We start from the raw sequence: 143,589 nt of genomic DNA on the forward strand, positions 1-143,589 counted from the left end.
CTTGCTGATTCCAGAAAAATTATTTTCCTGCAAGCCAAGAAATTGGACTGTAGACAACTTGTATCTATTTCATCATTGTTTGCTGCAATTGTCATTTCACTTTGTTATTTGACAATAATCTTACTGTATGGATGTTGTAGCAAACCCAGTGCATTGACAGAAGCAGCAGTCTGAACAGTTATCCACTAAGGTTCTCTTATATATGCATAATACTGTAATATTTGCTCCTCTCCTTCTCCTTTGGTGATTACAGAGCTTAATCACTGACACTAAAAAATACAAGACACCCTCCTAAAGAGAGGGCACAAAGCAATTCAACTAAGTGCAAATCCAAGAAGCTCAGTAGCCAACAAGAGCCAAAAAAAGCAGAATGGGTGGGATTATGCTCTGAATATTCTCACCTTGTAGAAATCAGACAGCTCAGAAAGGCACACAAACCAGTTAACTGACAACTTTACCACTACAGGGAGGAAGTAGCAAACACTCTTTAGCAGAGTTGTGCCTTCAGACCTGGTAAAGTGCCAAGAATTCTTACTGAAAGACATCATGTAAGCATAATATGCTAATTTACAATTGCTTAAAGCCCTTTCCTTGATTTGAACAAACAATAACTCTCTACTGGGGTACTGGGGGAGAAAGTAACCTTCAACAACTATCAGGAATCAGAATGTGTTCCTAACTCCGATGAGGAAGCAGAGATTTATTTTAAGAGGAAGTTGAAGATTCTGACTTAAACAATAACCCTATAAACTGCCTCTCTGGAGGCATTCATGCTTCTTGAATTTCTATAATTCCTGTATCCATGTTTTGGTTGTTGGGGAGAAGCAAAACAGGGCAAAACAAAATATGCCATTATGAAGCAAGTGCTTAGACTGACAAAGTAATTTGTCTGCCAGAATGAGTTTGTATAGTTCTAATCACAAAACAGCCCACAAAGTCAACAACAGGATACCCATATAATCACCAACCACTTAGGGAACACACTACCGAAGCCACATAACATAGCACAATTTAGGTGAATAGATAGGGGTAGAGATATCTAAGAGAAAGCTCACTGGATCACATTCCAAGAGTAACTGAACAGTTTACATGTAACCATCAATAAAATTTCAGCATATTGTTCAACTCAAAACTTTCAGCTGCTAACACTCAGTCCAGCACAGCATAAAACAACGTTAACAAGGACACTCTCCTACTCTTTTGAATGACATGTTTCTTCACAAGAAATTACCAAATAATACAGTTGAAAGACTAAACCTGTAGAAGGGAGGATTGCAGGATATAAACATTAAGGTGGAAGAATGTTAACATTGAAAAAGATCACATGCAAAAATTTACACATTTTGGTGTCCTTGCACAAGTACTAAAGGATAAGTGCTCACATCAACACAGTAGCGTTGAATCCTTCATGGACAACCATGTTATGCATATTGCATTGTATAACTTTATGTTGGTTAGAGTATGCTTGGCATGATGATCATTTTATCATAAGTTTAAAAATTAGACAGTTTTTGACCACATGTTCAGTTTACAAACACATTTTCTTTGCTTACCTATGGAACCATATGCTGACACACTTATCATTCTTTAATTGGAAAGCAATTTGGCTAGATAGGACTAGAGAAATTGAATGTTGTGCTTTAAGGAAGATGGTTTGCCCTAAGCAAGACTGGATTTTAAGTCCAATTTGTAGCACAACAAGGGTGTAATCAAGATCAGGGGAAGAGTCGATGAAGCCTTTGTCTCCTATGAAACAAAACATATCACTCTCCTCCCAAGTGATCATTGGATATTCTTACTAATAACAAGTCATGCCCATCAGCACAGTCATAGTGATGTTGCAGCTACGACAGTAAAGACAAAGTTCTGGATACTCAAAGGAAGCAAACAGAGCAAGTCCATAAAGTACAAGTGTGGGTTTTGTTGTTCCCATTGCATAGCCCCTTATAATGTCAAGATAGCAAGAAATAACACTGCTAAGCACTATGGAGTCTCACTTACATGCCTGAACACAGCAGCTGTCCATTTGGAGATGGCAGTAAACATTTCAGGAATTCTCCAAATCATACAAAGGTTTTTTGCTTTATGAGGTCAGCCTACAGTAATGTTGTGTGACAATAGTTCAGAGTTTGTGGGTGCTGAGAAGAAGCTGCATCAGATGATAAACATCCTAAACCAGGAAGAAGTTAAAGTTCTGTGGAGAGAGAGGAATGCATTGGAAGTTTATTGCACCAGCTGCTCCACATCAGATTGCTTGTGCTGAAGCCCTTGTTAACACCTACAAAAGCACCCTGAAGAAAGCCGTTGTTAGCCATTACTCACAACATTTGAGCTATATGTGGTCTTCCTCGAGGTACTCAATCTGATGAACCAAAGACCCATCAAAGGAGTCCAAATGACCCACACAATGGCAGCTACTTATGCCCAAATGAGATACTTCTTGGACATGCCTCATCAGAAGTTCCCCATGGACCATTCAAGGAAAAGAATCCATGCCACAAGGTACCTAGAGATCATTTAAAAAATCATTGACTCGCTCTAGAAGTGATGGAATAGGGATGTGTTCCCATCACTCATACCTAGAAAGCAATGGAAAACTGAATGCCTCAGTGTAAGAATCAGTGACATCCTTGGTGGTAGCAGATACCAATGTGGTCTGTGGTGAATGGTGCAGAGTCACAGAAGTTTATCTAGGACCAGATGGTTGTGTCGTAATGTGAAAGTCAAGAGGTCAACAGGAGAATATAGTAGACCAATCATGAACACCTCTGTCATTTACCCACCAGCAGGAGATGATTGAGACTGAAATCATTAAGATAAGGACTACCCCCTTTTGGGACAGAGAATGGTTGTTGACTAAATAACAATAGTCGTTCCCGTTCAAGTTAACACATTGATTGACATTTGATTAATAATTAATTTGTGATTAATGGTTTAAGGTGGAGTAGTTTAAGCCAGAAAATTAACCTTTGATCCAGAACTTAAACAGTTTTTGATCACACATTCAGATTACAAGCACATTTTCTCCACAAACCAATTGAAGTGTTTGCTAACCCACTTGTTATTCTTTTATCTAGAAAAATTTGGCTGGATTTTCTGTTTATTGTAGAAGAAACAACAGTTTCTGTAGTTACAATACATGAAGGCATGAAGAAATTTATCCTTCAGGACCCAAACTAAGCCTTGGGAAGTGAACTTTTAGATACCCTGAAGCGATTTTATTTAACTTGTTACCCAAAACATACAAATGGGCAGCATCTTTGAAGGCTTTTAAGCAACAAGTGATGAAACACGATTTTGCACAGAATTTTACGAAGTACTAATGTTTAAACAGTTCCTATCTTGTAATATAGATCCAGTTCTGCATAAGAATTTAGCAGCAGCCTCTATAAAAAGCTCTACTATGGGGAGTGCTATAACAGCAGCCTCGTAGCTGAAAGGACCACCCATTTTAAATGAAGTTCACTTCACTTGGATAACACCACAGAAATTGAATGTTGTCCTTTAGGGAAAATGGTTTGCTTCATGTGATTTGCAGTTCAGCCAATCCTTGAGGGCAAACCATTTTCCCCAAAGCAGTCACACCAAACTGAAAACTATTTTCGCAAGGTCGTCGGTCAGAGAACACAAATGCAAAATATATCAATAGGTAGATGAAAGTTTTGATTCATAGTTCTGGGCTGATTCAGTTATTGTCCCCAATGCTTTTTGGTGATTGATCTAACCAGTTGCCACAAAATGTATAGGTGAATTTAAAAGGAACACAGCTTATAAAAACTCTTCCATTCAATGATCAATTAACTTCTCATCTGAATTTACATTAATTATTGTTGTTTAAGTGAAGGAAAATTACCACATGTTGAGCTGATATTTAGTGACAATAGTTTGGTACCATATATTTACCACATTTCCCATCTTCTACTTGTACAGTAAAATTAAGCTTGCATTTTACTTCAAGCAAAAAGCCCTATTGCCATCCCCTAAAAACAACTTAAATTGTTTGATGTTATGTGGTTATGATATCTCAAGGAAACTATTAACTTCAAAATAAATGTATTCTGTTCTTGTCTTTTGTTCCAATAATTCCATGATTTTACTTTTGACTAAAAAATGTTGTCTATTTTTTCTCTAATTTGAAGGTTACACACAGGAAAAGTTTGCAGACCTGGCTTCCGACAGTGTGCTGAAGATTGCTGTCAGAAACAAAGTAACTTATCTGAAAGAATGGTTAAAAAATTAAAGGTCCATCACCAACTCCTTGCTGCATAAAGATCTCCTGCAAACAGTTGAAGCTTGATAAAGATGAAGAAATTCAGCTTCTTGAGGAGAAGGTGCAGCAGCCGCAAGATATATGTTTTTTTTGACTAATGAAGATGGTGGCTCAGCTGCACCTCAGTACCACAGAAGAAGAGATGAATATCAACAGCAGAATGAACAACTCCTGAACTACACAGGATTTTGCTTGATTTCTTGCAGGACAAAAAAATATACCACAGTAGCCTTGCAAATCCTGAGGACTTTTGTTACAATCCTCATTAATTCTTGTATCATGATGCTAAATAAAAACAATTCCACTGATGTCCATATAAAGGACAGAATGAACTCCGCTATAAAGAGTGTAAATAAGGAGTTGCAAACAAACCTTGCAAAAAAACAAGGTATGATACAATTCGTTGTAAGTCACAACACAAATCTGAAGTCTGTGTGAGTTAATATCACCAAGAGAAATAACATATACCTTAAGAGGAAAGAACAATTACAATGCCAGAGTAGGTTCAAACTTAAGTCCTGGCATAAGGCACCCAAGCGTTGGAATAGTTTAGCTGATATCATTTGAGTCCTAAATATCCATGAATTTCTCTTTTCTTGTTGAGGTTTTTATTCACATATGACTTTATTTCAAATTGTAAATGGTTTTATTTCTATCGTAGACAGTTTTACTTATACTGTAAATAGTTTTATATCTATTCTACAGTAAATAGTTTTATATCTATTCTCTGATTAATAATCATATCTATCTATTATTTCAACTATTTCTTTATCAACTCGCCCATTTATTTTATATGTCCTTGTGGCATGCTTGTGAAGTAGCTTGTGCAGTCTTTGAAAGCCAAAGCTAAGCCAAATACCTGAGTGCATGTTCTACGTTAAATAAAGTATGGTATTGAATTGCACTGAGCTGCATTTGTATTGCTGACTTAGTGTAATTATCCACCTTTTTTTGTGTATCATGCATTAGTAAAAGATTAATCAATAAAACCTTAAGTTTGAAAGGTCAACGTTCTCTTTATATTACAACAATTTGTCAACCAAGCAATGGATAAAGTACTATGTCCAGAATTTCTTGAAACTGACCCAAATAATGGCAAAGCATAGAAAGAATGGAGTCATTTGAAGAGAACATTTGATAACTCAAAATATTTGCCAATTTCATGCCTCTTAAGATCCTCCTTTCCATTTGTAGTGGGATTTTATTGTCTAATTTTGATTCCCTTTCATGATTAATGGTGACATATGGTGACTTAATGCTCTGAAATCTTGCAGAAGCCATAAGTAAAATTAGTCAAGTACACGACTTGTGTCAGTGGAACACTGATTTCAGTGACCATAAAGAGTAAGGAAGGCTATGGTTCACTTCAAAAAATGTGACCAATGAACTGGAAAGACATATTGCAACACTCAGGCTCTCAAATGAGCAACTAAACCCATCATCATCATCATCAACATCCTTCCATCCTCTTCAAAACCAAGGTCAGATGCCAACATACAGAAAAAAAAAAAGTGCTCCACAACAAAGCATTTATTCTTGACCCAAAACATAAAAAGTACCAAATAATAATATGTGAATAAGTCTTCACCATCCTTTACATTGAGTAATGGGTATGCTTTTGGACTTGACCCCGTTCCCTTAGGATGAATAGTGTGTTCAGTGCAGTTGTAAATATTATCATTTGAACTTTTGAAGTCATGTTACTTTGTTTATGTTTAATAATATCCCTTAACCCATTGTTAGCCACGTATCTTATCAAAATACTTACGAGGCAACATGTTAACATAAAGACAAGTTGTTGGTTTGACTACGCAAGTCGGTTTGATTCAGTATTTTAGAATGACGCGTCAGCTCAAGCTAGTGAAACTTAGCTTTCATATTTCGACTTCTAAATACTCGGTTAAGTAAACTACTCTTTAGTTCTCGGTGGCAGGGTCATGCACCTTAGTGGCGAGTCTTCCTAGCCTAGTGGTGAGGTCGCTACATACCATTTCCCTAATCACTCATCATCGTCCAACAAATTATTCTTTACTAGGTTTGGTCAAACTTACCTAATGAAGTTCCACAGTACGTACAGACATTTCTAACTTCCTCTTATTCCGTCTAGCCAAGTGAGTTGAAGGAAATCACGAGACCTCTGTGCAAAAGAAGCTGTAGATGTCACTCTAGACAAAACGATGAAAAGTCGTAAGTGTTATGGTTTCAAGCCAGCCAATACATGCTTCCTTACGATCATCAAAACCCTTCATATATATAGTACTCCTTCGGCAAAAAGGATAAGCCTTCCATGATTAATCAGATGGCGTAAATGTAGATGTTTATCCCTGTTTTTTTCTGTCAACTGTTCCGCCATTCTGTAACACAAGCTAAAGCGAGTAAGATTTGCGCATGCGCGAAGGTGGCGCGGGAAGTTCGTTTGCATTCAAGTGCTTCGACGCGTTGTTCCTGTTGCTGCTTTTCCTTTAAAGAGCAACTTCCAAAAACCTTTGTACTCCCTGAATATTTTCCAAAATTAATTTCCTCCCTAAAAACACAGAAATAGGCTTTTTGAGAAAATTTCGCTGAATTTTAAGCCTTGCGCGCTTGATCCCGCGTTGTTGACCGCATTCCTGCGACGTGATATTTCGTTAGTCAGCTCTACCTCATAACACTTGAACGATAAACTATCTCAGAATGCGTGACGCCAACCACTAAGATCGTGGATTTTCTAAGAATTCGTACACTAAGACTCCTCATAGTTTCATTGATAAACCACCAGAAATTCAATGCAATGGATTTCCATCAGTGGTCATCAGTTCTCTCTTAGGAGTTTCAAGCATTAGCAGAAAGGAATGTGCCAATACTTGCAGAGGTTTCTTATTGTTCTTCTTATTGCTAAGTACACCTTGTAGCTCAAGTGTAACACGGTCTGTTCCAGCCGCGCACGGTGGGAGACCTGAATTCCATGGTTCTGCTCCAGGATTTAGTTCTGATCTTGCATAATTTCTCTCAACATGGCTTAAATTTGTGTTAACGTTCATTAAGCTCCTTTCTGTTAATCATATTTTTGTTTTGCTTAAGACTGGACAGAGAGTTAAAAAAATTCTTCCTGTGATTTTAAGCAGCTTCAACGTCCTTTCTTTTCGAGCGAACCTTTCGAGACCTTTTTCAGGATTTTGCAGCAATAATTCAACTTCTTTGAGAAAACGGTTCGTACATCACAAAAACCCGCATTTCTTCTCTTGAGGGAAAACATTTGTTCGTAATTAACACCTTGATGTCGAGGTGTGAACTTAACTGTCCATTCTTTTCAGCATGATCAGATTCATCGGTCTCTTACCAGTTTATTTGTCAATCCGTTGAAATGATACGACCAGGAAACGGGCAAATAGACGACCAACAGCGTAATCCTCGGTCAGAAATTGTAACGAACGCATCGGTAGATTATCAGCATACTTTACCAGTGGTTTCTGAAAGATATCTAGAAGCAGTAATTTACAATGTTAAAAAACAAAGTAAATGAGCAGTGAACGGAGAGAGGACAACAAGAACGTACCTTACTGTTGTTAATGGATACATGCTCAAAACGAAAACTCGGGAATAAATCAGCATAGAGACATTTTGGAAAAATTAACTAATTAAGCGCGAAAACTACTTAAATAGGCTAAAACCGCGTGGAGATTGGAACTATAGTTGTAATTGAAACCGCTGGAAGACGTTGTAAGAGTTTCTTAACGTCTTTTGACGATCGACGGTTAATTTTCAGGACCTTTGACGGTTGACGTTACTTTCTCACGCAGTTTTAATATTGTCTTAGATTCGATGGTTACTTTAGTATCTTGCAAAAGTTTAGAATTCTCTTTCATTGGATTGTTGCGTTAGAATCTCGCGCACTTTAAGAATCAACTGTAATTGGATTGTTACGTTAGTATCTTGCGCAAGTTCAGAATTCTCTTTCATTGGATTGTTACGTTAGTATCTCGCGCACTTTCAGAATTCTCCTTCATTGGATTATGTTAGCATTTTGCGCAAGTTTAGAATTCTCTCTCATTGGATTGTTACGTTAGCATCCCGCGCACTTTTAGAATTCTCTTTCATTGGATTGTTACCTTACCACCCTGCGCACGTTTAGAATTCTCTTTCATTGGATTGTTACGTTAGCATCCTGCGCAAGTTTAGAATTCTCTTACATCGGATTGTTACATTAGTATCAAGAGCACTTTTAGAATTCTCTTTCATCGGATTATTGCGTTACTAATCTTGCGCAAGTTAACAGTTATCTTTCATCGGATTGTTACGCTAGTATCTTACGTAAGTTTAGAATTCTCTTTCATTGGATTGTTACGTTGGTATCTTGCGCACTTCGTTCTACCGAGCGGGACTGGATTTTGCCATGGAGGACCTTTCGACATTAGAATGAAGGGCAATCGGGAAATCGGCAACGTGTCACACATTCAAGAGTCTAATGGCAACTAACAGAGCATGTAATAAATCAAGCTAAAGATCGTTATATCGGCCGTGGTGGCACCAACAATAAAAGAAAATAAATTCATAGGTGCTAGTTTCCTGGCAACAAGGTAAAAATAATTTTAACTTTCTTTAGGAAGGACTGAACTCAACGAAAAGGACTCTGAGGGAAGAAAATAAATGGAAAAATTCAAGGTTTATCGGATACCACAATGTGGAACACTGCAAGAGCCATGTCAAATTTTTCCCCAATTGGGTTTCGGAAGAAAACACAAATGAACAGAGACATTTTTAATTCGCAAAGCCTTTATATACATATTATACACATTCTAACCTGTTAATTAAACAATGTAATTTAAAATTTTCTTTATCCATTATAATTTCCTGGACGTTCCATTTACATCAACTTTAACATACCCATGACCCATATTTAAGCAGAGTGTGAAGGGTGAAGTGCGTGATAATTTACCTCCCTACGATGTGACTTTCTAAACATAAACAAAACAAAAAACAAAAGGTCAGACATTAAAAGAAGTTCTAACGTTAATGGTGGGTGCCAATATGAAAGCTGCCCTATTTGTTACAGACGCTCCTACACCTCTAGAGACAAAATAACTTCGCTATCTTCCGACAAGAAAGATAAAAATATTATGAACTTCTTTTCCTTTCATAATCTTTTTGGATACTGATTTTATGTTAGTCTTACATTAAAATAAACAAAAAATTAATTTTACTGAATCTAACATAACAAAGAGTAAGTCACTTTTTGGCCGAGATTATCCTCTTGCTTGCACTGCTTTTTCTTCTAATACGTCTCGACCACACACCACACCGTTAAGTTTTCTTTTTCTATTCGAATTCCATAAATATAATTTCAATTCCAACTTTATAATTCTTATTTTTTTGGTATTTAAAGCTTTCTGGTGACATGTGACGCATTTTACGCAGTCCTAGCGTGGATTCTACTGGAGCGTAACGAAAGTGTTTCATAAAAGTTTCCTTCCCGTAATCAGCCAGATATAAATTCAGATAAATCCAATAATTATGAATAACGCTTAAAAGCAGATCTGATGATACAAGATCTCCTGTTGGGTTCCAGTCCATCATTCTTCATTTAGCGTTTCGCCACATCAAGTTCTTTTACTTCTCCTTATCTTTTGCAGTTCTTCATTAAGTCTTGTTATCTCGTCTCCCAGGGTGTCAAGATTTTCCTGGAGAAAGAGAGTTTGGAAACGAATGCATCAGTTGGATCGACGTTGGTATCTGAGCAACCGTGCACGTAACCCTCCCCTAAGCTAACGCTAGCCTACCTTGTTATCAAATGAATAAAGAGGGCAAGTTTCTATAGAAACTGTAGTGCTGCGTCGGTGGTAGAGTGTAACAAGATAATTTGGTACTGAATTCTCTTTTATTGGATCGTTACGTTACTATCTTGCGCACTTTTAGAATTTTCTTTCATAGGATTGTTACGTCAGTCTTTCGCGCACTTCAAGAATTCTCTTTCATTGGATTGTTGTGTAAGTATCTTGCGCAAGTTTAGAATTCTCTGTCATCGGATTGTTAGGTCAGTATCTTGCGTACTTTTAGAATTCTCTTTCATTGGATTGTTATGTTAGTATCTTGCTCACGTTTAGAATTCTCTTTAATCGGGTTGTTACGTCAGCATCTCGAAACTCTCGAAACGTCTGTTTTGAAACTCTTTACGGTGGCTAATTTACGTTGTCAACTCAGTTGATAAACCAGATTATCAACCTTTTTATCAGTTGACCATTGTTGGGTCGGGGAGGGGGTGTAGGTTCATAGTTGCTTTGACTAACATTGATCCCATCAGTTATTGTTAGATGTATGCATGATGCGCGGTAATCATATTCTAGGTTCTCAAGAAGCGTTGTTCTTGTCAACCTCGACAAAGCTTGCGAGCAGACGTCAAGGCAAGGCCTCGTGTAAACACTTTTGTACTGAAGTAGAACTGAAGACGCAAAATTTCGCATATTTTTTGCGTCAAAGGGCACCACTCTTTGAAGAAATTTTGGTCACACCAGACCGAATGTTGGTTATGCCTCACGGCAGTATGCAAATTGGTCTACAAAACTCGCACCGTCCTGTCAACCAAACAGAGGAAACGCTAAAACAGCTCGGGACAAATATAAGGACTGCAAGCAGTACATTAGCGCGAGACGATCGAATAATTCTTATAGATTGTTTCATTTGACTATACTTTACTTACTTTTAGAGTAATGTTTTTGAGAATTGTGTCCTCTAGTACTGCTTGAAGTTTCTTGTTGATTTCGAGAGACAGTTCTAGAGTCATGTCTGGGTCGACGGCTTTGGACGAGTAAACAGAGGCCATGATTCCGCCGTGACGAGACACTTGGGCCTAAAGACAAAAGAGCAAGAAAATAAATAATCTACCACCACGAAAAGGAGGTTCAGCTGAACTTGTAAATCTCAGGAATGTCAAAACAAGAAATAAACATCGTTAAACTGGAAAGAGTGAAACCCTAACCAAGCATAATTGTTGTTGCACTATAGGAGAACTTCGCTTAAAAAAATGATCAACTTCGAAAAAAATAATTACAGTTTAAGAGCTTATTTAATTATTTTCACATTTTTATGTGAGGATTAGTGATGATTGAGAGGAGGGAAAAGAACGATGTTTAATGATTTCGTATCTTTATCTGATGAACTACGTTTAGTTAAGTTTAGTCTGGTTAAGTTTACCTCAGTTCAAGTGGAGAGTTTTTAAGTTAGTCGTCAACCGAGTTGGTAACTGTGACAGGGTTCTATAAAGCTTAATATCTTGGACGGGACAAACCTCGAAGTTATTCAATAGCGCAGCACAATCTACGGCCAAGAATTACTGAAATAAACTTCAATTTCACACAGTTTCAAACAAGATAGTCCTAGCTTTGTTATGAGAGAAGGGACAGAGGCACCTGTGAGTTATTCCGCGCGAGGAATGGGGAGGAGGGGCGCTTACAGGATCCGTCCTTGTCATCCTTTCGTAAGAGAGACAGTGGGAGAGAGAAAACATGTGTTTAGTGTGATGTATCAGTCGTGCGTCATAAACACTTCATTAAACACAGTAGCAAAACCCTCCGCTAGGCAGAAAGCTCCTTTTTCAGCTGTCTTGACAGTACCCTGTTTGTTTTTTGATACCAGCAAGTGTAAAATTCACTACACCTTAACTGCGAATGGTAGCAGTGAAGGAATCGCCAAGCGTTACGGAAAGAGAACATCCTTAGCTATTCAAGTTTCCAAATATTTTCTCATTCATTGCAAGACTAAGAAGATATCAATTGGGCGCGCATATCTCCCAATCAATAAATATAACACTTTTATTTTTGTTTTACAGTTACCTTACATATGTCCTTATTGACAGATTGGTAAAAAAAATTCAAATATGAACACGTTATTCTGTGGTTGCTTTTTCGAGATAACTGTTCATATTGTAATATAGCTGGATTAAGTAGGATTGTTTAGTCAATGATACTTTGCTTTTTAATACTCGATCTTTCTGAATATCTCTTTATGTTTAGCCTTGTTCACTCGATCATTTCAGGCTGTCCAATAAACCATCACTGAAATTTCACAGTTATTGATAAGTCTGAACATGTTTATGAAGTTTTTCAAATCGCCATCGAAAGGAATTCCGAATTTTAATGTTTCTTTTTTCTTATGTAATTGGTCTTAAAATTCTGTTCCTTGCACTGAAGACTGAAATTGGACCAATCACCACTTGTTCAATCAGGTTTTCCTTCGCTTGGGATAATTTATATTTATTCACTTCGAATTTCTTTTTTTGCTACTTGGTTTATTCATAATCGGTTGGTCGTTGGGCTCATTTTTGTTCCACTTTTAAGCCACTCAATAGGCAAGAACTTAATTTCAGTAGTTATTTGAAAAGACGAAAACTCCGTATGAATTGTGGAGAGCACTTGCTGCACCACATCAAACACTTAACCAAAGACAAGTACCATTAAAAGAAATGTTCAACAAATCGATAGACAGAATGTAACCTGAAGCAAAGTGACTCACCTTATGCAGATCTGACGTAGGTGGCGCAAGTGTTCCGGCTTGTTCTCGGAGCACATAGTAGTGAATAATTCTGCAGATAAACAGACCAATTGACAGAAATAAACCAGTCGATGAAAAACTAGAAACATCCACTCAGTCGCAACATCTACTCAGACTAAATAAACGGTGTAACTTTAGTTCGCTAGTTTACACTTCAGACGAGACAGAGTTTTGAGTATGGACATGTATGGACGTTTCTGGGATGATGTAGTCACTCACTTGCTTTTCTTTTGAATCTCTTCAACCAGGGCTGCCACATGTCCTTCCATGAACTCTAGCTTCTCGTTCTTTTTAGCGTGGATCTTCTGCAGTCTACAGATACGTTCCACAAGTACTGCTTTGTTGGGCTCAAGCTCTGAGTTTGTGCGGAGCTCCTTCTGCCCTAAAATCTGTACATTGTCACCATTGGACACATCCAGTGAAGCCTAAGAATAAATCCACACTAGCTTGTTAGCATAAAACAAATAGGCAGAAACTGGAAGAAAACAATGAAAACAAACGCAAAAACAAAACACGAGCCTTACCCGGTCTACCGATGACTGGGATCCATTGACTACAACCCACTAACACGGTAAAACAAATCAAGTGTCAGTTCATATATCACTTCTAGAATTCCATTTCTATTGTTTGTGTCATTTATTTAGCGCAAAAAGGTCTCAAAAAACACTCTATCACTAACTTCGTTGCAGAGTCAGTACTTATGAGGCGGTTTTGAAGTCAAATTTAACTTCTAATGTGATGGACTGGTATCTCATCCACTGAGGGGGAGGGGAAAGGGGCAAGGAGGCAAGGCTAGTTTTTGATTTATGGTGACAAATGCAGGTAAACTTCGGCAGTTCAGAGCCAGCAAACTATGAGACGTTATCACAACAAAACTCACCCCTCCATCGGTGGTACAGGTGCCCGAGGTAGGAGATGAAAGTGATGTGGGAGTTGTACAGGTGCTGCCTATTTTATCCAGAGAATTGGTGGATGAAGATTTTGATTCCTCACTCAGATTTTCCTTGGATTCCAGATTATTCGATTCTAGCTTCTCTACTTGTCTAAAAAAAAAAGGATTAGTAAAGCACAAAATAAAATTTTCGAAAAAAAGATTGTTTTGATCACGTTGCGGTCCTTAAGTTCTTAGCAGCAACAACATTTTTTTCCTTGAAAAAATCTAAGAAATGTGGATGTGGGCACGTGGAAAAACGTGTTCTCGCTTGACCCTGCCTCGGATGATGATTATTCCACCTACTAGGTGGAATAATCATCATCCGAAGCAGGGTGAAACATTAATGACTGCCAATTACAACAGTCCTTTTCATGACTACTCTCACCCAGACACTAAGACTACCCTCTCAACAAACGCTTTTCATTAGATGTCGCTCAGTTCCCTAAGGTTTTGATCTCAGAAGCCAATCACGGGCGGAAAAGTAAGTAAATTAAATGGATTCTCTTTCATCTCCAGCAACAAAAAAAACCTTGTCTGAATTAAGCTGATCATTGTTGAAATGTGCTTCATACTCACTTTCTTGATTGTTGCAACTGTCTAGTTAGATCCTGCAAGATTATGAAACAAGCTTATACACTATACATAACAGAACCCCTGTTTCTTCATTTACTCCATTAACAGCAGGTTAACATTTGCTTAAATTTTACTTATGATTGGCGGATTACTTTAAGCATTCAAATGAAAGTTACTTTATCTCGCATGAAACTTACTACTGCTAGCCCTCTTTAACAGTATTTCATACAATTAAAACAATCGTTATTGCTTTTGTTTTTTACGCTGTCAAACATCCTATCAAGCAGATATAATTTCAAACTTTTTTTCATCAAGAATTGAACAAACCTCTTTGCCTTGTTCCTCCCTTTGAACTATGAATAAAGAACAATGCTGAAGGCTTTGAACTGACACTAACCTTTATAAGGGCTGTGTTTTTTCTCTTCACCACCTGAAGTTCATCTTTTGATTCCTCTAAAGAGGCAGCAAGGTCTGACACTGAAGTGAGACAAAACAAGTGTCTAGAAAATTTGCATGGTCACTCTTTTTCCCTGGCCACAGAAGGAAAGCAAAGCTGGGTGCGGACAAGGAGAGAGATGAAGAAACCACTTCTCGTTCCTCTTGTTTTGAAAGTGTCAGTGTACTCGTCAATAATGAATTAGATTTAAAGTTTTGCAATAAATTTCCGTTCAAAGAAACAAAAAGTTAAAAGTTAAAGTTAAACTAATATAATCTGCAACAAAATCAATCTGTTTTTTTCTCAAGTGCACATAAACAGCTAAAAACTAGTGATTTGAAGTAAGCCAAGAGTGTATACAGATTTGTGAGTTATTTGAATTAAAATATATGAGGAAGCACAAGAAGGAAATAGTGGTACTTTGAAGTAACCCAAGAAAAACCAAATCAATACTAATATATAAGAGGCCATGTGTATTAAATGGGAGAATTGGAATCTAAACCAACCATTAAAACACTTGGATTAATCTCTATATTTAGATCATACTTATTCAAGCAAGTATTAACGATCGTTATTTTATTTATTTTACTCATCTTTTTTTAATAGTCAAACTGTTGTTTGTTTTACACAAATTAAATGTCTCCTTATCACTTGCTCTTACCAGCTTTTGATTTCTCTTCCAAACGACCTTTCAGAGATCCAATTTCACTTTCATATTCTAAGGTCTTCTCCTTCAATTCTTCTCTCTAAATAGACAAAAGAAAGATGGGTATACAATTCCTGACAAAAAAAGATAGTTTAATATTTAATAATTTAATACTTATATAGTGCAATATTCAATAGCACAATTTACAATTCTATCTGCCAGTAATTGATGAGAAAATTTTTCACAAAATGAAAATATCTGAGCACATAAACTTCAAGACCTACCAGTGCCTTTCTTGTGTTATCCACTTCCTCAAACTGTTCTTCCAATTTCGATTTGTCGAGAAGAATGGCATCAAGCTAAATGCACGGTTAAAAAAACGTTATTACTCTCACTCAGCAAAAAAACAAAGGCAAAGATCAGACTTAAAAAATATTGAAGATTCTAGCTTTAGACTGCTTTGGATTAACAAACTAAAATATCAATTTAAAGTTAAGTATAAACCAAAACCTACAACATCTCCCATGAAAAAACAACATCTAATAACTCATGAAACCCATATTAACTTCTTGAAATAAATCAGAAGGGAGAACCACTCAAAGAATTTAGATAAGACTGATTCTAAGAATTCCTGAGGGTGACCCCTATCATTGAATAATTGAAATCACACTCTTCTGGCCAGTGGTCCACATTCAATATGTTTGAACTACAGCTAAAACAAATAGGGACCAGAACATCAAGTCAAGGCTTACTAATTAAACTATTTGCATAAACTGAATAAAAAACATCTCTTTGATGGCTTGACCTGTCTTGTTTGGTCAGAGTTAGTAACTCTGTTTACTCATCTTCAGCTTTTTTACAATTTTATAACTCAATGACAAATAAATACTTCACTTTGGTTAACAATGTACATGACATTGAGCACTGTACCAGTATCACAGAGGCCATGGGTTCAAATCTTGTACAGGCCTTTTTTTTTTTTTTGGGTGTTATTTTCACTACTGCTTAAGTTGTGTTCCTTACTGATCACCCTTCTATTCATTTCTTACTCTGCAGTTCACATAATATTCAAAGTCAATGTACATGACATTTAAATTATAAATTAATGTAAAAAATTCAGAGTTCTGAGCCAAAACTCTGACCCTCATCAGAAGTACTGATCACTTACATCTGATGAAGGCACATTTGGTAAGTTGTCACTTTGTAAGAATCATTATGGTGGTTTTAAAAAAAAGGGTTTTACAATATTTTTCTAAGGAAGACTAATATTGCAAGACTTGATTCCATGTTGGAAACCAAGTTTCTTCATTTTGCATCCAAACATAATGATTGTGGGCCATTTGAAGTTCAAACTTTAGAAAACTAATTTGTATCAGTTTATAACTAAGACACATGCACTTTAACATGGGTGATAATTAAGGAAGCTGGCTGCTTTTTGGACCAAAGACTACATGGCAGAAAATACAAAACAAAGACTAAGAAGCAAACAACAATTGTTCATTTGGTTTTCAGTGAACCCTTTCTGCACAAAGAGACAGCCTCAGAGAGAGTGAAACACCTGACTGGCCACAGCAATCATCATAATTTAACAAGATTGCCACCAGCTACAGAACCACAAAAATCATAGTGGCAATAGAAGCACCAGCAATGAGAACAACAGAATTGACAAGAAGATCAAAAGTGTCTGATGAATACCTTAGATAAGGTGCCACTGATTGTAGATTGAAGCTCAGCATTTTTAGCAGTCATTTTCTCTGAGAATGCTAATAGTTCTGATTCTTTGGTATGACAAGCTAAAATGTCGGCTTCTAAGTCAGCAATTGTCTTCTTCTGTTCACTCTCCACAGATGTTAATTGCTTCACCATCTCTACTTCACTGTTTAGAAAATAATACATATAAATGTAAAAATTAGTGCACAACTTTATGTATCAATGGTTATTACTTGCACTCATCTTTGGATACAAACAAATTGTGAGGAAGCTGTAACAGTCTCAGCATTCAACCATCACATTTCAGCTAAGAATCAATTCAATTCACTGAATTGTGGTTAAATTCATTACTTGGTTTACTCTACATTTTTGGATGCTTTGCTGTAATGTTGTTGCAAGGAATGCAACATTTTTGTAAAATAAAAATTTCATTCAGAACTAGAGATAAGAGAGAGCCAGAACAATTAACCTTAATTTAACCCTTTCGCTCTAAAGATCTCATTAGTAAGTATTATTATCCTCACTGATTGCCATACAATTCTTGTGATGTTGTTTCAGGGAATTTGGTGGTGGATCAACTGGTAATCCCCTAATTCATATTTCTCTTTATTCTCAATACTCAACTGCATGATATTGTAGGGAGAAATTCTCTCTTGGTCATTCATGAGAGTTAAAGGGTTAAAAGGCCAGGAGCAAAGTAGAGTATAGAGGTTTGGGTTCAAATTTATTACTTCAAATTTAACTTACTAACAATATTCACGTTAGCACTAACCTCTCATACTTTGCCTTGTACAGTTGACACTCTTCAAGCTCTTTCTTAAGATTCTGCTGCTCCTTTATATTCATTAGGGCACTCTTTTCATGTTCTGCCACCTTAAGTGCATACTGTGTGATTTTTTCCTCTAACTCACTTATCTGCAGGAAAACATCATTTCCAATAGAGTGTTTATTTCTCATTTATTTCTCTGAAGAAATGTTTTTTTGATAAGATTGTTTAGAGAAACTAAACTTAATTTTACATTTAGTAAATTTGTAATTTTGGGAAGGATATTCATGGCTCTTAGGAAGAAGCATGTGTGAATTGTTTAATGAAATATCTATGCTTCATCTGGAGGTAACAATCTTGTTCCCAAATGGTACTTTTGCAAAGTTAATGCTGTTTGCCATCAAGTCTCTTAGAGCTTAAAAAATGAACCAAAGGAGTGTACTCCACTCCTAACTCAAGATACCTTTGAAACTCTGTGCAACTACCCACTTGCTTTACTTTTCCTGTGTGAAATGCCTCTCTTTTTCATTCATTTTCATTCATTTTATAAATTTCTTATCCTTGCTACATTTCCACTCTTTTACATGGAACATTTCACCACTACAGCCAAAGTCTTGGCTAATTTTGCTATTTTGTCTTCTAGCTATATTCAAGACTGCTTTATGCCATGTCTTTACTTTTGTATTAACCACATTTTCATCCACATTTTAAACATAATTTTGCCACTATTATCCTTACTAGTCAAAGGTTTACTAGTTGGCAATACAAGGCAGCCTCATATGGCTATCTCAAACTTCTCTTCAGACAAATGGGAAAAACTTGAACATGAACACACTATTCAATTCCACAAATTTTGTGTTCTCTGTTGGATTATTTTATAAAATCAAACTTTGACAATAGCTGATTGGAACTGTACCTTTTCTTTGATGACCTTTGCTTCTTCTTTACTTTTCTTGCACTGCTCTTTCCATGTCTCTAATTCCTGGACTTTCATTTTGTGAACCTTCAGTATCAGAATATGGTAGAGTAAAAAGTGCTGTTTAGATACTTAGACCTAAACAAATAATGTTGTTGGACATTGAGGTATTGCATATTATTGGTACAAAATAATGGAGCATATCCAATTATAAAATAATTATTTTTTTCATACCTCATCCTGGTCTGCAATTTCTTGCTCATGCCTTTTGAGTTCAACTTCTTTTGCTTTGAGTTTGCTGTCCAAAGAATTTGATCTCATTTCTTCTGATTCCTTGAGATAAACAATAACACATGTTGCTGTCACCTATGACAAATCTATTGGTGTTTGGGATCTGGTTCTCACTTCTAGTTGCTGTACATTTCCTGACAAACAAGTTGAGGGAATTTGGTGTTGTATCAAAAAAAAAAAACCCATTTGCTGAAAAGCTTATCAATTCTCACAACTGTCTACTAGATAATGTACTATACTGTAGGGAGAAGTTAAATAATGCTAAATAATATGAACAAGTTTAACGGGTCAATATTTTTACATATGACCAATAAGAACATGAACAACAGGCCATGCATTTACTGATTTAAGAGGCCAATGTTAAATGTCCACTAATTTTTTTGGGAATCGGTTGCTCTCAGAACATTTGGTGGTTCTTTGTTTCATCTCCTATATTACTGCAGCTAACAGAACTTTTTTTTTACATTTGTAACACACAAGTTATTAGGGAAATCTCACCTGATACTGTTTTATCATAGCCTGACAGTCAGCCCTGATCTGAAGACCTTCTTCTCTGGATTCTTTGAGTTTCTGTGTTACTTGTGCAAGTTTGGCTTTTGTTTCCTAATAAACAGCAAAAACACACTAAATATAAGGATATATGTTTCTCTATTAACACTACAGTAGTGTCCAAAAAACACTTTCAACCAGCCTTTTGCAAAATGTTCTTAGCACTCCTTCAAACCATGTGGACAGAGTACACAACACTCAATAAAGGGGGAGGCAGAAAAATGAAAACTCCATCAGTTATGAAATGCTATGTGAGAGAATAAGCATTTGATGTCGCAAACATGGATGATTTCTACATGTACATAACAATGGATACTGGGAGATGCAATGACCCAATAGTTATTGGGTTGGACTCCAGATCGAAAGGTCACCATCAAAGCCTGGATTGGCATAATTGTGTTGCTACTCCTACATATAACTACGGCTGTGGGAGTGTTAATGGGTACTTGTGAATCAATTTTCAGCAGAACCTCAGAGATATCAAAAAAGAGTTGATAAACGAGCAAAACAGCCAGCTAGTCTGACATATTTAGCCAGCTTCCATCACCTCAGTGTACCATAAGTGCTTATTAAAATTTACTTACTTATCTAAATACTTATCAAACTTGTCAAAATGCTGGAGAGTAATTTGAACTGGAATAACAATACTCCCCCAAGATATCTCTTGATATTGCAGAAACTGGATGAACTCTAGCATCCATGCACAATAAAAAGGAATAAGACTGGTTTATTTACCTTATGTGTCTCTAATTCTGTTTTAAGTTTGTTCTGTGCCCACTTGACTTTCACTGCTTGTGAATTCACTTCCTCTGTAAGCTTGTCTGATTCCCTCAAAATAGCATTTAGTTCCTTTCCCTGTAAAGGAAAAGGAGTTGTATATGGAAGACTTAGATGCATCAGTATTGTAACTGACATCTTTTAGGTTGGAAAGGGGTGCGAGGAAACTGATCTTGAGAAAAAACCATCTGTCTAACACATTCCAACTTTTAAGGTCCGCTTGTCCTAGAGCATGGTACAAGATCAGCCAGAAAACTATACTAGAGAGTCAAAAATAAATCTTACCTAAATTTGGAACCATAGAAGACCATCAAAGACTGTAAGTTAACTTAGAGTTCTGATGGAAAACTCTTCCTTCTGGCCGAGCTACACACTTAGAAGAACTACACTCTTAGAAGAGCTACACACTTAGAAGAACCCAAGCAATAATCTTTGGAAAGTAACATCATGCCAACCTTTGTATTTTCAGAAATTTTACTTGCCAGCAGTTCATAGCAGGAACTCAAAAAAGGTCCAGTATATTATCATTGACATCATGTGATGCATAATGCAAACTAAACAGCAGGCATAGCATTACAACTACAACAATCGACAGACTTAGAGCACTAACTGCTTACCCTGTCATCATATGCCGTCTGTAACTTAGCATGATCTGTCTGCATTGTCTTCAGTTTCTGGCGGAACTTCTCTATTTCCTTTGTAAAGAATTGGGATAGAACTGTTAGATGAGCAATCCAGGAAAAGGTATGCAAATTTTGCAAGGTCAGGGGGTACATGGCAACAAAGGAACCTAAACAAACATGTACATAATCTTTGGGAAGTAACATCATGCCAACCTTTGTATTTTCAGAAACTTTTCTTGCCAGTAGTTCATTCTCTCTAGCCAGTTTCTTCTTTTCTTCCTCTCCTTGAATTAATTTAGTTCCCATGTTATCTTTATCCTTGAGTACATCCTCATACATCTTTGTCACCTAAACATGGTATAAGATAGTAGTAAGGCATCCTGCTATGAATTAAAGTTTGAAATTGAAAGTTCAGTGACTTGCAAAATTTTCTGAAATCAGGGGTGGTTTCCCAGTCCCAAGATTTCTTTAGTCATTTTCTTTTATCTCATTTATCTTTGTTTCTCTTTAAATGAAAGTTTGGATACACTGTATTCAGTTGAATAAGCCCCGCCTTCAAACGAGTAAGTGACCATGTTAGTTCTCTGCATTCAAGTGATAGTTTGTTTAAGAAAAATCCAAAAGTTTTTGAGCAGTCACTTTTCTTCTCAAACTTCTTGGAAGATCTTTTTAGGAAAAGTAAGATCATGGGAACTCCAGCAGAAACTGTGGACATATATTCAGTTGTGCATCCCTCCTTAAGCCATTTGTATCTACCCATCATCACAGAAGACAGGGTTCATTTTTGAGCTGATTATCAACACTGGTTCATTCTCATTGATCATAACAAAGTAGTGATGTAGACTTAATGCACGTAAATAAAACTGAAAAAATATATATATAAATGTGGGGGTAGAGTCTACCTTGGCATAAAGTGCTCAATGCTGTGGTAGCAGAGCTGAGTATATATAAGTGAAAGAATCAAAGAGGACACATCGATTCTCTGTTACTCAGAGTTTCGCACCTAAGCGCTCGTCAGACAGAACAGAACAAAAGTTCTGTCTGACGAGCGCTTAGGCACGAAACTCTGAGTAACAGAGAATCAATGCATCCTCTTTTATTCTTTCACTTATATATATATATCTATCTATCTATCTATCTATCTATCTGTATATATATATATATATATATATATCTCTATCTATGTCATAACATAGCCATTTCTTTTTGCAACTAACCTGATCAACTCTAAGAGCCATTTCTTTTTGCAAAGCTGCAATAGCTCTCTTTGCAGCCTGATCATGAGCATGGAGTTTCTCTTTTGAAGCATCAAACTCTTCAGTCTTCTCTTGAAGTTTTTGTTCCAATTCCTGATTAGCCTTTCTAAGTGTTTCACTTTCCTCATTTCCACTAACTTGTAACCTGGATACTTCTGCATTTAGATTACTCTGTTCTTTCTCCAGTTGATCATTCTTATCCTTAACTCTAAATGGTTGAACAAAGAAACACCAAAATCATTACTTGACAACTACTCTTACCTACAATCTGCAATTCTGATTAAACCGAAATGTTTCTGATACAGAAGACAATTCTTTATCTTCTACACTTTCCAAACAGATCAATTCCTTGCCAATTATTTTTTATGATTACAACTATTTCAATTAAAATTGTTAGAGCAAAGCATCACAGTTCATGAGAAAAAAAACTGCCACTTACAATTAGATTAAACTGAATATCATTCAAAGTGCAGCAATAACAATTTCAGCTGTTCACCACTGCATGAAGATCTATCACTTCATGAGGAATCAAGAATTGTTTGATTTTTCAGAAACTACTCGGGATGAAAATAATAGAATGGGATCAAATTTAGCCTTTGGGGTAAAAGAACATACTAATAACATTATGTACTACAAAATTCAGCAACAATCAACCTCTAGCTATTACAATTTATGAGATCTTGTCATTTTCTTGGAAATAATGACAAAGACAAAACACATCTAAAAAATTATATTTCCATATATTACAACTGGCATCATGGCCTTATTCTTTATTAAAAATCACAATTAGATCAAGCAAAGTGTTTGTTCTTTATAAAAAACTTAAGATATTATGTAGTATTAAAAAGAAAATTACCAAAATGAACTCAAAATTGTTGAATAGGCTACAAAACAAATTCTTCCAGCTTCATAATTTGCTTTCAATTAGTATTACTGGTTGAAAGAAGTGAGCATGTATTGATGTGATGTTTTGATCTTGAGACTGGTGAAGCAAGATATAGCAGGTCTTTGTCATTACATAATCAAGTAACACAATGTACAGCAGGTGCATGGCAAACACAAACAAAATACTGTTTTATGCTTTGTAATTTGATTCGTGATCATTTGTAAGCAAAATCATGTTCTGGATCAAACAATGTGATCAACTCTCAATTTTGGACCAAGATTCTTTGAAGCAAGCAGGCCAATGTGTTTGCCGATATTACGACTTCTGTCTGAGCTAAAAAAGTTGGAGACATCTTCACTTCCTTACAAACCCAATCAGCAAGAAATCAGACCAAGAAATGAATTAAGAGGAATTTTAAAAGCAAAGAACATAGATTTAATTATGTTTTGCGTAGCTTGTTGTTTTCAATTAAATAAAGGGGATGAAACAATATCGCCCTAAGGCAAGGAGACATTAACATTAGAAGCATGTCTACAAACAGAGAAAAAACACAACTCTACTATGGAAGTGTGGCCCCACGTATTGCTAACATGACATTTTCAGTCTACAAATTTTATGACATGAACCTACCTTTTAAGCTCGTCCTTTGAGGATATTAACTCCTCAAGAACTGCGTCTAAATTTTTCCTCAAGTCTTCGTTTATCCTGCTCAAGTCTTCACCACTTGAGTCTTCTTTTGCATGATAATCTTTCAGTTTTTCACACAAACTCTTCTCACGTTCCAAAGACAATCTGTGATCCGTCTGCAATTTAGAAAGTTCGCCTTTGGGTGCTCATATTCTGCTAAAATAAAGTTTACCTCTTGATCTCCTCCGCGTGTAATTCCATTTAAAGGAGACAACGAGTTGTGAGCCTTGACATTATGGCTTTCATCCCGATTATCGCTTGTATCGCCATTCAAATTTGTATCGTCTTCACATCCATTACCATTAACAAGCACTTCCTCCTCGCTGCATTTTGAATCCAATTCCTTTTCGTCAAGATCGATCGTGATGTTAGAATTTCCATCAATCTCCTCTAGTGTGGAAGACATCAGAGTAACACCCTCAATTCTTCAGACAAGAGTTGACCCAAACAACAACCGCAGAATATCATTTCGTGAGGACGAAAGTTCCATCACTATCCACAAGCGCCATTTTATTTTCTTCACAGCGCCATACCATTCTTTCTTCAGCTGTAGAGTCTTTGTTAAGGTACTCAGATTAACCTTAAAAGCAAGGTTTCCGGTTCAAAGTGTACCCTTGTTCAAATGTCACTTGCTATTCGAACCGTTTAAAACTCAGTGAACAGAATATACTCACTTGTACATGGATTAGTACACAGGACTTGAGCCGGTAGAACTATCTGAAGTAGTAAGAGGATAATAAACCCTTCATATGGACTAAATCTAACAAAGAAAAATTTTCAAATAGTTATTTACTTGAGGTGCGATCAAACTGGTCGGTTCTACTGAAGGTAACGTTCAAAAGAAAGAAAATCCCCTGATATTTTGATTCCTCCAGCCTACAAAATGGCGACGGTATGCTTACGTCAACATTCACCACGTGACAATGGTCAGAGCGCGCGGACAAACACACGTTTCGCGCGCGACCTCGAATGTTTCCTTAACATGCGAGCGCACAATCAGCCACCAAGGAGAGGTTAAAAAAAATAAATAATTTTGCAAAAAACTAAGTTTTTTAAACAATGTGAGTTAAGAAAATAATAAAAAAAAATTCCTAAAACGCACCTTCCCAGCCACGGCTAACCTCCCCGTTTAAGAAAGAAATAAAGTAATAAAGTCAAAGTCCACTAGAATCCTCACTAGTTTGAACTTACCTTACCATTATACCAATGTATACCGCTGGCAAAGTGAAGACGAAGGAAACAATTCATAATTTAATTTGTCATTGCAGAATTTCGTGTATTGATCAGACTCAACGCATATTTCAACTCGTGGGTGTCTAAGTTGTTCGTGCGGCAACATCCGGCTTCTGATTTGCGACACAACTTAAAAATACTAAATGACCAAAATGAAACATATTTTATCAGAATCAACGAATTAAGGAAGAAAAAAATCCTCTTCGGTAGAAAAAGCACACAATTCCCGGCACGCTTCAAAATACAAAATTATCAAGGTGGTGTACAATAGTGCCAAAAAGGTGCCTGGTATTGGAGACCCGTTACTAAGAAAGAAATGGCTGGTTTCCCCATCCAAACGAGCAAGTACGTCATATTTTTCAGCCTAACATTGTCCAAGTTACGTCAGAAAATAGTGGCCGCCCAAAATCCTTTATAAGCTTCGCCACTGGACAATAGGCATTATGTCCTTGAGATTCTGCACTCGCGAAATGCTTAGACCAAAAATTAAAGGTTCGTTTTGGTTAACAAGTTAGACTGATTTTTTTTATTGCAATTATTAGTCCAGACTTTCACCTTTTCCTGCGAAACGCAAAGGAAATGAAACCAACTTTTTATTTTCTTGACATGTGCATGTAGTCCTAACCCTTTAAACCTCAAGAGTGACCAGCATATAATTTCTCCTCACAATAACGCTTATGAATCAAATGTTAAGGTCACAAGAATGAAGGAAATGATAACCAACTAGAGATGCATTTGGTTTTTAAATTGTACTCCTCAGCACCTTAGAAATCAATGTAGAGAGAACAGTATTGAGAATATCCATACTGATATTGGGGTAGTTCGTAGTTCGTGTCTCTTAAAAAAGTACGATGACTGATTTTATATGTAAATCTCGAACCACCATCTCAAGTAATAAAGAACGAGGGAAATCGTTCTTAAAAACTCCTTTCATTCTAGACTCCGAACAGCAGCCATCTCGCGCAAAGCGTGGAACAGAAGCGGCGGTAACGCGATAAGTACGACATGGGAAGTAGAAGTGTCTCATTCCTCTTTTACTGTTAAAATACTGCTGACTATGACCAGTGTATGCACGGTGTAGCACAAAAATACATGTTAAATCTGCTCTTTAAAGCTTTTTAGTAGAATTTTGTCTAAATTGAAATATTCCTCCTCACCTTGAACGAAAACACGATTATGACGCTTAAGAATGGTGAGTAATTTGAGAAATATTCGATCATATTAGCAAGGATACACTTTTTCGTGTCTACATGGCCTGTTCTAAACATCTGGTAGGCTGGAAGAATTCGCACAACTAATACTAACCCTCGACAATTTCTCGGGTTTGCTGAACTTCAGGACTTCTCCCAACCCTATCTCCTCTTTAGATGAGGCAATACCAAGACAGAAAAATTTCCTATCTACTTGAATAGAGGTTTACACAACTCTGATAAACCCGTTTAAACATATTCCGAGACACACAAAATTTTTCGCCCAGCGACAAGACCTTATTCAGATATATCCCGGATAAAAATTATAGTGTTACACTGATACAAGTCTACACTCCAGGTTCCGGCCCGAGTCCAAATATTGAGTGCAAGATCAGCTCTAGGGTTACATTACAGTGGTACTGCTACACAAGGTCACTCCCAGAGATGCACCCTCAGTTCAAGATATTGAGACTGCACTAAATAAAAAAGACTAGGAAAATAACAAATGTGTTTGAATTATCAGTATTTATTACAAATATGATAGATCTGTCAAAAACCAGAGTCACACTGACAAGAACAAGTAATAGAGGAGCAAGGCTTCCACAAATAACTTTCTTTTCTAGCTGCTGCGGAAATTCTCGATGAAAACAATTATGACGATTGCTTGAGGGTCTTCCAAACTACGACTACGACGAACAGTATTTAAGATGATATGTTTACATCTGCATGCTAGACAGTTTGCAAAATAATCAATTGTCTAAACTGTTTCTTTAGAGAAATTCAGAGTTCTTTCGAAATACAGCAAGTACAAGGAAAGATCCCTAGTAGACAGCTTTGTGCCGGAAAGGCGTTATCAATAAAAACAACAGGTGTACACAGGTGTACAACACGTGAAAACGCGTTTTTTCTCAGCGAAATATTCTCTCCTGACAACGAAATTTTAGCGTGGATTTGTATAGCGAGCTATGGTAACCACGAATTTCCTCAACTAGGAATCAGAGTTTGAACTTAGAAGAATTCTCAATCTTCTCTCTCTCTCTTCTCTTGAGAAATGTTACAGTCATGAAGCAGATTAAGAGAGAGGCCATATTCTGTTCATTAGACTCCATTACTTTATTATTGTGTCAACCACCTCAGTCTTTGTTTACTTGGCTTGGCAAGCTGTTCAACTTGTCATCTCCAAAACGCTCGATACCCAGAAGGAGACGAAACCAAATGAACATGTCTATAACCCAGCCATGATGGATTGCGCTTGAAGACTACGCTCTTGAGTGCTGAGCGTTGACGCAGCAGCCAGCAATTCACCACACCTTGCAGAAAAATGTTGAAAAAAAATTAAAATAATATAATTGATAAACAAAGTGAATAATAAAATTATATTTCCTATACGCCTAATTACTTTCGTTTCTGCAAAATGTTCCCCATTTGTCGAAGCACGAGGAGAAAATTGCAATCTTCCACTCTTTTGAACAAATTTCACTGCCCAGTTCTAGAAAAAACTAGTTACAATGTTGGAAGCAAAAGAAAATGGGCTTCAAAAGATTATGAACTGTTTCTCAGCCTTGGCCTTTACCAGGAAATGTACATAGGCTGAGTTGTACATAACAAACTTACTGATTGTCATATTACTGACGGGCAAAATCAGTATTACCCTGCGTGATATCTTAGAGACCAATCCGAGGAAAAAGGCAAACGCTTTAATTTAATTTCCTTATGACCCGTGCACGTACCGAATTGATTAGATAAAAGATATCCTATCTGTTAATGAACCTAAGTAGTAAGTCCATCCTCTATAAGAAAAATAAATATATTACCTGTTTTGTTCTTGAATTTCGGAGTCTACAGTTTTGGACAACCCCTCCATCTCTTTGGCAAACGATTCAATCTGTTTTCAAGCCGAAAGAAAAGGGGGATATTTTTTAAGCTAATAAATAACCATTAAATGTTTTCTAACGGAATAAAATAAATGTTTTTAGAAACTACATACAAAAATAACACTGTAGGACGTCAAGTTTGTGTAACATTAACAGATTTAAAATAAAAAAGAACTGTAGCTACGAGAAAGAATTAGAATTAGATGCTGAGAGTTAAGAGTTCGAGATGGATCTAACAGAACTTAGATATTTCACGGGTTTCCCCTTTGCCACGATGGCAGTGATGGAAAAAGATCAAAAGCTTTTTCAGAAAGTAAGTCATGCTGGAGTGTTTAAAGTTATCCTAGAATTATCTATCTATGCTAGAGTGATTGGTCTAGAAAACTCTTGCCACCCCCTCAACCAATCAGACGCAAAACTAAAAACCAAGCGCGACTTTGTCTCTCGCGTTTTCCCGCGCTTCATGTAGATTGCTAAATTTACTTTGAGTTCTCATCAGTTGGCTCCTGGTAACTTCTCACTTGTTCTATTTGCCTGTCATGATTACTTTGGTTTCGGTTTTACGACACTTGGTCACAGGTAGTTTCACAGGAAGTCTACTAAACATTATCCAGGGCTTACCTTTTGTTGTTTGTCTTTGGAAAGTGAGTCAATTTCGCCGAGTAATCTTTCGCTTTCGTCAAGAACAGTTAATAGCTGATCTGAAGAGAAGGAAATAAAGAAGGAAGTTAGATAATAAAAGCGCAGAAAAAAATTCAGTGGACTTAGGTTAAAACAGGCGCCAGTTCAAAAATAAAAGCGAGGACACCATCGCGTCTTGGTCAGAAGCGTTCTTCTTGGGTAAGGGTCAGTTTTTTTCGTTCGCGTTGTCAGTGTTCCATGGTAATACAGTCTCAACGCTTACTATTAAATTACGAAAACCCTCCAATGCTGTATTAAAATAGTAAGTCAAGTGACATTGTATGAGATCCTTCCTGTTCAATTTTCAAGAGGTGTAGTTGAATCCATAATGACAGAAATTGTATACAGCGCGATCTGCTGGCCCGGGGGTGACACCTTCTCCCTCTCCCCGCCCTCATCGAGAAGACACTTCTTGGGGAGGAAAAGGGGTTCATTTCTTGAACCACTACTGAATATCAAGCCAAAGAGGCCTGTTGCAGCGCCTTGTTTTGGAGGAATAGACTTGACGCGGTTTGCCGGACGCAGGAAACTCAAGCAGTTACTTGTCGCCTGGCAGGAGCCCATGGGCTCCTGTCGCCTGGTGTATGTTATCAAATCCAAAATCTTATTTCTATTTACGGATGTGAGTCTTACCGTGATTATCGGGAAGAAGCACTCCGCTGACTGACATGTGATGCCGGGTAGTATCCAGAGCAGCGGCTAACTTACTGAAGTCTAGTATTAGCCTCACCATGTTGGACCCAATGGGCTCAAGTCCTGACATCTGTGAATCATCAACCAAATCATTTCGCGAATCATTAACTGTGCTCCCACTTAACAGTGTCAGTTATCCCCGCTTTGAAGACGACTCGGGATGGGTCAGATATCTCGGTATTTGTTTGCCTTCCCGCAAAATACATCTCCAGGGTTTCATCAGTGAAAGCTCTTGGCATATAAAACAGGGAAGCAACTTTGCACCTAGCAAGCAAGGATTCCTGCGGAATTTTTTACCTCTCGCGTTTCAACTGGCAAGAAGTACTGTGACCAACTTAGAGACTTACCTGAAGCTTAATTTGTTCATCAAGTTCGGCAATTTTCGTTTTCGTTTTCAGCTGTAACTCTAGATTAGCTATCTCGCGCTGAAGTTTCTCTTTTTCCTGCCACACATGGTAAATTTGACTCTAAATAAACAGAATGTTGAAATTCATTAATACCTACTACGAGAATAGACTCGTCTCTTTCTTCCTGGAAAACTAAAGCGACTGTTGTCGAATCAAATATCATTTTTGCATAACTCTTTCACCAATCAAGAATAGACACCAAGCTGATAATACCTGTGCATCTTTTTCTTTTTGTCCAAAGGAATGTTTCAGCTGCAAGAAAACCAACAATTTCAACCAAGAATCAACGACGAAAAGATAACACCGACACAACTAAAACATGGCAAACTTATTGTATTTAGTGCACACTTATAAATCGAACAGAGAGTTAAAAAACAAAACAGAGAGAACAAGCACTGCCGTTCAAAAAGGCTGAGATTTGAACCATTCCACGCTTACCTAAACGGAAATAACGATTACTAAACGTTTGCAAGAGAAGTTATATAAAGGAGAAAGAAACCTTCCCTTTTTACAGCACCTGGTGAGATGTAACGAGAAAACGCTACCAAGAAAGTAAAGGAAGAACCGATTTCTAGACAAATCAACCCATAACCCAACATAGTACTCGGCCACGACGAGTAACATTCTGGAGAAAGAATCAACCATAAAACAGGTGGTGTGAGTCACTGATTTCACAATCAAACACAAAACAGAGTGTGCGAGACACTAATAATACAAACAAACACAAACCGGAGTGTGCGTGTCACTAACGTGACAATCAAACACAGAAAGAATACGCAATTCACTTACCTAACAATCGAAAACCACACAGAGTGTGCGAGTCAGTAACGTAACGATAAAAACCAAAACTGAGTGCGCGAGTCTCTAACGTAACAATCAAACACAAAACAGAGCGCACGAGTCACTAACGTAACAATCAAACACAAACAGAGTGCACAAAACACTAACGTAACAATTAAACACAAAACAGAGTGCGCGAGTCACTAACGTAACAATCAAACTCAAAACAGAGTACGCGAGTCACTTACGTAACAATTAAACACAAAACAGAGTGTGCGAGTCACTAAACCAACAATCAAACACAAAACAGAGTGCACGAGTCACTTACGTAACAATTAAACACAAAACAGAGTGTGCGAGTCACTAAACCAACAATCAAACACAAAACAGAGGGCACGAGTCACTAACGTAACAATCAAACACAAAACAGAGTGCACAAGTCACTAACGTAACAATCAAACACAAAACAGAGTGCGCGAGTCACTAACGTAACAATCAAACACAGAACAGTATGGGCGAGTCACAACGACACAAAACTGAGTGCGCGAGTCACTAACCCAACAATCAAACACAAAACAAAGTGCGAACCACGAACCACGAACCACGAACGTAACAATCAAATACAAAACAGAGTGCGCGAGCCACTAGCCCAACAATCAAACACAAAACAGAGTGTGCGAGCCACTGACCCAAAAATCAAACGCAAAACAGAGTGGCGAGCCACTGACCCAACAACCGAACACAAAACAGAGTGCGCGAGTCATTAACCCAACAACGGCACACAAAACAGAGTGCGCAAGTCACTAACCCAACAATCAAACACAAAACAGAGTGTGCGAGTCCTAGCATAACAGTCAAACACAAAACAGTGTGCGCAAGTCACTAACGCAACAATCAAACACAATACAGAGTGTGCGAGTCAGTAATGTAACAGTCAACACAAAACGAGTGTGCGATTCACTAACCCAACAATCAAACACAAAACAGAGTGTGTGAGTCACTAACCCAACAATCAAACACAAAACAGAGTGTGCGAGTCATTAACGTAACAATTCAACACAAAACAGAGTGGACGAGTTACTAACGTAACAATCAAACACAAAACAAAGTGCGCGAGTCGCTAACGTAACAATCAAACACAAGACAGAGTGTGCGAGTCACTAACGTAACAATCAGACACAAAACAGAGGGCACGAGTCAATAACGTAACAATCAAACACAAAACAGAGTGTGCGAGTCACTAACGTAACAATCAAACACAAAACAGAGTGCGCGAGACACTAACGTAACAATTAAACACAAAACAGAGTACGCGAGTCACCAACGTAACAATTAAACACAAAACAGAGTGGGCGAGTCACTAACGTAACAATCAAACACAAAACAGAGTGGGCGAGTGACTAACGTAACAATTAAACACAAAACAGAGTGCGCGAGTCACCAACGTAACAATCAAACACAAAACAGAGTGCGCGAGTCACTAACGTAACCACCAAACACAAAACAGAGTGCAGGAGTCACTAACCTAACAGTCAAACACAAAACAGAGTGCGCAAGTCACTAACGTAACCATCAATTACAAAACAGAGTGCACAAGTCGCTAACTTAACAATTAAACAAAAAAAGAGTGCATAAATTACTAACCTAACAATAAATAAAAAAAAAAAACAGAGTGCACGAGTCACTGACCCAACACTCAACCACTCAACAAAATGCGCTAATCACTAACGAAACAATCAAATATGTAACACGGTGAGCGAGTTCTACGGAACAATCCAAGAAAAAACAGAATGCGCGAGTTTTTAACGTAACAATCAAACAGAAAACAAAATGTGCGAGTCATCAACGTAATAAACAAACACAAACAGAATGCGCGAGTCCCAAAAAACATTAAGTAATGAAGAAAGAAGAAAACGAAAAACAGATTGCACGATTCACTAACTTCGTAACAATAAAACACGAAAAAGAGTGCACGAGTCACTTACGTGACAATCAAAGTGTGCGAGTTATTAACGTAACAATCAAACAAAGAAAAAGAATGCACGAGTCACTAAAGAGAGAAGCAACCATAGGACAGATCGGGTGGGTCACCAACCAAACGATTTAACACGAAACAGAGTGTGCAAGTCCCTAACGTAACAATCAAGCACAAAACGGGGTACACAAATCACCTCCGGGAATACAGTATAAATTACAAAACAGAGTGTGCGAGTCGGAAAAGTAACAATCAAACAAAAACAATGTGTGTGATTCACTAATGGGACAATAGGCGTTAGTATGTGCGATTCTCTGACGCAAAAACTTTCGGATTACATAAGTGCGCGGGTCACTGAAAACTGCATGTAACTGAGAAAAAAAAATCTTGGAAACGAAACACAAGCACGGACATTAATAACAGCTACTTCAAAATCTTACCCTCGAGTACAGAAAAGAGGCTTGTACAACTCTTGAATACTGAAGTTCAAGCTGACGTTGTGAGATGTCACCTTCACCTGCTGAAGTTCCTACAGGTCCGGTCTGCAAACAAAGTTTGAAAATTTGTTCGGAATTTTTAAATTATAACACAATTCCATTCATGTTCCTGCACGATCCAACAGAATAAAAACCCCAGGCGGGCATTGTGATTTAACTGGCTGCCACTTAGTATTTGAGAGAAATGATGGCAGCCGCAAAATAACAGGGCGCACAATGGCGGAGGAAGTGAAGGGTAAGGAACAAGAATGGAATAGTAAGAGGGAATCTAGGAAAGTTGGTGCCAATCAGGAAAAGTGAGTGAGAGAGTCTGAATGAAGCCCTTTCCGCTGAGGCGATAGTGATGACGACAGAGGACCTAATATTAAACATTGAGGAAAATTATTAAAATTCCGATCAATACTGACGCACCTCGGTTGGAACAGAAGGCTTGCTGGTTTGCAAAGAGGGTTGATATGAACCTGCCAACAGATTAGAGGGGAAATTTCATTTTAGATGAGAACTATTAATAGTAACTGTACTATTATTATTTTATAAATACTTTCTCAGAATAGTGGGCACCCTGATAAACTAGTCCTCCTTCACCCACTACCATAGGTGAATATTTCTTTTAGCAGGTTTTAATTGGCCAACCCAGGATTGGCAATGTAATATTCTTCCAAGCAGCTGAATTGAAACAAAACGACAACCTGGTTCTCTTTGGATACCAAAACAGAAAATATTTGGATAGACAAAGCAACTGCTTTGGACAATAATTAAATAAGGCAACTCAACAAGGCTAATTTGTTATTTGAAGGTAAGTTCCTCTTAAGTTAACAATGTGCCTTGACCTTTAAGAGAACATTTTGTACCTACAGATAACTTTTATTTTTTCTTTACCTGCCATCTTAACCCCAGCTTTCTTGACTACAATAGGTTGCTGCTTTTGCTTGTCACGAGAAACTGAAGTCTTCTTGACAGCATAAGTACCTCCACTCCCCCCATGTTGTTTTGCAAATGTTGCTACACCCTGGGGCAAAATGGGGGTGGGTGCTCCCACATGAACAGCAGGGTCAACCCCTGCCATGGCATCAGCTGGAGTTGATGTGACTATGCCTTTTTGATTGGACATGTGTCTGATGAAGGGTGTGATGACATCAAGGCCAAGTGTGCTGTTGTTGGAGTGAGTAAGAACTGACTGGTCTCTTGATTTTGATGATGTTGCAGAGGGCACTCTGACTTTTTTCTTTGTGGGTGGAGGTGCCTCCTGTCAGCATATAACATAAAGTAAGAAACATAATATTTATCATGAGTAACTTCCCAAAAGATCAAAAAAAGATAAAAAATAAAATTTTACAGATAACAGGGTTTTCATTTAGAAATTTAGTAACAGGAGAGTGATCCACAGTTGACAACATTAATCACTGAGCCACCAGACTGAAATCTGCCATATAACATTGCTGAAAAGAGGTAAAAATTACTTTTAGTGCCATTTTTTCAAATTGAAAGTCAAAAGAAATCCAATATTACCAAGGTTTTGCTTTACTTTACCCTATGATTGGTCAAAAAAACTTGTGGCCCTCTCTAAAACAATCAGATACAAAACTAAAACCAATCACTACTTAGTCACATGTGTTTCCTGCACTTTGGGCTGTTTGTTTGGTTTGAGTTTACTTTTCATTGGTTGTAATAAATTTAGTTTTTGTTTTACAACAATCAATAAAAAAACACCCTTAGGTGTATTTTCAAGTTAAAATTGGCCAGCAAGAAGCAATTGTCCAGGTTCAAGATGCACACAGCTTAGAGTAAACTTTTTACCTTCACTGCTACCTTTTTAGTGACTTTTGTTCCAGCAGCCATGTATCTGGAAGGGACAATGCGAGCTAAAAGAAAGCAAATGTGAAACCATTTGTTGTATACAAATGCATTAAGGAAAATGCTACTATAATATGCCCCAGGGAGCTCATTAATTCCCAGCTCTTTCAGACAGGGGGCTAATTAGAATAGTGGATAGCTCACTGTAATACTTCAATCATCTTCTGAATTGTTACCAATATCTAATGGAAACCATATTGAAACACTAAAATATTTCAATTATCTTCTGAATTGTTATCAGTATCTAGTGAAAAAAATACACAGTAAAGTACTTCCTTGGTTGAAAACCTACAATTATCCTAATGAAAGTCTTTCAAATACAAGACTGGTAAACAATAATGTTTGTACTGCAATATTAATGCTAGCTATCCAATTTAGCAAAATAAAAGTATTTCTGTAAGGAGACGGTGTTAATATTGGGGCATTTTTAGAAAATATCAGTTAAAAACCAGCTACTCATGCTAAAACTTGAAGTAATAACAAGGAGAATTTGTTTATCAGTCAACAGTTTTCTTTAGTTGGTGGTCATTTCCTTTATTATTATAACCTTAGTGGGTGATTTAGAGGGTGATACTTTAAAGATTTATTAGATGTAGGTCAAAGTTAGGGGTCAAAGGGTTAAATTAGACAACAGAGTGTAGTTTTATACATGTGCCAACATAAATTACCAGTTTTTTGTTTCTTTTTCTTTGTTTTCAAATTTTGTTTTTCTCCTGCAGGTAAACTACAATAAAAGTAGAAAAGATGTCAATAATTTTATTATTCAAAATTGCACTATTCAAATGTCATTTTGGATCAACAAACATTATCCTGTTAAAGCACACCATTAAATCACCATAAATATAAATGACATCTTATGTTTTAAAGCATCATTTGTATTTCAGGCATTTATTGGTCAAAATTCTATCAATTTACTGCACCAATTAACACACTCCCTAACAACTCACTGGCATAATATACCACCTGACATGTTGGCAGAACACATAAAAAAAGCTTTTAAATCCTAAGCTGAAACTGAGGAATTTACATGTGTTTACATGTAACATTTCTCATCTTTGCCCAACATTTATAACCTAAGATTAGTCATGAATCCAGCCATTAAACTGTAACAATTTTTACTTACACAGACGGATCACCATCTGGTGCTTGGAAATAGGAATCTGAAACTGAGGAGTGTGGTACACAATCATGACCACATGTTTTCTCATTTTTTTCAATGCACCATTATGCAATGTTACAACTAAGTCAGCTTGAGTACAGAATATTGTTTAGACCTTCATCAAGCAGATGCTTGTGGGATAGAACTGCTCCTTTTGAAGTGTCCTTATCTTCTCAAAAGGGGTGTGGGGTGAATGTGGGTGCAGCTTTCTCTTAGTTTGGGGAACAAAAAGGGGGACTAGCTGGTGTTCATTTACAAAAGGATGTACGTTCTATATTCAATCTACTTGTTCTTATAGAAAGTTTCACTGTGATTCAACTTTCAAATTTTCAAGTGCTTTAGGGAGATGTGGAGAAAGGGTAAATCAGAGAAATCATCACTATCTTTTAAAGTAAGTCAGAACAAGTTTCTTTACCTGATGAGAAATCAAAAAGTTGTTGCTTTATCTGAGGTGTAGATAAGTGAGATGATGGAGGTGCAGCATACAAACCATCCTCCCCTAAAAAACTTTTAAACTCCTCTTCAGGTCTACCAATCTGTTGTTGTTCCAATCTAGGTTCAACAGCTTCTCTCTCATGGTCCAACAAGGTTTCTTCATGGGATCTTCTATGTACTTGGGTATTGAACAAAAAAAAATTCATTTTTGTTACTAGTGATATCATCATACATCACATAGTAGTTGAAATAGATAGTTTACAATTGAATATTTTACGAATCAATACTCCTTCCAATAGTTTTAACGATCATGATGACTGAGTTTCATGTGACACTTTCGACTTAAATTCACCAAAAAGACAACCACTGATATTAACTGGAAGAATATTCATTGAAAATATTCTCTTAAATTAATGATTAAGATTTATTCCAAAAGTAGGAAAAATACAAAATTTTAAGCTGGGTAGGGAGACTCATTGCAAGCTTGTTCATTGGCCACTTGTCTTTCCTTAAAGATAAAACTGACAAAAGTGTCAGGAGCACTATGGACATCATAAAACCTCAGACCTCTTCCTTCTTGAGACATTAATTTACTAAGACATTTTAAATAAACCGCATCAAAATGTGATCTAATTTTTAAACAATCCAAATCACCAGGATCATCCTTCTGCTCGTTTGTTATAATTATCAGCATTATAAGCCTCACAATGGACTTTATTTTAAAAAATACCAAAAAAAAAAGCATAGGATAGCATACATATAGTTGCTACAGCTTAGATGTGATTTAGACAGTCTTGTCCCTCTGCATAAATAATACAAGTGTGGTACAGGGTGATGATGTTAAAAGTGGTACAGTGATTACTATTCCATTAGACTGGTATTCACTTAGAGCAGAGTTGGAATAATACGAAGTGCAGAGAGTACCATAAAAAATACTGATGCCCCTTACGATTCAGTTCCTTAAGATCCAGTGAAACCTGATCTGTCAGAGTTGTCAGAGTCATAAGCCATCAGATGGTCTTAGAATTCTCAATGTGATTAGTAAGTTTTTCCAATTCTGCTTGTACCTATAAAATCTGGTTTTCAATGGATCATAAGAGTTAGAGTCATTACTGGGCACAATTGGAATAAAATAAACGATTCCGCTGTTCTTTCAAGGCCAATTCCATTGAGCTTGTGAAGGATTTTTTTTCCATTTTCACTGGGTCATAGGTACTTTTACCACTCCAACTAAAACTCTGAGTCCAAATCCATTGCCAGTGAAAACAAGCCTTTAGAGAACCTTTCATGCAGTTTATTGTTCCAAGAGTTGAAAAGCTTTGAAGAATTTTACTCTGTGGCTAATAAGAAGACAACATAACTGAGGTTTGAGTAACATTAACCAAAACTTTACCTGGACTACTGTGAGGTAAATCTTTCTTTCTTGCACTGGATTCAAGAAGATTAACTTTTGGTATACCAGCTACTTTAACTTTCCTTCCTTCTTCTAAACTGCCAGTAACATCAGTTAAGTTGTCTGATCTTTGAATAATAACTGAGTTTTCTAACATGCTTCTGTCTCTTCCAAAATGTCGAGGAGAATGGCACACAACTCTCACTGGAGACTTAACAATTCCTGTAACAACTGGTACTTCAGCAAGATCAGGGCTCTTATGCTGTCCACTTGCATCCACCAAAAGAACAGGTGAGGTTTGTTTTGATTCTCTCTCTTCAACATATGTTGGGTCAGGGACATGCCTGGGATTTAACCACAACAAAAAGTTGAGAATGCAAAAACATTATTTTAAATTGTCAAACAGCCATTTTCATAAAGCCTCCCTACAATCTGACCTTAAATCTTAGGGAGTCTTTCTTCAAAACAAAGAGAACTCAAGACAAAGAGTGATGCACCCCACTAAAATGTCTCCTTTGAAGAGCCTCCCTCCTTTTGCCCCTCAGTGGAATGTTATTGTAAGATCATTGTTATTTGAAATCTAATGTATATACTCAAGCTTGTGTTTAGATCAGGGATGGAAAAGTAAACATGAAATTGAAGTGATTTGCTCAGTAGTTTGATATAAGTGAATTAAGTTTTTACTATATTCCCGAATAGGCTTTCCTAAACTTCTAAAATACCTTAAGCTTAGGCTTTCATCCTATTTAAGTGAGAGCCTTGGATTTTTGTACAGTATTTAACCCTTAAACTCCCAGAGGAGATCAGCATGCATGTCAATTCTCACAATTTCACTTTATTAGCCAAAACTACAAAAACAGACGAACTCGCCCACTGAAAAATAGTGTTATCCTGATAAAACAACACATATAACTCTTTCAAATTACATACAATAAATACGCAGAAGCTAGAGGGGGAAATGAACACAAATATGTAGGGAGTTTAAGGGTTTTGATCACTCAAAGACAGCGATTTTAGATATGATCTGCAGCGACAACGATATAGTTAAGAAGAGCTTAATAGTTTCCTTTACATCAAGAAAAGTTCTTGAAGAGAGAGATTGAAACTTCTTGAATATTTAAACCAATCTATTAAATAACATAAGCTTACGTCGAAAAAGGTATAGTAGATCTCGATGCACTTGATGGAAAACCAGTGACAGGCTCTGTATTAAGAAAACCTTGGGCGAGCGATTTCCTGTGGAAAAAATCACAACAAACACGCAATTTCCACGCGTTAAAATAAAGAAATCACAAACTTAAGACAAAATATAGGAATTAGTTAAGACATTCAGTACCTTATCTGCGGTGGAGGCGTTTGCGAAGGCGCTGGATTGTACAAAGATCGCTTCGAATTCGCCGCCATCTTTAATATTAGCCCAAAACAAATCTCGCGCTCATTCGTACCCAGTCCCCTTTCACTAAACGACTCTATGTCGTCGTAGGAGAATAATTTCTCAGTCTATCCTGGTCAAATTAGTCAAATTACTGAGTTGGCTCGGAAATATTGAAGTGCTTACCAGTGAATTAGCAGAGGTTAAAATGACCTAACCACAAGAAAGAAAATGTTTCCAGAAACATGTACCTTGTTTTTAAAGAAAATTGAATGCATAGCAAGTCCCTAAATGGTAGACCTCTTCTTCCCATCCTGGTACAATAGTCTTACTTGCTTGGAAAAGATGGCCCTATCCAATTTACAGTGGGATTTTTCTCGAATGTGTTAAATTTTTTGCTGTAATCTTTTTTTTAGCAATTTAGTAATGGGGGGGGGGGGGGGTAGCTTTAGAGAGGACTCACATCCCATCAAGAGGAGGGAAATAGTAATACTCTTCATTGCTTCATCTTATGAAAGCTGGGATAAGCTTCAGCTGAGTGGATCACTTGACTCAAGTACATAAACTTTCATTGACAACAGTTAAACGGCAAGATATTTGTTCTGTATTTCTTTGGGTTTCTATAAACCTCAACTTTGTCTCACCAACCAGTAGAGTAACATCACTTACCCTGTTCCCACCATTTTGACCCATGATCCACTTATATTCTCTGTGGTAGATACATACCAAGATCCTCCATACTAAGAGGAAGTTGCCTATGTGCACGCTACATTTGGATCCAATAGGAACAAGATTTCCTACCATAACTGAAAGAAGTTTCCTGATCTTCTTGCACACTTTACTGTATTGTGGTTTTCACTGAGCCTGGGTGCAAATTATGGACTCTAGGATGAAACCTCTATAATAAATACACAAGCCCAAATGGCAGATTTGGTTAATATGTTTATTTACTATCATGATAGTTTTATGGCCATATTTATTTCAAATGTACCTAACTGCATAGGTCTCCACCCACATGCAAAAGTAGGAAATAGAAAATGAAAAACTTGGGTGGTGATTATCAGAGAGAAAACAAGATTTTCTTGCCTTCCCTGAAGTGAGATTTTAGTTAATTGACATAGGTTAGTCAGGACTGCATTGGCTTTTCTGTTTCCACACTGAGCTTGATGAAAAAAATCTGCATCACCCTCTCAGCCAATAGAATGTAAAAAAAAAAAATTTATTTGGTCACCTGCATTTCAATTGCTTACAACCATCTACTTGTATCTATTTTGAATTCTCAATAACATTTACAATAACTTTGCTATTTTTCATAAGAAGTTTCTCTTTTGTTCTGATTGCTTGCTGAGAGTAATTTAGTTTTGATTGTTTTCAGTAGAAGAGTGTTCTATGAGTGCTCTATATGAACTTCCCTACTTGGTGAGAGATCAAGGCAAAAGGAATGACTACTCTTGATACCATCAGTTAACTCAGGTAGACAAATATCCACAAAAAATATAGCGTACATTCATTTAAAAGGTTTTAAATCATCCATCCTCTTCATCTGCTTTTTTATTTGTTACAGAGCAATGTGAGAAGTCCACTGAATTTAAGTGAGGATTCTGCTTCCTTGCTAAAACCAGGACAACAAAGGAAAATGAGAAAATCTCTTCATCCTTTTGGACATATGTAATTTGAACAAACACAGAAAAACCAAACACCTCTCCTTCTGAGTGTGACTGAAAAATTAGTGAGGTAATTGAATTGCCAGTGTGAAATTACATTCACTTTTTCATAATCTGAATGACATCGTCATCATTCATAGTATGATTGATTCCTACACGCTGTGGGCTATATTTGGTGCTGGTACCCCATACTAAAGCATATTTAAACATATCTACTAGTGTTCTGTGAACAGCATGGCACACATGTTCCACAGTAGCTCCACGCCGAAGGATCAGTCCTCCATTAAAGTCAGGTGGATCACCTCTCTTCTTGGTGTAGATTCTGAGCAGTGCAAGATGTTCCCAAACCTGGGTCAACAGGTAATCCAAGTTTAGCTCCATCTCACAGCTAACAACAACAGAATGTGGAAGGCGTGCCAACCGATCAACTTCTTCTATAGAAATACAGTCAATCTTGTTGTAAACATAAACACATGGCAGGTAGATTCGGTTAGCGCAAATGACATCAATCAGCTGATCTGCTGTGCAATCTTCTCGTATAAGCACCTCTGCATTGAAGATCTTGTATTCGTGGAGAATCATCATTACAAGCTTCTCATCCAGATGGGTGAGAGAACATGTGGAGTTAAAAGAAATACCACCTCCTTTCTTTTGTTTGAAGTAAAGATTTGGCTTGGAACAGTTAAGCCGAATGCCACAGTCCTCCAATTCCTTTTCCAGTAAAACCTTCTGGATCTCCCCCTTAGCAGCATCTAACATCATCACGACCATGTCTGCAGTGCGAGCAACAGCAATAACTTGTTTACCCCTTCCCTTACCCTGAGAGGCACCCTCTATAATTCCAGGTAAGTCGAGCAGTTGAATATTAGCCCCATTGTATTCTATCACACCAGGAATACATGTCAGAGTTGTGAACTCGTAAGAAGCACTAACGCTGGTTGTGGATGTTAACTTGTTTAACAATGTCGATTTTCCTACCGAAGGAAAACCGATCAAGGCGACTCTGGCATCGCCGGATTTCATGACATCGAAGCCCTCACCCTTACCTCCTCCCGCGGATTTCGAAGGTTCTAATAGTTGCGATCGGTATTTTGCCAATTTCGCCTTCAGCAATCCCAGATGATACTCTGTTGCCTTATTCTTTTGAGTTCTTGCGATCTCCTTCTCTATCTCGCTTATTTTCTCTAGGATTCCCATTCTGGATGCTGGTTAAATGTTTGTCCACGTTGCGTATACTGGATCTCTGTTCTTCAAACAAAATGGCGATAAACGAGTCCGCGAAAAATTGCCAGCAGGCTTTTGAAAGATATATGCGCGTAGCTTGCATAAGAACTGCGCAGGAAAGCGCGCGAAATCAGCTAAAAACAGCTCACCTATCATGTGGTGGTAGATTTTTTCCTCAGTTCGGTAGTTTTCGCCAGATTTGGCGTAAGATATTTATATATTTTTTTCTAAAATCCTTGAAAGTGCTTTCGTCCAGCTGATATGGGTGAAGACGGCCCCTCGGATGACTACGATCCAAATGGAGATCCCAAGGACGATCCCCGGGAAAGAAGGCGAATCCGTCACGAATATCGTGAACTGATCGCCGAGACTCAAAGTAAGCACAGTGCCGTCCTCCTGTTTTTATGCGTATAACTTTACACGTGTCAACGAAAACTGGGATATTATAGACTGTTTTCCTTTTTTGCAAAGAATGATTTGGGACGATCGTCAACATGCACGAATCGTCTGAACGTTTTCTTAAACATCCCCCAAGAACGACTAGCATCAAATTTCTCCCAACCGTATCAGCCCTGAATCAAACTTTAAAAAAAAAGAGAATAAAGGAAAAGGTCACGGCTGAGAGAGGCTTTTGATTGTCAGATGATGTTACTATAGGAAATGTTTAGATAATAGTAAGGAGAATATGCATGTTTATGTTAGGATGTTAAGGGTTGAGTTTATTTTGAATGAGGCCTTTTACCTTCTTTAATCAACAGAAAATAGACATAATTTTATCAAACCAGAATCAACTGGCTTACATGAAGCACTTGATAAAGCTGAAGGGTTATTTAAGAACGGTAAGATCTTTATAATATGTTAGACAAACCTTTGTGGGATTTTATGTCAGGATATAGTGGGGGGGGGGGGGGGGGGGTTAGTTCAGGGAGAATGTGAGTAGGGGTTAGGCAGAGTTACCTTCTCTCTGCTTCCAGGCACATCTCCTTCTATAATATGGCTTAGCATGAAACAAAACTGGGTAAAGTGGAACAAGATACTGTAAATATCAACAGGAGGCTTTATCTATGGCTCTTACAAAGTGAAAGTGATAGATAAGTATTTCAATAAGGAACTGAGATCTGGAAACTTGGGTGATAATATGTGAAAAGAAAATTTAGCTTTTATCAATTAAATCAAAAATAGCAGAGCAATACAACTAATTTTTCATTTTTTGCATCATCCCATTTTGGAACACAGAGCAGGAAATGAATATGTCTCCTTTGTTGATCTGGGGTCTCCTTTAAGTGAGCTTTTATTCTTAAAGAATTTGGTCTTCAAATGAGTATTAATCAGTTGTTGGGAATTTTCCTCAGCCACCCATACCAGAGAGGCTGTTCTGGATGCACATTTTCTAGTCTTAGCATCAAACCTTGGAAGTCAACAGGCTCAGCAGTTGCAAACACACTTGGTAACATTTGATGCAGATGTTTTTGTTGAGAAATTGGTAAGTTATAAATAAATTAAAGTTCATTTCCACATTGGGTTGGAAGAATCATTGTTGTTCATGTCTTTTATGTAACTTTTTCCCATTTGAAAATAAACATCCCCTCTTTAAAATATATTAAAGTTCACAAGGTAACCAGGTGGACAATCAGACTTGGTTTGATGTTACTCTGGTTTACAGATTTAATGAATGTAACCAAAGAAGTTACAATTCACAGACCCAACATTTCGACAATATAAATTCAGCTTTATCAGAGCACGCATGCCTAACGAACCATAAAATTGGGTGGGACAAGTCTAAGAATTCTCACCACTAATCGGCATTACCACCAGTGCCTTTGTTTGGAAGCTTGGCATATTAACTCCGCCCACGCTCCTTTAGATTGTGATGATGGCGTCTTACTTCCTGATGCCTATTTACACCTTGTTAGAAAAAAAGGCAGCCAATTAGTGATCATATAAAAGGATCTCTTGTTTCAGTGTTTAGATCACCCCTGATGAAGGCACTAGACAGGAGTGTTGAAACGTTGGGTCTATGAATTATAACTTCTTCAGTTACATTCATTAAATCTGTAAACCAGAGTAGCATCAAACCATGTCTGGTACCCTTCTTTGTTGAATGTTGTTAGTAATACACTTGGAAGTAATCAAACTCTGTGTTTGACTTTGTCTTGTTCGTCTTCACACCCAAATCCTCCTTAGTTCCATTCTAACTTACTGCTGCAGCCACAGCTAGGAAATAATTATCTTAAATTTGCCTGAAAATGTTATTTGATTGCTGTTTTAGAATTATTTTCTTGATCTTTTCTTTTTAACCGAGAAAGTTGTTAATCACTTTCAAAACATCCATACATTGTACCGCTGTCAGTAACTTTTTTAGGGGATTTGTCAGTCAATGCATTGGTGTCATGTTGGTTCAAAGGTTGTTATTTTGTCAGGCAGTGGGTAATGGTTGCTTACAGACAGTTATGCTTTATTTTTATCAGCCTGTAAACTTGAAAGAGATCTCATTTACTTATTTCTCACAGTTTTTTATGTCAACTCTCAGTCCTCAATTCCTTGTTTTCATAGAACCTTTACAGCGACTAGTTCATCCTCTGCCATGAAATAAAAAAATTTTAAAAAAAAAGCCAAAAAGTTATAAATTTTATCCTTTTTATCAGATAACTTTTATGGGAGGGAGAAGTGTTTCCGATATGACTGGAGGAGATAATGAGGATGAAGAGATGGCTGGTGGGAGGCACCAACCCCCACCTCACCTTGACTGGAAGAAACTTGGTAGAAAAGCCAGTGTAGCGTTTAGGAGAACTCCAAATGTTGACTTTATGTATGTTCAGCCTTGCAATGATACCATTTGATTCTGAATTATTCTGACTTCTCTTTCAGTTGAGATAGGTATACACTGTTATAAATTCAAGAGACTGACTCAGTGTTTGATCTCATTTTCATACACTTAATTATATGAATTAAAAGTTTAGCACACATAGGATTACTTTAAGAGAGTTTCAGAGAAATAATGTGATTCAAGACTGAATTCAGTTTTTTTTGTGTGTCTTCCTGGTATGTAACAATCTAGGTGTTTTGATAACAGCAAGAGAGAAATTTATTTCCAAGTGGGTTTTTAACTCAAAGGTTGCTTGGCAATTAAGATAATTTTGAAATCAGTTTTCATGCAATCCTATCAAAGATGTCAAAGATGCATTCACAGCTTTCTTGTCCATGTTGATGTAATGGTGGTCTTCAATGATCATGTTTCATTTCAGGTTTGGTCCATTATCCATGGAACCTCCTGTAAAAGTGCGGAGAGATAGAAATGCTGTGAAAAAAACTGAAAAACCTGATGCTAATCAGTTAGTCAAACCAAAACAGGTAAAACTATTTTTTAGAAAACTTTTCAGTTTTTTTGATGTATTTGTTTTACTTAAAGTTACACACAGTTGAAAATGATGACTCTGCTTGCTTCCTTCTGTACAAAAATGTATCTGAACTTTGTGTCATGTCATGTCACAGGTATGACATGAGCAACTTGTGCAGACAGTAAAGAGTCAGCAAACAAGTTTTCTAAATTGTGAAATGAGAGTATATAATAAACATTTTAAGAAAAATAAACAAGATGATTTGAATGGTAGTGTAATACTTTTTTGCCCACATTCTTGCATTTAATTTTACTGTTCAAATTTCAGGAATGAAAAGTAATAATTCTACAGGAGTACAAAATTTTGATTTTTAACAGTTTAGACTTAAATGTTCTCATTTTGTTCTTTCTATCAGTTGGAGAAGGTAGAAACCAAAGAGGAAGCAACGACTAAAGAAGTAGACAGACTACATAGCATCCTTTATGATAACACAGGTATATAATTATATAAAAATTATGTCTAGCCTTTCTGCAATTATCCTCTTTTGCTGTTAAACAGTTTCTTTAGTAATAATTTAGAGAACTTGGAGTAATTTGAAGAATCCACTCTTAAGCAGATGATTTTTTTTATTTTCATTACCTGTATGTCACAAACAAAAGTCCAAATTTTTGTCTCTCTTTATCATCTACAATGAACCTGCATTCACCAGCTGCTGGCAAAAGAGAGCACTTGCATGAGTTGCTTAACCCTTTAACTCCCAGATCAAATTTGTAATTCTCCTTACTGTCAACCATACAATTTTTGTAATGTTAGTTCAGAGAATTTAGTATTGGATCAACAAATTATCCCCAAATTAATATTTTTCTTTATTCTCATTACTTATCTGGTTGATATTGTATTGATATTGTAAGGAGAAATTCTGTGTTGGTCACCCATGGGAGTTAAAGGATTAAGAGCAAATTATCAAACAAATTCAACCACCCTTCTTTATTGTGGAAGAGTTGTGATATTTTTAAGTTAAAATATTTTCACTTGAAAATGGAACTCAAACCTTTTATTAGGCTTTCTGCTTGAAACAGATTCCTCACAAGTGCTTGATTTTGGTGTCCTCTTCTACTCAATGAGAGGTGTCTGCTGAATTCTGGCTCATTTTATAGTGAGGCAAAAGAGTGCACTTTCTATTGGTTAATAGTTGTAATAATACATGCAAGGTGTTGGTAGAACACAGGAAAAGTTTTTGTGGACAAACTTTTCAAATGTTCTCCCAACATCCCTAAAGGGTTTTTACCTTAGCCTGGTAAATGGATAGAAAGTGCAGTTGATTACTTATATATATTAAAATTCAATTTTCAATGGGTTTACCAGTACAATAAATGATGGGTTTTGACCAAACAGGGAGCTTGTATAGTATCTATTTTTAAATGGGAAAATATAAGACCTGGCTTGTATCAGTATAATATTCATAATAATATTCAGTCTTCTTAATACTAGTTTCCTTGTCATTTCATCACTAACCAGTTGCTTAATTTCTTGTTTCATAGTTTCTGAGGAAGGTGAAGAGTGTGAATTAACTCCAGTGTCTCTGTTCAACTTTATCATCAACCCTAATTCATTCGGGCAAACAATTGAGAATCTTTTCCACTTGTCTTTTCTAGTTAGGGTAAGTTGTACTTTGAATCTAAAATGTTATTAGCAATTACTCTTACCTAGTGACTGCCAACAGATCTTTTTAGCAGTAAAAATTAGATAGTTGAATATGAATACTAATTGGCTAAGAGCTTAAAAAGCATAGTACTCCAAAGTGAGTGCAGATGAGCAATGGCTTAGTCTACAGATAATTTTCTTGAGCATGAATAGATCTGTAACTGTTTCATGATCCTTGCTAATCATGTCTTGTATCTCACATACTTGATTTCAAGTCTATTTTCATGCCTTTAGGATGGTCGAGCAGACATAAGTCTTGATGATCATGGACTACCAGTTGTATGTAAGTGTTCATGTACATGTTTTTATAAAATATTTCAGATAGTATGTGCACCCTTATGGGTTAGGTCTGCTAACAAGGTTGTGACATCTTGCTTTCTGGGTTGCCAGAATTATTTTTGAGAATTATTTACAAAAGGAACTGAGGACTTTTTCCACATTTACACAACCTCATCTAATCACTGGGGGGTTGTCGCAACATGGTAGTCATATTTAATTACACTGTAATCTGGTAGAAATGGTTTTGTTTTCTTTGTTTGTTTTATTTTATTTATATTTATATTTTCTCATTGAATTGGTAGCATACTCAGAAATGCCTGGTGAAGATGAACAGATGGGAAAGCAGCAAGTTGTTGTTCATCTCACTTTGAAAGAGTATAAGGTGAATCAAATAAAAACATTGGCATGCTATGCATGCAAAAGTTATTATTTTGGATGGGACATTAAGTCATATAACTGATGTTTACCTTTTTGTAAACGAAAAAGATTCCATTTTCTTTCAAAAGATTCCAGAGAAAGTATCACTCAGTGGTGAGCAAAAAAAACCCTTCCAATATATCTGAAATAAAATCAGGCACTTGAATTACATGGTCTATTACCACTGGTGTCTGAATAATTGTTAGTAAACTGAAACTGCATTGGTGCCATGCTTCCTGTAGTCATGAATCAATATCAGGGTTTTTAACTTGTAGCATTACTCTGTTATATGGTTTGTTCTGTAGGAAATTATTAAAACATTCAACATCACACAGCCAATGATTCCACCACGCCCAAGGATGGACCTGGCCAATGAGGTTGGTCCCAGTAATAATGGAAATGAGAGTGATGATGAAGGAGAAGAGGAATACAGTTAGCTTTTTAAAGTGACTAGTGAATGACAAAGTGGACCAAGGTTCACCTCCAAGAAAGAAGAGTTATCTGCAATTACTGATTACTACTGAACATGAAGACAACATCCTTTTTGTGTTCACATACTTTTTAACATGAGAAGCTGCAGAACCTATCAATTTGTCAATTTAAAGAGGATTCAGTCTGTATCCTGTTGTAAAGAACTTTGGGTGTACTAGTTTTTCAGTCTCCCTGTTTGTTGAATAGTTAACAGTGATTATTGTTTAAGAAGCAATCTACAATTACATTGTACATACATAGGAACATTATTTTAGACTAAAGTATACAGATCTCTTTTTTTTTTAATTTGATAATAATGCATGAAAGTAACAATGTTCTTGGTATAATCCTCTTTAATAGAAAAAAAAGTTATTGTAGGCTAAAATTTTTGAAGAGATAAGGCCATCAGCTGTATCTGTCACATATTTCCAAGCTCCTTGTTCTTTTTTTTCAAGGGACACCATACAATGCAATGCAGTATTTGTAAATTATTACTTTGTTCACACTGAAAGACTTTGTGGTAAATAAATAGAATGGGATGTGATAACGACTGGGGAACAAATGATAATGACAGCCGCAGAAGATTGAAACTTAAACATAAGAATTCTTATCATATTATATTAATTTTTTCTTTCTTAAAAGGATAGAACACTGAAATCATTGTTTTCTAGTGCTTTCAAGAAATCATTATCTATGAAAGGTAAAGACAAGAGGAACACAGTTTGTTGAAAATGATCTAGATGGACACAAACCATGGCACATAGCTTGTTCTCAACCTATCACTCCCAAGATCTAAATTTCAACTCTCCACACTGTTTGCTATAATCTTATCTCAGCCTTAAGAAGTTTTTGTGAGATCAAACTATATCTCCTAGTTGAAATTTTTCTTCCCCCTCACTAGCTTCCTGTTCTTAAAGCATGTTGATATTGTTAAGGAAAATTACTTGTTATTTGTGGAAGGTTAACTAAGTGCTACAAAAGCGAATAGGGTTGTGGACCTAAGCAGAACTATCTCTCATCAATATCACAAAAAAAAACATTAGACTAAGAGAAGTTATGAACTCATAGTGAAATACATCTTAAAATTTCATGCTTATAACAAGTACCTAAATAGCTTTAAAAAATTTTGAAATTAGTATTTGAACTGAATCCCCAAGTTACTCTCTTCAAACATGAAGGGGTGAAAAATGGAGACATTTGCAAGTACACTTGTGATGCTTGTATTTTGTTCAGAGGTTAGAGTACTTTATAGGAGAATACAATTTGGAGATTCTTGGTAATCTTATATGTAAATTCAGAGTTGGCTTTGAATTTGGATAGGAAATAGTGTAATTTTAAGGTTACATGTAAGTGTATATTTTTATTTAAGGAAGAGTTACAGTTGAAGTCTGCTCCAAAAATTAAATTTAGTTACTAATCTCGTTTATGGTCTTATTTGGGAAAAAAAAAACTTTAAAGTTTGTGTCAAGTTCATGTGAGAAATTTTCTTGCTAATATTACTGGCCCTAAGCCAATTCTCCCTCTCCAAGCTCCTGTAAAGCAACACAGAATCCAGCACCTCATGTCACTTCCAAATCTAAATGGAATGGAGTTAACATTATCCTATGAGAGCTTGAGTCATATGATGTGCAACAACAAGCTTTGTTAACAATAACTTTGTGTTGACTAAATGGGTCATGGTGCTAGAGGAAGAAAACAGATGCAGACAGTATAACAGATTTGTAGTAAAATGAATAACGAGGAATAACCCTTTTTTTAATTTTCTGGGGAAAAAGCTGAGCCATTTTATTTTCTATCATTCTTTATCCTCCTTGCACCATATGTAACACTAGGGGACTACCACATCACATCAGGATTTGAAGATACACACTAGTACTACATCACTTGTGTTCTCCTTTTTATTAAATGAATATAAACTACATAGTTTCAAAAAGAACAACTTTCACAAAACACCAGACTTACTGAAAAATAAATGAGAGTTAAGTAGAAAATTCCTTATTTGACAAGTTTCACTCTGTCTTTGTGAACCTTAAATTTAGGATTTTTTGTTATCTTTTTCTCAAATAGAGCTCTTAGTTCATTATCAGAAAGATTTCTTGTATTAGCTCCTCTTGCTTCAAATTCTGCCAAAACCTGTGGTAAAAAAGAAAATTATAAAAGGATTAACAGTCTATACATCATAATTTCCCTGTGATGTTACAGCATAGGTCAAGTAAAATAAACAATCACAATTATCAAGGATAAATACTACAATTTCATTTATCTCATCCAGACTGTATTATTGATTATTTGAAATGGATAAGGTTCCTTGTACAGATAACATTACTTTGAAACACTGAACAACTCTGCGAAAATTTTGTTTTAAGACTTATGGTCCCATTTCCTCACAAATTGTTACCTATGTTAGAAATAATTACAAAAGAGAATCATCCATCCCATAAGAGCTTAAGACACTTGTTATTATTATCATTTTTACTATTATTATTTTTATTATCATCATCATTATCATCATTATCATTATTATCATCATCATCATCATCATCATTATTACTGATAACTGTGCAATGTTTACATAATTTTTACCTTTTTCCTTAATCTTTTGATTTGTAATTCTTGATCAGGAGCTTGCCTCAAGACTGCCTTAATTGTAGATTTCCAATTAAATTGATCTGCATGATACATAAAAATTGTTGCTTTTAATTGAGTTTAGCTACAGTAAAAACCCCACTAATGAAAAATTGTTAACTCAAACCCCCTGGTAACTTGAACAAGATCTGATTTCCCATGACTCCATTTTTTCAGTCATTTGCTATCAGCCATCTCAACCCCCCTATAACTGAAACCATTTCTTGGTTACATTGGGAGTTTGAGTTAACAGGGTTCTACTTTTATCACAAACATTCATAACTGAAAAAATATAAAATCATAGAGTGTCCCTAAAGATGACACGTGCAGTTTGAATAGTGCTTAGAGTTAGTTTTGTATAAATGGAGGCACAAGGTGATTGCGGGTACTAATTGGGGTATCTACTGAATATTAACAACCTTTCTCTGATTTCGTCTCACTCAAACCTGCTCAGAATTTTAACTTGTTTGTAATCATCCTCTATGAGGTGATCATAGGTGTCCTAAGTTAAGTCATCATTGCAGAAGTGAGAACTACAAAGTTTACAAGAAGTGGGTTGGTAGTGAAATAATAGAGGGAAATTTAATGAGGAGACAAAGATGTACCAACAGAATCCCCAGTAGTCACTCACTTTTATCACTGTTTATTCCTTCACTTTCCATTTTTAATATCTTGGATTGTTGAGGTTCACCTATGTAAACATTTTATGTAAAAATATCAAATAAGGAAAGCATTCAGTTTTAACATCATTCCATTGTTGGTACTAAATACCATAGTGCTGGCATCGTGGGTGTGCAAGATGAGGCAAATTCTGTATTCTGATAGGCTTCAAAAGTGGCATGGATGGGTTCATGTTGTGTGTTAATACTAACTGAGAGTGCGCTCTTTGATTCAACAGACGAAACTCATTTCTATGTAGCAAGAGATGAATTTGAAAACCAAATCTACTCACTTGATGAACAGTTTTCTGTTGTTATCATTAGTCATTACAAGTTACTGATACACATTTTAAGTGGATGTACTGTACACAATATTAACATACATTGCAATTGTACTGGAAGATCACACCCTCTGGTAAATGTTGCATTTTTTCATCAATGAAGAAGTTAAAAACTCTCATTTTCCAGTCATCTTGCTAAACCACTTTGCTCGTTCATTCACTTCAATTGTTTAATGCCACAACAAATTTGGGGCACTGATAACCAATAACTCTTACTGATTTCTGCTCAGAGGTGTAACTTTTTCTTAATCACCTTGAGGTTTCATAAGGTGTCCTAAGTTAAGTCATCATCGCAGAAGTAGGAGTGAAATGGATACCATGGCATGCAGACACATAATTTTTATTTAAAAAAATCATGCAAAAGCTATATGTATCAAGCAGTGACCTTACTCCACATTTCTACCCACCAACCCCTCCCCTAAATTCTGTGCTTCTATCATTTGGTATTGGTGAAAGACATTTCAAGGCTTAACCCTTTAACTCCCAGATCAAATTTTTATTCTCCTTAATGTCAACCATACAATTCTCATAATGTTAGTTCAGAGAGATTAGTATCGGATCAACTAATTATCCCCAAATCAATATTCTTCTTTATTCTCATCACTTATCTGGTTGTAGGGTGAAATTCTCTTATAGTCACTTAAGGGAGTTAAAGAGTTAAAAGCAAAGCAATTAAATTAATCAAAATCAGACAATTGGAAATCAGAGAAACATGACCTTTTACACCTTGAAATAGACTACACTTGTTAAGTCATCCACTTTTTGATAGATTTCTGCAGAAAAAAATATCATTCCCATATTGATTCTTTGGCTCCACCTTACACGTATGTTACTTCAGTGTGCTGTAAGGTCACTGCTCTGATGGCTTGGTTCTACAGAAATGGACATAAGAAAATGAAGTCTGAGGAGCTTCATTTCAGAGACTCACCTTTACCATCTTCCTCTTCATTTCTTTTTCTTTTTCTTTTCTGTTCATTTTCAGTATCAACAAGTTTATCTGACTCTTCTGCATTCCCATGTGAGTTGCTTTTGTATTTCTTTTCCTTTATTCTCTGCTCACTTTCAAAAGAGTCAATGTCTTTAAATTTTTTCCTTTCCTTGTGTTTTTTAGTCTTTTTATCTCTCCTATCTTTTGAGTTCTGTTCAACATTGCTGTCATCAACTTCGCGATTCTTTTCTTTTACTGTGTGTTTTGTAGAATCTCCATTGCACTGGTCTTCAGCATTACTTTGAAAAGATGATCCATTGCTTTTTTCATGGTCAACAACACCATTGCTGCTAGTCACACCCTGTTCTTGCGAATTCTGGTAAATGAAATACAAAAAGCCAAGATGGCTCTTGTTTCACTAACTGCTGCAGTAATAATGACTCTGAATGCTTTGACCCACAAAACTTTACAAGTAAATCACAGATGTTGTAAGTTTAATTTTTTTGAAAAAACATTTCAAACAAATAGTCTTGAGCAATATTGCACAGCAGCTGAATCTTATTTCAGGCCCATTTTCAGACAGTTAACATGTGAAAACAGTTGGAAAACACCCTCCCATTGTATATCCATTAGTCCTTACACTCCCTAAGTCTCATTAGTACTTCTCCTCACTGTCTTCTATACAATTATTAGTATGTTAGTTTGTAGAATTTGATATTGGATCTCCTACGAATCCCCTAATTGGTAATTTTCTTCATTCCCATCACTTATCTGCCTGATATTGTATTGGTATTGCAGGGAAAAATTATATCTTTATCACTCATGGGAATTAAAGGGTTAAAAAGAGAAGGTAAGTGGCACCTAATAGTCTTATTACTTATCCTTGATGAGATAGGAGTCCATTGAAGGTTATCCCTCTACATTGAAACAGGATTTCCTGAGAGTTTGCCTATACTCATTTAACCCTTTAAAACCCTAAAGGCCTATTTACACGGTACGACTTTGTCGCATGCGACAAGCTTACGACAGGCCTACGACACGAATTGTATCGTGTAAATCAAACCTACCACTCGCTTACGACTGTCGTGCACATCACGAAAAATGTCGTAGGATTTTAAAACATGTTTTAAAACGCTGCAACAATCGTAGCCGAAATTGATGGAAAATGACGTATTTTGTGACAAATTTCTACTGAGTAGGGGAGGAAGGTGAAATTTTCTTGCGTCAAAATGGCAGAGGAAGTCGCCTCCGGAAAGTCGAAGACTGCTTCCAAAGCGAAAAATACATTCTCAGATGAGGAAACAGAGAATATGATATCACTGTGGAGCGAGGAAGAGGTTCTTTTCCTTCTCTTGCAAATTATTGAAACAATGACCGCGGCCGAAACGAGTGGAATTGCACGCGATTTTGGCATGTCGTAGGTGAAAATGTCGTGCGCGTGTAAATTGTCCTAAGTCATGTCGTAGGCCTGTTGTAAGCTTGTCGCATGCGACAAAGTCGTACCGTGTAAATAGGCCTTAAGAGTGACTAGTATCTAATTTCTCCCTTCAATATCACCCCTGAATCACACATTAAGGTCATGAGAATAAAGGAAATGATCACCAATGAAAAAAAAAGCTTTTGATCAGTACACAAATTCTCCTATTCAACACCTTAGGAAATGTATAAAAAACAGTATGGAGAATATGCATACTGATGTTAGGGCATAAAGGGTTAGTGTCTAGTTGGAGAGAGGCACTGTAAAAGTTAAGATCCATGCTAAGTGCAGACCCCAATGACCCTCATCTTGACTCAAACCCAGACTCTTTTTATTACCTGTTATGCATACTAACCATTAAAGATGGTTAGTATTAGTCAATTAAAGAAATGGCTTAACCTATCATTACTCGTGCAACAAAAGTGACTGCATAACCTATTTTGGAATCTCCTTACCTTTGTACTCTCTGAGAAAAGGTTCCACAGCTTGTCCAAAGTTGCATCATCTCGCACACCAATGCTATTCTTGCAGAAATTCTGACGATACAATCAAAAATACACTTAGAAAGGAACTGGACTAGCTCTCTATCATCAACTTGGAAAAATAATGTATAAGAGTCCTTAGCTGAGTCATCACCACATGGACAAAATTAAGAAAAAAAAAGAGAGAGAGAAAGAGAGAGAGAAACAATTTTAAGTAATGTTCAGCCTTTTCTCCCATGATAAATAAAACATGCAGTAACAAAAGACAGTGCAAAGTTCTGCGAGAACTTTATCCAGTTTCATTTGAAGGAAGTGGCAAGAAGTCTCTTCGGTAGCTCTGTCTATTAGCATTTTGCTAGGGTTTCCTAACAGAGTCAACCTTCTTGTCCAAGAAAAATGATCAGGTTACTTCATCTCCCTTTTCCTCAATGATAAGCCATGGTGAAAACTTATTTGATGAGTTTAACATTTTGTACAACCACTAGTTACAAGTTTATTACAAATATATGTATATCTTACTTACTTGGAATTTAACTTTCTTTCTTGGAATATTGGAATATTCACTAATTCTGTCCAGAAGGTTAGATAAACGTGGATCCACTTTTTCGGATCTTGATGCCTCTCTCACTTGCTGATAAAAAGGACAGAAAAAGAAATGTTTCTTTTCATCTCAGATTGTTTAAAAATCAAACTGATGCTTGGAAGTATTCTCCAAAGGAACCATAATTTATGGGGTTACAATTAAACCATAAAACACACTTGAATCCAGTTTTAAATTTGGGAATACAAGTGCAATACTATTATAAAAAAGTGTGATCAAATGAAAAAATATTAATCGCTTCTTTGAGTATGCAAAAGGGAAATCTGCAGTAAAACTAAAGCAAAAGGAAAACTATCTTCAATTATCAATCTAAAGATTACTTCCCTGTTCAGATACAATAACTTATGTTAAATCATCCTCTTTGAGGTTATCATAGGTGTCCTAAGTTAAGTCATCACCACAGGGATTGTCTAAGTACTGCAAAAAGACATGCTGTACTGCAGCTCTACACATAAAAAGAATTTGACGTTCTAGTTCATATATTACACATTAAAGGCTGTATCTGTCAAGGTTTAAGAATCACAACCCTTAATTGCCCTAATATAAGAATTGATACAAAGCATTGAGTTCTCTGGTTAAAAAGGGTCAAAGTTTAAACTTTGAACTCCCAGATGAGATTTAAATGTAACTTTTCCTTAAATAATAACATACATGAAAACTTGAAAATGAGAATACTCAAACTTGATATCTTGATCAAAAACCAGATTCTCGAGACTGATTTACGAGATGTGTAACAGCCCTAGGGTAGAGTTAGGATGTGCACAATCTAAAATCAAATCTCAGAAGTTAATGGACTGAAGATCCACATTAAGCTTACTTCAATGCTCACGTGTAACTCTAATCATAAGCGACAAAACTTCCACTGGATGGAGTCGCCGTTAGAATTGACTACTGATAAAGTGAAAACTGTCATCCTTTTAATCACCTTAAGCCATTCTTGCTGCTTGTGTTCACCTTTATTCTGTCTATCCTTTGGTTTATAGAGCTTTCCTTGATACTTCTCTGCCTCAGTTATACACGATGTATGCGAAGTGTACTCATCACCATGGAAGTCCCTCCCGCAGTCGATGCACGACAGAACTTCGCAATTACGGCAGTCGTTCTGATAGTGTCTTTCTACCTGAGCTTTTCGGACTGTTTGACCACATACATTACATATAAAAGAAACCATTATTACGAAGAATTCTACTTCGGCAGGTTTCACGATCTTCTGGCTTTCCACGTGGAGTTACACTGCTCATGCGCTATGATAGTTTATTCCAGTCGATTCCAATTATGTCAATTATACCACATATTTTCGAGAAACCGTTAGAACCCGCTGTATATCTGCGGGCTTCGAGGACTTACTCGAAAACAGGAGGAAATCGGGGGATTGTGCACTGGCTCCATCGAGCCAAAATAATATCTTTACCACTATCAATTCATGGGGGAAAGGGAAAATTATCTAAAGAGGACAAACTTACTCTTTGACTACTTTAAAACCAGTTGAATTAATGCTATGTCTACTACAGAAATGTGTTCAGTATCTGTTATCGGACGCAACTTCTCAACCAGCCGATATTGCTGATACAGAATTTCAAACTGGAATTTAACTAGATGTGGTCTCCAGATGGCTGTTGTACCCCGTGGAGTCATTATTGGAATGTTTTTCTATCTAACATTCGCGATTGCTGGGACAATATGGATATCGATGAAATACTTAAATGAAAATGGCTGTTATTGTCGTCAATATTTCGAGAGCGCAAGGTTTTCTGCACATGAACACGACTTTCCACACTCAGACGACAATTTTAAAATAGTTGCAGAGAAACAAAAAAGAGCAAACGGAGATTCCGTCCAAACTCCTGCAAAGGGTACGTACAGTCGTGGTTTTTAATACATTACTTGCGAACTTTATTATCGTCGCGTGGACGTAAAAATCTCGTTAGCGCTCTTGATGACGTGTCGGCATTGATTTGTTTGTTTAACGCTCCGCTTCTTGCTATTAAAACAGACAGTTTATTTCTAAAAATTAAATGGACTAATCAAAAATATAATCTTACAAAGGAAAGTAATTAGTAATTACATATGGTAATTTAATTAATAGTGGTGTATATATGGCCTTGAACCATATTTTCCTGGGCTTGTAACATAATAAAATCAACGGTGAAATATTTAAGGGAAATGCAAGAACTACATGTTGATCACAGGTCATCAGCAAAGTTATGGCTAAACTTCAGAGTATTTCTCCACTTAGTTGCATCTAAATGAATTGCATCAGAGACTGAATTGTTACATATATCATTCTTTAAATTAGATTGGCACATGAATTAGCAGGGTGGTCAGCAGTATGAGTGATTTATTAACACATTGATTTGAGTTTAGTCATTGTCTTTCAAAATTGGCAAATACAGGCAATTTGCTCAATATGCTCTGATATGTGGCCTTTGCATGTTACTCAGTAAGATCTTTCATTTCCCCACCACTCAAGAGATAGGTAAGTTTAAGTTAAAGTTTCTTACTATGAACAAGAAACAAACAAAATGATAACCAAAACTTCATTCTATTCCTTTACAGATAGTCATGCACATGCACAGAAAGTAATATTTTTAATGAAATTTTTGGCTTCACTTCTCCTTTAAAATGGGAAGCAAAATTAATAGATTTGGTCTCAAACATGGTCAGGGTTTGATGCCCCAACTTAACTTAACTTAACTTTTCTTGATTGCTTCTTCTAGTTCCATTTAATTTTCTCATCCAATGATACTTCCCTTTGTCAATTTCCAATGTGGCAGTTAAGAGACATTGTGAATTATATATAATGTTCTTTTCAGTTGTCATTCTTATTCCTCTTTCTTTTTAACAAAACTGTAGTTCAATTCTCTTCCATAAGCCATGTCTACACCTTTACCTTCCAAGGCTGTTTTGCCAGTAGAGGGCAATCTTTGTCACTTGAATCCATCTGTCAAAGCACAGTGTAGTATTCCTTAAATACATTTTGTTTCATTTTGTCAGCAAGTATCTCTATTTTTTTCATATGAACCTTATTAAACAAATAATTTGAACTATACTTCCCCTCGGTATTATTCTAACATGTATAAAAAAATTTTTCTGTTATCAGAGAGCTTAAGTTTCAGAGGATCGGCTTTATGTAGCTTTGCATAATGATTTTAGGAATGGAGTTCCATTCATCTAGGATCTTGATTCAATTTACAACTTTTTTTGTGACTCTCCATCTGTACTCTTAGGGCCAGTCTTTAATCTATTTGACATGAAGCAGGTATTCAGGTATTACCTGTTTGTTATCTTCCTTGTAATAGCATCCAAGCTCCCTTACTCCAGGGAAACTTCACAAGATATTGTTTGAAAAGGCTAATGTCTTTATGGTTGGAAATTTCATTTTAGAAAGTATCATTAGAGAAGAGAGACTTCCTGAAAAGGATTGGGGACCACATCAACTTGGACTGGTTGTTCCTTACAGGGACAGATTTGAGGAGCTGCTTGAATTTGTTCCCCATATGCACAAGTATTTAAATGACAAGAAAGTCAGACACAAAATATTTATTGTTAACCAAGTTGATAAGCATAGGTAAGTGGTTGGAACAGAAAATTGTTCACATGACCTAGTACAGTTTGTCCATCTATATAAACATAGAATAAGTCCTTTTTGCTGGAATACTGTAGTATGGTATAGTTCACCAACATGTTAGCCAAGTGCCAGTGAGTGAAACTAAGATTGAAGGTCAAAACCTACACTCATGGCAAGTAAGTAACATGTACATCTTTCTCTAATATAATCAATCACTCTGACAAAGGGCTAATGCTCAAAACATCTGCCTTTAATCTCTTTAAGGTGGTCAATTTACATTTTCAACTCAGTTGCTAACACTAAATTACCTGCTTCTCTAACATACCTGCTGATCATGCAGATCATTACCTTCAATGCATGACTTTATTTTTGTTTCTTTTCTCACAGATTCAATAGAGCTTCCCTTTTAAATGCTGGATTCTTGGAGGCAAGAGGAAATCATTGTGACTATATAGCTATGCATGATGTGGATCTCCTTCCTCTTAACAAGGACTTATATTATGGATTTCCTGACAGAGGACCTTTTCATGTATCAGCACCCTTCCTACATCCAAAATATCACTATCCAACATTTGTAGGTGGAATTTTAATTATGTCAATTGCACAGTTTGAAAAGGTGAGTCAAATTTTGTAGGCATGTAAAGAAAAATTTTCTGTATACATGTAGGAATAGAAGAATTCATAGTAATACTACCTGTGGAATCAAATATTGATGCACCTAAGAAAGATGTCAAAGAGTTGCCATAAGCATGTATACCAAAAGAATCTTTCTGTCCCTTTGTGTGTGTCTCAGAATTTTCCTTTGGCTTAGTTAAAGAGCTGATGTTATTTAACATCTATCATCATTGATTTTAACCCTTTTACCCCTAAGATTGACCAGCATCTAATTTCTCCTCATGTTATCACCTGATTATCACACATAAAAGTCAAGAGAATAAAGGGAATGATCACCAACTAAAAAAAATTTTGATTTTTAAACAAATTCTCCATGTTAGCACCTTAGAAAATAAAGAAAGAACATTATGGAGAACAACCAAACTGATGTTTGGGTGTAAAGGGTTAATAGCCTCTGGCCACTTTTGATTCCAAATTCTAGGGTAAAGGCTTCAAATTTATTACACTTAAACTTAATGCCTCCTTTCCTCATTCCATGTAGTATGAAGACTTTGGAGACAGTCAAAGTAAGGAATTGGGGGCAAATATTATCTCACTCATAATACCTTATTGTGTCATCTGCCATGACACAGATTGTAACAACTGATGAGAAATGCTAAAAACCAGTACAGGAAATGAGTATATATCAATCTCTTGGTTTGGTTTTATTTGAGGGCATAATTTGGAGTCAACATTAGGTTGTTTTGCTGCTAAATTTTCATCAAAAACTCCCTCAATTGACAACCATTAAGTTTAAGTTCAGTCCAGACACATTGTTGTTTTGTTTATTTCTAGGTTAATGGGCTCTCCAACAAATTTTGGGGCTGGGGTCGAGAAGATGATGAGCTGTACCAGAGAATGAAAGAAGCTGGCTTAACTGTAAGTCGCAGCAATGTTTTTATCCAAGTACATTGAAACCTTTATTAAGCCACGAAAAACTTCTAGTGTCTCCTGAACACTTTAACTCCCAGAAGTGATTAACATAAAACTTCTCCCTACAATATCCATACATTCTTCAGCAAACAGGTGATGAGAATATTCAAACTTGTCAGGTAGAAGCTACTATATTGATCTAGCACCAAGTTCTTATAACTAATTTACAAGGAAATGTGTAGCAGCTACAAAGGAGAATTAACAATCAAATCTTGGGAGTTAAAGGGTTAAAGTATCACCCCTGAATAAAACATCTAAGTTGTGAGAAATAAAACGAGAATGATCTCTAACAGTAGAAGCTCTTGTTTGTTAATCAAATTCTCCTAATCATGACCACCTCAATGACCACCCTCTCCGCAAAGGTAACCGCCTGCGACGGGCCTCGCCAGATCAACAACTACTGAGGAACAGTGAAACATAATGTGTGTTAAGTCCCTTGAGCTGACAATCCTTCACTGTTTTCATTCCTCTAACGAGAACGTATTACGTATCTGTATATGAAATTCATTCAAGGCTAAAAGTGGACATTGTCTGTACCTCATCTTGATCATTTTATTTGTCAACCCGTTTCCCAACTTTTTGGTAATATAGTTATAGGTTTAAAAGTTTATACCCATCTAAAAGCCACAACAGGAGTCATATTACACCTCCTTACGACTTCCTATACCCTTGTACCAGCCAAGACCTCCCCTTCCCGACCTCCTCGGTCCCTCAGGTGGCCGTTGTGGAGAGGTTCGACGGTAGTTAATGCTTTATTGACCAATCAGAACAAATGTTTTTCTTTACTTACACCGTTAATACCTTTTTTTTACGGTTGCTGGTGTTATTAATCAGTGTGTTGTTCTTTTTCAGATTTATCGACATAGTAAAAAAAAGATAACCACCGGTTATGACACCTTCAAGCATGACCATGACTCCAAGAAAAGAAAAAGAGATTATGCAAGATTTTTTAATCAGAAAAAGGTGGGCTACCATAATATGTTAGAGGCATGAAGAAAACTGCGCGTTTTACACAGGATAGTAGGATATAAAGTGGCTTTCAAGCAACCTCTCTTGCGGGAAAGGAGGGGGGGGGGGATAGAAGAAGAAAGAAGTCTTTCCCTGCCGTCTGCTCCAAACCCCCTTCCCCCCTGTTCCCCAAGAGAGCTTGCGCGCAAGCGTCTTGCGGATCTGCTCTTTTACGTAAGGCCAACTTTTCTCGATTCGCGGCAACCCTTCATTTATGTTTATCAATTCCGCCGTGAATAAGAAAAAATAAAAGCTAAACTAAACGGAAACAAATTAACTTAGGTAATGAAGCATCTCTTGTTGACAACTTATCGTCCGAGCGAGACTGACATCAATCGCTCTGACGAAGGGCTAACCCTCAAAACGTTAGCTTTTAAACTCTTTACGATGGCCAATTTATGTTATCAACTCAGTTGATAATACTTAATTACCCAGTTATACTCTCCCACGACGCAGCACCACAGTTTCTATAGAAACTTACCCCCTCTAATCATTTGATATCACTGCGACCTGAATGGAAATCATCTACAGAATCATGACTTTTCTACCCAAACGATCACACCGACTTGATTTACATTGTTATCTACTTATTTTCTTATTCATAGCAAACTTCATTTCAACAATGTTATTTACTTATCCTGCTGTTGCAAAATTATTATGTATTAAATTGTATTTATACTTGATATCAAGAAACAAATTGAACCTGGGATCGAAGATTGCATTTTTTCAGACTCGTTTTTTCTGCAATAGCAACCTAGAAAGATCAATCCGTTACCAGGTATTTATCATGTTGGTAAGGTTTCTTTTTTCATACTCCTGCACCACTGTATTTAAGCTCTGATTACTCAAACAATGCCAGTCTTACTTTTGTCCTCTTTTAACCTCAGGAGTCATTCAAGAGAGACAGGGAAACGGGACTAACCACATTGAATTACAGAGTTGAAAAACGGACTAATCTTAACATCAATGGAGCGCCTTGTACGATCTTAAACGTTCACTTGAATTGCGATTTAGAGCAGACACCCTGGTGTGACAATCCTGATTCATGACAAGTATTCTTCAGAAACAGGGTGGCAAGGTTATCTTTGGTACACCAGAAAACTGTTTTGTCATGACAACGGTTCAAATACCACCAGGATTGTCTTGTTTGGTATAGAAAATGTTCTCCAAAAAAAAAGGAAACCAGATGTGGTTCGTAAAGATGTTCAGTGGTCTACTAAAAAACCTCATATGTTAAAAAAAAAAAAATGGAACACAAAGTGAAACAAACAAAACAGGCTTGCCCTGGTCTACGAATTGATTGAACCCGAACTGTGAATCAAAAGTTTCCTTGTATAACAAAAGTTGTACGTCAACAGTTAAAATTCCATGCGAGGAATGTTTGTTTCCCAAGTGTGTTGTTGTTGTTTGTTTATTTGTTAGTTTGTTTTGTATATTCTATATTTATGATGAGAGTTTACTAACAACGTTACAACCAACCGCACGCAAAAGAAGAAAGGGAAAGAAGGAAAAAGAGCATTTTATTATTTTTTTTTCAACTAGAGGATAAATTGCGACGTACATGTACTCCTCGTTCTACTCTCGTAAAACATTATTAAGAGTATGCTCTGTAATGATGTTCGAAATTAACATATTAAATACAATTGAACAGCTTAATGAAACATTCTCACTCATTTTGTCGAATAAGACCTATCTCTTCAAAGTAATTGATACAATGAATTTTCTCTACGCTTGTTTGAAAGTAGGATTTTAGCGACGAATAGTCTTGAATGAACTTAACGTTTCCCTATACCCAAAATAACAACAACGTTTGGTTGACTAACACTGGCATGCCTCTTCGTGAACATTTTCAGCTTGAAAATAGTATGGAGCAAACACCGATTCAATTCTCAACAAGTGTTGGCCCTAAAAAAAAGAAATCGTGGTTCTTTCTGTGTAAGTCTGTAAATCGAAGAGAAATTTGGTTGCTCTCCTCATTTAGCGATCGGCGTATCAAGTTAGATCCTGCCCATTTGTTGTTCAAAGATGATAGAAGGATTGGGGGGGGGGGGGGGGGAGGGGCAAGGAACGACGTCATGATGATGATTTTGGGGTGTCCTGGTTTGGAAGTGCGAAAGTGGGGACCGCCACAACAATTTATGTAAAGAGAACACGCAGAGTTATCAATATGAAATTAAAGAGAATTCGTTTTAAATGTAGATGAGATGGAAAGTTAAGACTTAAACATTTCAGGAACATTTTTTCGTTTTTAACTATTGGTCAAAATGACTCACATGAGCAAAATTCGCGTAGCTTTCAAAGATTAAATATCTCGCCCGCCTGACTCTTCGACCCAGAGATATGGAGGAGTTTTTTTTTTATATCATTATCATGAGTTTTGCTCAATGAAACTGTGTAACGGAAAAAAACCTGGCCACTCAACTTCGTTAATTAGAGCAACGCAAACGACAGACTTGCACGATTTGCACGTGCAAAGCTTTCCTTCGCGCTCCTCACAATGGAAAAACTCTTGAGTTTCGAATAGAAGACCCAACTAAAACATAGATCTCTTCTAACCTAAAAACCGTGTGCTTTTTGGTACCGACGCAACGTCAAAGGGCTAAAGGTAAATATTGAAATTATATTAAAGGAAAAGAAAATTGTAAGCAGAGTGCAGGAACGGCGTTAGGGACAAAATAGATGGTAGAAAAATAGTACTTTAAATATTGTGCTCTAAAATTTGCTACTAGTGGCTTTGTTGGTTTTCAATCTCCTTAAAAAAAACAAACAGATAAATTTAAATCATGGGTGAACTGGTAATGACGAACGGAGTTTGTAATTTCATTAAGTTTCTTAAGGACTTGTTGAAGTTGAGATCATGTAGACTGTATTGCGATGACAATGGTAATTAGAATGAGATGACTTCTATTCTTCATGCTCGTGTGCAGACTTTTTTCAAAGCATTTCGAATTCCCGGAAAAAAAATTGTCTAGGTTCGTGTTAACATTTCTAAATCCAAGGAAGAATAGTTGCACCTGCCCACTGAACTTCACTAACTTCAAAACCAGCCTTCACCTTGGCATCATACTTCGCTTTTTAATGGAACGAAACCGACTGAGGAGATCGGTGTCGACTATTTTGAATCTGCCTTTGAAAGCGGGAAAATTCGTTTGAATTACAAATAATATTCTAAATTATTTGTCATAAATTTGCGCTTTCGCGTGGATAGAGCTTTCGAATTACGAGAAATTTCAGCGTCTTTTCCGACTTCTATAGATTCAAGAAACAATATCTCGACCGTATTTCCTTGGAAATCATCAGTTTTGTCAAGGTCGCCGAGTGTTTCTTCTGCTGAGTGGAGTGGGTAAGATTCGACTTCGAGAATTCATAACTTATATATTTATTATTTATTTATTACAGTTTTCTCCAAACCATAAAATTATAACTTTAATTAAGATAAAGGTGGAGAGGGAAGCATCCAAAAAGCGCACCAGACACTATACGAGGGATGCTCTTCAGTAAACTAAAATATGATAAAGAAAACATCTATAATATAAAATCAAAAGAAAATATATATATGTTATTTGCCGGCTGGGAGGTCCGTATGGTGAAAAACTGTGACCGAGGTCTTGAAAATACTGCCCGAGGCCGTAGGCCGAGGGCAGCATTTTCAAGACCGAGGTCACAGTTTTTCACCATACGGACCGACCCTTAGCCGGTAAATAACATATTTATTGTTTTTAAACTTGACGAAATTCTTTCCGAAAGAACCCGAATGATTTATGGCCGTAAATACGGCAAGATCTTCCATAAACTGAACAATTTTTGAGTGAGTAAATGGTAGTTAAAATAGAGGTGATGCAAATTTAAGAGAGATGCCTCAGCGAAACATTTTCATTTCGGTAACGATAAAGGTGATTTAAAAGGCTTCCAAACAAACTTTGAAACATTATTTTTACAAGTATCTGTCACAATCTGACACCTGTCAATTAGAGAGCGCGCAAGAAAAAAAAAAAAAGCGTAGGAACATTTGAAAACCAACAGAACTAGTTTGGCAAGGACTGTCACGACAATGTTTTCTTCAAAATCAGTTAATGATCTAACGGAAAGTATTATTCACTCTCATCGACCATTCATTCATGTACGAAGATTTACCTCTGTTCATTAAGTAAACGGCGAGGAAAGTAATTGTGAGTAAATTCAATTTTTTTATTTTGAAGTTATGAGAGTTTGCTCGTTTGTTTGCTGTAATGGCGTGTTTAACTCTGATCTTTCCTTCACAAAAACTAAATTCGAACGGCACACTCCAACGAGATACAAGGGAATGTAATGCGGCCTTTTCTCAAAAAATTCCTTCAATTTCTGTTGTGCAATTTAAGGTACAAATGTCCAAATTGAACGGAATTGGAAAGACTCACCAGGAGCGTATTTTTGTTGTAGAACTTAAATTAAAACTTCGCTCGCTCTTTCACTATGAACAAATTGCTCGAGAAAATTCAGATATTAAATGAATGAAAGTTCCATCGTTCAGTTTAACTGTAACCAAATACCTCACGTTTCAACTTTCTGGGTACTTTTTGTGAACGATTACAATTAATTGCAGACGGTTTTTAGGCCGCTTGTCAACCAACGTAATGACACTATTGTTTATACAAATTCATTCTGAAACCAATATTTTTCTGTCAACCAAAGTGATTTGATAGAGAGAAAAGAGAGGATTCATAAGTTATTTATCGGCTTGAGGTAGTGACCGACGTGTTTGCTTAAAAAGACTGCCCAGCCGGAAAACGAGGTATGTTTATGAAAAATGACAACGAAAGTTGGGATGTACTCGGCGACTCACGAAAGCGTTACCGTGGCCCGTGGGCAGAGATAGGAAAATACTGACCGGGTAAAGAACCAATCAGATTGCAAGATTCGTTACCGTGCCCTCTAAAAAAACAATAAATAAAAATATATAATAATCTAAATATAAAATTAAAAGATCTAAAATTCTACATTATAATCCGTTCTAAGAGTAGAACTAAGTATTACCAAGAAATGATAACTTTATGCTTAAAAACCAGAAATACTAACAGATTCTTTTATATGATTGGGTAGGCTATTCCATTCAATGATAATGTGGATAAAATAACTATATTTAAAACTATTAGTTCTACTATACTAACAAGGTCAAGAGAGTCATTTTTTTCTTAAATTATTATCTACATTACGTTCATTAACAAAATAGCAACGTATCAGAAATATCAAGATTATAATACCCTTTCATTAATTAAATAAAAAATACAACATCCCTGATAAATCTCCTATTATATAAACTTTGTAAATCTAATTATTTAGTCCAATATTATAATTCTCGCTAGACTTTAGGATAAACTTGGTTGCCCTCCTGTAAATTGCCTCTATTCTATTAATATTACGTTGAGTGTGAGGATTCTAGGTCTCACATGAATACTCTAGCAATGGTCTAACAAGACTACAGTATAATGTTCTTAATGTAGTAATATCCTTAAAATCCATACACGTTCTTTTAACCAAACCAAGAACTTTAATAGCCTTAGCAGTTATAGAATCTATATGTGAATTCCATGATAAATTAGAGCTAGTGAGCAGACCTAAGTCCTTATATATATGTACACTTTCCAAACTTTGATCATTTATGTAATAATCCCTAACCAGAGGACTCTTTTTCCTTGTGATTCTCATGATCTTAAATTTCTTAGTATTAATTTTCATTTTATTATCCTTAAACCAGTCAGAAATCTTATTCAGGTCAGCCTGAAAAGATGACATATCCTCTGGAGAATTAATAATCCTATATAATTTGCTATCATCAGCATATAAAGCAATTGAACTATCCTTACTGATAACCCCTGGCAAATCATAGATTTAAATAATAAAAAATAAAGATCCCTAAGGGGAGCCTTGAGGCACACCAGAGGTAATTGTTAGCCAATCAGATACTTCCCCTTTTACAACGACTCTCTGCTGACGGTCAGTAAGATAGTCTATACACCATTCCTCTTCACTTGAATTGTGTAACGACTTTTCTTCAGGTAAAATAACCTATGTTTTGAGATATTTTGAATAGATGTGCAGTGTTCGCATTTCTCGTTGTTACCCTATTAAAATTAATTTACAGAGTGGAGTGTAAGAAGGGCGAGCAAGATCACATAGCACAGCATAAGACAAATCCTCAGCGGCAGCCGCCATGATAGATTCTTGATCGTGTCTTTAACAGAAAAGCCGAGAAATTTGTTACTGTTCTGGCACTTGTTGCTTATTTCCTTATTCTCCTTTTCATTCCTGGATTGATTTATCAAACTATGCCCGGTTCTTTTTGCTTAGAGTGTTGTGGCATTAAGTTTGTTTTAAGCCTTTAATTCCCGTTAGTGATCAAGACAGAATTTCTCTCTACAATATCAATACAATATCAGGCAGACAAGTGATGAAAACAAAGAAAAATATCTGTTAGGGGATTATTAATTAATGCAATACCAAACTCTTAAAACTCACATAACAAGAATTTATAGCAGACAGTAAGGAGAATTACTATCAATAATGATAATAATAATAATAAAAGAAGTTTAATTCCACCACCATCGCAATTAATCTGAATTACAATGTGGTTACAAATGTACAACTACAACAATTACATACTGTTAATCAAAAAAGGACTGGGTTACAATAGATTTTGTATTAAAATTACAAATATAAGTTAAAATATATATGTAGGTATATGGTCTAAAAATTTATTGATTGTTGAAAGCTAAACTAGTTCTTAGGAAAAAACTACGGCGCAATCTTTCAGTCCTGCATTTAGTTAATGTATATTTGTTAGCGCATCTTGTTTGATGGTGATGCATGCGCCGTCTCGTCATTGGGAGATGTTTAATGAGAGGCCCTCCTTCTGAGATCTTTTCAAGAGTTTTAACACAGAGTTCACGACGTCTCTCGTCTTATGTTCCTAAACTTAGGAATTTAAAGGCTTCTGAGTAGGAATACACAGGTACTATGATTTTGAGTGCACGTTTCTGTATACGTTCTAACTCTTGTGAGAGGTAAGAGGGAAGAGCATTATGCCATACGACACAGTTATATTCAAGTAAGGATCGTATTAGGGTGATATAGATAGTAATTAGATCATTAATCTCAACGCTCCCTCGAAGAAGTACTCGGAGTATATGAAGTCGTTAGAAGCCTTGGTGGCAATATACTCGATGTGATTGTTCCATTTTAAATTATTCTGGATCACCAGACCAAGTACTTTGTGTGAGGTTACAAGCTCTAATTGTTGATTATCGATTTTCAAATGAGGGAGATTTATGGGTTCCTTTAGGAAACAAAGCCGCATTTCTTTGCCCTTTCTAGCGTTAGGTTTTATCCAGTTGCTGTGGCTCCAAGAGGCAACGGTATTGAGGCTGGTTCAGATGTTTGAGTTGCTGTTCCTTATAAATCCTTCGGACAGCGATACATCATCTACATACTTCCAAGTACGGGATTCGGGATCAGGGATATTCAAGTTGTTAATCATTACCAGGAACAATATCGGGCCAAGTTTTGTTCCCTGGGGAACACCGGCTGTTATTGGGAGCCAGTCAGAGGTCGAGCCAGCTAACTTAACGCGTTGTAGGCGGTTAGTCAAAAAACTAATAATCCACGGTATTAAATATGTACGGACGCCTAAGTCGAGAAACATCTCTGATAATACATTGTACCCAATGCGATCGAAAGCTTTGGACAAATCAAAAAAGCAAAGGCGGAGATGTCTTCCGGGTGAGTCGAGGTACATAAGCCAGGTAGAATCATGTCAAGTAAACGATACGTTGTTGAGGTTCCCTTCAGACATCCAAACTGATCTGGGTTAATTTTTTCCTTGACATCATCAATTAACCATGTGACGGCGAAATCCTCAAGAACTTTGAACAGACAGGGAGTCGACGAGATAGGTCTGAAGTCGCCCTCATTCATAGGTGGTTGTATTTTTGGGATAGGTATTATATTAGATTCTTTCCAGATTACTGGTACAATACCAGATCGAAGTGATGTGTTAAAGATAGTGGTGATAGGTTCAGCCAGTTCGTATGCGAACTCTTTAACGATGCGACATGGTACGTGGTCTGGATCGTGGGCCTTGGAAGGTTTGATGGCGAGCAGCTTCTTGAAGACTTCGTGGGGCTGCACCGATAGGACTCCTGCCTCAGCAGGGAGGAAAGCTAGTAGTATGTTACCGTCGAGTGGTGGGATGTCCGCATTAACTGAAACATAGATCTGATTTAAACTATTAACGAGTTCTTGTTGGCACATGATTTTTCCGTCGCGTTCCAGTAAAAAAAAAGGAGGGCTTTGCAGATCTGCCAGACATTTGATTGATAATGTTCCACCACTTGCGGCAGTCATCTTTCTTTAGGTATTTTACTTTGTTCTTGTAGAAAGACTTTTTCCTCTTTGCTATTTCTTCTTGGACTTTTATTTCAAGGAACACCAGACTGGGATGTTGCCGTTGTGAAATGCTTTCTGTCGGTCTTTGATCATAAGCTTGAGTTCAGGTGTTATCCATGGCTTGTCTGTTCCATGCAGTTTGATGGTCTTCACGGGGAGGATCCGATCAATGGCGTCTATCAACTAGGTAGTAAACGAGGATACTAGATCATCAACGGAAGGACTGGGGCCGAGATCGGTGAACCAGTCATGTGTGGTAATCCATCTTCCAAAAGAATCAATTCCAGATCGAGGGTAGTGGCGCACTAGGCGCTTAGGGGGATTAACCCGCGGGGACTGCCTGTGCGCTAGACCAGGTTGCCAAAATACGATGTTATGATCATTTGAGCCTAGCGGGGCATGAATAGTTGGGCTACTATACAAGTTATGCATGTTTGTTACATAAGATCTAAGATAGCAGAGTTTCTAGTAGGTTGTTGAAGGACTTGCTTTAAATTGTGATAGGAAACCAGTTTACTACAATCGAAATCGTTGAAATCGCCGGGAAGAACCAGACCATGATCAGGATGCTCGTTACGCAGACGATCAGTAGTATTAATTAAATAGTCATTCAGCTCTTTGTGACTTTCGGCAGGTCGACCTGGAGGGTGATAAACAACACAGATAGCTATGCCAGACAAAGGTCTAGGCAGGCTTTTGGGGCGCAAAGTGAGCCACAGGCTCACTATTGAAGGCTTAGACGCGCTTGTTATTTCCCGTCAATCCCGCCAAGTCACCGATCAATTTTGCGATCAAATTCTGATGAGATGATCGTACTATATTAAATCTATGTTGAGTGGTAAATTACGTGTAAAAACAGGATTTGTTATCCAGGAGGAGAACTAATCAACCTGTCCAAACTCCCTCCAGGAGGGAAAAGCTTGCCTGGAGGGGTGAAGAGATATCGACAGTTATATTAGACCTATGTTGAGTTGCAAATTACGTGTAAAAAACGGGATTTGTTATCCAGGAGGAGAACTAATCAACGAGTCCAATCTCCCTCCAGGAGGGAAAAGCTTACCTGGAGGGGTGAAGAGGTGTCGACAGGTTTATTAGATCTGTGTTGAATGGTAAATTATGCGTAAAAACGGGATTAGTTATCCAGGAGGATAATTAATCAACCAGTCCAAACTCCCTCCACTCCTTACCTGGAGGGGGGAAGAGGTATCAACACTATATCATCTGTCACTGACTGTTACTAAAAGGTAGTATTTCTTTGAATTCCTGCCTTCATTATAATTTCTGTCCGCGTTTAATTTATGATCACTTATCTCCGGTGTAAACGTGCAGATATGAAAACAAAGCAGAGCATTCAAACTGTTTATTTTGTAATGTTTAAAAAACGAGCAGGAGTGTTTTATCGGGTTTAAAACCACGAGGCGTAGCCGAGTGGTTTTAAACCCGATAAAACACGTGTTGCGAGTTTTTTGAACGGCTTCAAAAACATTCTTGGAAAAGCGTGTGTCAAGAGAGTTCATAACAATTATGCTTTTGTGAACGTTAGAAATTAGCATACGAGAAAAAAATTAGGGATTAAATTAGTATGCAAGACTACTGGCAAAAGGTCAAACGCAGAGGTTAGCGAAAACGAGTTGGAGTCACTTCTGCCAACTGATCTTGAATTCGAAGTTTCAGATGATGTATTGTCTAATATGCCTTTACCAGATTACTGTACTAATGGAATAGAGAATTTTTCCAGATGTGTATTTCACAACTGTACTATTAATTTGGTGCAAAAGTAAATTTACTGTGTGAAATTTGTTGAAAGAACATTAAATATGTTCCCACCATTTGTTGTGTCAGTTTCTGTGTTGATAATTAATTAATATTCATAAGTCACGTGCAGTGTCTTTATATCTGATAAAACACCGCATACTAATAAGGATGAGGTTTATCGATATAAAGTCACTGCACGTGATGTATTATCTACCATTTGATAGGTTAATGGGCTTATGAATTATTAATGAGTTTTTGAATGTCAATTATATTTTTGCGATGATGCCACCCAGAACATAGATTTATGTACTTTCAGCTAACTTTTTTTTCCTGTGCGCGAGACAGTTTTATACGAACCTGTAACACGATGGTGTTGGGGTTTGAACCACTAATGGTTAAAATCCGCTCATATGTACTGCTAAGTCTTGATGGCTAGTTGTAATCTACAGAGGTAGAGGATTTTTTTCCTTCCATTTCCACCGTTATAATAAATATATACCCAACTAAACAGCGTATTCGAATCTTTTTCGTTGGTCAACAGGTATGTTTTATTAAGATGGGATTGGGAAACCTCTAACTCCATTTTTTTTGTCCGCCAACACGAAAACGGTAGTTTAAAAACTTTGCTTGTAGGCCAATCTTTAACTCCTCAGTTTTTAAAATATATTAAAGTTCACATGGCAACCAGGTGCACAATCAGACATGGTATGACTCTGGTATAAATATTTAATGAATGTAACCGAGAAGTTACAATTCATAGACCCAACGTTTCTACACTCTTGTCTAGCGCCTTCATCAGGGTGATCTAAACGCTGCAACAAGAGACCCTTTTGTCTGACTAGGGGTAAATAGGTGTCAGGAAGTAACCCGCCATCATCACGATTTAAAGAAGCGTGGGTGGAGTTGATATGCCAGGCTTCCAAACAAAGGCACTGGTGGTAACGCCGATTAGTGGTGATAATTTTAGACTTATCCCGCCCAGTTGTATGGTTGTTTAGGCATGTGTGCTCCGATAAAGCTGAATTTTCTTTTTTGCAAAAGATTACCGCTCTTTGATGCTCTTTAAAGCGTGTACTAAACTGACGTTCGGTCTGTCCGATATACTTGTTATCACAGTCATTGCACGGGATAGAGTAAATAGCGTCGGTTCGTTGCTCTTTCGTGACATGATCCTCAGCTTTGGCAAAATTATGCCCCAAAGTCTAAAAAAGTTTTTGAGCAACTTTAACGTTGTGGCTTTTTAAAATTCTCTTTATGGGTTCCGTAACACCGTGAATGTAGGGAATAACAGCAAAACCAGTCGCTGGTTCCCTCTCATCAGGAGTGCCACTAGTTGTAATTGGTTTTCGGCGGTTACGGAAAAAAGGTTTGGTATAGCCATTCGCCTATTAGGGTCTTTGAATTGTAAATTCTCGGTTACATTCATTAAATCTTTAAACCAAAGTAGCATTAAACCATGTCCTCAGTTTTTGTTGCTCGAAAACCGCTTTCACGTGTGGACAGAGGCTTTAACAGGAAAAAATCTCTTTAGGAGAAAAAATTCACGGTGGCTGCGGAAGGAAAGCACCAATGGTACAATATAAACCACGTACAGAAAAACGTCCTTTTATCGACCATTTTGGAAAAGAAAGCAAGCTTGGAAAACGGATGTGAAGTGCTTCAAAACCAACGTATTGTGTAAAGAGAATATTTGCTCCTTGGATTTTTGTAAGTCTTCCTATCCTTAAAGAATAGGTTCTTTGTTATGAGTTTGACATAAATTCGAAAAAGAAAAAGTACAGGGAGTTTAAGTCGCTAAAATTGATGCAACTCAGGAGAAACGGTCATTCCGTGAGAAAGTGTGCTGTTGAGCTTTTTTTTTTGTTTTTTTGTTTTTTGTTTTAGTACGTTTGATACAATTGAGATGCAAACCGAGCAATACAGAGCTAATATTAGAAAGGAAAACTTCGACTCCCAACCGATTCTAAAATTTTATTCCATTGAAATTTCGTCTAATAGTAAAACTTTGACTAAAATGAACATACGCTTATCGTTTTCACTACAACGCCTAAAAGCTCTGTTGAAAACGGAGACTTACGAATACGGTTTCAAAGAGAGAATCTCTGAAAATTGGTCGTAAAATGTTTCCTCTGCAGACATATCTAAAGTAAAACTTTTGAAAACGTCATCGAAAATCATTTGATCACTTCTATCTGGAGAATTTAGGGTGTTTTGATTTCGACAGAAGGCGGCAACGTATCAGAAAGTACGCGTTTAAAATCAATACGCTTTAAATTGGACAGTGACAAGAAAACTAAGACCTTTAACTGTTATTCATCTAAACAACATCCTTCTTTTTGGCTTATCCCAGGGCTGGTTTAATTATGTACGTCATAAAGAGCTCTTCTTTCATATGTTTTCTTTTTTCAATCTCTTTAAAAAGTGTTGAATAAGAAGCTAAAACACTAGGTGAGGCTCGAACGCGTATCTTGGCATGCGCGTGCGTAGTAGTGGAGAGGTAGCGAGCCTTCAGGGTAACAGAATCAATTTGTCAACAACCACACAAGCAAGTGGGTCACGGTGTTTTAAAATCGTCTGATAAATCTGAACACAAAATAGGAAATCAGCAGGATACACGCATTTGAATAAGATTTTTCTTTGAAAATTTCGATTTTTCCTTAACTTTAGTATTGTTTTCTTTGATGGATTTCTTGGAAAGTGTCCAATTTTTCTCCATTGTATGTGTGACACCATTTGTTTTTATTTAATATTTTAACCACTATGAATAACAACACACTTTTCTAAGACATTAACTAAAAATTGCTTTTAAGATATTCAGTCCTTCATTTCAATCTGTATCAACGTAATCAAATTTAAACGATTGACGATTCACCGTCATGTTTCTGTTTACGATAAATCTCATTGTTACAGTTTTTCTTCACTCCCTTCCTCTTTGATCAGCCCTTGATGCTTGGCTTTGTGATGGTCGCTATGGTGAAGAGGTACTTCACAATCTTCTAATATGTTGGTTTTGTGAAGGTTAATCGCTTTTCAAAACTCTGCTGTTTCCTTTGTGGCTTCGGTTCCTTTGCTTCCCTCAACTTCTTCGAAATAGGAATGGCTGTCAGGAACATGGTCATCAAAATGAGGAGAAACATGGGCGCAGTTTTCCCTCCAAATATTGTTATGAGAGTAAGTTCAATCTGCAAAGGAAGATTAGCATATTTGAGGCTTAGAAATTTGGAAACAATTTAGAGGAAGTTACCGATAACTTGAATAATATACGTGGACCAGGCCTCGGTTGTTCGAAGGTCGGATAACACTATCCACTGGATAAATCTCTATATGGTGAATAACGTTTTGCTATCACTTATCCGCTGGATAGCGACCCAGAACGAATTTTCCTTTCTTCTTCCAAATCCTTTGTTATTATATATGTTATTAGTAACGATGTGCCACTTAGATAATGAGTAGACTTTTAACGGTAAAGTCAGCGTTCGTCGCGGCTTGCTTCTCCGCTCAACTTCTGTTGTCAGTTTACAATTACCACTCAAATTTTCTTTAAACATGTAGTTTTAGTATCTATTACTATATTAGGTAAAAATCATCAATAGACGCCCAATTATTTCATTGATCGCAATCATAACACTAGTAGTTTTAGTATCTATTACTATATTGGGTAAAAATCATCAATAGACGCCCAATTATTTCATGGATCGCAATCATTAAAAAAGAAGATAACAAAGAGAAAAAACTAATAATCAACTAAGCGGCTGCGAGCTAATGACCTCGGAAAATAAACTGGTAGGGAGGAGGAACGGAAGGAGTGAATTTGCATAAGTAATCGCATGGACTGAGTAAAATCAAGACAAATATCACTTGTGTCCAGTTAGCGTCGACTAACTGTAAAACGCACGAATCAGCTGAGTGAAATTTTAATTTTGTAACACGACGTTAAAGCAGTGAAACCAGCCCTGCTAAAAAACATTCGCCGTCAAAGAAACTATAATACTTTTAGGCAAAGTTAAACCTTTTTGAATATTTTCAATTTTAAGGAGTGTACAAATGTAAAAACCAATTTCAACTGAAGAAAAATAAAAAAAAAACATAGGGCTCGGTTTGTTTTGGGCCCTTAAGTGCTTTCATTTTGTCTTAAAGGTGTCCCATAAATTGGTAACGAGTTAACGGGTGATGACATAGAACACTGTGAAAACTTTCCGTTGACAGTAACAAATTTCTCACAACTCTTGTAATCTTGTATTAGTCAGCGTTCAAATTTTCTTGAAATAATGTCCGATAGCGATAAATACCCTTTGTCTAAGCCGATCAGCATTTAGTAATTTTGCCCTCTATGTTTAAGGGGTCGTAATATTAACTCGGAAATGGCTTTCAGCCATTTTTCAGGTTAAAAGGATCTAAATAAAGGAAGGGAAATCTATCTGGATCTTGCTTAAGCTCGAGCGTATCATAGGAGACGACAAATCCTTTCAGCGATTATTCTATTTTTCATTTATTTCGCTATTATGCCCTCTTTTACGAAACATTCAATCAGGCAAACCTGGATGAGTTTTCAGTCAATGCCCTTTAGATCAATCTTAATCGATACTACATTTTAAGAGTAGTTATTTCTGTCTCTCTCTCTCATTCTCCGGAAAACAGCTTTTCAGTACGAGCTCTGCACAACCAGGCGTGGGTGCTATGAAATGTAGTGACACATTCAATCCTTTATTCAAGCACAATGAGACACACGCATAGTTCTAACTTTAAATGTGCCAAATTTCAGTAATTACGTAAGTTATCTAAGTGCGTCAAAATTTAAGTTTCTTTTGTTTTTCAATTCTGTTGTCCAGCGGTGTACTTTCGAAACAGTAATCTTCCGCCCTTTTGGTCAGCGGTTTTGGTTGCTGCTTTATGTGTAGCGGCATCTCTGTTTGGCATGCGCCACACAGTTCTCCGCTGGTCACGATTTTTATTATAGCACTTGCACCAAGATCCCGCAACTTTCCAATCGCAACCATGCCACCCCCAATCTTCTGATGTGTTTGGGTATGCAGTTACCTTAGAGTCACCTGCACCTTGCTTGACTTTCTTGTAATGGACACATGTTGGACCACGACAGGAGCACCAAACGGGTTTGTAGTGACAGTCATCATCATTGTGGCAGCCCTCTTTTGCCAGGGTACACTCGAATTCTGGATACTTCTCTCTGGAGCTACTGGTATGGTCAAACTTTTGTACGGCAAGTCCAGAGTTACTTATGTATGGACAACCATAATTCAAGAACCCAAGGTAGTAGTACTCCAGGTTTGTGGCTCGGATATTGTTAGGAGACCCCTGTTTAAATCGGCTCTTTAGGATGGTCCAGATCGCCATGAAGGTGTGCTGAACAGACGCTGGAAATTCATCTGCTTCATTCATTAGTTGGCCAAGCAATTCAACCGACATCGCTTCGTTTACCAGCTTGCTATTTGTTTCCCTTTTTCCACCTCTGACAAAGCGTTTCTCGCTTGTTCTCATCTCGTCCGCTTTGGATATCTCACTTTGGCTTACGTTTGAACATGCGGAAACGCCAACCTTTCCAACCTGGGAAGGTCCTGCGACCGAAATGCAAGCTTTTACTTGGAAATCTCTTTCAGTGTAGGTCTTAGAGCTCTCTGCGAATGTCATCTGCTGAAATCTTGATCCGCGCTTCACAGACGTTATGGCATGAGAGCCGTATTCCTTAAGAAAATCATAATACTCTCTCCATGAGTTTGGTTCCCAGGGATTTTGGATGTTTACGGGCAAGTCCTCCAGGTCACTCAGAAATGTTTCCTTCAAGTCGGTGATGTCATTCAGAAGACATTCTTTATCGACATAGATCTTTTCTGTTAACGCCTGCTTGATTAAAGACATGCCACTCACTTCCGTGTTCTGTGAACTTTTGCTCTTTGTTGCTACTGATACCGTAACACCCAACGAGTAGGCGGACTGTAAAGAGGCGCTCAAGCTTGACTGGGTGGCAAGTGATTTATAAAATTCCTTGGTATTTGCATAATATTCGAAGTGGCTGCTTGAAGACTTCAAAGTTTTCTTTACGAGACATTTCGGGGGGAGCTCCTCAAAGATCCTGTTCTCTTGCTCCTGAAAGTCGGCCAGTATGTTGACCTTTCGAAGATCTATCACTTTTCCTAGCCCAGAATTCTCGGCTACTGAAGCCTCACATGTTTCTTTAAATGTGTATAACACAAAAACAAGAAACACCAAAGGGACATGCATTATTCTGCTTTTCGAAGTACAATCTGTGGGGAAAAAAATGCATATGCCACAGAATGCGAACCAAAACGTGTTAACATGAGGCGATTAGGGAACTGTTTTAAAAAATACATAAAAATTTCAGTTAAACCTTTTTTTTTTAAACAAATGAAAAACAAATGATCAGCTAGCGTTTTTAGGCTGTTAGTAAGATATCGGTGATCATTTCCCCGTAACAAAGACCCTTCGGAAGTGACTTCGAATCAGTGGTAAGTTAAAAGTACAACTTAAAAGGTATGTCAAATTTGTTTGTGTTACATGAAAGACGTCCTCTAAATTGGGTATTGAATGACTTGTAATGAGTTTCAACCTGTGCTTATCACCTCGAAAAGCTCAACAACGCTCTGTGCTAAGACTGAGGGAGACTCATTAGATAGAACTGTATTGGACGAAGGGCTTCCCTATTAAAGACTAAATGATGATCATTCTTATAATAATTGAATTAACGCAAGGGCATCTAAAACAAAAACACAGCCTCGTGTGTCAGTTAAGTTGTATTGTAACACTGCTTGGACTTCTCGTAAGTTCTTGTCAACGGACCGGCAGTTTAAAGACGATAGCTTTTTCAAAGGTTTTAAATTTTAGAAACTGTTTCTTAAATGGAGGGGCTTACAACGAACGTTGACTTAAGCCTCTATATTTCACTCCAAGCTTTAAATGATTCTGTAATTTAATGACGAATGTTTCTTTACTTACCACTTCAAGTAATTTTTGAGCTTTACAATGAAGCACTCTTTCAAGTTTTTTTATCAGTTGTCTTCTTTTCAGTGGCGTTTACTATAAATTTGCTTTTTTCTATTTTAAAGTTTGTGCGTTTGGTCCAAATTCAGTGGCTTGAAGTCAAACATCCCATTTTTAACTGGTTTGAATTCCAGCTTTTAAATTTCCAACTGAATAAGAATGGATTCGAAACATCTTTAACAGGAAGCCTGTTTGTGAATTTCCACTCAAAGAACCTTTTGAATAGTAAACGGAACTGTTTACAACACGTCAGTCTGGTCAGTTCTTTATAAAGGGTGCACCCTTAAAAACCGTCAGCATTGTAGATGAATTTCTTTGAGAAATATTGAGACCTGGAACGAACAGTTTGTATGTTGACTCTGAATCGACAGGCAGTTACGAAGCCCACCCTTGGAATCTCAAATAATCCTTTGTTTTTGAACCCTATATCCGACCTATTGCGGGCTTCAATTTGGTTACGACGCTCAGTAATATACGCCCTTAAGTAGAAAATCCATCAGTTGTAACACTGCTAATATTGCAACTTAGAATAGAACTACTAAGATCTCTCCGTAAAGCGAGATGTTTTTCCTCTTTTGGATTTGAGATGTACTTTTCAAATCCGAAATTTTCAAATTTTATGCCTATTTACACCGCTAATACCCCTGATGTCTTCTACAAAGAAATCATCCACAAGAACTGAACAAAATGCAGTAATTTTACCGAAGAAACTAAAATCAAGATGTTTGAATCCACCTTGTCGTGTTCGTTTTTACCAGTACCTTGTTTACAAGTGACTAGATGAGATTTTGTATTTTTGCCGAATATTCAAAACTTCAAAAGAGGAGATTACTTGAAAACTGTAAAGTGTGTTTGATAGATTAACTTTATGAGTTGGTCTAAATTGCAGGATCAAAGATAGATTCCCAGATGATCTCAAGAGGATTTCCTTCTGTACCTTTTCTATCTACACATCTTATGGTATCGATCCGTCCAACACACTAATTCCCCTGACCTCTATGTGATTTCGATGTGTCGAAGTGGTGAGTTGCGTTTGGCTTTTACAGAATGAAATGTTGCTTAATTTAGAAGTCATATCTCATAGGAAAATTTTCATGTAGGCAGTTTATGTAAGCAGTTCATGGTCCTTCATGAGTGAGTTTTGTTGGTAGTCCGCCTGCCTTGTGCAATTTTCAGCATTCAAGCTGTCCAAAATGTGGTAAAGGGGGAGGTTTCTCAGAAAGTTACAATTGTGATATATTTGTTTACAGTTGAATTTATCGATGGAAATTTCATTCATTTCATTTTTAAATTCTCTCAAGAAATTTTTCGTTGCAGCGAAGTTTTCAATCCTACTTCGTACAAATATGCTTTCGGTAAGTCTTTACAAGTCTAGCCATCTGTACCGTAAACTGCACAACAAAAACCGAATGAATTTAACGAGAAAAAGCCACATTAAATTCCTCTTGGGTCTAGTGTCTCGTTTGACTTTAGCTATTTAGTGGAAAAAGACTCTCACAATTTTAAAACATACATTTGAATTTACTTACAATTACTTCCCTTGCAATTTACAGAGGTGTTATTCGTACACTGCTCATCGATGGAAGTAAATAATACTTTCCGTAAGATCAAATTTGCTTTACTTCTGTTTTAACCATCATTTACACTAAAAAAACATTTTCAGTTAAAGGAGGATCTTGCTCTGATTACAGCCCTAAATCATTCGGGTTCTTTCGGCAAGAATGTCGTGAAGTTTTAAAAAGAATGAAAGTACGACCTTACGGCTTCGGGCGTTACTCAAGACCCCGGGCATAGTTTTTCCCGATACGGACTTCCCGGCTGGCGAATAACATATACGTACTTTTCATTTTTAACATTTTTTTTCTTTTCTGAACACTCCAACATAAAATTAGCAAGCAAAATTTTGTGTATTAAATGTCCAAATGTCAAAGATAAGAAAACTATGAACTTTAAAAATGACGATACCCACAGAAGGCTAATTACCTTAAACATAAAACTTTTAGGCAATTTTACTTACCTTGAGGTTCTAGCTCCTCTGAATCTCTCGGATTATGACAAATCCTGATGTCAGGGACTCGCTTAAATTTTCAGAGAACAAAGATTTGATTTGGAATTATTACCTCATTACCCCGTGACCTTCCGGGTAAAGTTCGGTTCATTTGCATACTAACCAGCTGGAAAATGAGAAAACAATTATTGAGTTAGAGTGATTAATGAAAACGTCAGCAGGGTGTAAATTATCCATTAGCGAAGTGTTGGTTTTTGTTTTCATATATTTCTTATATTTTAAGTTTTTGTTCTTTTTACCCTTCCTTCAATCTGTTTTTGGTTTTTTGTTTCTTTTTTTATCTCTTCTTTTCCCTCTTCGTCTTTCATCAATCCAAATGGGCGAGAAAGATTGGCATGGCAAAAAAATTAATAAAGCTCCTTAATTGATTTAGGAGCCAAGGGTCGCTCTGCTTCCTACACATGAATAAGTAGATCACATGCTTCAGATTGGAAGCAATTGGGAAAAAATCGATGTTTTATTTTTGTCCACTTTTTGGAGGTGTGTCTCATTATAATAAAAAATAAAGAAACTCATCTTTCAATGTACAAACTATGGTTGGGCTACTCTTTGAATTGTAGCACATTGCCTACTAAATTGCTAAAGAAGATAAACAACATAAGAATTAAAAGCAACTCAACTCACTACTTTTTTCTAATATTTTCGAAGATTTAAGAAATGATTGAAAAGGACAATCAAAGCGCAGTTTACTAATATTGATATGGTAGAACTGTTACGATATCGGTGATCACTTCTCCGCAACAAGGTTTGCTCGGCAATGACTTGGAATCAATGGCAGGTTAAAGATATAGTTTGTAAGGTATGTCAAAATTCATAAAAGTCTTCGTTTGAAAACGATCAAAGGTATACATGTATCAAGAGGGTTATAACGAACGCTGACTTAAAACATATTTATTTCACCCTACGCGTTGAAGGATTCAGCAACTAAAGTATTATTATTTCACACAGTATCAATCAAGATGTTGGTAAAGCGCCTAGGTTTTGTACGATTTCATTACATCCAATTTGTGCCAAATTTGGTCGGAAAGTAGTGGAGAAAATCTATCGATCAGTGATTGATTTGCAGCCAAGACACTTAGCGTCGGGTATATGAGGAAAAACAAAGCAAATCAAAGCAAATCACAATAGCAATGGCGAGCAGGCAGTCGGGTAATGAAGCGGATTTTGAAGCGATGAAGCAATGAATTGAAAGGATTTTGAGAGCTCCTAAAGATAGTTTGCAGGAGCAAACACCATCCGATGTGTTTTAAAATCTACCGATCAGTAATTGATTTGCAGCCAAGACACTTAGCGTCGGGTATATGAGGAAAGACAAAGCAAATCAAAGCAAATCACAATAGCAATGGCGAGCAGGCAGTCAGGTAATGAAGCGGATTTTGAAGCGAAGAAGGAATGAAACGAAATAATTTTGAGAGCCCCTAAAGATGGTTTGCAGGAGCAAACACCATCCGATGTGTTTTGTAAGAGATTTTAAACGTAATTCGGACAGCTGGAAAGGAATTGGAGGCGATTATGAGGTAAGGGATACTTTGCAGGTAGCACGTGTTTGGAATGTGGCTAATATGAACACAAATGCGGCTTAGTACTCCTTTATTCTGGTCTACAATTTGCTATATGCATACATAATATGACTCGTCTTTAATGGGAGTGTATATCATAAAATTACTTATCATAAAAGCTCTTTTTAAGCCGAACTGTTGGCTAGCATTATTTTTACGAATAAAGGAATGGAGGAACGACGTAATATCCTGAAATTCTAAAACGCGGAATGAAGGAATATTCTAAACACAAAATGACGGAATATTTGAAAGCGTAAGATGACGAAATATTCTAAATTATGGAATGACCAATCCACTGCGGTGCGGTTAGTTTTTCTCATAATCCTATTTCTAATTTCATCTGCTGAGTGATGGTTTAAATTCTCCTCCTTTTCAAAAACTTTCTATTTACAAAGAAGCACTTCTATTGGATTTAACAACCTACGCAGAAACAGAAGAACAAGAGTCAGATACTATTTTCATTTTCCAACTCGAAGCCTTATGGCTTGGACCCCCATATAAAGATTCACTAACAGGTCATTTTAATCATTCGAATATTCAATCATTGTACTTTTTTTAACATATTCTGGTGTTCTGTGTTTTAGAACATCCTGTCACTTCACGTTTTAGGATATTTCGGTCATTCCACATTTAGGATCTCAGTCGGCTATTCCACATTTCAGAATATTCCACTTTTCTGTCACTCAGTGGTCGCCTGAACTACGTGTGATTTTTATTGCAAAACCGGATTTGAATTTGAAGAGATGTTTTTTGTTCTTCTGGTTCCCATAATGATTGTAATGTGATGCCTTGGTATGTACGCAGAAAAAAAAAATTGAAAAGGAAGGATTCATATCAGTACCACGTGCACCGTAGGATTCACTGCCCTTCTCTTGTTTCAACTGCTAGCTCGCGCACGCGTAGGATTCACTTTCATGCCTTTGTTACATTTATAATCTCGCGTACCCGTAGGATTGTTTTTCGTTCCAAAGTTTCATAAGTGTCCCGGTGACTAGGAGAATTCTCTTTCATTCTCTTCTTTCAGTAGTCTCTCGCTCAATTCTAGGGTTCACATTTATTCTATTGTTTCATGGGTATTACGCAAATTCATAGGATTCCCTTCATTCTATTGTTTCAATTGCGTTGTCGCCCACTCGTACAGTTGATTTTCATTTCATTCTTGCACTAGTATCTCGCTCACTCGAAGGATTCACTTTCTATGCATTGCTTTATTAGTTTCTTCAGCATTCTCAGGATTCTCTATCGCTCCATTCGATTCTTAGATCGCGCACTGTAAGATTGACTTTCATTCAATTGTTTCGTATGCATCTCGCGAACTTCTAGGATTCACTTTCATTCCATTGATTCGTTAATATCTCGCGTGCTCTCAGCATTACAATTTCATTCGATTATTTCGTTAGTCTTTTGCGCACTCGTAGGATTACAAGTCATTCTACAGTTTTGATAGTATTTCGCTAATTCTTATAATAACTTTTAATTCCTTTTTTTTACCCTTAATATCCCGCGCACTGTAAGAACTACATTTCATTCGATTGTTTCGTAAATATCATGTGCACTCTTAAATTTCATTTCAATCAATTGTTTGGTTGTTATCTTGCCCACGTTCAGGATTACGTTTAATTTGATTCTTTTGTTAGTATCTTCTCCAGTCTTAGGATATTTCATTCGCTTATTTTTTAGTATCTCGTCCATTCTAAGTGTTACATTTCATTCTATCGTTTCGTTAGTGTTTTGTGAACGCTTTGGATTACATTTCATTCCATTGTTTCCCTAGTACCCTGCGCACGCTTTGCATTACATTTCATTCGGTTTTTCCGTTAGTATCTCGCGCACACTAAGATTTACATTTTATTCAATTGTTTCGTGAAAATTATGTGCACTCTTAAGATTAAATTTCATTCGGTTGTTTCGCTAGTATCTCTCAGAGTCTTGTGCACGTTTAGGATTACATTTCAGTTGGTTCTTTCATTAATATCAGGTGTACATGTTAGACTATAATTTATTCGGTTGTTTCGTAAGTATCCTGTGCTATCATCGATGACAGCATTTCATTCAATTGTTTCGTTTATTACACCCATTTTGAAACCACTGGTAATCCCTGTAATATAATTGGCTCTAACTGATGCGATTTATTCACGAATCGCGCCATTTTTTGCTTTAAATCGCATCTTTTTCCCAGCCAATGAGCAGGCTACACTAAAAAAAAAAACAACCCATCAGATTTTCAAGGCTTGTTTAAAATAACCAATCAAATTGCAGGAAAATGAAAGACAAAGAGTATCATGTGGCAAATTTTGCAACTTTTGTTTCCAAAACTCTTATTCCCCCTCACCCAATGAATTATTATTCTTGTGTTCTCGTCACCAAATGAATTTAATTTCAAACCTACTCAGTACAGCATCAATAAAATATATGTACTGACCAAGTCCTGTATTTGGGCGATTTCAAAATGGATGTAATAAAGTGGTAATTGAAACTTGTGTCGTGCAATTTTGGTCTGAAATGATAATTGTGATTTCAAATCGAAATCACGTGTATGATTTCAGCCCAAATTGCACTCCACTCAGTTCAATTACCATTATCAATATCTTGCACATATCTAAGATTACATTTTATTCGATTGTTTCTTACTATCTTGCGCACATTTAAGATTACATTTCATTCGGTTCCTTCGTTAGTATCTTGCGTTTAGCTTACCGAACATTCGGTTGTTTTTGTTGATATCTTGCGCACATTTTTGGTAACATTCTTGTATCCTGCGTACGTTCAGGATTTTATTTTATTCGGTTGTTTTGTTGATATTTCTCGCACAAGAGGATTATATTTCCTTTTATTTTTTGGTAAGTATCTCTCCAACATTTAAGATTACTTTGTTTCGATTGTTTCGTTCATATATTGCGCTCCTTAAGATTACATTTCATTCGATTGTTTTATCAGTATCTTGTGCACATCTAATATTACATTTCATTTGGTTGTATCATTAGTAATTTTTGCATTTCATTTGATTGTTTCATTGTATCTCACGCGCATCTAAGACTACATTTTATTCGGTTCCTTCGTTGGTGACTTGTGCACGTTTAAGAAACATTCCATTTAATTGTTTCGTTAATATCTTGCGCACCTCTAAGTTTACATTTCATTCGATTGTTTCGTTAGTATCTTGCGCGCATCTAAGACTACATTTTATTCGGTTCCTTCTTTTGTGCCTTGTGTACGTTTAAAAGACAATCCTTTTGATTATTTCGTTAACATCTTGCGCACATCTAAGACTACATTGTATTCAGTTGCTTTGTTAGTGTTTTGTGTACGTTTAGAAAACATTCCATTCGGTTGTTTCGTTAGTATCTTGCGCAAATTAAGGATTACATGTCATCAATTGTTTCGTTTGTATCTTGCGTACGTCTACGATTACATTTAATTTTATTGTTTTGCTCTCATCCCGCCAACGTTTTGGATTACCCTTCAGGCGGTTGTTTTGTGAATATCTTGCGCTCATTTACGATTACATTTTATTCGGTTAGTTCATTGTTCTGTCAGTATCTCTTATGTACGTGGTAAACCTAGAAATGGATGACTCGCTAAAATGGGTTCTTTTGTAGACGTCGAAATTTCAATCGAAGGCAACGGTCTATGCATTAGTGTTAGCTACAAAACCATAGATTCGCATAGTTACTTGTTGTATTCATCTTCGCATCCATCACACGTCAAGAATTCCATACCGTTTTCACAGTTTCTCAGACTTTGTCGTTTATGTAGTGACGACTCTGATTTTTCCGAAAAATCAGAGGCAATGTGCCAGTTTTTCGATAAACGTGGCTATCCTGTTTCTGTCGTTCAAGCGGGCCATCATCGTGCCCAACAAATTGATCGACAGTCAGCACCACAAACAGCTGAGAAGGAAAAATCTGATCGCATTCCATTCACTCTCACATTTCACCCTCACAACCACGCAGTTAAATCTCTCATTCTTAAAAACTTTAAACTACTCCAAATCGATGCAGAGACTGGTGCTATCTTTTCGTAACCTCTATTAATTTAATTTAAACGTGACAAAAACATTGGCAACTTTTTGGTCAGAAGTTCATTTCAAACCAATGAACAACCTAGAACTTTCAAGTGCGCTCGCTCAAGATGCAAAACTTGTCCTTTCATTCATAACGTAGAGAAATGTCGGGACCCGAGAGATCCATCAAGATCACTGATTACTTTACGTGCACCTCCGCCAATGTCATTTACTGCATAACTTGCACTTATTGCAAAAAGTTATACATTGGTGAAATATGAAGACGACTAGGTTACCGATTCCGAGAACACCTTCGCGACCTAGAAAGAAATGATAAGGACGCATCCAAACCAGTCGCTAGAAGTTTTAATCTCCCTAATCATTCTAAACAGTATATGGTAGTTTGCAGCCTTTCTCTACTTCTTAGCCAGCTCGGAAAGCCGCGAAACTCTTGAACAAAAATTTATGGTCTAAATCGGCACTCTTAATCCCACGGTATCAACGAGCGCTTTTCATTCAACTGATTTATTCTTGTGTTCTCGTCACCATATTCCAACCAATTGCGTAGCTCCATTTTCTTCATATAAACCCACACACAACCCACAATTCCCCCAATCGCTTTGATGAAGGAGTAACGCTCGAAACGTCAGCCTCTAAACTCTTCACGGTGGCCAATTTACGTTTTCAACTCAGTTTATAACACTAAACCACCCTGTTATACTCTCCTAGTGACGCAGCACCACAGTTTCTTTAGAAACGTACCCCTTTTATTCATTTGCCTTTTCAACATAGTAATCGGTCAGATAACAAGCGATGCACTGTGTAAGTAAGGTGAGGTATTTTTATTGAGAATTTGACTGTATTCTGTATTCCTAAGAGCTGTCGTAAATATTCCCATACAAACTCCTTTAATTCGCCATGACTCTCATTTCGAAAGATGATCATCTCACAGAAGGAGCTTGAGCCGCCTGTGGTTTCATTCGGTTGTTTCGTTACCATCTCGCGAACGTTTAGGATTACATTTCATTCGGTTGTTTCTTCAACATCTTGCCCATATCTAAGATTACATTTTATTCGATTGTTTCTCGAGCATCTTGCGCGCATCTATGATTACATTTCATTTGGTTATTTCCTCAGTATATTGCGCCCGTTTAGATAACATTTTATTTCGTTCTTTTGTTAGAATCTTGCGAACACTTAAGATGAAGTTTTATTCTATGGTTCCGTTATTATCTTGCGCACTTCTAAGATTAAATTATATTCGTTTGTTTCGTTAGTAACTTGCGCACGTTATAGGATTACACTTCATTCGGTTGTTTCGTTAGTAACTCGTGTACATATAGGATTGCATTTTATTCGGTCACACATGGAATCCGTCAGAAATGAATGTAATGGAGAAAAGAATGCATAAAGAGAGTTGATAACATCGGCTAAGTTTTGCAGATTCACATAGTGTAGTAGCTCTTTCGTTGCCAGTTTTTGGACGTATACAACTGCTCTTTCGTTATTATATCAACTACGATCACGTGTCCGCAATCATCCGTGAGATGTTCAGCGAGGAAGCAAAGAATGCGTTCCATAAACGAACACACGATTTCTGTATCTTGATGAGATATTCGATCACTAATATCAAGATTTACAATGGAAATTGAACTGAGTGGAGTGCAATTTGGTCTGAAACCAAATGTGTGATTTGAAATCACAAGTATGATTTTAGACCAAAATTGCACTACACGAAGTCCAATTACCCCTTTATTACATCCATTTTGAAATCACAAAGTTCAGTCGTTCAGGCACAGGAGTTTTGAGTCTGTACAAATGTTTTGTTGATCCAGCAGTGAGCTGGTTTGTAGAAAGTTGTAAAAGTTGTTTTCCATTTTCTTGCAAATTGATTGGTTTCTCTAAACAAGCTATTGGTTGTATTTTAGCAAAGCTTCCTTATTGGCTGATAAGAAGATGCGATTTTAAGCAAAAATGGTGCGATTCGTGAATAAATCGCATTAATGAGAGCCAATCAGATTACAAGGATCATCAGTGATTTCAAAATGGATGTAAATGGGGGCAAATATAATCACACTTATAATGCCTTATTGTGTCATCTGCCATAACAAAGATTGTAACAACTGGTGAGAAATACTCAATACCACTACAGGGAATGAATATATATCAATCTCTTGGTTTGGTTTTGTTTGAGGGCATAATTTGGAGTCAACTTTAAGTTGATTTGCTGCTAAATTTTCATTAAAAACTCCCTCAATTGACAACCATTAAGATTAAGCTCAGTCCTGACTCATTGTTGTTTTGTTTATTTTAGGTTAATGAGCTCTCCAACAAATTTTGGGGCTGGGGTCGGGAAGATGATGAGCTGTATCAGAGAATGAAAGAAGCTGGCCTAACTGTAAGTCGCAGCAATGTTTTTATCCAAGTACAATGAAACCTTTATTAAGCCATGAAAAACTTCTCATTTCTCCTTAAGGTATCACCTCTGAATCAAACATCTCAGTTGCGAGAATTATAGCAAGAATGATTCCCAATTGTAGAAACTCTTGTTCGTTCATCAAATTCTCCTAATCATGATCACCTCAATTACCACCTCTCCACAAAGGTAACTGCCTGCGACGGGCCTCGCAACTGCCAGATCAACAACTACTGAGGAAAAGTGTAGCAAAATGTGTGTTAAGTCCCTTGAGCTGACAATCCTTGACTGCTTTCATTCCTCTAACGTATTACGTATCTGTATATGAAATTTATTCAAAGCTAAAAGTTGACGTTATTTGTACTTAATCTTGATCATTTTGTTTGTCAACCCATTTCCTAACTTTTTGGTATTATAGTTATAGGTTTGAAAGTTTCCACCCATCTAACAGCCACAACAGGAGTCATATTACACCACTACTCACACCCCCCTTACAACGCCCTATACCCTTGTACCACCTAGGACCTCCCCTCCCCGACTTCCTTTGTCCCCAAGGTGGCCGTTGTGGCGTTCGCTTCAGGTTCAGACTTGTTTAGATTCTGTTCATTTGTTGTTCACAGATGGTAAACTGATTGGGGGGTGAGGGAAGGGGCTGGGAAGGATTTCACGGTGATGATTGTTGGGCACCCTGGGTGGGAAGCACGAAAGTGGGGACCGCCACAACAATTTATATAAAAAGCACACGCAGAGTTATCGATATGAAATTAATAAAGATAATTCGTTTTCAATGTAGATGAGATAGAAAGCTTTAAGACTTAAAAATTTCAAGAACAGTTTTACGTTTATAACAATTGGTCAAAATGACTCTCATGAGCGAAATTCGCGTAACTTTGAAAGATCAAATATCTCTCCTCTCTAACTCTTCGACACAGAGATCAGGAGAAGTTTTTTTTTATCATTATCATGAGTTTTGCTCAATGAAATTGCGTAACGGAAAAAGACCTGGCCACTCACCCTGATTAATTAGTGCAAAGCTCTTTTCTTTATTCTCTTGTGTAGACTTTTTTCGAAGCATTTCGAATTCCCGGGAAATAAATAGTTTGAGTTAACATTTCTAAAATTCAGGGAAGAATAGTTGCATCTCCCGACTGAACTTCACAAACTTCACAGATTTCAAAACCAGCCTTCACCTTGACATCATGCTTCGCTTATTGATGGAATGAAATCGGTGTAGACTATTTTGAATCCGCCTTTTAAAGTGGGAAAATTAATTTGAATTACAAATTATATTCTAACTTAATATTCACATTTACGCTTGCACGTGGAAAGAGCTTCGAACTACAAGAAATTTCAGCGTCTTTTCCAACGTCTATGGATTCAAGAAACACAATATCTTGACCTTATTTCCTTGAATATCGTCAGTTTTGACAAGCTAGCGAGTGTTTCTTCTGCTGAGTCGAGTGGGTAAGATTCGACGTCGAGAATTCATGACTTGAATTGTGTTACGACTTTTCTTCAGGTAAATAACCTACGTTTTGAGATATTTTGAATAGAAATGCAGTGTTCGCGTTTTTCGTTTTAACCCCATTAAATATATTTACAGAGTCGAGTGTAAGAAGGGAGAGCAAGATCACATTGTACAGCATAAGACAAATCCTCAGGGGCAGCCGCCATGACAGTTTCTTGATCGTGTCTTTTAACGGAAAAGCCGAGAAATTTGTTACTGTTCTGGCACTTATTACCTATTTCCAAATTTTCTTTTTCATTTCTGTATTGATTTTTCAAACTAAACACGGATTCTTTCGCTTAGTGTTGTGGCATTAAGTTTGTTTTAACCCTTTAATTCCTGTTGATGATCAAGGCAGAATTTCTCTTTACAATATCTATACAATATAAGGCAGACAAGTGATGAGAACAAAAAAAAAATTATCAGTTAGGGGATTATTAATTGATGCAATACCAAACTCTTAAAACTCACGTCATACGAATTTATAGCAGACAGCAAAGAGAATTAGTTTTGAAGGCTTAAACGCCCTTGTTATTTCCCCTAAATCCCGTCAAAGAAAGCAGAGAGTAATCGTTGAAACATTTAAAATGTAACGTGGAATCCTGTTTTCTGAATATGACAGAAGTAATAACCATCCTTCATGTAGAAACCACTTACGGCAGAACTTAAAGATATTTGTATTGTCAGAGAAACCTGACGTAATACTTTGGGGTAACCAAAAATGTAACTCTTTCGCTTTCTATATGTTGGTAGTAAACATCTGGTACCAAATTACCATGGCAACGGTTAGCTTGTCTAATACCAAAGACGATCTGAGGTAAAAATGCCAATTGTCACAGTTAGCTCGGTTACTGAGCCCAATTCATAACACTTCCTCTGTTTTCGAATTCTTATTAATTTATTGAATTAAATAAAGTTTCCTGCTGCCTTTGTTCAACGAGACTAAGGATATCAAATTTTCATTAGAAAATGTGATGGCTCTAAATATCTAAATAAGCTTTTCGATCGGGACGTTGACCTTTATTATTTACACTTAACACTTAGTTGTGTTTTTATTCTCATATTCTCAAATTCCTCTTTTCTGTCCTAAGGAAAGTGCCAAGATAGAAAGGAGAACACAACCAAATCAAGAAATACGACGGAGGAAAGAAATACAGGACAACCTCAAACAAGGTTAGTTATTTTGCTTTTTACATAGATAAAAAAGGTATTTAAGCCTATAAGTCTTCTTTGGAACGATCTAACCTGGATTTAGCGAAAATTTGCGATTGAAAAAATGACATAGTTCGGTAGTGAAAAAATGCAAACGAAGAAATAAACCTGTTTTTTTTTCTGTCTGATTTCTTGGACCTGTTTCTGAATATGGCGCCTTTCAGTTGTTTACAGCACTGCTCGTTTGATGAATGAACACTACCCTGCGAATACGTTTTATTCTTTTTTTATGAAACACTGGTGTAAAAGAAAAACCCACTCAAACGGCCCTGTCTCTGCTCTAGAGAGAAAACACAATTCGGGATGTTCGAAAATTCATACTTTATGCAGCTTGTTTCTTATATTTTATTTTCGATATTGAATAATTTCAGTGCTCTGGTAATTTTTCAGAAAAGTTTTCATCTTTCCTTATGGACCAGTCATAATTTATCGTCTGGAAGGGTGGGGTGGGTGGTGAAGAATTTTGGGAGAATCACATGGCTTTCAGGAAGAACGAAGGGGCGATCAGTCATCTCCAACAGAGTATAAAGAGGTACTTTAGAAAATTGGCTTCCAGTTAACCGGCAACAAGGTGGATCATAAGAATATTTCAAGTGCTAACCGAGAATTATAACTCTCGAGGCCTAAAGCAAAACAATAATAATAAAAAATAGGTATGCACTGCGTACGTGTATCTAGCGCAAGATTAGCTGAATATATTAAAGAATTGAAATGCGCTGAGGGCATTGTTGAGTTATGTAAGCATGCGGGAATTTTTAAGAACACGAGAGAAGTGCGAAGAAGTACGAGCCAAAGACGAGTGCTTCTCGCTCTTCTCGAGTGTTCTTAAAAATTCCCAAGTGCTTATAGAACTCAACAATGCTTGAGGAACAAATTTTTTTAATTTCTTTATAAAATTTATCGTGAATTGCGCGCGCTCGTACCGATGACGTAGGCTGCGTGCATTATATTTCAACATTGCACTCGTGTGACGTAGGGCGCGTGCTTCATGGAAATATAATGAACTCGTTCTGACCAATTACGGCGCGTGCATTTCTCTGAACATTTTACAATATTAGATAATCACATGCTTACAGCTTTGCTGCAATTAAAGTCAATTTGAAAGGTATGCTGAATAGATATAAATGGTGAATAGGTTTACCAAAGAAGTTTTTTGAGGAAGTTTTTTGATTGTCTATTAAACAATTAGACGGTGAGTTCAGAGTTTTCAAGCAAATTGATGCTCGGGAGAGTTTCTCAACTAATCAGAACCAAAACTAAAAAAATTATGACTACTCAAGAACAGAATTTTCTAAATATCTAAGCAATAGCAAATACAATTTTGATATGAAATCAGACTTTTTTGAAATGTGGTATAAAATAAAAGCACAGATTTTAACACGAGGATTTCCGCAAAATTTTTCATTTCTGTAAAACAAAGATTGATACAATTTGGATACAATTCGCGACGACATTCCGATCATATTTGGGGCGTTACGTTAGACTTACAAAATGAAGTGGAGACTAGACAAACACAAAGATTCTAAAAATTGAAATGAAAAGAAAATGCAAATTATACATTGTTTTTTTTTTTTTTTTTTTTGTACCTTAAGGCAGATCTTTCAACCAGAAATAATTTTGTACACTGGCCGTGTAGCGCAGACCGCGCGTCGATTAAAGTTAGTTATAAAGATGAAATGTGAGCGCGTGTGATCGGATGTCTATTTAGTATCAATAACTTAGAAGAAAAGACTGTTTTACTCACCGGAAAAACCTTGTTTCGTTACCTCAGGCCCTCCTAAAGATACAGTCTATAAAACGTATGTTTTTCTACGACGGTAGGCTTTCTCGTAACGTTTGCTTTTTCAAATTCAATTGTTCCTGAATATCGCTCTGTTTGCACAAGGAGTTTCGCTCACCAAATAAAAATTTCCGACTTGAGGTGATTCCTCAGGAAGAAAAGTTATTGAAAAATTTTTTTTAACTTTCCTTAAATGTTCCCTACCAAAGTCCTTCTCGAAGAATATAATGAAAAAGATAGGTCACCGTGTTTGTTTATGAGATATGATGGGCCAATCGTACCCTTTTTATGCTTGTACTGGCACTAACCACGCACGTCATTTCCGTTTACGGTACATTTTGTAGAGGCTGGAATCAAGAATTTTTAAAGTAACACTTGAAAAGACCTTAATGGGTAGAAAATCTCAAGCGTATGGAACAATTTCAGAATCTTAAGTCTCGGGGAAAATCGCGCAATTTTAAACGACATCGTGAAAACATTCCTCAAGTCGTTAGTGGGCTTTGTGTACGCTTTTAGGTATATTTTTTTTCCTTCGATGACTTTTTCTTAATTTCTACAATTTAGAGGGGATGATTTTTACACCCAAATTATGCATTAAAAATATAGGTCATCGTGCTTGTTCAAGAGCTAAAGACCATCATACTTCTTTACCTGGTCCATTGATTGAAAAATAATACCGTTTTCTCGGAATGCGCGCGTGCTTACTTGCCTGATTTCCCTTAATTTTTTTTGCACAATACAGGATTCGCAATGCAATACTGAGGAATCACCTTAACATGACAGATCTTATGACAACCTACAGCCACCTCACTGGCTACGCATTCTTGCTGTCTTTGTGTTACGCGATGATCGCTTACTTCATGTAGCTTGTCACGTACGGTAATATTTACGTAGACCATAACAACACTACGTCATTTCTCGTCCTATATGAAGCACTTACGCAATCTCTTACTACTCTTGCAAGGTGTCTAGATGCTACGCATTAGACACAAAAACTGCAAGTTATCATTAATCGATGTAGAGCCTTTTAAACGTAGAAATAAGTTATTTGAAATTTCTGAGCTCCTGAGCCTAAAACCGAATTGAAACAGTACGCTTCAAGAATTGATGTGTTTCTCAAATTGCTTATGGAGTTTCCCACCATGGGATATGACATTTATTGGAACGTGACCCAGTGGACATTTTCCAGTCCAATTATCGCATGTTTGAACTTTTTAGGCCAAAACAAATTTGGAAATAGTATGCTCCAAAACCTGACACATGTTTCTCGAATTCCTACAAGACGAATCATCAATTGTTGTGGAGTTTTTTTATGTGATTCCATAAACATTTTAGAGCCTAATCATTACATAGTTGTGCCCGTAGGGCTAAAACCAGATTGCAATTTAAGATTTCATCTGGGGTTCATCATCGACTGATATAGAACTTTTTTCAAGTGACTTTGGAAACATCTGAGACTGAAACAGTATGCTTCAATAACGACATTTATTTTTTTCTCAGTTCGTGAGCGAGCGGTATTCTACAAATCCTGCAATCTGATTGGTTCCGAGAGCGGACAGTATTCTCCCCATCCAGCCTGCTCACGGCTCAATAGGTTCTTTTCGCACCCATTTGTTAGGTTTTAGAAAAAAAATAAAAATGTTATTCACCAGCCAAGGTCGGTCCGTATTGGGAAAAACTGTGCCCTCCGTATTGTGGACCAAGACCTCGGGCACAGTTTTTCCTAATACGGACCTCCCGTCTGGTGAATAACATATTTACCCATTTAATCTCAGATAGTTTTTAATTTTCACAGTGTTTTCAATAAGACCTGGCACCCGCCAGAGTTCCGGCTGGTATTCTGCTGTGAATCGCCGGGTAAACTTTGGAAACTTTCAAGCAAACTCATGAAGTGAGACAAAAAACACCTCAAGATGTTCTAGAGTTCTTTCAGTCGTCTTTTAACTTTTTGAACGAGTTTTGATAAAAATGATTGATATCGTCTTATCCTGTATTCCAGCATACATTTGATACATTTCCAGCAAAAAAGGTTTTGAGTTTCCAACAACATTCTGACTCTAATTTCGGTAACCAGTCCTTTCAATCCTTTCAGAGGACTTTTTGTGTGAAACTCATGGAGCAGGCTTGCATGTCTGCAAATGAAAGATTTTGATCAGAAATAAAACGATCAATTAAACAATTGTTATAGAGGGGGCGAATATTCAATGATCATCTACGGAATTTTAACACCGAAAACTCTGTTTGAATCCAGTTTATTCTGTATGGAAGTAATAAGATAACAAGAGAGATATTCTCCCGCGAGTGCTTTACCGAGGTAGCCACCTTCCTCAAATCTTATTGAAAGCACTGCCAGTATTCAAAGTTTTGCTCTGTGTTTAGTTTACCTCGGATATGCAGTGCATAGGAAGATTAAAAGTTTCTTTCTTACGCTTATTCTTATGCTTATGTGAACAGAATATTTATTTAGAAACAGTCTTAGTCACTCCTCCGCTTCCTTACAAAACAAAATCTCCCCTTTGCAAGTGTATTTGAGGATATTCTAGTTGAACCCAGTTCACTTTTTCACATTTCAAATTATTCAAAGGATCTCTAAAAGGCTGTTTTAATTAAATACGTACAAAATTAACTGTGTCTAATATTGCGACAAGAGCAAACCTCATTTACACTGTAGAACTCAGTACTGTTTTTTAAAAGAGTCATTGGCGATTCCTTTATTTCCTTTCCAGGGTAGAAAGATATTTCCCACGGCTTTTGGTAGAGCAGCTGATTTCATGAGATAGGTATTAACCTATATAAAATAAAATTGTTGTTTAGTCCAAGTAAAAAACTTAAAAGTATACAGAAAAACTTGTTCCTTCATTAAAAAGGAAAAAAAAAACCTGTTTTGGACGCTGGAGTGTGTTTGCACAAGAGATGAGAGACTTAAGGCTGATACACTATGGGGCATTGTAACTCAAACAATCTCTTCCTTAGTCTAGATCTGTGATGCAAAGACTTGGTCCCAAGAAAAGAAGAAAAACTGTCTCAGACACTGGACTGTCTTAATGTGCTGATCGGGTGTTTGACTTTGTAAAAGAGATAGGAGACTTAAAGCTAGCCCTTTAAGGGATTGGTGTCACCCAAAATATCTCTTCCTTAGTCTTGATCTGTGATGCAAAGACTTGGTCCGCAAAAAAAGAGGGTAAAACTGTCTCAGACCTTGGACTGTCTTTATGTGCTGATCGGGTGTTAGACTTTTTACAAGAGATGGGAGACTTAAAGCTGGCCCTTTTAGGGACTGGTGTCACCCAAAATATCTCTTCCTTAGTCTTGATCTGTGATGCAAAGACTTGGTCCCTAAAAAACGGTTAGAACTGTTTCGGACACTGAACTGTCTTTATGTGCTGATCGGGTGTTTAACTTTGTAAAAGAGATGGGAGACTTAAAGCTGGCCCTTTTTAGGGGCTGGTGTCACCCAAAATATCGCTTCTCTTAGTCTTGATCTGCGATGCAAAGACTTGGTCCCCGAAAAAGAGGGTAAAACTGTTTTGGACACTGGACTGTCTTTATGTGCTGATCGGGTGTTTGACTTTGTACAAGAGATGGGAGACTTAAAGCTGGCCCTTTAAGGAGTTGGTGTCACCCAAAATATCTCTTCCTTAGTCTTGATCTGTGATGCAAAGACTTGGTCCCCGAAAAAGAGGGTAAAACTGTTTCGGACACTGGACTGTCTTTATGTGCTGATCGGGTGTTTGACTTTGTACAAGAGATGACAAGAGATGGGAGATTAAGGGTGACCCACTAAGGAGTCGGTATCACTCAAAAAATGTAACAAAAGATTTTAAGGTAACTCATTTTAGATAATATTTCATACATTAAACCTTGAAAGAAAATGAAAGAATTTAGGTGATTTAGGTGATCTTATATTTTTTTTTTATCTTAACACAGAATTCAAGGAAGAGTGGGAAATTCTAGTACACTGACGTCTTGGATTTCAGTGGATTGTGATCGCCTCAATAAGGTTTCCAAGGCAAGTGGTTATCATTAAGAAGCTGTGCGTAATCAATTGAGGTAGGAGCACACAACATAGAAGCATCATTTTAGGTATTTAATGTCGCAGAGCTGGGCTTCTTACATCCCGGGTTCCTGAATTAATTTTCTTGTTAGGGAAGAATGTAAAAAAAGTCGCATTCCGGCCTTAAAGTGCTGTCCTAGCGCTCATGCGCAGCTCTTCAACATAATCTAACAACTGACATGTCAATCCACAACTTGTATGCAGCGGAGCAAAACACCTTACCTAGGGTCGATTGATGAAATTCAAAATTTTAGAGCTTTTTCGAAGAGAGAAGGGCTCGAAAAAGATTATTTCGCCATAATAGAATATAATTTGAGGCCAATTTTCTAGAAGAATGTAAGTTGATTTTACTTACCCGGCTGACAGAGGAGTTAAAGCTCAGAAAAAAGAGAAACAGAGATGAAAAAGGAAAAATTATACATCGACACAAAATAATACAGCCCTTACCAATGAGCCTGATAACAATTAGAAAATTGCTCCTCAAACACAAAATCGAATAAATACGAGGTGAAAAAGACTTTGTTCAGATAAATGAGAGTTTTTCTTCGAAAAAAGAAACCTTGCAGCACAGTTAATAGACGACAACCTTGTTTGGACATTTGCGGCAAGGGTTCGCTTTAGCGGAGTTAACTCTTCATTTACAATATAAATACCTCTTACTAACCGAGTTCGAGTTCAGTACCTTAAATCACGGATCTATTTTTTACCCGCTCAGATTTATTTTCCGCGCGCCATAAATCTGAGCAGAAAAAACGAGGTTTCCAACCATTCTATGGAAATTTTTGGAAAAATACTTGTGTTAAAAGCCACACGTAATATATGTACCCAAATTTGCCTCTATTTTATTTAGAAAAAGTACAAATGATGTTGTTTTCCAGACATTTAACAGTGTTCATGTGCAATATATATTTGACCGTCGTGCACCTCAAGAAAAAAAAAAAAGTCAGTCACGACACGGTGCGCTTTCTTTTCCTTTTACAGGTACCGCGAAGGTTACAAGTCTAGAGCAGTCATGGAAGACGCTTGTTGAGCTTAATCACAGTTAAACGGAAACCTGTTATTGAAGTGAATTTACTTTATTGTTCATTGTGTCCATATTCAGTGTTCTTTTTTCGTTTTTGTGCAATGTGGTACAGTTAAACGACACGAGTACACAATTTTTTGTATACAATAAGATTACATTGCTATGTTGTGGCTCATCCATGATTCTTCCTTTCAAAGATCCACCTCAACAACCAATGCAAATAATTGTCAAGTTAAGAGTCGATCCACCTCCGTTATCTACCACATTAATTTGTTACGAGCGCTTTTTATGGTTTGCAAAGCTGTCTTCCTTGTGGTAATAACATCGTATACTACGCATGTGTGTTAAGACAGACATTTGGTTACACAAAATGCATGCTTTTGAAAATAAATGTTACTACCACAAGGCAGACAAGATTTTTAAAAACTTAAGAAAAATGTCTGCAGGAGGTGGGTGCGGCGGGGGAGGTCGGATGGCTAAAAACAACTATAAAAAATCATTGTAATATTACTGTATTAAAAGATTGTAAGAGGAAGATTATAATATTACTATTGAAATATATATGTACATATATATAAATATTAAAATGTTGTATAATACAAGATAAATGACTTAGCAAGAGCTAAGAAAACTTTCTAAGAGTGACTAGTGTGGTGGTAGTTTGGAAAGAAACCGTTTTTGGTTTCCTTCCAAAGTTGATAGTTTTTGAGCACCGTCTACTAAAGGAGGGTGCGTCGATAGTTTTTAAGCAACGTCTAATGGAGGCAGGGCGTGTGTAGTGGGGGATGGCGGATGGAGCGAGCCCCAGTTTGTCATTTTATTCTTTGAATTGGAGGTCGATCCAATTTTGCTTTCTTTCCAATATTGATATTTGTCTCTGGTCTTATGTTTAAGGTGATCGTGTTCCTTGGTATCCAGCTTTGGGTGGTCGAACAAACCTGCAAAACAGAGAAATGAAATCAAGACCAAGAATTTGAGCCATAAAAACGTTGACCCCTAATTTTTTGCCTTCCTTTCCATGCTCATCTTTTATTTAAAGTAAATTGAAGACTATTAATAACGTCAAAGCTATCAGAGTAAAGTTCGAGTTTTTTGAGAGAGACTAAAATTTTTTCCCAGTCTTTTTTTCTTATTTGGCGATCTAAAGCAAACTGCACAACAAATGTATACAATCACCTGACGAAAACGAGACGCCAGTCTTTAAAATGGCTTCGCTATCGACCAAACCTTCCTGCATAGTGTAGGACGAACTTTTTCTTGATGTAATTACTGTGGTAGCTTTCATCTTCTGACAAACAGCAGATTTCTCCTGCCTTTACTGACTGATGCTTTCTTCGGCCCAGTCTTTATTATTTGCTTCCTTCAGCAATCTGCAGGAAGTTTAAGATTACAAATGTAAACTGTACTTTTACGTGAACGGGCAGAAAATGAACTTACTGTCATTAATAGGAAATCAGGATCAGTGTACTATTTAAGTCTTTAAGTCTGAAAAATCACAAATTACAAATACTCATCTCTTTTATGAAATTAATTAAACAGTGATGGAAAGAAAACAGAGAAGGGCGAAACTGTTAGCGAAGAGCCGTAAAATCCCAAGGGTAGCGTGAATTCTGCTTTTAGCATGGTATTTGCATATTGTAACTTGCGTTTTGCAACTGACTTCCTGAAATGGCTCTGCAATTCCAAATGCTGTTAGGCAGATTTTTCAGTAATTATTGATATTGGCGAATTGGAGAACCACCTGTGGAGCTGTATGACATGATTGTATTGATATTTATATATATCTATCGATATATTGTATTTGATTGATTCAATTTCATTATTCATTTCTTAAAACTAAAATAGACAATGGTTGACTTTGTAATTGCTTGAATTACATGTTAAGGACATAACAATGATAACAGGAATTAGCGTGTGCTCTATAATTTAGGTTTGACAGAAGAGAAAACCGCGGATGCTAAGATTTCAAGAAGTTCACTAAAGCGAAACCTTGTAGCTATTTTGGACCTTTATGCAATTCAATTTTAGTTTGCCCTCAACGATGGGATCAACTTTTCAAGCTGTTTACGTCCTAATGTGATTTTCGTATAATAAAGATCTGATTAAAAGACTACTTATCCAAACAGTTTTAGGAAGTGAAAAATATAAACGATCAAAAGTAAGTGGAAAGCATCTCACTATCAAAATGAACGTATAAATTGAAGAAATGTAAAATGGTTTCCGTGTTTACATAGCATGATGTAAACACACGGGAGGTTGGGAGAACACGAGATAAGCGTAGGAAACCACGACGCGAAGCGGAGTGGTTTCCAGCTTCTCTTACCTGCAATCAGTATATTAACATATCGTCTTGTAATCTTCAATCCCGGTAGACATCATAAACTATTCTTCAAATAAATTATTGTCCACCTGAAAAAGACGGTTTGAGCAAAACTTATTTATCCAGCATTACGTCACTGAGATAAAATTTTCAAATGGCAAAGCAAGCAATGGAAAGAGCCAACAGGAACACAAAGTATACAAAATCTACGTGTCAAGTGGGCAAAATTTATTGTCCTTAACGAATTGAACTTCCCTGAAAGGCACCTAACCTGCCTTCTTTCTCGGTGCCCTCGACCCCACCCCAGAATAAAACATCGACAACTAGGACTAGAGTCCAGGGCCCAGTTGTATTAAAAGCGGATAACGCTATCCAAAGGGAAAAAAATCGCTATCCGGTGGATAAGTGATAGCAAAACGTTGAAACGTTATCCAGAGATTTATCCAGTGGATAGTGTTATTCGAACTCTGAACAACCGGGGCCTGGAAAACAACCTTCCTCTCGTAGAGATCTTCAAAACCCTGAGCGAATGTACGTGCGACGTGGGGAGGGGTGGGGGCAATCAGGTTCCTTCTACGTTATATATCAAACCTCACCGTTGGAGCAGAGACAAATAACGGTTATCTTTGAAGAGTTTCTAAGTTTAGAGGTGATCAAGATTGATGCCTTTCCCGATTAGAGAAATAAAATGATCAAAACCCATGTTTACTCTTCAATCTATTTTTCCACCACGATTCTTATTTTCTTTGATAAGTTTTATGACTTATGCATGAGTTTTCAATTTTATGTTATTCTCCATCTGTGAGCGAGCGGTACCCAACAAATCGTGCGATCTGAATGGTTCCGGGAGCGAGAGGTATTCTCCTATAAGGGAAGGTATCCGTTGCGTGGTAAGTCGCCGAGAACATCCATAGTTTCTTTGCAATTTTTCATAGATGACCTCGCTGGTTACGGAAATTTTTGCAATTAATAACACCCACTTTGAAAAAGAGGAGTCCATTGTTCCAAATAAGTTTCCCATCTTTAAACCTCGTGTCAGCCTGCAAGCCAGCCAGCAAACTAGCGAGGCAGCCAGCCAGTCGGCTGGTCAGTCAGTTGGTTAGTCAGTCAGTCCCTCTGTCTGTCAGCCAGCCAGTTAGCCAGTCAGCCTGCAAGCCAGTCAGTAACCTAACGAGGCAGCCAGCCAGTCGATTGGTCAGTCAGTTAGTTAGTCAGTCGGTCATTCAGTTCCTTTGTCAGTCAACCAGCCATGCAGCCAGCCAGCCAATCAATCCTTCAGTCAGTCATCATATTGTAGTACATGATGAAACCAAATGACTTACATGAGCTCCGAGTAGACAGGTCTTATGCCAATTCAAATCTTGACTCAGTTTATCCATGTGCAAGGACAGGCACACACCAAAAACCTTTCATTTATATGAACAGCTATAAGCCACATAGCCATGTGAGTCTCTATATCAGCAGTCAAATGATACTGTGAGGGGATGGAAAGAGAGAAAGATGTAAGTGGTTTATACTTGAGATACATTTTCAAATACATGTAATGGTGAGCACCAAATTGCTCAAGTTGGCAGCCAATGAGATAAAGTTCCAAATGAAATAAAGTTCCAAATGAAATAAAGTTCCAAATAACATGAAATGCTTGAAATGCAAAACATAAAATCCTGCAGCTCAGCAAGACCTATAATGACCCAGACAACTATGCCTGGAAAAACAACTGTGAATATATGAAAGTCACATATTTAAACTGCAGATAAAGATGTGAATATGAAAGTGATCTTCCCAGTAATGAAAACTTCTTGAGCAGTAGTGAAAATAAGGTCTAAAAAAGGCCTGTACAGGATTTGAACCCATGACCTCTATGATACCGGTGCAGGGCTATACTGGTATTGTAGAGCTCATAGGTTCAAATCCCCTGAATTTTTTTTTAGGCCTTCTTTTCACTACTGCTCAAGTACTGTTCATTACTGCGAAGATTGCTTTCATATTCCTATGTCTGGAAATATGCAAAACCACAAAAGCAGAAATCTGAAAACTCTATGGCTCCCAAAACTTAAACTTAGTACCCAAAAGCAAAAAATTAGGATCTGGAAAGCCTATCTAAAAAATTTTAGGACCCTAAAATTTGGAGACCAAATATCCAACAAGTAAGACCAAGCAGTAGGAAACCAGCAAACCTGACTACTCAACAACTTAAGGTCTGAAAAATTTAAGACTCATGACAACCAAAAGAAAAAAAACAGACAAACAAATTTGAAGCCTCAAAATACCAAAGAAATGTTCAACTTATGACCCTGAATAAAAGACAACTTGGACTTAAAATAGGAAAATTCTGAATCCTTCCACCTAAGAAAACCAAAAAGACTTAAGCATAAATTTGAAAGTTTTATGGGGAAAAAACGTCAACACTTAAAAGTAAGTTCTGTGAAAGCACTTGTTAGTACAATTTGATGTGGCCCACTCACTTTGACAGTACTATTGTAAAAACAAACAAACAAACAAACAAACAAACAAACAAACAAACAAAAAAGCAAGACAAAATAAAAACTCTTGTAATATAACCCCCCCCCCAATTAATAGGGTTATGGGCAAACAGCTGGGTGAAAAAACCAATAGCATATCTTCTAGCACTTAGGATGACAACTTACAGCCAACTGCACCCACATCCATAAGTTTGAAATTTGGTAAAAACCATGAAACTAAAAGATAAGTCACCTTTCATTTGCATTGTTGTCATCATTCATCATCAATCTCTCAATACTTTTCACTGTCATTTTTTGGCTCAAGATGTTCAACTGTCATGTTTTTGTGGTGAATCTTAAATTAAGATACACTGTTGAATTACTAGATGTAACACTCTTTAATCAAAACAAACTGCATTCTATCAGTATCACAGTAGCTTATTTTTACCTTAAGTTTGCTTCTCTAAGCACACTGTAAGTAGCACATGCAGCCAAAGTCTAACCAAAAGCTTTACCATGACAACTATCTTAAGAGACTGAGAGTGTTACATCAATACTTTTCCAAAATAAGATGTTTGAACACAGTACATTAACCATAGCTAGGTCTTAAGGCCATCTTTTTTTATCTAGAGTCCAGTTGGCTGGCCAATTACTTGTACTGATTGCCATGTATTTCATAATAATTGTATCACACTAACCCCATTTGTTTGAAGGTTGGACAATGTTATCCAGCAGATGAATCACTATCTGGTGGACAGAGATGTTTTTCTGTGAACCCTTATTTTCTGAGTAATGATCAACTGGGTTATTTCCCCATCCAGCTGTCTAACAGCTCAGATCTGATCTAACATTGCATCAAAGTACAATAGGAAATACAGGTGTTTAAAGGAAACAGTCCACAATTTCTCCAATGAATACTTGCTGTGAGTGATTATTTGAATAGACATGTCCCTTAATAGCAAGTAGTACCATTGACTAAAAGAGAAAATTAAGGATACAAAAGCATAGTTCATTGTAGCCTTGTTGCATCTATCCTTTCTATCTGTAATTTTAGGAAAACTTGTCTCTAAAAAAATTAAAGCTAAAGGAGTATCCACTTATTAAAAGTGCCACATCCATGTGCGGCAAGACTCATTCTGTCACAATTTTACCAGAGTGCCATCACTCTGAGGTATTCCTCAAATTTAGCAGAGCCTTAACCCTTACATCAGTATGCATATTCTCCTTACTGTTCTCTACACATTTCTTAAGGGTCTGAAAAGGAGAATTTGTTTAACAGTCAAAGGTTCTTTGATTATTGATCATTTCCCTTATTCTCATGACCTTAATGTTTTATTCAGGGTTGATATTGTGAGGAGAAATTAGATGTCAGTCACTCCCCAAACTAAGTGACACAATAGTCTCTAACATGAGTGGAAACAACCATTTGCTTAGCAAATCCTTTAGAAACTTAACTAATATGAAGTTCTTTGAAAAGTATTGCCTCCATCATCAGAAATAAAACCAGCAAAATACAAATTTCAATGAATTCAAGTTATGTTTATCCTAAAATATTCAAAAGAAAACACAACTTCAGTATCAGTTGTGAACCATGGACTACAGAAACTAAACAGCTGAATAAGAGCATCGTACCCACTCTTGCCTCACTAAATGAAAAGTTGATTATCAACCACAAATCACTATTTATGATTACAAACAAAAGATGAATCTTACCCTGACTGCATGGAAACTTCCAGTAGCTTGGAAATATAACTAAGATTAAAATATCTTAAAAGAATCATCTAATTCATGTTGCCCTTTAAACTAGTAAAATTAAAACCTTAATCAAAAGATCACCTCACAGTCTGTATAAAACACACTCTTCACAATATCTATAGACCCCTCATGGCACCTTAACTACAGTCACATGCTTCTTACTCTACAGTGAGTACTCTGCTGAGTCATCTTCTTTTGTGAATCTACCTAATTATATAAGCACACAATCCCCTTATTTGCTACTGCAAAGTTTGACATTTTACCATAAAAATTCTGTTGTTATGAATATTTACACAACTTGATGTGATGGCATAATGCCTGTACTGGTAATGGTATTTGAAATTTTTAATAACATGTCCACCACTCTCATTCCTATGATACAATCTTGTCAACAATAAACATTCTCTGCACTAAATGTACCAGATTGTGTGGGATGCAAAGCCACCACACAAAAAGTGGGTTTAAAGGATAATCAGCCAATCATGGTCATAATAATTCATAATATGATTGATCAATCAATCAATTAATTGATCTCCAATCATATAATTCATTTCAAACACTTGTGAAAAGCAATCCCTGTTTACCGTTTTAAACTCAGACAACCTATGCATTGATATTCCAGACATTTTGTTTAAAGTTAAGAATGTTCATTAACTTACACTCCTTATCATTTTTCATTTAGCTAATCTTTGGCTTTTGGGGCAATAAAATGTATACAATAAGCCATGAATTTTTTTGAATATTACAAATACAGTTGTTACAATTTCAATCTCCATCACATTTCCGTTCTTAGACAAGTAAAAAGTGTTGCAAAATAACCTCAATAAGCAGGCACAGTTGTATGATAATAATTGATAGTAATAATATCATTTCTAAATGATATATAAAATCAAAAAATCCTGCTCTGTATCCCTTTTAATAAAATAAATGATGGCAATGTAAAACCTTCCATAAAAAGATGAGTCTTTACACATGCAACACTTTAAAAGTGATTTGAAGACACTGACTGATGGACTAGTTAAAATATCGAAAGGTAAATTGTTCCACAGCCTAGGTGCAGCAACTGAGAAAGTCCTGTTACCTTAGGTTTTCAGGTTAGTGTAGTGAGAAATTCTTAAATATACTTCTTCTAGAGGGCATGGGAGGGACCAATAGATGACAAATATATGCAAGTACAAGATAATTCAGTACCTTTTGTGTTAGCAATTAACTTTGATAATTAAATTTGCTGCTCCAAAGGGAACCAGTGTAAAAGCATCAAAATCAGACCCCTGTGTTGAGCCCTGCGCTGTTTAGTATCAAGGCACACAGTGCAGTTTTTTCTATTGCATGGAAGCCTTTGAATCAGGTACTTTAGCAATTCAATGAGTAGCAAGTTACAATTGTTTAAAAGGCAAATAACCCTTTGAACAATACCAGAGTGAGATAAAATTTAATTCTAATCAGTAGATATGATGTCCTTAGTATTTCAGCTAAAAAATTTTAGCTAAGGATTCAAAGTATTCTCTGTTTTCAATGTTAGCAAGTTAATGTGGGTGTAAGTTGGATAAAGAAACCACAATAAAGCAACTTTCTCATGACTACTCTTGTGTTTCCTTTTGATTTCTTTCAAAAACCTTTTTTCCAAAATTTGAATTACCAAACTTGATGTGACACTCATCTTTGAGAGCAGCTTATCTGCCAGGGTTTACAATAACTGTCTTATTCCTATCAATTTCTAAAATTAAATGATTATACTCTTTGACTAAAGCAGCCTAAGTGCTATAAAATTTCTTATAAGCTGGTGGAAAAATCTCACCAAGACAAGTCATTGCATTGAATTCAATCAAACGTGAAGCTACCACTTTTTCAGTAAGTTAAGACATATGCATGAATCTGGAGATGGGACGGAAGTTAACATAAGCCTCAAAGGTAGGTTTTACTGGTTTGTAAGATGTGCTGATTTGAGGTTGTGCCAAGGCATTAGAAGGTATAACAATTAAAAAGAATACAGCCTTTCATTGGGATCATCAGGGGAGGGGATATTATGTGACGCTAAACCCAAAGGATTTACCGAGTGAGTTTCTGTCCCATACAAAAAAACTACATGGACATTCACGCCTGAAAGAGCTCTATAACAACGACAACAACACCACGTTTCCAGAGGTGCCCAGATTTAAATATTCAAATTTGCAGCAATATTCCTTTGCAAAATACCGGAATAATTCCCCCATTTAAAGCCTTATAAGCCAATAATATTGAATATTACACAGATGAAATAAATGGAAAAAAATGTAGTTTTTTTTTAAGATTTCTTTACTTACCTCTTACTAACAAATTGACATCAAGCATGCACTTGAGAAACATGGTCTTCATCTCTATGTTTTGCGACTTTTTCTTCCTTCCATCTTATATCTAAATATCACTAAGCAAAGTAAAGTTGCTGAGAAGCTAAGTGGCCCTTTATTTCCGGGCCTTGTGCCAAAGCAAGCTGTCATTTCCCTGCAGTTCTCACTATATATCCCGCCATGTTCCGCCATGTTGGAGTGAAGCAGTCTTTCGCCCAGCTCCCCTCCCTAGCGAGGAAACGCGCACGTTTAATAAACGACAATACGCGAAAACGCATGAAATTGCAGATACTGCGCGGAAACACGTAAAGTTTTTCGGAATTCTTCCCTGTAGGGAGAATTTCCATTATTTTCATTACATCCTTTAACATATAAATACCTACTGTGGACAGGCAAGGAATAAGATCCAACGTTGACTAAGTTTGCAAGTCAGAAATATTCGCAGTTTTTGTCTTTCAGACTTCAGAGGTGAAAAGCGTTTATTTTTTCGATTAAATGTGATTTTGTCATATTACATCCATTTTGAAATCACCAATGATTTTTGTAATCTAATCGGCTCTCATTGATGCGACTTATTCACGAATCGCTCCATTTTTGCTCTAAATCGGATCTTTTTATCAGCTAATAAGGAAGCTTTACTAAATTACAACCAATAGCTTATTTAAAGAAACAAATCAATTTGCAAAGAAAATGAACAACAACTTCTCCAACTTTCTACAAACCAGCTTACGACTGGATCAACAAAACATTTGTACAGACTAAAACTCCTGTATCTGAGCGACTGAACTTTGAGATTTCAAAATGGATGTTATAAAGTGGTAACTGAACTTCACGTCGTGCGATTTTGTTCTAAAATCATACTTGTGATTTCAAATCCCGCATTTGGTTTCAGACCAAATTGCACTCCACTCAGTTTCCATTACCATAGTAAATCTTGATTGTAACGTCCGAGTATCTCATTATGATAGGAAATCATGTGTTCGTTTATGGAACTCATTCTTTCAAAACCTGCTTCATTGCTCGACTGCCTGCTCACCATTGCTGTTGTGATTTGCTTTGATTTACTTTGTTTTCCTCGTATACCCGACATCAAGTGTCTTGGCTGTAAATCAATCACTGATCGGTAGATTTTCTCGACTACTTTCCGACCAAATTTTGTAAAAATTAGATGGAACGAAATCGTACAAAACCTAAGCGTTTTACCAACATCTTGATTGATACTGAGTAAAATAATAATACTTTAATTGCTGAATCCTTCAACGCTTGGGGTGAAATAAAATTGTTTTAAGTCAGCGTTCGTTATAACCCTCTTAATATATATACACCTTTGAAAAAAACGATCGTTTTTAAACGAAGACTGTTATAAATTTTGACGTACCTCACAAACTGTATTTTTATCCTGTCACTGATTTCAAGTCATCGCCGAGCAAACCTTGTTGCGGAGAAGTGATCACCGATATCTTAAAAGTTCCGCTATATCAATTTTAGTAAACTGCGCTTTGACGGTGCTTTTTAATCATTTCTGAAAGCTTCGAAAATAATAGAAAAAAGTAGTGAGTTGAGTTGATTTAAATTCTTACATTGTTCACCTTCTCTGGCAATTTAGTAGGCAATGTGCTTCAATTCATAGAGTAGCCCAACCATAAAGTTTGTACATTGAAAGATAGGTTTCTTTTTTTTTATTATTATTACAAGCAAACACCTCCAAACAGTAGACCACAATAAAACACCAATTTTTTTTCAATTGCTTCCAGTCTGAAGCGTGTGATCTACTTATTCATGTGTAAGAAGCAGAGCGGCCCTTGGCTCCCAAATCAATTGAGGAGCTTTATTAATTTTTTTTGTCATGTCAATCTTTCTCGCCCTCTTGGATTGCAGAAAGACGAAGAGGGAGGGGAAAGATGGAGGTTGGGTGGGTAGATTACGACCGAAACGAAAAAAAAAAAAAAGAAAAAAAAAAACAGATTAAAGGAGGAGAAAAAAGAAAAAAACCTTACAATATATGAAACAGATGAAAACAAAAACCAACATGTCGCTAATGGATAATTTACATCCTGCTGACATTTTTATTAATTACTCTAACTCAATAATTGTTTTTCTCATTTTCCGACTGGTTAGTATGCAACTGAACCGAACCGTAACAGGAAGGTCACAGGGTAAACTTTTGTTGAGGTAATAATTCCAAATCAAGGCTTTGTTCTCTGAAAATTTAAGCGAGTCCCTGATATCAGGGTTTGTCATAATCCAAGAGATTCAGAGGAGCTAGAACCTCGAGGTGAGTAAAATTGCCTAAAAGTTTTATGTTTAAGGTAATTAGCCTTCTGTGGGTATCACCATTTTCAAAGTTCATAGTTTTCTTATTTTTGGCATTTGGACATTTACTACACAAAAGTTTACTTGCTAGTTTTATGTTGGAGTCTTCAAAAAAGAAAAAAAATGTAAAAAATGAAAAATACGTATATGTTATTCGCCAGCCGGGAGGTCCGTATCGGGAAAAACTGTGCCCAGGGTCTTGAGTGCCGCCCGAAGCCGTAAGCTAATATTTTTATTTTTTCTAAAACTTTACGACATTCCTGCCAAAAGAACACGAATAACTTAGGGCTCTAATCAGGGCACGATCCTCCTTTAACTGAACGATTTTTGAGTGTAAATGGTGGTTAAAACAGAGGTGACGCAAACTTTAATTCTTTTTTCAAAACCATTTAATGATCTTACGGAAAGTATTATTCACTTCCATTGATGATTAGTGTAAGAATAATACCTCTGTTAATTGCAAGGAAAGTAATTGTAAGTAAAATCAAATGTATGTTTTAAAATTGTGAGAGTTTGCTGTTTGTTTGCTGTAATGGCGCGTGTAAGTCCGGTCTTTTTCCACTACATAACTAAATTCAAATGGGACATTAGACCCAAGAGGAATTTAAAGGGGCTTTTTCTCGTTAAATTAATTCGATTTTTGTTGTGCAATTTACTTTACAGATAGCCAGACGTGTAAAGACTTATTGCAAGCGCATTTGTACGTAGGATTGAAATCTTCGCTGCAAATCACAGTTTTAACTTTCAACCCATTTAATGACACATTTGCTACAAAAATTCATCTCGAAAACAATTTTCTAGTGGCAACAAAAGCAATTTGAGAGTGAGAAATGAGACGATTAATAAGTTATTAATCGGCTTGATTTGCCTAAAAATACTGCCCAGCCGGCAAAACAAAGTTTACTTTTGGAAAATAGCAACGAAGCTAGGAATGTTTTCGGTGACTCACGAAAGAGTTACCGAGCCCGAAGTTAGAGACAGGAAAATCCGGACCGCACTAAAAGCCAATCACATTACGGGATTCGATACTCTGCCCTCTAAGAAAAAAAAAATAAAATCATATCTTTTCAAACTTTTTTGCATCTTTTTTATCGTTTGTAGTAAAACTTAAACATAGGTCACGAGCTTATGGTTACTTCATAAAGTGGAGTTTACATTATTTTTCATCAAACTAGAATTGCTTTTAATATTAAAACTTAAGGTTACTTTTTATAGAATCAAAAGGCAAAAAACAACAAGCAAATGATTTAAGAGCACGTGGTAGTCGTAGTTTAACTAGAAGATTACTTGACCTAACATCCTCCAATGTTGTTCAAAATCAAAAGAACAATCTTATAATTGCCTCAATAAACATTCACATCTAAAAATCTAAAATGTCCGAAGTAAAAATGTCAAAGGAAAAAACCAGCCTCATTCGTGGCATAAAACGTTTTACTTTGAATCTTACGCACCTTAAATACAGCTTGTTTAAACATTTGGGTTCCTTTTAGAGACTGCACTTCATAACAGTTGTTTTGTAATAATTTTTCCTGTAGATTGTCCTTCATACCTGAGGCGACATCAGAAAAGAAGAATGATGCATTTCCCTTTGGTGCTCCTCGTTTGTGTGTCATCCGCATTTAAATTAACATGTGAGGCTACCGACGCTGAGAATTCTGCGCTGGGAAGAGTGATAGATCTTCGAAAGGTCAACTTACTGGCCGACTTTCAGGAAGAAGAGAACAGAATCTTTGAGGAGCTTCCCCCGAAATGTCTCGTAAAAAAAACTTTGAAGTCTTCGAGCAGCCACTTCGAATATTATGCAAATACCAAGGAATTTTATAAATCACTCGCCACCCAGTCAAGCTTGAGCGCCTCTCTGCAGTCCGCTTACTCGTTGGGTGTTACGGTATCAGTAGCAACAAAGAGCAAAAGCTCACAGCAAAGTGAAGTGAGTGGCATGTCTTTAATCAAGCAGGCGTTAACAGAAAAGATCCACGTCGATAAAGAATGTCTACTGAGTGACGACATCTCAACCTTGAAGGGAACATTTCTAAATGACCTCGAGGACTTGCCTGTAAACGTCGAAAATCCCTGGGACTCAAAATCCTGGGTGAAGTATCGTACTTTTCTGAAAAAATATGGCTCTCACGCAATAACTTCTGTGAAGCGCGGATCAAAATTCCAGCAAATGACATTCGCAGAGAGCTCTAAGGCTTATACTGAAAGAGATTTCCAAGTAAAAGCTTGCGTTTCGGTTGCAGGACCTACTAAGGTCGGAAAGGTTGGCGTCTCTGCATGTTCAAACGTGAGCCAAAGTGAGATATCCAAAGCGAGCAGGATGAGCACAAGCGAGAAACGCTTTGTCAAAGGTGGAAAAAGGGAAACAAATAGCAAGCTGGCAAACGGGGCGACGTCGGTTGAATTGATTGACCAACTCATGGATGAAGCAGATGAATTTCCAGCGTCTGTTCAGCACACTTTCCTGGCGATCTGGACCATCCTACAGAGTCGCTTTAAACAGGGATCTCCTACTAATATCAAAGCCACAAACCTGGAGTACTACTACCTTGGGTTCTTGAATTATGGTTGTCCATACATAAGTAGCTCTGGACTTGCCATACAAAAATTCGACCATACCAGTGGCTCCAGTGAGAAGGATCCAGAATTCGAATGTACCCTGGCAAAAGAGGGCTGCCACAGTGCCAACGACTGTCACTACAAACCCATTTGGTGCTCCTGTCGTGGTCCAACATGTGTCCATTACAAGTCAATGAAACAAGATACAGGTGACACTAAAGAAACCGCATACGCAAACACATTTGACGATTGGGGATGGCATGGATGCGACTGGAAATTTTGGGGGTCTAGCTGCACTTGCAAGAATGAAAATCTTGATCAGCGGAAAACTGTGTGGTTCTTGCCAAACAGAGATGCTGCTACACAAAAGGCACAAACCCAGGGCGCACACAAAAAAGGCAAAAGATTAAGGTCGCCAAAGTACACCGATAGGAAAGGAAAATGAAAAAGAAAGAATATCCAAGTTTTGGAGAACTGAGATAACTTATGTAATAATTGAAATTCTTCTCACTTAAACTTGGTAAACAGTGCATGTGTCTCAATGTGTTTGAATAAAAAATCAAACGAGAACTTGTTACTATATTTGATCGCATCCATGTGCTGTCTGTGTACCACGGGCAGAAAAGCTATTTTCCGCAAAATACGAGAGAAGAACAGAGCCAGTGTATGGCGAAAGTACTATTAAAACGTAAGTAGTATCAATTAAGATTAACCAAACGAGCTACTGGAAAAAGCGTTACTACCGAAAACGAGCATCCATCAAGGTAGGACGAGTCATTGTACTAGACACGCTCAAAAGCCTATAAAGGGGGTAAGTTTCTGAAGAAACTGTAGTGCTGCGTCGGTGGAAGAGTATAACAGGGTAATTTAGTGTTTTAAAATGAGTTGATAACGTAAATTGACCACCTTTGAGAGCTTTAAAATTTACGCTTCGAGCGTTAGCCTTTCGTCAGAGCGAATCACTGTGACGAAGGGCCAACGCTCGAAACGTAAGCTTTAAGACTCTAAACAGTGGCCAATTTACGCTATCAACTCAGTTGACAATACTTAATTACCCTATATACGCTATACCATACTTATACTCTAAAGCTGGTCAGTATCTTCCCAAGTGAATGGGGTGGAGGAACAATATCACTGCAAACTGTTCTTCTAATAATGAATGTACCACTGTTGGAATAAAACGAAGTCAACGATACAGCGTGAGTTCATGGAACTGTTTAAACACAATGTAAAATTCTCGAATATCATCAAAAATTATCTCCAAACCCTCTCCATATCAAGGCGTCGGTCTAAATTTGAGAGGCAGTTGTCACGTCACATAAAATCACGCTTTCCATTACTCACATTATTCAGCCTCCCTACGCAAAATTCGATCCTGGTCTTTGCTATCCTTCACACACAGTTAAAATGTACTTTTCTCAAAGGAGATTCCAGCTAGTAAAATTTACACGCGCTTTATTTGATCTGCTTCACTGGTGGCGATTCTGTTAAACGGTTAATTATTCAAGCGATTAAACTAAAACATAAATTTACAAACAAAGCTTTAAAATACAGCACAGCAAGAGAGAGTGAGAAAAATAAACTTATCAAATAACAGGTGCATTTGTTGTTGGGTTACTTTAGCTGCACTGGATGCGACTTCAACTGTGATTTACGAATGAACTTGTGCTTTCACGAGTGAAACAAAACTAGCTAGAAAAACTACTACAAACGTTCAGTTTTTTACTAATACAAGTACATCATGCGAAATTGGAAAATTATAACAACATAAAGGAAAACAACAGAGAACGCAGAGGAATTTGCTAACAAAGTGGTGTTTGGATCTTACACACAAATTACACCCGTAGTGTTACATACTTCATGTTGTGAAATAAAACTAAACTACATAGAAATGTTTTCCGAAAAGCACTATTTCCGTTCATCTGAGACATGGACAAATCAGTGGAGGAAATTTCAATTGAATAATGTCTAAGTCTTGGGTAAAAGTCGCAGTTTTTGCGTCACCTTTATCTAGGGTTTGGAAAGATTAAACTTAAACATAATTTTACAATTTTTGTCAGGGAAGCCTAATGAAAATTAATGCTCGAAGGTAGCCCTCAGACCGGCTAGTAACACTCCTTTTCACTTAATGCTATGGGAATGGGGATACCCTCTGGCTGGATGGGCCACTCAACTCGAGTTACAAAACTCGATTGGCGTAAAGTGAAGTGCCAGTGGTTGCTTCCGACGATGGGAGAGATCTTCGCACTTCAAGCTGGGCAGCCCCCAGCCAGTAAGGTGCTGTCCCGCCATGGTCTGCCTTCCTCTTTGGGTGTATGAGGATTAGGATATACTGACAAGCAGACCGTAACTTCCTTACCAGGCAAAAAAACTTATTTATCACAAAGGACAATCAACAAGAAGAGACCAGCTCTTAAACTGGGATGTTCGAACGTCTGCACCATAACAACTGGACTTGATGACCTCCAGACAGTTGCCATCAACGACGAGCTACTGAGGCTGAAGGCATAGTCATAGCCGCTCTATTATAGACCACGGGGTAGGGTTCGCAGTCAGGAGAACCTTGCTGAAGATGGTTGAACCAGGCGACAAAGGATCAGAATGCCTGCTGCGTCTCCGCCTCTATACTTTTGCAGGATTAGTAACACTTATCAGCGCCCATGCCCCAACCTTGACCTCCACACCTGAGGCAAGAGACGAGTTCTACACCAACCTGAAGGAAGCCATCAAAAACATCTACAACAGCGATCGCCTTGTCCTCCTTGGTGACCTTAACGCCAGAGTAAGTGCAAACCACGACTCTTGGTCTTCCTGCTTGGGTTCCTTTGGCAAGATAAACGAGAACGGGCAGCACCTGTTAGAGCTTTGCTCTTATCATGGCCTCTGTGTGACCAATCCCTATTTCCAGATGAAGCCACAACACAGTGTCATGGCGCCACCCTTGATCCAAGCACTGGCACCTGCTCGACATGGTCATTGTTAGACGTGCAAGCCTCAACCACGTGCTTCTCACTCGCTCATACCACAGCCCTGATTGTGACTCCAACCGTTGACAAGTATGCTGCAAGATCAAACTGCTACCAAAGAAACTTCATCGCTCCAAACATATAGGGAAGCCACGCATTGATACGACTAAGATGCAACATCCAGAGAAGCTTGAGCCTGAAGAAGACCAACGTGCTGGGCCAAGACGTGAACACACCACCTTTCATCACCATCGACAACTACAAACTTGAAGTGGTACACCAGTTCACCTACCTTGGTTCCACCATCAGCGATAACTTGTCCTTAGATGCTGAAATCAACAATCCCATCGACAAGGTCGCAAGAACCCTGGAAAACTGATCACTCACGTCAAGGAGAACCCCAAGCTGACCATTCCAGCCTAGATAGTAGTGTATAACGCATGCATAGTCAGCACCCTCCTGTAAGGAAGTGAAGGCTGGACAACCTATGCCAAGCAAGAGCAGAAGGTGAACAGTTTCCACATGCAATATCTTTGCCGCATCCTTGGCACCAGCTGGAGGAAAAAAGTGCCCAATGCTAAGGTTCTTGCCCGTGCCAGCCTCCCCACAATATACACGCTGCTCAGACAAGGATATCTTCTATCGTCAAATTGCTTCGGGCAAAAGACCACAAGGTCGCCCCAGCTGAGATATAAATAAGTCTGCAAGCGCGACATCAAAGCTCTAGACATCAATACAGAGATCTGGGAGGACACTGTGGCAAACCTCAGCAGCCGGCGCTGCTTGCTTAAGAAACTGCTGAAGACAGGTGAGGAGAAGATCCTGAACTTGGCAGAAAGAGGAGAGCCAGGCGGAAGGCAAACAGACACGGAAACCCTCCCTCCTCCCCACGACGAACTACATCTACCCTTTGTGCAGCAAAGACTGCCATTCTCGCATTGGTCTTACTAGACACCGACAATGCTGTTCTAGTCGCAACACCACGATCTCCTACGGGACACTTTTAAGACAAAACAAAAGCGCTCAAAGTCCCAAAAAACCGATCCTTATTTGTTTTGGAAAATTTCTTGTGTTGAAATTGGCTCGTACATATGATGAGCTAAATAAATACCAAAAAAAAAAGGTTTTGTGTCACAGGCACTTTGATTTTGTTAATTGCCCCAAGCAAAATTATTTAAAATCGAAAACGTTTAAAAAGGCTAAACTTTGCCTAAAAATATTATAATTTCATTGACGGCGAATATTTTTTAGCAGGGCTGGTTTCATTGCTTTAGCGTCATGGTAGAAAATTAAAATTTCATTCAGCTGATTCGTGCGTTTTACAGTTGACACTAACTGAACACTGAAACGGCTCCCTACGAAGTGTGAAACAGCGTGCGCTTTTGACCTTCGTAATTAAAGGAAATTTTGCCCCATTTATCATAAACAAGTAATCGCACGTTTCCTCGTAAACTTAACGATAAACATCTTTAATTATCCTGCGCGACTCGGCCAATTTCTGCAACTTCTGAACACATAAGTGATATTTGTCCTAAATTTTTTTCCGAGTTCATTAGCTCGCAGCCACTTAGTTGATTATTATTTTCTTCTCTTTGTTATCTTCTTATTTATAAATAATTGGGCGTCTATTAACGATTTACCCAATACGGCACAAAAAGGAAAGATACTAAAACTACATGTCTAAACAAAGTTTGAGTGGTAATTGTAAACTGACAACAAAAGTTGAGCGGAGAAGCAGGCCGCGACGAGCGCTGACTATACCGTTAAAAGTCCACTCATTATCTGAGTAGCAAATTGTTACTTATAACATAATAACAAAGGAAAAGGTCTTGGTTACTTTATACAATTAAACTACCACAGGAATAGGTATACAATGCAATAGTTTAACAAGAATAACTGGTGAAGCATAAACATCGTAAATTTCTTTATACAGGCAAAACAGTATCAGCAGTACCTGTGAATATTATGTGATGAAAATTGGGTTGTAAAACGCCATAACATCGAATAGAAACTCGGCGATGTCATAGCTGCATCACAAAGTTCATCTAGAGATGAATTATTCCTGGGAAAAATTTTTTTGTTCAGTCAACTGAAGAACTAAAAGCCACTGATGAAAATAGAAATGCTCCAAAAAACATGTCTTACTGTTTTCTATTTGACATCGATGAACGGCACATTAGCGAGATTTGTACAGTTACGAACAGTTTTGTCGACAGCACTTAGCCTGGTTAAGTACCATGATTAGGCATCTAAAACCTGTATAAAGCGCGTAACACGAGCCAAAAACACCCTTTTTACACCGACCAGTTACGACTCGACTCGCGGACGAATGATGTGGCGAAATAGGCGACTAATCCAACGAGCAGACAGCATTTCAGAAATTAATCCAGCTGAAAAGAAAAGCATTGTAGTCTGCAATAATAAAAGTGAACGTAGAACAGACTGAAAGACTCGCTGCATATTACTTCTTTCGTTGTAACTGTTTTCAGTTGTTGTTTGTTTAAGAGGATCATATTTTGCTTTCTAGTTGAAAGATATAAATTCTTAATTATGTTGTGTATTTATACTTCACAAATTGTTCGTAGTGTTATATACTACATAGCTTGATCTTTCTTGTTTCTGTTTTTAATTTTTTTCCTAATGGTACAGATTCATGTGCCAGAAAAAGCGTTCTTGGAGAGAGCAATTTCCTGCCCGCATTACTTCTGTCTAGAAGGCCACTTACCAACAATGGTCACTTTCCTCTGGTCAAGGTGGCCGTTATAGAAAGGCCAGACTGTCCTTGAATAATTAACAGAATGTTAAGTGGACCGTTTTGTAAAAGAGGTTATCATTTTACGGTCAAGTTGCATCAAATTAAAATACGGCTTCCTGCCCAAATCAACCCATTTAGATTTTCCCGATCCGTCGAATTCTTGATAAGTGAAATTAGTGGAACTTAACGCTTTCTGGTGAGATCCATCACGTCACAATTTCCACCAGTCAAGTATGCCTTGGTCAGAGACAATGAATACCACATTTTGAACACCTTCAAGACTGAAAAGTGCACAAATCAGGGGGATTACCAGCAAAACTCACCCATAGAGGACCACGAGCTGGTGGAGTTTTGTTTTCACCATCGCACCTTTTATTCTATCAGCCGCCTACATGCAAGTACTTCCATGAGCTATGACTTCTAAATTAAGGTATGCTTTATTCTTTAAAAGACAAACGTTTCTCTTCACATCGACTCATTCTAGAGATCAGAGGATAGTGTATTGGAAGACACCAAAAGGTACGTAGACAGGAAAGTTTCCCAGAGACTAACTCTACTATTTTAGGAACTACTCCTCCATCTAATTTGAGTGTCGATTTTTAAAGTTTTCAAGACACATCCACTATTTTTAAGATTTCTAACATAAAAATGTTCGCCCGATTCTCCTGCTCTATTTTCGGTTTGTTCTGGCGGTTCAAATTGCCAGGCCTGATTGAACAAACAGGCTTCTAAGCCCTATCATTATTTTCACCTTTCATCGAGGCTTCAAAATCTGAATGATCACACCCCGAAGTTGAAGTGCTCTCACTCCAATTACTATCTGCCATATTTACTTTGTTAAGTGTACACTTAGGACAGTTTATCGAGGCGCAAAAAGGCACGAATAGGCGTTCGAAGTACCCTGTGTCTGTTTCAGTTTGTTACCCGAGGCCTTCACACAGTACTCCGAAAGAATGACCTTTGAGCCGTCAGTTACCCTTTAAAACCCTAAACGGAGGCTTATTTACGTTATCGACTCAGTTGATAACACTAATTTACCCTTTTAAACTCAAAAGGTGGTCAGTATCTTCCCATTTCAATGGGGTGAAGAAACAATATCCCTGCAAACTGTTCTTCAAATAATGAATCTACCATTGTCGGAATAAAACGGGGTCAATAATCCTTTCCATATTTTACATAAAATCACACTTTCCATTGGTCAATTTATTCAGCCTCCCTACGCAAAATTCGATCCAAGCCTTTGCTATTCCTCACGCACAGTCAAATTGTACTCTTCTCCAAGGGACCTCCAGCAAGTAAAATTAACACGCGCTTTATTTGATCTGCTGCTTTAGTGGCGACTCTGTTAAACGGTTAATTATTCAAGCAGTGAAACCAAGACATAAATTTACAAACAAAACTTTAAAATACAGCATATCAAGAGAGAGAGAAAAATAACAGATACATTTACTGCTGAGTTACTTTAGCTGCACTTGATGGGACTTCAACTGTGATTTACAAATGAGCTTATGCTTTCACGAGTGAAACAAAACTGCAAAACTGCTGCAAACGCCTAATTTTTAACTTTAAATACTAGTTCAAATATATCATGCAAAATTGAAAATTAAAATAGTGTAAAAGGAAGACAAAAGATAACGTAAAGTCATGTGCTAACAAAGTGTTGTTTCGATATTACGCACAATTTACACCCAAAGCGTTATACACTTCATGACGTGAAATAAAAAGCTCCGTTGAATTAACCTACATAGAAATGTTTTCTGAAAAGCATTATTTCCGTTCATCTGAGACAAAGATGAAGTCTAAGTCTTGGGCACAAGTCGAAGTTTTTGCGTCACTTTTTTCAAGAGTTAGCTCTTTATCGCTCAGTTTAAGCAACAATTTTAGAAAAACAAAAAAAAAACATTAAGAACCGACTAGAGTATCCTATAAGACCGTGCCTGGTGGTAGTAATCTTGGCGGTTTTGAAACAGGTTAGAGAACAGGCGGCCTGAATATTTGTTTATTCAGCCATTACGGATTAGAAATAGATTATTAGTTCAGTTCTAGGTGAACGCGGTAGCGTATTGGTTAATACGCCGTTCGAGGGGTCTGGGTTCGATACCTGGCTTGGTCTTGGGCAGGAGTATAAATGGATACAAGCGAATTGTCAGGGAAGCCTGATAATAATTAATGCTTGAAGTTAGCATTCAGATGGACTGGTATCCAGATGGACTGGGAAAGAGGGTGGTAACCTTTAACCTTAACAAGCTACCTACCAAACGATTGCATGTCACAAGAGTCACGGTTGTCCGATCTAACCCTCTAACTATGGCGGTGTTGGTAGTTCTTTCATTAATTTCTACAATAACCAGCGAATATTCGTTTAAATAATTGTTCTTTTTCTTGTTCTTCTAACATTGGAGATCAAAGCGACTGGTTCTCTTGAGTTGCGTCGCTGCTAGCGACTCAAACTCCTTTATATTGCATAGCAATTTGGTGTTTTTGGATTTTGTAATTGTGTGAAACTCTTTGAAATAGCATCAATGAGGCGGGTGGTTTACCAAGAAGAAGACTTTTGCAAGTTTTGTTTTTCTAAGAAGACTTAGCTTCAAAATACACTCTTTTAAAACGTTTCTTATTTGTTTTCCGGGCTACCTATCTTAGCAGAGATGTTAGATCGAATGTTGTCCACACATAGGTATTATTCGAGCGAGGGAAACGCTGCCGATGGAAAGTGGCAATATTCCCGGTCCTTTCATGCTTTGCTAACAGGTACCACGGTACCAGCACTACCTGTGAATATTGTGTGATAAAAATTGGGTTGTAAAACGCCATCATATCGAGAAGAAACAGTAACACGACAGTGTCATAGCTGCGTCACAAAATGAATGTCGAAATAATCATTGCTAGGGGAAGACAATTTTGGAAAACTTAACTGATGAACTAAATCCAATTGATGTAAAACTGCTTTTTAAAAATTTTTTAGTGTTTGGTTTTTGCAATTGCTTATTGGCTAATTGTTGGAAATTGTACAGTTGCGAACGCTTTGTAAGACGGCACTAAGTCCGATTAAATACCACGATTAGAAATATGAAACTTGTGTAAAGTGTGTATCACATGACGAAAAGACCCTTTCTTCAACGACCAGTAAATCACTCGCGGAGTAAGCGACTTCTACTCCCTCAAGCAGAAAAACACTTCACACCCTATTTTAATTAAATAGGAAACCAATTTTGTCTGCATTACTAAAAGTGAACGTAGAACAAAATGAAACTCACTTTACTAAATTCTTTAGTTTGTAAACCTTTTTTTTTTTCAGTAAATCAGTAAATCAATCGCGGACGATTAGCGACTACCTCTCCCTCAAGCAGACAACAGTTACAATTTATTTTAACTAAAGAGGACACCAATTTAGTCGCTCGTACTGTCCTACACTACCTACAAGGATGTATCTTGTTTGTTTGTTTGTTTTTTATTTACGGATTCATCAGGATGCCACAACTCAAGTTAAGTCGACCGTTTGACATAAAGAAGTTTACTTTACTACAGTCGTTTAATTATTAATTTCGCCAGTTACGTTTGCTTTTGTCAGATATCAATTAATACCACATTTTGGACAGCTTGAATACTGAAAAGTGCACTACGTAGGCGGACTACCAGAAAAACTCACCCATGGAGGCCCATGAACTGCCTACACGAACTGCCTACATGAGAATGTTCCTATGAGATATGACTTCTAAATTAAGCAACATTATATTCTGTAAGAGCCAAACGCAACTCACCACTTTGAAACATCGAGATCACATAGAGGTCAGGAGAAAGAGCGTGTTGAACGAATCGATACTAAAAGGTGCGTGGATAGAAAAGGTACAAAAGGAAATCCTCTTGAGGTCATCTGGGAATTCATCTTTGATCCTACAATTTAGAACAACTCATAAAGTTAATCTATCAAACACACTTTACAGTTTTTAAGTAATCTCCACTTTTGAACTTTAAAATATTCGGCAAAAGTACCAAATCTCATTTAGCCACTTGTAAACAGGATACTGGTAAAAACAAAGACGACAAGGTGGATTCAAACATCTTGATTTTACTTTCTTGGTAAAATTATAGCATTTTGTTCAATTCTTGTGAATGATTTCTTTGTAGAGGACATCAGGGGTATTAGTGGTGTAAATATGCCTAAAATTTAAAAAATTCGGATTCGAAAAGTACAGCTCAAATCCAAAAGGCTGCTTGGGAAAAACATCTAGCTTTACTGAGAGATCTGAGTGGTTCCATTCTAAGTTGCAATACTAGCAATGTTACAACTGATCGATATTCTATCAAAGGGCATATATTGCTGATCGTCGTAACCAAATTGAGACCCGCAATATGGTTAAAGAAAGTCACTTGGTCGGTTATGGGGTTCAAGAACAACGGATTATTTGAGATTCCAAGGTTGGGTTTCGGAACTGCCTGTCGATTCAGAGTCAACATACAGACTGTTCGTTCCAGGTCTCAATGTTGACGGTTTTTAAGGATGCATCCTCTATAAAGATAATCTTGGTACTTAAAGAACTGACCAGACTGACGTGTTGTAAACAGTTTCGTTTAGTATTCAAATGGCTCTTTGGGTGGAAATTCACAAACAGGCTTCCTGTTTAAAGATATTTCGAATTCATTCTTATTCAGTTGGAAATTTAAAAGCCGGAACTCACCTCCAGTTAAAGGTGGGATGTTTGACTTCAAGCCACCGAATTTGAACCAAACGCGCAAACTTTAAAATAGACAAAAGCAAATATATAATACACGCCACTGAAAAGAAGACAAATGATAAACAAACTCGAAAGAGTGCTTCATTGTAAGGCTCAAAAATTACTTCAAGTGGTATTTAAAGAAACATGCGTCATTAAATTACCGAATCATTGAAAGCTTGGAGTGAAATATAGAGTCTGAAGTCGACGTTCGTCGTAAGCCCCTGAATTTTAGAGACAGTCTTTAAAAATTTTAACCTTTGAAAAAGTTATCGTTTTGAAACTACCGGTTCGTCGACAAGAACTTGCGAGACGTTCAAATAGCGCTAAAATACAACTTAACTGACATGTGAAGGTGTGTTTTTGTTTTGGATGCCCTTGCGTTAATTCAATTATTGTAACAATGATCATCATTTAGTCTTTAATAGGGAAGGGCTTTTGTCCAACACACTTCTATCTGAGGAGTCTGCCTCAGTCTTAGCACAGAGTGTTGTTGAATTTTTCGAGGTGATAGGCACAGGTTGAAACTCATTACAAGTCATTCAATACCTGTTTGGAGGACGTCTTTTATGTAACATAAACAAATTTGACATACCTTTTAAGTTGTATCTTTAACTTGCCACTAATTCCAGGGCACTGCCGAAGGATCCTTGTTACAGGTAAATGATCACCGATATCTCTCGTCTTTACTGTCATTTTTTTTACCTTCGAAAATAATAAAGTTAAGTAAGAGTAAGAGTTGAATTGGTTTAAATTCGTATGTCATTCATTCTTTGTGGCTATTATGATGGCATAGTGCTTAAATGGAAGGTCTTGCCTAGCCTCGAGGTTTGCACATGGAAAATGGGGTTTATTTAATCAAACAAGCAAGCAAATGCGTCAAAAAAATACAACAACGAAAAACCATTTTTGAATGGTCTCCAATCTTCAGCGTGTGATATGCTTATTCACGTGTAAGAAGAATATCTCAGAGCTCTAAGATCCTTCAATGGTGTTCGAAATAGATAGCCCAGTTTAAAAGTGTCTCACTAAACAGCAATATCTAGATGACTTAAATGAGTTTTCAGCTTAAAATATTGAATTAAAATGTTAGCTTATTATTTGTTTCTCATATCTCGCAAAAAAGGTTTAACTGGAATTTTATGTATTCATTACAACATTTCCTTTATCGCCTCATGTTAAACACGCTAAAACGTTTCGGTCCCATTCTGTGCCCAATTTCCAAAGTAATTGTGCAACATTTTCCCCCGTAGATTGTAGTTCGGAAAGCAGAATGATGCATGTCCCTTTGGTGCTTCTCGTTTTTGGGTTATGTACATTTAAAGAAACATCTGAGGCTACCGACGTTGAGAATTCTACGCTGGGAAGAGTGATAGATCTTCGAAAGGTCAACTTATTGGCCGACTTCCAGGAGCAAGAGAACAGGATCTTTGAGGAGCTCCCCCCTAAATGTTTCGCGAAGAAAACTTTGAAGTCTTCGAGCAGCCACTTCGAATATTACGCAAATACCAAGGAATTTTATAAATCACTTGCCACCCAGTCAAGCTTGAGCGCCTCTTTGCAGTCCGCCTACTCGTTGGGTGTTACGGTATCAGTAGCAACAAAGAGCAAAAGTTCACAGCAAACTGAAGTGAGTGGCATGTCTTTAATCAAACAGGCGTTAACAGAAAAGATCCACGTCGATAAAGAATGTCTAGTAAGTGAAGACATCTCCACCTTGAAAGGAACATTTCTGAAGGACTTCGAGGACTTGCCCGTAAACATCGAAAATCCTTGGGAACCAAACTCATGGAGAAGATATCGTAATTTTCTCAAGGAATACGGTTCTCATGCTATAACGTCTGTGAAGCGCGGATCAAGATTTCAGCAGATGACATTCGCAGAGAGCTCGAAGGCTTACTCTGAAAGGGATTTCCAAGTAAAAGCTTGCGTTTCGGTCGCAGGACCTTCCCAGGTTGGAAAGGTTGGCGTCTCTGCATGTTCAAACGTAAGCCAAAGTGAGATATCCAACGCGACCAGGATGAGCACAAGCGAGAAACGCTTTGTCAGAGGTGGAAAAAGGGAAACAAACAGCGAGCTGGCAAACGGGGCGACGTCGGTTGAATTGCTTAGCCAACTCATGAATGAAGCAGATGAATTTCCCGCGTCTGTTCAGCACACCTTCATGGCGATCTGGACCATCCTACAGAGCCGATTTAAACAGGGATCTCCTAACAATATCCGAGCCACAAACCTTGAGTACTACTACCTTGGGTTCTTGAATTATGGTTGTCCATACATAAGTAACTCTGGACTTGCCATACAAAAATTTGACCATACCAGTAGCTCCAGCGAGGAGTATCCAGAATTCGAGTGTACCCTGGCAAAAGAGGGCTGCCACAGTGACGATGACTGTCACTACAGACCCATTTGGTGTTCATGTCGTGGTCCAACATGTGTCCATTACAAGTCAGTGAAACAAGGTGCAGGTGACAGTAAGATAACTGCATACCCAAACACATTTGAGGATTGGGGGTGGCGTGGTTGTGATTGGAAACTTGCGGGATCTTGGTGCAAGTGCTACAATGAAAATCGTGATCAGCGGAAAACTGTGTGGTCCTTGCCAAACAGAGATGCCCCTACACATAAAGCATCAACCAAAACCGCTGCAAAGAAGGCAGAAGATTAATGTCTCCGAAGTACACCGCTGGAAAATAGAAATTAAAAACGAAAGAAACTTTAAATTTTGACGCACTTACGTAATTATTGAAATTTGGCACACTTAAAGTTAGAAGTATGCATGTGTCTCATTTTGTCTGAATAAAGGATTGAATGTGTACATGTCTCCACATTTGATAGCACCCACGCCCTGTTTGCGTAGAGATCGTACTGAAAAGCTATTTTCCTAAGAATGAGAGAGAAAGACAGAAATAACTACTCTTAAAATGTAGTATCGATTCAGATTGATCTAAAGGGTATCGACTGAAGTCTCATCCAGGTTTGCGTAATTTAATGTTTCAAAAAAAGAGGCCATAAAAGAAAAATAAATAAAAAAAAATTGAATAATCGCTAAAAGGATTAGTCGCCTCCCATGACACGTTCGAGCCTAAGCAAAATCCAGACGGATTTTCCTTCCTTTATTTAGATCCTTTTAACCTGGAAAATGGCTGAAATCCATTTCCGAGTTGATATTCCGACCCCTTTTCCGAGGGAAAAATTACTAAATGCTGATCGGCTTAGACAAAAGGCATTTATCGCTATCGGACATTATTTAAAGAGTATTTCAACGCTGACTAAAACAAAATCACAAGAGTTGTGAGAGATTTGTAAGTGTAAACGGAAAGTTTCCCCTTTTTTTACGTCATCACCTGCTAACTCGTTACCAAACTATGGGACAATTTTAAGACAAAATGAAAGCACTTTAGGGCCCCAAAATAACCGAGCCTTACTTTTTAGGAATTTTTCTCCTGTTGAAATCGGTTTGTTCATTCGTACACTCCTTAAATTGAAAACATTCGAAAACACTTAACTTTGCCTAAAAGTACTACGGTGGAACCCCTCTAAAACGTACACCCTTGGGACCGGAGGAAATGTCCAGTTTAGAGGGGTGTCCGGTGTACTGAGGTTTTACCCATAAGGCAATTTTATACCGCATATTGTATTGTCTGACTATAAGTACCAGAACATGGTACACGAGTACCAATAGAGCACATCAGTAAAGGAACAAACAAAATGGATCACAAGGAAGCTTTTCAACGTCACTTTATTTAATTTGCAAAAAAATTCAGTGTTACACACAGGTTAATATGATTGCCGCTTTAAAATCATTTAAACATGAAATGTTCAAGATTCTCTTTCTAAATTTCCAAGATGCTTTTGGAAAAAGGAATCCAATGTTAACTGCATCTGATTACAGATGTTGTTGACGTTGTTCAACTATTTTTCTTTTGGTTAAAGGTTTATGTTTTAAAACAACGAGGTTTCTGCAACTTTCCGCACACCAACGGCTCGAGCTTTTCACCAGTGGTACTATACGCAAAACATGGTTGTAACTCTCTCGGTAAAATTTCATTGACGGAGAATTTTTTTTTTATCAAGGCTGGCTTCATTGCTTCAGCGTTGTGGTAAAAAATTAAAATTTGATTCAGCTAATTCGTGCGTTTTACAGTTAATTGACTCTAACTGGAAACTGAAATGGCTTCCTACGAAACAGAGCAACAGCGTGCGTTTTTTACCTTCTTAGTGAAAGGAAATTTTGCCCTTTATATTGTAAACAAGAGGTCGCACGTTTCCTCGTAAACTTAAGGATACATATCTTTAATAATCCTGCGCGACTCGGGCAATTTCCTCTACTTCTGAAAACACAAGTGATTTTTGTCTAAATTTTACTCAGCCCATGCAATTACTTATACAAATTCACTCCTTCCATTCTTGCCTTCCACCTTATTTTCTGAGGTCATTAGCTCGCAACCTCTTAGTTGATTATTATTTTTTTCTCTTTGTTATATTCTTGTATATGGGCGTCTATTAACGATTTTTACCCAAAACGGCACAAAAAGGAAAGATACCAAAACTACCTGTCTAAAGAAAGTTTAAGTGGGAATTGCAAACTGACCACAGAAGTTGAGCGGAGAAGCAGGCCGCGACGAACGCTAACTATACCGTTAAAAGTCTTCTTATTTTCTAAGTGGCAGATCATAACTAATAACATAATAACAAAGGATCTAAGAGAAGGTAGGAAATTCATTCTGGATCTGGTCAGATACTGACACACAAAAAAAGAAAAGGACTCAATAACTTTACATGATTATACTACCACAGGAATAGGGAAAGAATACAACAGTTTAATAAGAATAACTGGTGAAGCATAAACATCGTAAATTTATTTATAGATGTAAAACAGTATCAGCAGTACCTGTGAAAATTATGTGATGAAAATTAAGTTGTAAGACGCCATCATATCGAAAAGAGACTCGGCGATGTCATACCTGCATCAAAAAGTTCAGTTAGAGATGAATTATTCCTGGGAAAAAAATTTTTGGATAACTTAAACGAAGAACTAAAAGCATCTGGTGAAAATAAACCTGCTCCTCAAAATATGCCTCATTATTTGATATTTAACATCGCTGAACGGCACATTGGTGAGTTTTGTACAATTACGAACAGTTTTTTAGACTAGTTGTCTTGTTAGGCACCTAAAAAACCTGTGTAGAGCGCGTAACACAAGCCAAAAACACCCTTTCTACAACAACCAGTTACGACTCGACTCGCGGAAGAACGATGTAGCGAAATAGGTGACTACTCCCACAAGCAGACGGCATTTTACTAATTAATTCAACTGAGAAGAAAACCAATGTAGTCTGCAATAATAAAAGTGAACGTAGAACAGACTGAAAGACTCGCTGTATATTACTTCTTTCGTTTTGTAGACGTTTTCTGTTATTGTTTGTTTTGGAGCATCATATTTTGTTTTTTAGTTGAAAGATAAATTCTTAGATATGTTACGTATTTGTACTTCACAAATTGTTCGCAGTGTTCTATACTATCTAGCTTGATCTTTCTTGTTTCTTTTTTTTTTTAATTTTCTTTCCTAATGGTACGGATTCATGTGCCAGAAAAAGCGTTTTTGGAAAGAGCAATTTCCCACCCGCATTACCTCCCTCTAAAGGCCACCTCTCTACAATGGCCACTTTCATCTGTTCAAGGTGGCTGTTCTAGAAAGGTTAGAATGTACTTCAATAATTAACAGAATGTTAAGTGGACCGTTTTGTAAAAGAGGTTATCATTTTACGGTCAAGTTACATCATATTAAAACACGGGTTCCTGCCCAAATCAACCGGTTTAGATTTTCCCGATCCGCCTAATTCCTGTATGCTTTTTTCAGATGTCAATTAATAGCACATTTTGGACAGCTTGAAACTAAAAAGTGCACAGATCAGGGGGATTACCAGCAAAACTCACTCATACAGGCCAACGAACTGGTGGAGTTTTGTTTTCACCATGGCACCTTTTATTCTATCAGCGGTCTACATGCAAATAATCCCATGAGCTATGACTTTTAAATTAAGGTGCACTTTCTTCTTTAAAAGACAAACGTTTCTCTTGACATCGACTCATTATGAAGTTCAGGGGATAGAGTGTTTTTGAAGAAACCAAAAGGTAAGTATACAGGAAAGTTTCCCAGAGGCCTACTCTACTAAGAACTACTCCTCTATCTAATGGGATTGGCGATTTTTAAAGTTTTTAAGATACATACACTATTTTTAAGATTTCTAATATAAAAATGTTTGCCCGACTCTCCCGTTCTTTTTTTCGGTTCGTTCTGGCGGTTCAAATCGCCAGGCCTGATTTAAAAAAACAGGCTTATAAGCCCTATCATTATTTTCGCCTTTGATCAAGGTCTCAAAATCTTTGCTATTCCTCACATACAGTCAAAATGTATTTTTCTCGAAGGAGTCTCCAGCAAGTAAATTTACGCGCGCTTTATTTGAACTGCTGCCCTGGCGGCGACTCTGTTAAACGGTAAATTATTCAAGCGGTTGATCTAAAACATCAATTTACAAACAAAACTTTAAAAGTAAGTACAGTACAACACAGCAAGAGAGAGATAGAGAAAAATGAACTTATCGAATAACAGGTGCATTTGTTGTTGGGTTACGTTAGCTGCACTGGATGCGACTTCAAATGTGATTTACGAATGAACTTATGCTTTTACGAGAAAACTGCTGCAAACGATTAATTTTTAACTTTAAATACTGGTTCAAGTACATTATGCAAAATTGAAAAATTAAAACAACGTAAAAGGAAAACAACAGAGAACTTAAAGTCATGTGCTAACAAAGTGGTGTTTCGATCTTACACACAAATTACACCTTTAGTGTTACACACTTCATGTCGTGAAATATAAAGCTCCGTTGAATTAACCTACATGGAAACGTTTTCCGAAAATCATTACTTCCGTTCATCTGAGGCAAAGGCGAAGTCTAAGTCTTCGGGCACAAGTTTTTTGCGTCACTTTTTCCAAGATTTGGCTCTTTATCACTCAGTTTAAGCTACAATTTTCGAAAAACAAAAACAAAAAAAACACATTAAGAACGAACTAGAGTATCCTATAAGACCGTGCCTGGCGGTAGTAATCTTGGTGGTTTTGAAACAGTTTACAGAACACATATTTCATACAGCCATTACGGATCAGAAATAGATGATTAGTTCAGTTCAAGGTGAACGCGGTAGCCTATTGGTTAATTCGCCGGTCGAGGAGTATGTATCACAGTGCCTCTCCTAACCCGGGAGTATAGCATTCGAGGTTGGCATTCAGATGGACTGTTATCTCACTCAAGGGGGGGGGGGGGGAGTAATAACACTCCTAGTCGCTTAATGCTATCGAAATGGAGATAAGCTTCATCTGGATGGGCCAATTAGCTCGAGTACAGACTAAAACAACTGTGAGAGGGGAAGAGGGTAGGTAACTTTAAACCTTAACAAGCTACCTGCTAAACGATTACATGACACAAGAGTCACGGTTGTCCCATATATGTAATCTTGTACGGTAACAATCTTTTGAACCCTAATGGTGGTTGTAACGGCTGCCACGCCTTTGCCACCGGACATTGATTCGTTATAAGTTTGTTTCGGTTAAACGTGTTAAACCGCAATAGTGACGTTACTGTTTGTCCATTAGGGACGTGATCTTTAAGTTCCACCCAGAACCACATTCTAGTTAGTTGCCTTGCTTTGGGCTAACGATAAGACGCGTTTATCGGAAAGCGCCATTTTGCCCACCTTACCTTGAAGTTCGTTTTGTTCAAACTCTTACAAGCGGGACTGTTATGTAAATGCTTATGTTCCTTTTCTTTGTGCTTGTTTAAACATCTATTCTTTCGGTAGTTTCCCCCAGTTTTTATACCAGTTTCTTTGCAACCTTGTAACACGTGGTTTAGGTTTTTCATGCTTTGTTAGTAAGCTGCTCGTTTTTCCCACTCGGTTATCAGTTTTGTTAGAATTCGTTTTCAAGCGTTTCTCATTTATCCTTTGAAGACAGTCTTTTTGTGAGTTTGTTTTAGAGTTTTAGCTAGTCTTTTGGGATCTCGCTTTTACATCGGAATGATTGGAATATTGATTCCTATCTTAGAATTTAGCTTAGCTTCTTCCCTATAATTTCATATTTCAGTTTACGATAAGTATTTGGATACCTCGACTACGCTAATAGAACGATTCAAGTCTTTTCCGTAAAAGATATCCTCGCTTCATAGTGTGTCTTCATTAGCGAAACTCATAGCTGTCGTTGAAATTCGCTTCTCTTGTGTCGGCCGTTACAGCGGTGTTGGTAGCTCTTTCATGAATTTCTAGAATAACCAGCAAATATTTGTTTAAATAATTGTTCTTTTTCTTTTTTTTTGTTCTCCTAACAATGGAGATCAAAGCGACTGGTTTTCTTTAGTTGCGTCGCTGCTAGCGACTCAAACTCCTTTATATTACATATCGTTCTTTTGTTTTTGGATTTTGTAATTCTTTGAAACTCTTAAAAAGAGCATCAACGAGAGAAGTGGTTACCAAGAAGAAGAAGACTTTTCCAAGTTCCACAAAAAAAACTTAGCTTCAAAATACACTCATTTAAAACGTTTCTTATCAGTTTTCTGAGTTACCTATCTTAGTAGCGATGTTAGGTCGAATGTTGTCCACATGTAGGTATTATTCAAGCGAGGGAAACGCTGCCAATGGAAAGTGACAATATTCCCGGTCCTTTCATGCTTTGTAAACAGGTAGCACAGTAACAGCACTACCTGTAAATATTGTGTGATAAAAATTGGCTCGTAAAACGCCATCATATCGGGAAGAAACAGTAACACGACAGTGTCATAGCTGCGTCAAAAAATGAATGTCGAAATAATCATTGCTAGAAGAAGACAATTTTGAAAAACTTAACTGATGAACTAAATCCAACTGATATAAAATTGCAAAAATAAAAACGCTCTTAAATACATTTTTTAGTGTTTGGTGTTTGCAAGCGCTTATTGGCTCATTGTTGGGAATTGTACAGTTGCGAACGCTTTGTTAGACGGCACTTAGTCCGATTAAATACCACGATTAGCAATATAAATCACATTACGGAAAGACCCTTTCCTCAACGACCAGTAAATCACTCGCGGACATACGACTCAGCGAAATAGGCGACTACTACTCCCTCAAGCAGAAAAACACTTCACAACCTACTTTAACTAAAGAGGACACCAATTTAGTCTGCAATACTAAAAGTGAACGTAGAACAAACTTAAATTCTGTATTAAATTATTTCCTTTGTAAACCTTTTTTTTTTTAGCAAATCAGTAAATCACTCGCGGCCGATAGGCGGCCACCACTCCCTAAAACAGACAACACTTAACAATTTATTTTGACTAAAGGGGACCCCAATTTAGTCTGCAATACTAAACGTAGAACAAACTTAGACTCACTATATTAAATTCTTTTGTTTGGAAACCTTTATTTTTCTTGTTTATAATTTGGAACCTTTTTTTTTTTTTTCCGGTTTCACTGATAAAGTTTTAATTATGTTACGTATTTGTATGCCATAAATCGCTCGCACTGTCCTACACCACCTACCAAGATATATCTTGTTTTTTTTTTTTAACGGATTCATCAGGATGCCAAAAGTCAAGTTAAGTCGACCGGTTGACAAAAAGAAGTTTACTTTTACTGCAGTCGTTTAATTATTAATTTCGCCAGTTACGTCTACTTTTGTCAAAAATCAATTAATACCACATTTTGGACAGCTTGAATACTGAAAAGTGCACTGCGTAGGCGGACTACCAGCAAAACTCACTCATGGAGGACCATGAACTGCCTACATGAAAATGTTCTTATGAGGTATGACTTCTAAATTAAGCAACATTTTGTTCTGTAAAAGCCAAACGCAACTCACCACTTCGACACACCGAGGTCCCACACAGGCCAGGGAAAAAAGTGTGTTGGACAGATCGATACCATAAGGTGCGTAGATAGAAAAGGTACAACAAGAAATCCTCTTGAGATCATCTGGGAATTCATCTTTGATCCTGCAATTTAGAACAACTCATAAAGTTAATTTATAAAACACACTTTACAGTTTTTAAGTAATCTCCTCTTTTGAACTTTAAAATATTCGACAAAAGTACCAAATCTCAGTTAGCCACTTGTAAACAGGATACTGGAGACGAAGACGACAAGCTGGATTCAAACATCTTGATTTTAGTTTCTTCTGTAAAATTACAGCATTTTGTTCAGTGCTTGTGAATTATTTCTTTGTAGAAGACATCAGGGGGTGTTAGTGGTGTAAATAGGCATACAATTTGAAAATTAAAAAGTACATCTCAAGTCCAAAAGGCTATTTAGGAAAAACATCTTGCTTTACTAAGAGATCTTAGTGGTTGCAATACTAACAGTGTTACAACTGATGGATATTCTACTTAAGGGCGTATATTGCTGAGCGTCGTAACCAAATTGAAGCCCGCAATATGGTTGGATATGGGGTTTCAAAAACAAAGGATTATTTGAGATTGTAAAGGTGGGCTTCGGAACTGCCTGTCGGTTCAGAGTCAACATACAAACTGTTCGTTCCAGGTTTCATTATTTCTCAAAGAAATTCATCTACAATGCTGACGGTTTTTAAGGGTGCACCCTTTATAAAGAGAATTTTGGTATTTAAAGAACTGACCAGACTGACGTGTTGTAAACAGTTCCTTTTACTATTCAAAAGGTTCTTTGAGTGGAAATTCACCAACAGGCTTCCTGTTTAAAGATGTTTCGAATCCAGTCTTATTCAGTTGGAAATTTAAAAGCTGGAATTCAAACCAGTTAAAAATGGGATGTTTTACTTCAAGCCACCGAATTTGAACCAAACGCGCAAACTTTAAAATAGACAAAAGCAAATATATAGATAACGCCACTGAAAAGAAGGCAACTGATAAATAAACTCGAAAGAGTGCTTCATTGTAAAACCCAAAAATTACTTCAAGTGGTAAGTAGAGAAACATTCGTTATTAAATAACAGAATCATCTAAAGCTTGGAGTGAAATATAGAGGCTTAAGTCAACGTTCGTCGTAGGCCCCTTCATTTAAGAAACAGTTTCTAAAATTTAAAACCTTTGAAAAAGTTATCGTTTTTAAACTACCAGTTCGTTGACAAGAACTTACGAGAAGTCCAAGCAGTGCTACAATACAACTTAACTGACACATGAGGGTGTGTTTTTGTTTTGGATGCCCTTGCGTTATTTCAACTATTATAAGAATAATCATCATTTAGTCTTTAATAAGGAACGCCCTTCGTCCAATACAGTTCTATCTGATGAGTCTGCCTTAGTTTTAGCACAGAGCATTGTTGAGCTTTTCGAGGTGATAAGCACAGGTTGAAACTCATTACAAGACATTCAATACCCAAATTGGAGGACGTCTTTCATGTAACACAAACAAATTTGACATATCTTTTAAGTTGTACCTTTAACTTACCACTGATTCGAAGTCACTTCCGGGGGGTCTTTGTTACGGGGAAATGATCACCGATATCTTACTAACAGCTTAAAAATGCTAGCCTATTATTTGTTTTTCATTTGTGTCAAAACAAAAGGTTTAACTGAAGTTTTCTGTTTTCATTAAAACAATTTCTGAATCGCCTCATGTTAAACACGTTTTGGTCCCGTTCTGTGGCCACTTTCCATAGTTATTATGCATTTTTTCCCCGCAGATTGTACTTCGAAAAGCAGAATAATGCATGTCTCTTTGGTGCTTCTTGTTTTTGTGTTATACACATTTAAAGAAACATGTGAGGCTACAGTAGCCGAGAATCCTGGGCTGGGAAAAGTAATAGATATTCGAAAAGTCAACTTACTGGCCGACTTCCAGGAGCAAGAGAACAGGATCTTTGAGGAGTTCCCCCCGAAATGTCTCGTAAAGAAAACTTTGAAGTCTTCAAGCAGCCACTTCGAATATTATGCAAATACCAAGGAATTTTATAAATCACTTGCCACCCAGTCAAGCTTGAGCGCCTCTTTGCAGTCCGCCTACTCGTTGGGTGTTACGGTATCAGTAGCAACAAAGAGCAAGAGTTCACAGAACACGGAAGTGAGTGGCATGTCTTTAATCAAGCAGGCGTTAACAGAAAAGGTCTATGTCGATAAAGAATGCCTTCTGAATGACATCACCAGCTTGAAGGAAACATTCCTGAGTGACCTGGAGGACTTGCCCGTAAACATCCAAAATCCTTGGGAACCAAACTCATGGAGAGAGTATCGTAATTTTCTTAAGGAATACGGCTCTCATGCCATAACATCTGTGAAGCGCGGATCAAGATTTCAGCAGATGACATTCGCAGAGAGCTCTAAGGCTTACACTGAAAGAGATTTCCAAGTAAAAGCTTGCGTTTCGGTCGCAGGACCTTCCCAGGTTGGAAAGGTTGGCGTCTCTGCATGTTCAAACGTGAGCCAAAGTGAGATATCCAAAGCGAGCAGGATGAGCACAAGCGAGAAACGCTTTGTCAAAGGTGGAAAAAGGGAAACAAATAGCAAGCTGGCAAACGGGGCGACGTCGGTTGAATTGCTTGGCCAACTAATGAATGAAGCAGATGAATTGCCCGCGTCTGTTCAGCACACCTTCATGGCGATCTGGACCATCCTACAGAGCCGATTTAAACAGGGGTCTCCTAACAATATCCGAGCCACAAACCTTGAGTACTACTATCTTGGGTTCTTGAATTATGGTTGTCCATACATAAGTAGCTCTGGACTTGCCGTACAAAAGTTTGACCATACCAGTAGCTCCAGAGAGAAGTATCCAGAATTCGAGTGTACCCTGGCAAAAGAGGGCTGCCACTCTGACGATGACTGTCACTACAGACCCATTTGGTGCTCCTGTCGTGGTCCAACATGTGTCCATTACAAGTCAGTGAAACAAGGTGCAGGTGAAAGTAAGGTAACTGCATACCCAAACACATTTGAGGATTGGGGGTGGCGTGGTTGCGATTGGAAACTTGCGGGATCTTGGTGCATGTGCTATAATGAAAATCGTGATCAGCGGAAAACTGTGTGGTCCTTGCCAAACAGAGATGCCCCTACACATAAAGCATCAACCAAATCTGCTGACAAGAAAGGCAGAAGATTAATGTCTCCAAAGTACACCGCTGGAAAATAGAAATGAAAACGAATGAAACTTTAATTTTGGTGCACTTAGATAAATTAGGTAATCGTTGAAATTTTTCACGCTTAAGTTAGGACTATGCTTGTGTCTCATTGTGTTTGAATAAAGGATTAAATGGGTACATGTCACTACCTTTGATAGCAACCTCGCCCTGTGTGTGTAGAGATCGTACTGAAAAGCTTTTTCCCGGGAATGAGAGAGAAAGACAAAAACAACTACTCTTAAAATGTAATATCGATTGAGATTGATCTAAAGTCTCATCCAGGTTAGCCGAATTGAATGTTTCGTAAAAGAGACCATAAAGCCTAAGTAAGATCCAGAATGGATTTTCCATCTTCTATTTAGATCCTTTTAACCTGGAAATTGCTGAAAGCACTTAAGGGCCCAAGAAAACCGAGCCTTATTTTGTTTTGGAATTTTTCTTCAGTTAAAATTGGTTTGTAAAACATTCAGAAAGGCTGAACTTTGCCTATAAGTATTATAATTTCATCGAAGGGGAATATCTTTTAGCAGGGCTGGTTTCATTGCTTTAGTGTCGTGGTACAAAATTAAAATTTCATTCAGCTGATTCTTGAGATCTACAGTTAATTGATGCTAACGGAACACTGAAATGGCTTCCCTCGAAATTGTGCAATAGCGTGCGTTTTTGACCTTCCTAGTGAAAGGAAATTTTGCCCTTAATATTGTAAACAATAAGTCGCATGTTTCCTCGTAAACGTAAGGAAATATATCTTAAATTATCCTGCGGGACTCGGGCAATTTCCTCAACTTCGGAAAACTCAAGTATTATTTGTGTAAAGTTTACTCAGCCCATGCGATTACTTCTACAAATTCATTCTTTTCATTCCTCCCTTTCAGTTTATTTTCGAGGTCATAAGCTCGCAGCAATTTAGTTGATTTTTAGTTTTTTTCTTTTTCTTATCTTCTTGTTTAGTGATTGCGATCTATGAAATAATCGGGCGTCTATTAACGATTTTTACCCAGTGCGGCACAAAAAGGAAAGATGCTAAGAATAATGTCTAAAGAAAGTTTGAGTGGTAATTGTGAACTGACAACAGTAGTTGACCGAAAAAGCAGGCCGTGACGAACGCTGAATATACCGTTAAAAGTCTTCTTATTATTTACGTGGCACATCGTTACTAATAACATAATAACAAAGGATCTAAAAGAAGGAAGGAAATTCATTTTGGATCTGGTTAGATACTGACTCACAAAAAAAGGTCTCAAGAACTTATATAATTAAACTACGACAGGAATAAGTAAAGAATACAACAGTTTAACAAGAATTACTGGTGAAGCATAAACATCGTAAATTTCTTTATACAGGTAAAACAGTATCAGCAGTACCTGTGAATATAATGTGATAACAATTAGGTTGTAAAATTCCATCTTATCGAAAAGAAACACGGTGATGTCATACCTGCATCACAAAGTTCATTTAGAAATGAACTATTCGGGGGAAAAATTTTTGGTTAACATAACAGAGGAACTAAAAGCAACTGATGGAAATAGACATGCTCCATAAAAAATTTCCTATTGGTTTTTATTTGACATCTGAAAACGAGCCAAAAACACCCTGTTTACAACAACCAGTTATGATTCGGCTCGCGGACGAACGATGTAGCGAAATAGGTGACTAATCAAACAAGCAGGCGGCATTTCATAGATTAATTCAACCGAAAAGAAAACTAATGTAGTTTGCAATAATAAAAGTGGACGTAGAACAGACTTAAGGACTCACTGTATATTACTCCTATCGTTTTGCACACGTTTTTGTTGTTGTTTGTCTTGGAGCATCATTTTTTGTTTTCTAGTTCATAGATAAATTCTTAATTATGTTGCGTATTTGTAGTTAATAGATTGTTCGCAATGGTCTACACTAACTAGCTTGATCTTTCCTGTTTCCTTTTATAAATTTATTTTCATGATGGTACGGATTCACGTTCCAGAAAAAGCATTTTTGGAAAGAGCAATTTCCTACCCGCATTACTTCCCTCTTAAGGCCACCTCTCTACAATGGCCATTTCCCTCTGTTCAAGGTGGCCGCTATAGAAAGGTTAGACTGTACTTCAATTATTAACAGAATGTTAAATGGACTATTTTGTAAAACAGGTCATCATTTTACGGTCAAGTTACATGAAATTAAAACACGGCTTCTTGCCCAAAATAGCCGGTTTAGATTTTCCCGATCTGTCGAATTCTTGATTGGTGAAATTAGTGGAACTAAACGTTTTCTGGTGAAATTCATAACGTTAACAAATACGGATTTCTTCGCGGTCGTTTAATTATTAATTCCGCCAGTCACGTATGCTTTTGTCAGATATCAATTTAAACCACATTTTGGACAGCTTGAAGACTGAAAAGTGCACGAAGCAGGGGGATACCAGCAAAACTAACTCATAGAGTACCATGAACTGGTGGAGTTCTGTTGTCTCCATTGCACCTTTTAACCAATCAACCACCTACATGCAAATAATCCCATGAGCTCTGACTCCTAAATTAAGGTACACTTTATCCTTTACAAGACAAATGTATCTCTTCACATCGACTCATTATAGAGATCACGGGATAGTGCATTGGAAGACACCAAAAGGTACGTAGATAGGAAAGTTACCCAAAGGCACTTTTATAATAGTTAAGAACTACTCCTCTACCTAATTTAATTGTCGATTTTTTTTTAGATTTACAACATAAAAATGTTTGCCTGAAGTAAAAAATCTCACGTTGCCCCTTGAATAAAAACGAACACGATCAAGAAAATTTAGTTTCCGTGTATAGAATAATCTCTTATAGAAAACATAAAAAAGTTTTAGTACTTCAAATTGGGAGTGCGAACAATAAAAACTCTCTTTTAACAAATACATGCGTGAATCCAAAAGGTTTATCACAAAACAAAGGTTTTTTTTCCATAAGAACGAGACCTTTTAACTTAAGTGAAAACACTCGTAATATTTGGTATCTTGCCAAAATAAGAGGACAAGAAGGGTACTTAAACAAGGTGACCATTGACAAATGGCGATCGGCGCAGAAAGTGTTGATTCATCGTGTGGTTTAAACTTCCGGCTGAGGGAAGTCTTGAGAAGGGCTACAAAGTTGTCGGCAATAGTCACAGGCGGTAGTAATCATCAGAATTAAGTGAGAAGCTGTTGTCAGTCGAGCGTTTAAAGTCCGGTTCATGTAAGCTGATTGGTCAGTTTGTTATTGGCAATGATACTCAAGTCGTTTAGGTCGGTCGTGATTGGTCAGTTTTGGTTCGTCGGCAATACTTGGTAGTTCTGTTCGGTTTGGTCACTTTCTACGAATTCGTGTTCTTTTCGTGTTATTTTAATTAGCCTCTGAAATTCTCAGAGTGGGTTTTGAAACTAGGGGCTAATTTAGTTTTATCAACTGAGTTGAAAAGTAGTTTGTGTAGTGTGATCGTTCGGGTGTGTGTAGTTCTGAAAGGAACTGTTGTTGGTGACTGACGTTTCGACTATCTGTGCGATAGTCATCTTCAGAGTCAAGTGAGGAGTAGTTGTCAGTCGATGATGTTATAAGGTCTGGTCTGTTGAACGTGATTGGTCTGTTTAGCCGTGATGTGATTGGCTGGAAGACTCGTGTAGAGTTTGTTAACAGTCATTGGTCGGTTTCGATCCGTCTGTTGTTTGTCGGTCTGTTTGTCGGTTTGTTCACGTCGTTAATGAGTCGTTTGTAAGGTGCTGGTAATTGTTGACATCTGTTGAGAGGCGTCTGTTCTAAGTTAGTGAACCAGCTTTCCAGAGTCAGTCGTTGAAAATAGTTTGTACTGTAGGTTAAGCATTTAGCAGAGTCCCAGTCGATTCTGTGATTAGTTTGTCGGTGATGTTCAGAAATGTGATTGTTCGCATCGCCATTTCTAGTTGCTCGTTTGTGTTCAGTTAGTCGCGTGTTAAGGTTTCTACCAGTCTCACCAATGTAGGAGGCCTGGCAGTCGGAGCATTCGATCTTATAAATCGCTCCCTGTCTGTTGTTGGGTTCGTCTTTGTCTTTAACGTTGGTCAGCAAATGTCGTAAAGTAGTAATAGGCCTGTGAGCTACGCGAATGTTGTAAGGTTGTAGGATCCGCGCGATAGCCTCAGAAGTGCCTTTGATGTAGGGTATAGCAGCTGTAGTCGTGATAGATGTGGAGTCCCTGTTAGTTTCTGTAGTGTCGGTAACTCTGTGAGTGTTTCGTCTAATGAAGTCAGTGTTGTAGTTGTTTTTGTCAAAAACGCGGTCAAGGTACTTGTTTTCGTCAGATAAACTGTCCGGTGTGTTGCAAACAAGTTGCGCTCGTCTTGTCAATGTCTTGATAGTCGTAGCTTTGTGGGAAGTCGGGTTGTAGGATGATTCGTCAAGAAGTCTGTCGGTATGCGTCGGTTTTCTGTATATTGTTGTTCGTAGTTCGTTGTTGTTTCGGCTTACCAAACAGTCGAGAAAAGGAAGCTTGCCGTCTTCTTCGATCTCCCTGGTAAACTAAACTTCCCTTACAACATTCGCGTAGCTCACAGGCCTATTACTACTTTACGACATTTGCTGACCAACGTTAAAGACAAAGACAAAAAAACAAACCGACAAACAGACCGACAAACAACAGACGGATCGAAACCGACCAATGACTGTTAACAAACTCTACACGAGTCTTCCAGCCAATCACATCACGGCTAAACAGACCAATCACGTTCAACAGACCAGACCTTATAACATCATCGACTGACAACTACTCCTCACTTGACTCTGAAGATGACTATCGCACAGATAGTCGAAACGTCAGTCACCAACAACAGTTCCTTTCAGAACTACACACACCCGGACGATCACACTACACAAACTACTGATACTCCTGGGTTCAAACCATTTACTTTACTGAGTTGAAAAGGTAAATTGGCTACCGCAAAAAGAGTTCATAGGCTAAATAACTCTCGGTTTTGAAATGACCAACAGGCCATTTCAAAGCAGATAACATGTTCAAAGTCATGCAAACTGTTCGTTTGAGTATCATTATTTTTGAAAGATATTCATCCACAATTTTGACGGCTTGTAAGGGTGCAATCTTTCTCAAGAGAATCTTGGTACTTAAATGATCTGATCAAATTGGCGTGTACTCAACGCTTTTGCTTAATTATTCGTTAACGCCTTTGAGTGAAAATTCAGAGACAAGCTTCCCGTTTAAAGATATCTCGAAAACTAGTTAAAAATGGAATTTTCGTCTTAGGGCCACTAAATTGGAAAAAAAAATGCGATCTTAAAATTAGAAAAAGGAAATTCTCTGAAACCCAGGGAGTACATACTGTAAAACTATTTACTACACCACATAAACAAAAGAAAGAAAGAAAAATAATGACAAAAAAAGTAGAAGGAGTGCTTCATTACACTACTCAAGAAAAGATGACTAGGTAAAAGCGATTAAAACTCGCTATACAGAAATGTGCGAAACTTAATTAACTTAGATCTGATCAAATTCTGAAGGATCTTCAGAGCATTAGAGATATCAAGAACTTTAAGAAAATATTATGTAACAGTATATCTAATGATTAGACACCATTGGCTTTTCGTTATTAATTATAATTATAAATTATGATTGTAATTACTGTAGAGGGAGACCCCATAATATGTATGTAAGTATGCATGCAGATTCGCTACTGCAACAGAAACTGAAGACTACTTAGCTGCTCTGAGAGATTTACGTTACGTTGCACTATATTAACTTCGCACACGTTACGCTAGGGAAAGATGATAAGGAGGAGTCTCCATAGGTAACAGTAGTTTATCAAGAGAACGTTGGTTGGTGGTGTAACTTCATCGCGGTGTTGATTGGAGGTGATACCAGTTTCAAACATGATATATGAATACAATTTCACAGTCGACAATTTTCTCAACAGTCTGGTCCATGTCTATTATTCAGCTTATAGGTAGATTACTCTAGTTTCTAGATTTCTAAGCCTCAACTGTGCTAATCTTCCTTTGCAGATTGAACTAACTCTGATAACATTTTTTCGAGTGAAAACTGCAGCCATGTTTCTCCTTATTATAATGGCTATGTACCTGACAGCCATTTCTTCTGCCCAAGAAGTTAAAGGAAACAAACGAACCGAAGCCACAAAGGAAACAGCAGAGCTTGGAAAAGCGTTAAACCTTCACAAGACCAACATATTAGAAGATTTCAAGGAACGCGAAGCAAGTATTTTTGAGCCTTTCCCTGAAGAATGCTTCAAAAAAGAAAAGCTTAACATCTCCAAAAGTTATTACAATTATTATGAAAGTACCAAGGCGTTTTACTCAAAGTTGGCCACATCAACAGGCTTGGATGTCTCGCTGGAATCGACTTATTCCCTGGGAGTTACACTGAATAGTGTAACAAAGAGAACAAATTCAAAAGAATCGAATTTGAGCGGCATCTCTCTAGTAGTCGAAGCATTAGTTAAAAAGCTTCGCCTAAGCAAAGACTGTTTAAACGATGACAACCACAACTTTAAGAAGAGCTTTATTGCTGACCTAGAGCGACTTCCGTTGAAAATAAATCGGCCCTGGTTGCAAAATTCATGGCGGTCCTACCATGATTTCCTAGAAGAGTACGGCTCCCACGTTGTTACTTCCGTTTTGCGTGGATCAAGGATCAAACAGATGTCATTTACACGAAGTTCAAAAAGCTACAGTGAAAGAGAGCTACAGGTCAAAGCCTGCGTTTCCTTAGCTGGAACTATATCCGCTGGAAATATTGGTGTGTCTGCATGCACCAATGTCACCAAAAGCGAGTCGTATAAAGCGTACCAGATGAGCACCACTGATAAGCGGATCGTTCGAGGGGGAAGCAGCGCCACTCGTAATAAGCTGTTACACGACATGTCGAAGGAACTTATCGAGAGACTTATGAATGAAGCTAGTGAAACCCATTCGTCTGTTCAGCACACCTTTAGAGCGGTGTGGCAAATCTTACAGAGCCGTTTTACCTCAGGTTCACCAAACTACGTCAGAGCCTTAAACCTTCAGTACTACTATCTCGGATACTTGAACTATGGTTGTCATTATCAAGAAAGAAGAGGACTTGCCTTTCAGAAATTCGACTACACAAAACGTACTTCCGACAATTATCCGGAATTCGAGTGTTCATTGGCTAGAGGAGGTTGTCACAGTGACAATGACTGCCACTACAGACCGGTTTGGTGTGCGTGTCGTGGCGAGACGTGTGTTCGCTACGTGAAAGAGAAACAAGATACAGGTGTGTCAAAAGTAAAAGCAACTCCAAACATCGGTTCCTGGGGTGATATGGGATGGCACGGTTGTGATTGGAGAGTCTGGGCGTCTTATTGTGCTTGCTATAACTATGATAGACATGTGAGGAGGGTCGTGTGGTCTTTGCCCAGCAGAGATGTCGCATCAGACAAACTCCTTATTCATCATAGCGACCATCACAAAGCTAAGCATCAAGGGCTGATTAAAGAGGAAGGGAGTGCTGAAAAATCGTAACAATGAGATATATTGTAAGCAGAAACATAACGGTGAATTGTCAATCGTTTAAATTTGATTGCATTGATGCAGATTGAAATGAAGGAATGAATATCTTAAAGCAATTTTAAGTTAATGTCGTAAAAAGGTTTGTGGTTATTTATAGTGGTTAAAAATATTAAATTAAAACAAAAGAAACAACTGGTGTCACACTTACAATGGAAAAAATTTGAAACTTCCTTAGAAATCCGTCAAAGAA

At 37.2% G+C, this 143,589-nt stretch overlaps 12 protein-coding genes and 1 long non-coding RNA gene across 15 annotated transcripts; 7 read left to right on the forward strand and 6 right to left on the reverse strand.

The window, feature by feature from the left end:
* Positions 1–9,000: 9,000 nt before the first annotated feature.
* Positions 9,001–24,729, reverse strand: LOC131797182 (coiled-coil domain-containing protein 186). Its single transcript, XM_059114811.2, is given in 21 exon segments — positions 9,001–9,927; positions 10,944–11,093; positions 12,755–12,824; positions 13,013–13,218; positions 13,318–13,356; positions 13,674–13,836; positions 14,304–14,335; positions 14,698–14,777; positions 15,398–15,482; positions 15,667–15,741; positions 17,078–17,258; positions 17,865–18,007; positions 18,775–18,861; positions 19,009–19,107; positions 19,564–19,668; positions 20,350–20,469; positions 21,009–21,086; positions 21,228–21,362; positions 22,232–22,478; positions 23,787–23,985; positions 23,988–24,729. Coding segments are annotated over 21 exon segments (2,637 nt in total). The 5' UTR covers positions 24,250–24,729; the 3' UTR covers positions 9,001–9,846.
* A 2,047-nt stretch (positions 24,730–26,776) lies between these two features.
* LOC131797181 (HAUS augmin-like complex subunit 8) lies at positions 26,777–39,424 on the reverse strand. Of its 2 annotated transcripts, none has more exons than XM_066168610.1 (16): positions 39,351–39,424; positions 39,164–39,250; positions 38,015–38,358; positions 36,602–36,799; positions 36,151–36,193; positions 35,696–35,751; positions 34,983–35,035; positions 34,053–34,419; positions 33,585–33,634; positions 33,117–33,218; positions 30,135–30,173; positions 29,862–29,981; positions 29,455–29,584; positions 28,762–28,841; positions 28,081–28,151; positions 26,777–27,576 (listed from the first exon to the last, which is right to left on the reverse strand). In XM_066168610.1, exons 1-16 carry the CDS (start codon positions 39,416–39,418, stop codon positions 27,492–27,494), a joined length of 1,893 nt encoding a protein of 630 aa, XP_066024707.1. In that variant the 5' UTR covers positions 39,419–39,424; the 3' UTR covers positions 26,777–27,491. The 2 variants fall into 2 exon arrangements, with proteins under 2 accessions (XP_066024707.1, XP_058970790.2); XM_059114807.2 differs by having other exon boundaries at positions 34,971–35,035.
* Positions 39,425–40,314: 890 nt separating this feature from the next.
* On the reverse strand, positions 40,315–42,309 carry LOC131797173 (developmentally-regulated GTP-binding protein 2-like). Its single transcript, XM_059114793.1, has one exon. The coding sequence runs from the start codon at positions 42,245–42,247 to the stop codon at positions 41,150–41,152; it is 1,098 nt and encodes a 365-aa protein (XP_058970776.1). The 5' UTR covers positions 42,248–42,309; the 3' UTR covers positions 40,315–41,149.
* Positions 42,310–42,403: 94 nt separating this feature from the next.
* Positions 42,404–49,917, forward strand: LOC131797175 (non-structural maintenance of chromosomes element 4 homolog A-like). Its single transcript, XM_059114795.2, has 10 exons — positions 42,404–42,650; positions 43,033–43,113; positions 43,627–43,757; positions 44,920–45,083; positions 45,520–45,625; positions 46,028–46,106; positions 47,154–47,272; positions 47,551–47,599; positions 47,898–47,977; positions 48,318–49,917. The coding sequence occupies exons 1-10, from the start codon at positions 42,536–42,538 to the stop codon at positions 48,447–48,449; spliced, it is 1,056 nt and encodes a 351-aa protein (XP_058970778.2). The 5' UTR covers positions 42,404–42,535; the 3' UTR covers positions 48,450–49,917.
* Positions 49,918–50,339: 422 nt separating this feature from the next.
* Positions 50,340–56,818, reverse strand: LOC131797174 (cell growth-regulating nucleolar protein-like). The gene is made up of 7 exons (XM_059114794.2): positions 56,522–56,818; positions 55,519–55,626; positions 54,969–55,049; positions 53,037–53,412; positions 51,740–51,799; positions 51,067–51,152; positions 50,340–50,616 (listed from the first exon to the last, which is right to left on the reverse strand). Exons 1-7 carry the CDS (start codon positions 56,765–56,767, stop codon positions 50,479–50,481), a joined length of 1,095 nt encoding a protein of 364 aa, XP_058970777.2. The 5' UTR covers positions 56,768–56,818; the 3' UTR covers positions 50,340–50,478.
* Positions 56,819–56,942: 124 nt separating this feature from the next.
* On the forward strand, positions 56,943–63,420 carry LOC131799753 (beta-1,4-galactosyltransferase 7-like). Its single transcript, XM_059117454.2, has 6 exons — positions 56,943–57,449; positions 58,981–59,164; positions 59,552–59,780; positions 60,614–60,697; positions 61,604–61,714; positions 62,647–63,420. Exons 1-6 carry the CDS (start codon positions 57,206–57,208, stop codon positions 62,806–62,808), a joined length of 1,014 nt encoding a protein of 337 aa, XP_058973437.2. The 5' UTR covers positions 56,943–57,205; the 3' UTR covers positions 62,809–63,420.
* Positions 63,421–69,421: 6,001 nt separating this feature from the next.
* Positions 69,422–70,138, reverse strand: LOC136284465 (uncharacterized). The gene has a single exon (XM_066174819.1). It carries the CDS (start codon positions 70,136–70,138, stop codon positions 69,422–69,424), a length of 717 nt encoding a protein of 238 aa, XP_066030916.1.
* Positions 70,139–76,436: 6,298 nt separating this feature from the next.
* LOC131799786 (DELTA-thalatoxin-Avl2a-like) lies at positions 76,437–80,978 on the reverse strand. Its single transcript, XM_059117484.2, has 2 exons — positions 80,967–80,978; positions 76,437–78,195 (listed from the first exon to the last, which is right to left on the reverse strand). Exon 2 carries the CDS (start codon positions 78,170–78,172, stop codon positions 76,748–76,750), a length of 1,425 nt encoding a protein of 474 aa, XP_058973467.1. The 5' UTR covers positions 78,173–78,195; positions 80,967–80,978; the 3' UTR covers positions 76,437–76,747.
* A 9,357-nt stretch (positions 80,979–90,335) lies between these two features.
* Positions 90,336–96,255, forward strand: LOC136276955 (uncharacterized). Its single transcript, XR_010715701.1, has 3 exons — positions 90,336–90,514; positions 91,594–91,675; positions 96,221–96,255. It is a non-coding gene; the product is annotated as an uncharacterized lncRNA (long non-coding RNA).
* Positions 96,256–109,703: 13,448 nt separating this feature from the next.
* LOC131799772 (DELTA-thalatoxin-Avl2a-like) lies at positions 109,704–112,890 on the forward strand. 2 transcript variants are annotated; one of them, XM_059117471.2, is made up of 2 exons: positions 109,704–109,711; positions 111,285–112,890. In XM_059117471.2, the coding sequence occupies exon 2, from the start codon at positions 111,323–111,325 to the stop codon at positions 112,751–112,753; it is 1,431 nt and encodes a 476-aa protein (XP_058973454.1). In that variant the 5' UTR covers positions 109,704–109,711; positions 111,285–111,322; the 3' UTR covers positions 112,754–112,890. The 2 variants fall into 2 exon arrangements, with proteins under 2 accessions (XP_058973454.1, XP_066028518.1); XM_066172421.1 differs by lacking the exon at positions 109,704–109,711 and adding an exon at positions 110,417–110,449.
* Positions 112,891–124,017: 11,127 nt separating this feature from the next.
* Positions 124,018–125,412, forward strand: LOC131799792 (DELTA-thalatoxin-Avl2a-like). Its single transcript, XM_059117489.2, has one exon. The coding sequence runs from the start codon at positions 124,018–124,020 to the stop codon at positions 125,410–125,412; it is 1,395 nt and encodes a 464-aa protein (XP_058973472.2).
* Positions 125,413–134,462: 9,050 nt separating this feature from the next.
* Positions 134,463–135,881, forward strand: LOC131799773 (DELTA-thalatoxin-Avl2a-like). The gene has a single exon (XM_059117473.1). It carries the CDS (start codon positions 134,463–134,465, stop codon positions 135,879–135,881), a length of 1,419 nt encoding a protein of 472 aa, XP_058973456.1.
* A 6,018-nt stretch (positions 135,882–141,899) lies between these two features.
* On the forward strand, positions 141,900–143,351 carry LOC131799774 (DELTA-alicitoxin-Pse2b-like). Its single transcript, XM_059117474.1, has one exon. The coding sequence runs from the start codon at positions 141,900–141,902 to the stop codon at positions 143,349–143,351; it is 1,452 nt and encodes a 483-aa protein (XP_058973457.1).
* Positions 143,352–143,589: the final 238 nt, after the last annotated feature.

The sequence above is a fragment of the Pocillopora verrucosa genome, chromosome 1 (genome assembly GCF_036669915.1).
Source record: "Pocillopora verrucosa isolate sample1 chromosome 1, ASM3666991v2, whole genome shotgun sequence".
Classification (NCBI taxonomy): Eukaryota; Metazoa; Cnidaria; class Anthozoa; order Scleractinia; family Pocilloporidae; genus Pocillopora; species Pocillopora verrucosa.

What these genes read in the sequence shown, in the direction of transcription:
- LOC131797181 (XM_059114807.2), bottom strand. Translation starts at nt 39,418, where the DNA reads ATGGCGGCGAATTCGAAGCGATCTTTGTACAATCCAGCGCCTTCGCAA. An exon ending in ACGCCTCCACCGCAGATAAG is followed by an intron (nt 39,251 to 39,350) that starts GTACTGAATGTC and finishes TTTTTTCCACAG; the next exon opens with GAAATCGCTCGCCCAAGGTT. An exon ending in CCTCTTTTCTGTACTCGAGG is followed by an intron (nt 30,174 to 33,116) that starts GTAAGATTTTGA and finishes GTTTTCTTGCAG; the next exon opens with CTGAAACATTCCTTTGGACA.
- LOC131799753 (XM_059117454.2), top strand. Translation starts at nt 57,206, where the DNA reads ATGGCTGTTGTACCCCGTGGAGTCATTATTGGAATGTTTTTCTATCTA. An exon ending in CGTCCAAACTCCTGCAAAGG is followed by an intron (nt 57,450 to 58,980) that starts GTACGTACAGTC and finishes ATTTCATTTTAG; the next exon opens with AAAGTATCATTAGAGAAGAG. An exon ending in CAATTGCACAGTTTGAAAAG is followed by an intron (nt 59,781 to 60,613) that starts GTGAGTCAAATT and finishes GTTTATTTCTAG; the next exon opens with GTTAATGGGCTCTCCAACAA.
- LOC131799773 (XM_059117473.1), top strand. Translation starts at nt 134,463, where the DNA reads ATGCATGTCTCTTTGGTGCTTCTTGTTTTTGTGTTATACACATTTAAA.
- LOC131797173 (XM_059114793.1), bottom strand. Translation starts at nt 42,247, where the DNA reads ATGGGAATCCTAGAGAAAATAAGCGAGATAGAGAAGGAGATCGCAAGA.
- LOC131797174 (XM_059114794.2), bottom strand. Translation starts at nt 56,767, where the DNA reads ATGGTTTCTTTTATATGTAATGTATGTGGTCAAACAGTCCGAAAAGCT. An exon ending in AGCAGCAAGAATGGCTTAAG is followed by an intron (nt 55,627 to 56,521) that starts GTGATTAAAAGG and finishes CCTTTTTATCAG; the next exon opens with CAAGTGAGAGAGGCATCAAG. An exon ending in TGAAGAGGAAGATGGTAAAG is followed by an intron (nt 51,800 to 53,036) that starts GTGAGTCTCTGA and finishes ATGTTTACATAG; the next exon opens with GTGAACCTCAACAATCCAAG.
- LOC131799772 (XM_059117471.2), top strand. Translation starts at nt 111,323, where the DNA reads ATGATGCATTTCCCTTTGGTGCTCCTCGTTTGTGTGTCATCCGCATTT.
- LOC131797175 (XM_059114795.2), top strand. Translation starts at nt 42,536, where the DNA reads ATGGGTGAAGACGGCCCCTCGGATGACTACGATCCAAATGGAGATCCC. An exon ending in TGAAGGGTTATTTAAGAACG is followed by an intron (nt 43,114 to 43,626) that starts GTAAGATCTTTA and finishes AATTTTCCTCAG; the next exon opens with CCACCCATACCAGAGAGGCT. An exon ending in TCATGGACTACCAGTTGTAT is followed by an intron (nt 47,600 to 47,897) that starts GTAAGTGTTCAT and finishes TTGAATTGGTAG; the next exon opens with CATACTCAGAAATGCCTGGT.
- LOC131799792 (XM_059117489.2), top strand. Translation starts at nt 124,018, where the DNA reads ATGATGCATGTCCCTTTGGTGCTTCTCGTTTTTGGGTTATGTACATTT.
- LOC131799786 (XM_059117484.2), bottom strand. Translation starts at nt 78,172, where the DNA reads ATGCATGTCCCTTTGGTGTTTCTTGTTTTTGTGTTATACACATTTAAA.
- LOC136284465 (XM_066174819.1), bottom strand. Translation starts at nt 70,138, where the DNA reads ATGACTGCCGCAAGTGGTGGAACATTATCAATCAAATGTCTGGCAGAT.
- LOC131799774 (XM_059117474.1), top strand. Translation starts at nt 141,900, where the DNA reads ATGTTTCTCCTTATTATAATGGCTATGTACCTGACAGCCATTTCTTCT.